Below are 121,896 nucleotides of genomic sequence, written 5' to 3'. Positions count from 1 at the left end.
GAATATTGACCTCTCTTTACTCTGTCCTGTGTAATGAAGTCAGCATTTTCAGCTCACAGTTCTGCTCTTGGCTGTGTGATCACAGTGTTACAGTTCATCTGAGTACTACCATCTGATGCTCATTCCACACATCATCAGTCTGCTACATAAACCAGTAAATAGATATATTGTTTGTATTTTTGCCCATTAAAATAAAGGTTAATGAGAATTAACAAGTCAGTAATTCTTGTTTTTATAACATTATACAAAATGTGGATGGATTAAAACAACAGAAAAAAGCTGAGAAAAGTAAAATCTGATTTTATTTCACACAAAATACCAGAAATAGACTGGACCAAATAATTGGCAACCTCAACTTATATTTGGTAGCACAACATTTAGAAGAAATATCTTTTTTTTCTTGTAACCATGAATAAGTTATTTACACCTCTCAACTGAAATAGCTCCTGGTCTCTCAGATTTGAAGCCTATCTTTTTCCACCTGCTGTTTTGAGATCTCTCCACAGGTGTTAGATGGGATTTAGACCTAGACTCATTGTTGTTCACTTCGGAACTCTCCAGTGCTTTGTCTTAATCCATTTCTGGATGCTTTTTGAATTATGCTTTGGGTCGTTGTGCTGCTGGATGACTCATGATATCTGAAAGACACAGAGAGTTTTCTGATACTGGATCTCACATTGCGCTCAGAATTTCTTTAGTAGTTTTAAGATTTCATAATGTCATGCACACAGTCGAGGGATTCAGTGCCAAAAGCAGCAAAGCAACCCCATAACATCAGAATCAGAATCTTTATTTATTTGCCAAGTATCAGGTGTACAAGGAACTTCTCTTGGTGCAGGTGTCAACATATTTTAGATCTAGTAAAATAATATAGACAAAGGTATAGTATATAAACATAGACATTTATATAAACATAAATAGAAAGTAAACTAACAAACTCCAAGTAAAAAAATATGCAGTGGAAAAATGGAAGTGACAATTTAATATGTAGCATTTCAAGTAGTAGAGTGTAGATTTCAAGGTGCATTTGTGTGCAGGTATACAGCAAGTGTGATAAAGTGCTTGTACAGCTGTTTAAAGCAGCGGGGTGTGACAATGGTCCCTTTTTAGGAGGCTAATGGGCTGGGGAAAGAAGTTGTGGAGGTGGCGGTTAGTCTTGATCTCGGCAGGAACAGTAAGTTCTCTGGAGGTGGACTTGAGATTGTCCATGCTTTTGCACAATGTTGATTCTCACATCCTTAGGACATTTTTTGCTTTTTCTTCATTTTTTCATACTCACTGTGGTACAAACAGACTCAAAGACCGATCAAAATTTTCCTCTATATAAATTGCTTGCAACTGTGGTTTCTATATTGCGAGAACCTGTTACTTGCCAAAGGTAAGTTCATGGAGTTGAAGGAGCACAACATGATTAAAACCCAATTATTTCTTAAAATTTTGAGGAGGTAGTAATAATTTTGGCCAGTCTGTTTCTGGAGTTCTATGTGGAATTATATCAGATTTGACTTATCTCTCAGCTTTTTGTGTTGTTTAAATGCAAAAAAACATGTAAATACAAAATCATTTATAATTGCAACAATTACAAGCAACTACAAACAATGTTTACAAATGGGAAAAGTGATGCACATTCTGAAAGAAGTGCAGGGGTGCCAATATTTTTGGACATGACAGGTAATCTAATAGGTAATAACTACAGTAAAATGAACCTGTTTAAAAAACAGCAAAAATTTAATACCTTTAATGTTAATGTAATGTTAATGTACTGTAGAAGGGGCAGTTGTAGTTTAGCGGTTAGGCCCCACCACTGCCAGTTTGTCACTGTTAGGCCCTTGAGCAAGGCTCTTAACCCTCACTTGCTTAGACAGTATACTGTGTAAGTCACTTTGGATAAAGGTGTCTGCTAAATGCCGAAAATTTCTGAGAAATGGACATATTTTTAAAGCAAAACTCTTCATAAATACAACGTGTGTTTGGAGTGGTTACAGCTTTTCAGTACCTACCAAACTTATACAGTCATTTGATACAGTCATAAGATAATATGTAATATAATTGTTAACAAACCTTCAGATATGAAACCTAATGTCTATCAATAGGTGTAATTTTCTAAGAATATATGATCAGCACATGAGTAAAGTGTCATAAAGATGGTGATCTTTTACAGACACACACCGGTGGCAGATGGAGTAGCATATAACACACAGAAGGGGGTCAATTGATCGGTCATTACTGCAGCTCAGCATGTGATTGGACTCTACTGTGAAGCACATATACACCAGAAACAGTTATTTCAAGCTGTCATATTCAGTAAGAATCAAAGACCCAAAGTGACAGACACACACATGGCCTTTGTCTGCTTCAATAAGGGTTTTGGCTTAGTTTAGCTTGTTTTTGTCATTTTACTGTTCATCTTTAGTTTCAGTTTCGATGGTTTTGTGCACTCCTGCTGTGGACTAGACAGCCACACAGCAGAAAGTCAATTCATTCATTTATTATCAAACTTACCCAGTATGATGAACAAATGCCTATTTGTTGTGTGTCAGCATGAAGCTTTTGTTCCTCTTGGAGGTGAAATCTGCAATATTTCTAAATCTGTGGGCTGGGGATAATATAAATAAACATAAATATTTCAATCAACAGTGTGAAATTATACCTATGTGTGGTATGATAATTCACACTTTATTTCCAAAAAAGACCGGAAAATTCTCTTAAACTTAAATATGCCGCTCAGGTGGCGCAGCAGTAAAACACGCTAGCACACCAGAGCTGGGATTTGTAATACATCGTATTGAATCTCAGCTCTGCCATACGGCTGGACTGGGCGGCTGCATGAACAATGTTTGGCTGTTGATCATAGGGTAGGATAAGCCAGATAGGGACTTCTCATAACTGAGCGAATTACGACCTCTGCTGGCTGGTTGATGGCATCTGCGCAGAGTCGAGGAATAATGCTGATGAGGGTGTGGCTCTCTGTGCACAAAGCTGATCGGCATATCAACTCGCCTCGTGCAGGTGAAAAGATGCAGTCGGCTACTGCGCCTCTGTCAGAGGGGGAGTCTGACAGTCTCGCTCTCCTCAATCAGGGTGGGGGTCAGCTTCAGTAGAGAGAAAGCATAACGCAATTGGGTAAAAATAGGATGCACTAAAATCAGGAGAAAAAGGGAGAAAATGCATTAAAATAAATACATTTTAAAAAATCTTAGTATGAAACAACAAATAATATACTTTAATGTACTCACCAACCAACGTAATTGTATTATCTACATATAATTACATTTATAATTTGAAGCCAGCATGTTTACATTTAATATAACACAAGATAGCCTGTCAGCATTTCTTGATGTGAGATTTCCCTGGCTTCCTTACATCTTTTTACTATGTTATGTGTGGTATACATTGAAAAACCCAACAAAAAGGGTGGTGATAGATCTGTAAGGGTCCAAGTAGTTACACAAGCTTATTCGATACTTCTGTCATCAGTTACATGGAATGTGTGAAAAAGTATTTGTTTTTTTATTGACCTGCATGTGCTGTAATTTAATATTAATAAATTAAAATAAAATACTTAACTAAAGCTGTGTGAAGTATGTGATTCCTCATAGCACTGAAAAAAGAAGCCATCGTTGTGGGAAATAGATAGGATCTTCAGCTGAATAAGGTTGAGAAGCCCTGCTTTAATCCATAATTTAGTGGTGAGTAAAGATTACAGAACCATAGGTCACTTTCAAATGCTTTTGGTTTCTGAAACTTATGGATTGTGTTTCATTTTTCCAGCTCCAGACTAGTAAAGGAGTCTAGACTAGAGTGCGACAATAATACACTAGGACTCCTGTACGTGTAGGACTATTTGTGTGTATGAGAGATATGGTTTAAATTAAATAGATTTCAGGTCAAGTATTCCAGTGTGGGAGAGTTTGGATTGTGTACTGGTCTCTCATTTTACATAAATATAAAACTGCATGGTTGACATATTTAGATGGGCATAGGGACTGAATCTTACACTGTAACACTTTCAGCATTAATAATAACATAAACAAGGCAGCGTGATCTAGAAAATGCTAATATAAATGTGTGTTTGCAACCAGAAGCCGTTTCATTTGTTGAGAGCTATTAGAGCCGGCACTTGTGCCCCTAGCTGATGTACAATAAAGCTGCCTTTGATCTTGAAGGCTGTTCACTAACAAGAGTGTAATTGTATTTAATTAAAATCATGTCCACATACCTGATGATTACAAAGAACACACAACTCCTTTCATTTTGTATTCTTTTAATTTAAATTATGCCAGAGGTTTGATTATTTCTTTACTTTTTTACCTCAGAGTAAACAAGTACCAGGAGTATATCATTATAATTGGCTGTATGTTAATTTCATCATCTCGGTCCAAAACTTCACATCACTCCTGTTTTACCTGCCCAGTTTTCTAACATATGGTGTGGTGTCCATCCATCATGAAGAGCTGAAGGTTGAAAGACGGGTTTAGTGTTTCTTAAGAATATTGTCAAAGGGCACATGGGATAAAATTGTAGACAGGGTTACTACTGTTTATTAAAGGTGAAGTAAACAGCAGCAGACCTTGTTTACTCACATCCATATTATCATAAGATGCTTGCCATTTAGACAGGGAGTCTGCCCAGTTTTAAGTAAGCAGTAAACACTCAATGTCTGTCTCTTATCAAGTTCAAGTGCCTCATGTTTACTGGTTAATTTGCATTATGACACGGTCCTAGCAATTCTATGGCAATTCAGTTAGCAATCGGTTAATCAAAATGTCCAAGATGTTTTAGCTGTCTAAAGCAGCTAAAAACACTACTCAGGTAACTGAGTTTGGAAAACCAACCAATTCTGTGGATGCAGAGGAGGGTGTGTAGCCTCACAGCCACACATCAGATATTTATACATAATGTCATTACCAATTACATTAAATGTTAAAACAAACATTTTCTGACCTTGGTTCATTGAAGCAGCAGCGCTGGCTGACACTGTGGATGTGCGTCTGATTCCATCTCTCTGAATCCACGATGTAAGGTGCCTAAATCGGCACTCATCCACAGCCCCCAGACCAGTCGAACTGCCACACGTGTTTGGGTGCCAATTTGTGGTGAGAAAACTCCTTAATAAAATATCTTAAAGACTGGATTATGAGTTTAAAAGTTTTATTCTTGTCTGCAGTCTCTCACACAGAAGCCAAAAAAATGTTAGTGATTAGCGTCTAAAAAAGAGTTGGATGTGAGTGTTTTGCTGTGTCTGAGCCGTTGCTAAGGTAAGGATTGCTGTTGCTAAGGTAAGAATGAATTCACTGAACTCTTAGAGAGAGTCACCTGTTTGTAGGCTGAAGCAGAACCATAAATGGAGGTCAAGTTAATCTTGCAAATGTCCTAAAAAAACACTGAACATTGATAGGAAATCACTATTGCTATATAAAATGGTGCATGTTTCGAGTTTGCAACCTGGATTTACACGTCTTAAATGTGGTAGCTTGTAAAGAATTAAGAAGAAAGCAGATGAACTGGATAAAAGCAAAATAATTAAAGGCCTGACTGGGTCCCTTTGAACCTCTGTAACATATTATGCACCATGCGTTTTTGGAAAAAAAAAAAGTATATTGGGATGGAGAGATGAATTTGTATGAATCAATAGTAAAAGGCGGCGATGGCAAATAATGGACTGTAGAGAGATACTGTGTTCGTATTCATGGCTTATATGAAAAGCCTTTGTGTGATTCCTGAATTTATTCGGAATGCAGATGGGTTTTTATCACATGTTAAATAAAAGAAAAAAAGAATGTCTCACAGCGTGCTGTACAATTTGAAAACAGAATGAAGATGAGTAGAAGTCCACAAAGCACAGCTATGAGATTGATACACTATAATTCCTTATATGCTTGCCGTGCAACAAGGTGAACAGATATATCTATAATTATGTATAATGTGTATAATAATTATGTAAAAGTACAAGACAAGATTGTACTGGTTCCTCCTCTACAACATCAAGAAGATGTCAATTTCTCTTCATGGAACCCACTTAGATTCTTGTCCAATCACTTGTAATCTTAGGTGCTTCTATGTCCACTGGTAAACCCTTGCAACTCATCCAAAATGCAGCTTCTCACCTGGTTTTTAACCAACCTAAACACTGCTACATCACCCCACTGCTGTGTTCTCTTCATTGGCTCCCTGTAGCTGCATGCATTCAGTTTAAAACACTGATGCTCGCCTACAAAGCCAAAAATGCTGCCTTCAAGGTCTAATCAAACCTGCTCTGTACCACGCAATCTCCAAGCCACTATTCTCACTCGACTTGATCCTCCACCCAGAACTCAAGTAAGACAGGCAGTAAGGCTCTTCTCTGTACCAGCACCCAAGTGGTGGAACGAGCTTCCCTTGTCTGTCCAAACATCTGAGTCTCTCACTATCTCTCACACTAAGGATGCTAGTAGTTCAAGCTATGATGTGTGTACCAGTGTTTGACATGTGCAACAAGTGCACCAGGCAAGACCAAAAAACAAAGTACCTACTATCTAACTTCCACTGAATGACCAACAGCACCACAGGTTCTGGTGTGGATCGTTAGCGTTACCAACCAATCATAACGAAGGGGTGCCGAATTGCCACTATTAACAAAACCAACTTAACCATGTGCTCCCGGAGACAGGAGTGTGGCACATACATGAAACATCTATAAGATACATTACATTATAATGACATAATTAACTCATGCCATAGTTCGTCAATGCAAAGTACCCGCTCAGCTCTTGTACCATGGGTTGAGGCTGGTTGACTAGACTAACTAAACTACTGTTTATGCATTTGCATAATGTCATTTGAAACACACACTTACAGGTAACCATTAAAAGCAATATGCCTTTATAAAGAATAATAATTTTAATGACCAATATGTAAGAATATTCATAATTATGCAGTTTGGAACCACCACCATGCCCTTGTGTAATAAATACCACAATTGCAAATAACCCTGCTAAGAAAAAGTAAAAAATGCTGGATCATTTTAATTCCTTAATACACACATTAAACAAGTTATGTCTGTTTATAATCATATAGACTTCTTCTTGTGGGGTAATGGTTAAGGTATTCTTTTTTGTACACAAACTACATTTATAAACTATAGCAGACACTGCTAAGACAGGTTTATTTGATTCCACACTGAAAACTGCAGCACTATGCAAGACCATGAAAATCTTTTACTATCTGGCCTTGTGCATAATGTTATTCATGAGGCTGCTATCCCCTGATATCTAAGAGTAAATATGAAGCTCAAGGTGGCTGTGCTGAAGTGCTAAAAAAGCTAAGGTCTGCTTTTTAAAAAAAGACTGTTATCATCAAGACATGCAAATGCCAACTTCTGTCAGCATGGATGACATGCCTGTGTGTAAGGGTACCATCAAAGCGAAGATTGGGATTTTTGAGAGACATATGTTGCTATTAAGGCAATGTCTTTTACCGGGAATTCTGATTATTTCAGCAAAACAATTCTGCACGTTACAACAGTATTGCTTTTTTAGACACAGAGTGCATGTACTTGACTGGCCTGCCTGCACTCCAGATCTATCTCCCATAGAAAATATATAGCACATCATTAAGAGGAGAATCAGACAACCATGACCATGGACTATTCAGCAATTGAAGCCTAGTGTGGAGTTTGACACTGACATGGACTTTTATGCCTTTAGGCTCGACAGAATTTTGTTCTATTAAATAGACAAAGAAAAAGCAGCAGCAGAGGATCTTCCTGCACTGACAGCTTAAAGGTTTTTGGCAAAGTAAAGCTCAGCTTTGTCTATTAATAAAGGAAGGAGGTTCCCAAAGATGAATAGATACATAAATTAGCATTTAAATGAATGAATAAACACATCATGTGTTTAAACAATGCAAAAATTAATAAGTGAAATAAAGATGTCATAAAAACTACTTGGATAATAACACTTTAAACTATGATATTATTTATAGCACAGTAAGTCGCCTGATTACTTTAAAAACTGCCTTACTATTCTCTAGGAGTGCCCAATACGTCGATCGCACAGTCATTCGAACAGTCAATTGCACAGTGCATGCTGGTAGATCGTACCTCATTCAAACAGGTCAATGTGATTGACTTGAAATGTGGCCACTGTTTATTTAATTTGCTGTTTGTAACCATAGCTACACCCAGCCCGCCTAATACACCACTAATCTAGAAAGTTTTCATTCATCAGTAGGCAGTTGGTGCCATTTTTCCTTTTGTAACCGGCACCGTTTGTGAAGATGAGTGCACAACCAAGCACAAAGAAAACAAAAACGGGCAAGACCACTGCAAAGACGGCTGTTTCGTTCATGCGTGGAAAAAATTGGAGAAAATTTCTGTGGTCAGATAAAATGATCAAAAGCATGTTTGGGAGAGAAAAGGAAAAAATTTAAACCTTGTACTGTAAAGTATGGTGATGGAAGCCTTATGCTTTGAGGCTACTGTTGCTACCAGTAAAACTGTTACATAGTAAAGTGTATACAGTATAATGATTAATTAAGACTATCTCAAAATTTATGTGGTATGAAATTGGCTGTTTTAGAAGGACAATGTCTCATAACAACACATCAATAACATTTTGGAAGGATGAAGTTAAATGAGGCTTTTAAAAGTACCTTCTAAGGTCATGTTTTCAATACTACTCGGAATATGAACTGTTGTAAATTCAAATCTGTGTGTAAAAAAACTAAGTTGCTAATGCCTGTAAAAAGTCTGACCAATATAAAAAGTGCTGAGATATTAGTTAAATATTAGTTGGGCTGTAAATGTATTTAAACTACTCCACAACACTGTGAGCAAAACATGAAGGGGTTTGAATACTTATGGAATCCACTGCAAATCTTTTGAGTTTAAATTATTGTGTATTTTGCAAACAAATAGATCTTATTGCCTTAAGATGGACTGGCGACATGTTCAGGGTGTTTCCTACCTTTTGCCCAGTGAATTGGACCCACCAGAAATAAAGTGGTGGTAAAACAAACAGTGAATGAAAAAATGAATGAATCTTATTGGCATAATCCACATATAAACATGACCACAATTTTATACCTTGCATACCTGTTTACTGTCCATCTTTCCAATGATAGACATTCAGTGCTTTGTAGCTGCCAAATACCAATTTCAATACTGCAAGTCAAAACTATGTCTTTACGCAACTTGGCTATAAAGAAAATGAAATTCTTAAGTATTTAATTGGATTTTATAATGATTAGCACAAATAAATACTTTGTTGTGGCTGGCCATGGAAGCTTGTTGTGTGGGCTGTGATATAAAAAAAAAAAAATACTGGAAAGCTTGAACAGGACATCAGTCCAAAGCAGGACATCATACACATCCATTTACCCACTCACACAAAATAACTAATCCACCTATGAGCCAAAGTACTTGAGCCAAACAAATCCATGTGGAAACCAGAACCACAGTTTCTGGAGTGGTAAGGCACCAACAGTACTTGGTGCAACCTACCTTCAAAGCTTCAGCAAACCATTTCTCTTAAGAAAACAAAATCTGACACAATATATAACTAAAATTAGAGTTTTAATCAAAATCACAAGGTGACTGTTTATCTTTCTGTTAAAAAAATGACATCAGTTGCATGAAACAGCATTGTCAGTACCATTATTGCACAACGTACAGTTCTTACATTGCTAATGGTGTGCTTCTTAAAATGACTGTGAAATAATTACAATTAAAAACATCTTTCAAACATCTGGAAGACAGATATACAGTTATAAGAATCTACAGTGAACATCTGTACAAAAAAAGCCAGTGATCATCCTCTGAAACAGTGTATTAGGGAAAAAAAGGTATATAAATGTACCATAAAAGTACACATCAGTATATCAGCTCACAAAATGTTAATAGTTCACAACATAGAAAGTATCTGTACAAACACTGAAGTGCCATGATGATGCTCTGATTGGAAAAAACAGTGTGTATACCAACACTATATGGCTGAAAGTATGTGGACACCTGACCAATTCTAATTGGTCAAACTGACATTCTAAATAGAACAGCCTTCACCTCTGTGGGAAGGCTTTTCATGAGATTTTTAAGTACGTAGGCACTTATGGTGCTTAAGAAGGCCTGACTCGCAACGACGTACCGATTCATCCCAAAGGTGTTCAATGGGACTGAGAAACAAGGCTGTTTCCAAACCAAACTCTTCAAAACTATGTCTTGCTGAGTCTTGCTGAAACAGGAAAGAACCTTCTTTAATCTGTTGGCACGAATTAGAAACCATCTTTCCTTTTTATGACTGATTTTATACAGCTGTTCGCAATGGGTGTGGCTCAAATACCTAAAGTAAAAAATCAGGGTTGGATTGGGAACATACTTTTGACCATATAGTGATGATGAAATAGAAGAGATGGTACCCTTGAGTCTTGAGTCGTAGTCCTGAGTTTGATATGGAAGTGATTTTGATGACATGTATACAGTGAACGAGAGTGGACAGTGTAGAATATTAGCTACAACACAATACCAATTAATTGATTATGAACCGGCAAAGTGGACATCCAACTACTAGCCAAACACGACTGGTAGCTAGTGTAGAGTGCCTATAATACATTATTACACCCTAACCCATACAACTGGTTGATTAATTGATTGTGGCAGAAACCTTATTACGGTGTGAATACTCTGTCCAATTAATTTTAAAAGTGTACAGTTTATGTACGTCCATCTGTCAAAGATCCACAGGCAAACTGTGGACCATGTCCTCCAAATGGCTGTAGGAACAATCTCATTTAAAACACCTACATAATTAAAGTGGCATGGTACCGCAAATGATTAATGAGTGTGTACCGTACAGCAACATGGGTCCTGGGTTTGAGTTTTGTCCTACCTATGCCACTTTGGGAAGTTTTTAATTTGTGGTTTGTGTTGAGCTTGTGTTGTTTACATCAGAAAGGAAAAGACAGTAAAAAAAGGAAAATTTACACTGATCAGCCATAACATTAAAACCACGTCCTTGTTTCTACACTCACTGTCCATTTTATCAGCTCCACTTACCATATAGAAGCACTTTGTAGTTTTACAATTACTGACTGTAGTCCATCTATTTCTCTGTAGTCAATTTATTTCTCTACATACTTCACTACAAACTTTCTAATAGAGTGGACAGTGAGTGGACACAGTATTTAAAAACTCCAGCGCTGCTGTATCTCATACCGGCACAACACACACTAACACACCACCACCACATTAGTGTCACTGCAGTGCTGAGAATGATCCACCACCCAATAATACCTACTCTTTAGTGGTCCTGGGAGAGTCCTGACCATTGAAGAACAGGGTGAAAGCAGGCTAAAAAGTATGTAGAGAAACAGATGGACTACAGTCAGTAATTGTAGAACTACAAAGTGCTTCTATATGGTAAGTGGAGCTGATAAAATGGACAATGAGTGTAGAAACAAGGAGCTGGTTTCAATGTTATGGCTGATCGGTGTATGTATAATGTTGCGGGCACCACCAGAAGCTGTACAAAAGTGTATTCATGTGTCAGCATGTAAGGCACATGTGTGTAGCATGTGCAGGAACCCATATTTATTCTTGCTTTCTCACTCAACCACTCACTCTCAGCCTCTCTCTATTTAACTCACTCACCTCGATCACATTTTGTTCATAATACAAAGATCCCACATAATTGTCATAAATATCATTACCGCTAAACACACTCTACATCCTGATTACAAATATTTGTGTGCATGTGTGTGTATGTGTGTGTATTCAGTGTTTGCATAATCTAAAAAATAGACCGTTTGTTTGCAACCATGTTGCAGGAATCAACCATGTTGGACGGAAAGCCTCGGTGTACCATGAAATCAGTCCAAATTCCAACTTCCAGAACATCTGTGCAGCCTTTTCTGGGATGTGTGCTGTTAGTCATTAGTCCTAGCACCAACTAATGAACCGGCCACACAGCCATAACCATAGAGTCCATTAAAACTTTCCCCCGAGAGGATTGGCACTACACAGCAATACCCAATAATCAAAAAATTCTAAAGTCTTAGATACAGCTGCATCCTGCACTGCTTGGACAGCTTCCATGGTTTATTCTGGAGCTCCAGAATCCTGTCCTCTTCATCCTTGTTGGTGTTGACTAAGGCCGATGAAACCTGAAAGAAGGAAATGATGAGTCTATTTTCATCTGCATGATCATTTATGTCTTAATTTTTAAACTATGCTTAATAGGTTTGGATACTAAGAGACTGTTTATTAAAGGTTTAATTACACATGTACACCTGCTCATTCATGCCCCCCACATAATCACCCACATAACCTTTTTTTTATTTTTTATTATGAAGACACATTTCGAGAGGAAATATGTAACTTTTTGTCCTATTTATTTAGGCATTCTCCCCTTTTTCTCCCTATTTAGTGTAGCCAATTGCTGGGAATCCTAATTGTGCTCGAGTAGGGTGTATTTGCCTGCTCCATACCCCTCCGACACGTGCGCAGTCCTCAACCCCTTCTTTTTCGCACATGAGGCTCATCCACTTCCGCACCGGCGCCTTGGGTCCTTACACAGCGTTCGAAGACCCTACCTACTTAGTCCGGCCTTTTCCCACCCAGCAAACTTGATGGCTAATTTTGGCTGCTGCAGGCACTGCCAATTGTGCCCGCTAGATGGCACCCAGCCGACCGATAGCGGAGCCGGGATTTGGACCAGGGTGTTCAGAATGTCAGTGCTGCTGTGCTAGCGGAATATCCCGCTGTGCCACCTGGACGCCTAGAAATATGTAACTTTTTGACTGTGGAATGGCCGTTGGAGTCAGATGAACTGGTTTGAGTATGTCAACCTGCTGATCTGCTGGAATCTTCATGCACCGCAATAAGATTACACACCAATGGGTAGATTGTTGGGATATCAACTGAAAGGTTGAGAGTTCGAACCCCAGCTCTGCCATGCAGCCACTGTTGGGCCCTTGAGCAAGGCCCCTAATCCTCTCAGCTCCAGGAGCGCCGTACAATGGCTGACCCTGCGCTCTGACCCCAGCTACCAAACAAGCTGGGTTACGCGAAGAAAGAATTTTGTTGTGCTGTACTAAAGCAAAACATGGGTGGCTGATAGTCTACAAAGCAGAATACAGTGCTTCCACTCTGATTGATTGATTGAAATGTCACTACGACCAGATGCTAACAGTAGGGTCAGGATTTGGCAGAAATCCATAAACTGGAATGCAATAACTGTATGCATTGTGCTTTGCCACAAGAATGGCCAGTTGAATAATTACAAGAATGAGCAGATGCACATGTGTTCGTAATAAAATGGCAGGTAAGTGTAAGTCCACAAAAAAAATATATATATGATATATATATATATATATATATATATATATATATATATATATATATCATTTCAATAACAATTTAGGTTTTTACTCAAATAAAAACAAATGTAAATTGTTTTGGACATACCTGGTGTATATCTTGCTCTCCTCATGGACCTGCATCTCTGAACCCTTAAAATCATTCAGCTCCCGTCTGATGGCAGCCTAAAATTTAAACAACCATAAATAATGCAGTCGAGTCAAATAATGGTAATATATTCAAGCCCCCAAAGAAATAAGAATTTATAACTGCAAACTTGTCCGCAGAGTACGAATTTGTTTTAAATTAAGTCTTTATTTATTGGATAATACAGCAATGTGAATGATGTATTTTGTAGTATCAGGCTATTTGTTAATACTGCCACTTTACAATTATTCAACCCCTGCATAATATTGCTGATCTTAAAACCTTCTGCTAGTCTGTATGACATGTAGCTGGGTTACATGATTAAACCCTTGAAAAACTCAAGAGCGACCCTTAATTTGCTGTGATGTCCTATATGAACCCCACCCAAAGATATACACTTGGCATTATTATTATTAGGATTTTTTGTCATGTTTTACACATTTGGTTACATTCATGACAGGACAGGTAGTTACTGGTTACACAAGATTCATCAGTTCACAAATTTAATGTCGAACACAGTCATGGACAATTTAGTATCTTCAATTCACCTCACTTGCATGTTTTTGGACTGTGGGAGGAAACATAATTGATTACCCTAGAGTGGCATTGATGACACTTAAGTCTTTAGGGATCTTCAACATTTAAATATATTGAAATAAAATTAAGATGTAACATTAATGTACAAGACAGAGTTTGCATTTAACTAAACAAAGAATTACTTCCAGTGTTTATGAGGGTTTAAAAACAAAGCTGTGGGTATAACAGTGCTTGATTTCAGCGCTGCTCGACACCGAATCTTTTAATGACATTTCCAAATGTGAAATCTTATTACGAGAATGCCGGCTGGCCTTGTGAGACTGAAAGGTCTATATCTTAGTAGTACAGAATCTGTAATGGCTTAACACTGTGTATGTTATTGTACTGACTAAAACTAAACAGAATCCAACTCAAGTCATGATTTATGATTGCTCATTCTGTGTAACGTATAAGCAAATCATTACCTTATCGGCAGGGGTGAGTTTAATCCAAGGTTTTTCTCCTCGACGGTCAAAGTCTTCCGCAAATGTGCTCTCTACGTACTCATGGAAACGCAGGATCTTCCTTTTCTGGAGCTCGGCTACCGTGGGCCTTTGGGACAACTACAGAGACCAAAACGTAAACTGTTATTATTATTATTCTGTTTCTCCTTGATTTACTAAAACACAGCCAGCGTTAAACCTAGAATGAAAGGAACACCTGTGGACCAGACAAAACATTCAATACATTCTGCATCGGTTATGTGTTTGTGTAGCACTGTTGTGTCTAACCTTTCTTGTAAGTCTGCGTTTGATCTCGCTTCTTTCTGCTCGTCGGTCGGCATCGTTCTTGGCTGAAATAAGAAGCAAGCATTTTAGTTAATAATTAAAAAATAAAAATGCATTTGCCTGCACACACACACAAAATATTCTGTAAAGCATTCTTAGACCAGGTTCACAATGCTAAGCTTTGTTTTACCCATTAAAGCCAGACTTACACTGTGTGCCCATTGTTAGATTAAACATTAAGATTGTTCAACAAGGTGCTTAAGTGGCACAGTGGTCTATTACATTAGCCAATCACTGCTGAGAGTCAACAAGGGGTGCTCACCGGCAGCTGGGTTAAATAACCCACCGACAGTGAACCGAGGAGGGACAAGCCACAAACCACCAGTTTGTTGGGCAGCCAAGACTTATTGATGCCAGAGAACATGAACACTATGGTGTCTGGTATGGATTGACGGATTTTACTAATTTTATTAGGATATTTAAGGTCATATTTTACACAGTTTGTTTACAATTATGACAGATTCATCAGTTATGATTCGTGGGTTTAAGTTTAATGTCAAACACAGTCCTGGACAATTTTGTATCACCAATTCACCTCACTTGCACGTCTTCGGACAGTGAGAGTAAAATGGAACCTGCCAGAAGAAACCCACACCGGAAGAACTACTGTACTACAAGACATAAATTAAATTCAAAATGTAATAATTAATGATTTGTCGATAGTTGTAAATATACACCGACATAACATTATGACAGGTGAAGTGAATAACACTGATTATCTCTTCATCACGGCACCTGTTAGTGGGTGGGATATATTAGGCAGCAAGTGAACATTTTTTTCTCAAAGTTGATGTTAGAAGCAGGAAAAATGGGCGAGCGTAAGGATTTGAGCGAGTTTGACAAGGGCCAAACTGTGATGGCTAAACGACTGGGTCAGAGCATCTCCAAAACTGCAGCACTTGTGGGGTGTTCCCAGTCTTTAAAAAGTGGTATGAGGAAGGAACAGTGGTAAACCGGCGACAGGGTCATGGGCGGCCAAGGCTCACTGAAGCACATGAGGAGCGAAGGCTGGCCCGTGTGATCCGATCCAACAGACGAGCTACTGTAGCTCAGATTGCTGATGAAGTTAATGCTGGTTCTGATAGACAGGTGTCAGAATACACAGTGCATTACAGTTGCAGGGCTGTTTTGGCAGCAAACGGGGGACCAACACAATATTAGAAAAGTGGTCATAATGTTATGCCTGATCAGTGTACACAGCAACATATGAATGAGGGGAGTACTGGTACTTTTCCCCTTTAGTGCACTTAATTGAAAAGCCTTTTTCGAGGCTACTCTTCAATGAGAAACTCGCAATAATTCCGCGAGGTCGGCCAGCTTCACCTACCTCAAATCAATTGGACTTACTGACACTGTTTTTGCATGGTTTTTCTCGTATATTAATGGTCGTAGCCAGTTCGTTCAACTTAAACATTTTCAGTCTCACCCATCTGAAGTTGTTTGTGGTGTCCCACAGGGCTCTGTTCTAGGACCTCTCTTATTTATAATTTACCTTCTACCTGTTGGTCAAATATTTAGAAAACATAAAATCCAATTCCACTGTTATGCTGATGACACCCAACTATACTTATCCACTAAACCTAATGCCTTCCCTCCCACCTTCTACCCTATCTGACTGCTTAGACGAAACTAAAAACTGGTTCTCTAAAAACTTCCTGATGGTTAATACAGATAAAAACCAAATTCTCCTTGTAGAAACTAAGACCACTATCGCCAAAACCAAATCGTTTACTTTGAACTTTAAAAACTCCGTCATTTCGCCTTCTTCCCAGGTTAAAAGCCTAGGTGTTGTTCTTGACAGTCATCTTTCTTTCAAAGCACACATCAATAACATTACACGATCTGCCTACTTCCACTTAAGGAATATCAACCGCCTACGCCCGTTCCTCAGTCAAACAAGTACTGCCATTCTCGTCCATGCGCTGGTAACATCCCGAATTGACTACTGTAATTCAATCCTATTCGGCTTACCTCATAAATCATTACAAAAACTCCAACTAGTCCAAAACTCCGCTGCACGGATTATCTCTGGCTCACCCTCAACTAATCACATCACTCCAGTTCTCAGACAGCTTCACTGGCTCCCCGTAAATTATCGCATACACTTTAAGGTCTTGTTATTCACATTCAAAGCTCTACATGGTCTAGCACCCTCTTACATCTCCGATTGACTCCAATTCTACAATCCCACCCGCACTCTTAGGTCTTCCTCAGCCTTCCAGTTTTCTATTCCTTCTGTCCGCCTGTCGACTATGGGTGCGAGGGCTTTTAGCCACTCTGCCCCTTCTCTCTGGAACACCCTCCCAATCCATATTCGTACTATTGATTGTTTCTCTACTTTTAAATCCCAACTTAAAACTCACCTCTTCAAGCTAGCCTACTACTAATCTTTCAAACTTGATTGGTACTACTACCCCAATATTTGTTTAATAGTGATTACATTTAACTGTTTAGAGATTGTATTGATTTTATTGTATTTATCTTTATTGATTTTTCTATTAGATTTTAATGGTTTACTGATGTCTGTTACTTTCTTGCTTTTGTAAGGTGTCCTTGAGTGTTTTGAAAGGCGCCATAAATAAAATGGATTATTATTTATTTTATTATAAATTTTAGTCAGAAAGGAGAAAATTATGTACTCTGCTGATCGAACTCAAAAGGAATGGGACATTCTGTTTTCTGGCAAGGGAGGAAAAGACTTTATCTTTAAATAGACCTAACGGACTGGTGTGTTTACATTAAGATGTGTACTTTAATACTGGTTGAACTGGGTCCTTTTAGAAATTTAGGGTGACGGGAACAAGAATAAGCCAAGAATAGCACTGACAGTTGCTGATTAGACTGACCTTGCAGAATGTTTCTCTCCTCCAGTTCTTGCTGCGTTGGTCTCTGACTCAACCTCCTGAAAACACACAATATCAAACATGACACACCATGAACGTATGGACACGCCTTTCTATTTTAATCACGGCTACTCATGTGTGACACTATATTTATTATCTCTGACAGCTGAGAGTCAAATCTGCACTGTGTATGTACCGTGTGAGAGCGGTGCCGATCATGTTGCGCATGGCCTCCCACTGCTCCTGGTTCTTCCAATGGCCGTTTTCTTGCCCCTGTTTCTCCTCCTTCTCCTGCTGTTTATCCAGCTTCATAGCCAGAGTGTCCTTTCGTTTCACGCGGCTCGCCAAACCAGCTAGGACACACAAACGATTGAAAAAACATCACAGCTGCAGTTGGTAAACATGCCAACTAAATTCGTATTTGTAAAGTCAGGCACTGATATGGGATGAGAAGGCTTGACTCAAAATCTACAGTCCAAATGATCCTGAAGATGTATAATAGGGTTGTATAAGGGATGGGTAAGCATACTTAATATATTTAAGTATGTGGACACCTGACCATAAGTTTGTTGAACTTCAGAGATTCTACATCGTGTCTGCCTGATTTTTTTTTTTGCATTTTCCCCAATTTTCCTCCCGATCTAGTCGTATCCAATCACCCGATTGCATTATGCTTCCTCACTACTGATGCTGATCTCCATCCTGATTGAGGAGAGCGAGACTGACACACGTATGCAGTAGCCGACTGCATCTTTTCACCTGCATGAGGCGAGTTCATATGCGGATCAGCTTTGTGTACAGAGAGCCACACCCTGATAAACGCATTATCCCTCGACTCTGTAAAGCCGCCATCGATCAGCCAGCAGAGATCGCAATTGCATCAGTTATGAGGTCCTGTCCGGCACCCGCACTGAAAGAACAACAAGCCAGTTCGTGCAGGTGCCCAGCCTGCCGGATGGCAGAGCTGAGTTTCAGACCGACGAGTTCGAAATGTCAGCTCTGGTGTGCTAGTGTGTTTTCCTGCTGCGCCACCTGAGTGCCCCTATTTGAATCTTTTGACTTATTAATTAAAAGAGTATTTGTAGGGTCAGGCACTGATATGGGATGAAAAATCCAAAATTGGTCCAAAATTAAGTCATCCTAAAGATATAATAGGTTGACTAATCCTAGACCTCGTCACTGCAGACATGGTACCTAACTATGGGTCTGTCTGAAACCCTAGTGAGCTGCCTTGCTGCCTACTGCCTACCTAGGCAGCTGCCTAAGTTAAAAGGATTCCAATATGACACTGACCTTAAAAGGCAGATTATTCAGATGCTCTACTTAGCAGTTTTCGCTTACTAAGCTGACACAGTTAGCCTCAGGCCATTCAAACCAATGGGTTAAGGCGGCATAACCTGCTAGCATGCCAGCTAACATCTTGCACAGTGTACCATAAACGTTAAATGGTCACTGACAAGACCGAATTTGCAAATAAATGACACTTGCGCAATGAGAATTTATTTACATTTGAAAAGAACTCCGTTAGATGCTTTGCATTCGTTCGCCATATTTGTCATTTTTTTTGTGAAAAGTTGTGCTGCACTGAATGCTGGGATTGCATTCACTGCTAAGGAAGCATCAGATGCTCCCTCGTTATTCAGTCAGATTATCCTTTAGATTTAAGGCACTTTAGCAGGCAGCATTTTGAGGCAGCTAAGAATTTAGACAGCCTTCCTCTCAGCTCACTAGGTTTTCAGACAGACCCTTTTTTATATTTAACAAAAACATAATTAAAGCATCATACTTATGGGTACATCCTCCTCCTCCTCATCTGTGTCGTCGTCTCTGTATACGATAGATCCATCTGAATCGCTTTCCTCCCCACTCTCTTCAGCATCTGCATTTTCAGGGATGACTGTGACCGCAGGATCACCCACCAACCCCAGCCTGCTCCTGGGTTCTAGTTCCACTGGCCAGGTTGGTCGAGGAGCTGGGTTTAGCTTTCGTAGCTCTTCCTCCATGTCAAAATCATCATCTTCAGGCCTGAGAAAACAATAGAGAGTGGAAGAAAAAAAGATCGTAACTGTGGACTTTTGGTTCAACATAATAAATCAATGTATAAATGGGAAAAGGTCTGAACTGCAGACAGGCCAGCCTAGCACCTGCATTATCTGATTACTAAGCCATACTGTTGCAACATGTAAAAAAATGGGGTTTGGCATTGTCTTGCATTTCCCCCCAATTTTCCTCCCAACCTAGTCGTATCAATTACCCGATTGCATTAAGCTTTCTCTCAACTGATGTTGACCTCCACTCCTGACCGAGGAGAGCCGCGACTAACACACACCCCCTCCGACACGTTTGCAGTAACCGACTGCATAATTTTTACCTGCATGGCATGGGAGTTCATATGTGGATCAGCTTTGTGCACGGAGAGTCACACCCTGATCAACACATTATCACTCGACTCAGCCAGCAGAGGTCGTAATTGCATCAGTATCACCTCCGGCACCGTTCCTGCAAACGAGCCAATCATTGTTCGTGTAGGCGCCCAGACTTCCGGTAGCAGGGCTGAGATTCAAACTCACGAGTCTGAGATGTCAGCTCTGGTGTGCTGGTGTGTTTTACATAAGCGTATTATTTATTTTATCGACTTGATTGTAAGTGGGTGTGGATTAAACACCTAAACTTAATAGTTAAAGTAGTGTCCACATACATCTGACCATAAAGACTAGGTTCCTTAAAAAAATGTAAATTTGATTAGCATTTAAAGTAAAAACTGAGAGCACACTTACAGTCTAAGCGGCTCGAGGGTGACGGGAAGCGAGTTGCGTACGCTTGTCTCAACCATGATCTCATGTGGTAACTCAAACAGCGCAGAGTGGGCTCTCCGGTTGCCATCTGGACTTGGGTTGAGAGGGCCAGGGCTGGTCAGCGCCCGCTGGATAAGGATGTGCAGGGGCAAAGCTGGAGGATGGGCGGGTGGCTCGGTGGTAGGGCTCGGAGGGTCCACTATGGTGCGAGGAGGAGATGGGGGGATGTGGGTAGGTACAGGAAAAACCACAGAAACAGGAGAGCCAGGGATTTTGCTGTCCTCTGATTGGGGGATGGGTAGGTTAGGGGAGGAGCTTCTGGCAGGGAGCTCGATATGAACGGACGAGACGTCTTCCGACTGCCTCTTAGCGATAGGTGTCATCCTCGTAGGTGGAACTGGAGGAGAACGCTTGGCCGGAACTGGGTTCGGGACTGGCAGTGACAGAGATGCGTCTATTATTCAGAAAGAAAGAAAATAATTGCAGATTTGTTGAATCAGAAAGAAGAAACGTTAAAGCTAGCAACATACTTTTTATTTGGATTTGTTTGGCGAGGATCCCTCCTAAGACGCTCTTTACTTAAGCACAGAATAGTTTCGACTTTCCCAACAGGAAGGCTATCCACATTATTTTGAAAAGTGTCTGTGCACATGTGTGTTTTTTCTATTAAAAGACCATTTTTCAGGTTAGGTAACTCCATCAATGTTCCAGTTCATCCCAAAGGTGTTCATACAAGTTGAGCTAAGGTACGATCTGTGCAGGCCACTGGAGTTCAACCACGCCAAACTCATCCAAACCATGTCTTTATGGACCTTGCAAAGCATTCCCCGAACTGGCACCAACATTTGGATGCATGTTTATTTATTTATTAGGATTTTAACATCATGTTTTACACACTTTGGGTACATTCATGACAGAACAGGGAATAACTGGTTACACAAAATGCATCAGTTCAAGTTTTTTACTGTCAAACACAGTCATGGACAATTTTGTATCTACAATTCACCTCACTTGCATGTCTTTGGACTGTGGGAGGAAACTGGAGCACCCGGAGAAAACCCACACGGACACAGGGAGAACATGCAAACTCCACACAGAAAGGCCCCCGACCACTCTAGCTGGGGGACCTTCTTGCTGTGAGGCGACAGTGCTACCCACCAAGCTGCCCTTGATGCATGTAGTTTATTGACACAATTATTGCACAGACATGATTGTCTGAGGGATGTCTGAGGGATGTCTGAGGGATGTCTGAGGGATGTCTGAGGGATGTCTGAGGGATGTCTGAGGGATGGCTGAGGGATGGCTGAGGGATGGCTGAAACAGCCTAGCCATTGGTAGGTGCACTTGTCACTGTGGCCTCTCTATCTGCTAATCAGGGTCCTTACACAGCGTTTAAAGACCCCACCCACATAGTCTGGTCATCCCGCCCTAGCAGAAACGTGTGTGCTGCAGGCACTGCCAATTATGCCCGATAGATGGCGCTCAGTCGACCGCTGGCAATGCCGAGTTTCGAACCGAGGAGTTCAGAATCTCGGAGCTGGTGTGCTAGTGGAATATCCTGCTGTGCCACCTGGGCGCCTGCTTGGACGTATTTTTTGTAGCTGAAGTACAAAGGTACACTGCCAGCTTTACGTTACATGTAAACATTGGGTACTTGTAAAAACATATGACACTGATTATGATAAACGCTACGCCTTGGGTTAAATGTTTTACATTTAGTTAGTTGATGAAACTGTGAACAGATCAGTTAATATTAAATACACACTAGAAAAGCAGGATGGAACATACTGTATCTTCATCTTTTAGGTTACATGCAGACAAACATGGAAAAAAATCTGTATCAAAACGATTCAACGGTCACATGCAATGAGATGATGGTGACACTAATGGTCATTGTATATTAGTTCAGGCTCACATCCTGGTCTTAGCCCAAAACAAATGATCTCTCTGATGCTACTAACGGAGAGCACTACAGAAACAAGAGACAAGCATTAAGGCATGCATGATCTGGGGATGGATACGACTAATACACTCTTAGGTGTTACTGACTGGCACGTGTTGGTGGCACCTGGGTAAGGCAGGGAGCCGTGGCGACAGACATAGCTGGGAAGGGAAAGGTAAGTCCCACGTTCAACCTGCCATCTCCAGCTGGTCCAGTACGGAGGATGCTGGGATTTAGCATGCATGTGTGTTGCTGAGGAAAATAAGGGCAAACATCAAGGCTGGAGTGTTTCAGGTGTTGCATTAATCAACCTTCACTATACACCACGTAATGCACATCGCCAGAAGTATGTGGACACCCTACTATGAGCTTGTTGGAGATCCTATTCCAAAGCTGTAGGAGGGCACTGAGATTGGACACATAGCAGAAATTAGAAGAGGTGTCCACATACTTTTGGTCATGTAGTACATTCGTTAAAAGTGAAATTGAAACTTGTAAAATTGTATGTAATTTTGTTGCTTTTACTAACATAATTAATAAATAAACTATTCATATTGCTTTAATATTTGACAATCAGAACTAAATGGGACTGAACCTGGCTGAGTGCATCTATAAATGGCTTAACACTCATGTGACATTGACACTGCTCTGATATCTAGCATGCTGTGCCCACAGGCTAGAAGTCCAGCACTGTATTCACCAGATATGCTGAAATGTTCTGGACTGAAGCTGTTGTCTCACCACAAGCAGAGCAACTCAAATTTAAAGCCTACAACATTGTATGGATTGGGTTGAGTTTTGTATGTTTGTTAGTTTGCCAGACTGTCCATCATCTACGCTAACCTGTCACTCATTTTATTCTTATCAAACACTTTAACCTAAACAAAAACCTTAAAAGCTAGTTGAACAATACATTCAAATTAATAGTTCACTAATTGTTTTAACTGTGAAAGTGTTTTTCCCTTTTATTTCTTCTCATCTATTGTATTTCATTATGGGTGTGTTCGAAAACCTAGTGAGCTCTCTACACAGGCAGCATTTTACGTCATCCTATGCGTGCTCCCGAGAAGTAGGCTGTTCGAAATCCTAGATGCCTTAATATGCTCACTGCTAAGGTGTCCTAAAATTTCAATGTTATTTTGACTCAAGAACGAGTGAGCATCTGATGCTGCTTTAGCGGTGAAGGCAATCCTAGCATCCATTGCGGCACAACTTTTCTCGCAGAAAAATAAAAAACAATTTTCCAAACGTAAATAAATGATTATTGATTTTTAATTTAAATTTCAGCCAATTTAACCATTTTTGGCACATGAAGGGAGATGTTAGTTGACATGCTAGCACGTTGTGCCACCTCATCCCATTGGTTTGAATGGCATGAGGCTAACTGTGTTAGCTTAGTTAGTGAATCGCTGTCTTAATAGCGCGTTCGAATAACCTGCCTTATAAAGTCAATGACTTATTAGAATCCTTTCTACTTAGGAAGCTGCCTATGGAGACAGTAAGACAGCAAGGCAGCTCCCGAGGTTTTCGGACACACCCTATGTGCCATACAGTTTTAATGGAGAAAGGACTGCAGACAGGCCAGCCTTACACCTGCACTCTCGTCCTATCCAGCCACACTGCTGTAACACAGAATGTGCATGTATGTGCCTGAGACAAGTCTGCGCCTGCCTGCCAAAATGATGGGTTCTGATGTTTTAGTCACACCTATTTATATGGTCCCAAAATTGCTGCAATAGTTTCCTTTCTTGCTCCAACAGGACATCATTATAAAATACTGACATGTTGGGGGTTTTGATGATCATTTATTTAAAGCAAAACCATTTCTTCTATATAAAAAATATTGTCAATATTGTCAGCTTCTGCCATGTATTACTATAATTTATCAGAATATCTCTTTTACAAACAAAATAAGCTAAAACTATTTACAGTGCTGAAAAGTAGGCATTCTAGGCTTTTATTTTACAGTCTCTTGGGGTTCAGGGCTGAGGTTTAGGAGTCACGGTTTGGTACTGATGGAACATCCGATTGCTCTGACATGACGATTGCGTTTCTGTGCCGCACAGCACAAAACAGAATAGATGCATGTCAACTAGATGCTTCTGCTGAAGTCTGATGAGAGTGCACATCTGGTTGGACCAGAACAGGTGATTTGTGCCTGAAAATAGACCTGTATTAAAATCCCTCACAGCTTCATGAGCACTGAGATCTGAGCTTGAATAACCACATACTGGTATTTAATATTATAATATATACACATTATGTAGCTTTGCCTCTTTACACCATCTCTTTGAGGTTCCTTTGTGTGTCTGCTTGTTGCAAACGGAATCAATTCATTTAATATTTTAATATATATACATTATATATGATATATAATAATATACATTTTAATATATTTAATTATTTAATATTCATATTTTATTAATCACACTATCATACGTGTGTGTGTATATAATATATATTATAAAACGGATAGTTCCGGTCCTAAAATCTGATTGGCTGAGCCGCGTTCTAAGCCGTTGTAAAATCCCCGATAAACTCACACCTATGACCACCTCACATCATTCCATATTAATACGCCACTGAAAAGAAAAAGTTAATGTTATTTTCGCCCTCATGTTGCCTAGCAACACTGTTAATCGAACTACCTGGCGTCGCGGAAGAATGCTTTATTGTAAGTTTATACACAATAAATACATTTATGATTAAACATTGTTGTATTTTATTATATTTTATGTTGACCGCCGTTTTATAAAAGCAATAAGCCACTCGCGTCGTGTCAAAAACGTCATCCCCGTGATAAAATCACAGTAACGCACGGCCTCTCGTGGCTTATTGCTTTAATATACAATAAGTATTAAATTACATAGTTAAAGTATTGATATGTATATACAATTAATTTATTAAAATTAATGTGTTTATTTTATGTATTTATTTAGTTGTTTTGCGGCGTGGGCCTTTTAAAAATGCTTTATTTATACCTAAACATAATTGTATCACCCTTTTTTTATATTTAGGGGGCGCCACAGCGGAGGTAGTCCGCATACCAGACTTGGCACACTTTTTATGCTGGATGCCCTTCCTGATGCAACCTGTGTATTTTTATCCGGGTTTGGGACCAGCACTGAAAGTGCACGACAAGTGCACCTTCCAATGGCTAGGCTATTTTGGCCACGCCCCGCCTTCCTTCCTTCACGAACATTAACCAATCTTGTCCATGGAGTCACATTACCAACCAATAGCACCACTACTTGGATTTGAACCCTGGATCCTCGGATCTCAGCCATAGTGTGGTAGCAAACTTTGGTAGGTCCTTCACTGCTCCGCCACCCGACCCTATTTTATCATAATGTTCGTCCATTTGTTTTCCCACCACCTGATTCATGAGCGGCCAAAGCAAAGCAAAAGCAGACCGGACTCACCGTGCAGTGCTGTGTTGCTGTTGCGATGGGTGGGTTTGGGAGGCGGCACAGGTGGCATCTTGGGACCCCCTTTGGGATCGGAGGTGGCAGGAAGAGTATTAGAAATAGGAGCTGAAGGGACAGGGGATGCAGAACGGATGGAAGGTTCTAAGGAAGCAGGTGACAGAGGACGTAAGGAGTCGTCCACCGGCATTAGGGAGACGGTGCGAGGAGGGGGCTTTGCGATAGGTGGAGCGGAGGACGAAGAGGTTGAGGACACTGATGACGAGGAGGACGATGAGGGTGATGCCTGACCAGAATCTGAGGAAGACATCAGCCATTTCGGGGGGAGGATGGCTTGCTTGGGTAGAGGCACCGGCTCCTTCACTTCAGGGGTGGGAGTGAAGCGCACGCCGACGGAGCCTAGGACAAGGTCAAAGGTTACACAGCATTAACAATGCACCAAAATCGTTCTTTTAATACATTAAGTCACAATAAGCTTTTTTCTGACGATAAGTGTTTTCGACTTCGGAAAAGCTGATTCTTACAATTTCTCAGCACCCCGAGCTGTAACACAAGTTTAAAAGTGAAACAGTAGGAAAATCTGGCTAAACACAGATACATGTGGAGCTTTCAGAGTAAATTCCACACAAATGAAGATTCGTCTCGTATTCGCACTTTGATCACAAAGATTTCGAGTTTAGGGGACGTTGAGTTACAAGGTACCACTGTACAACTTTTTGGTGCATTTCAGAGGAAACCCACACAGACACTGGGAGAACATGCAAACTCCGCACAGAAAGGACCCGGACCGCCCCGCCTGGGGATCGAACCCAGGACATTCTTGCTGTGAGGCGACAGTACTACCCACCGAGCCACCGTGCTTCTACATCAGACCTGGGCATTGTACGGCCCGCGGGCCACATCCGGCCCGCATGAGGTTCGTGGCAATTAAAAATTAGACGTAAATAAATGTACATCATGCAATATAACAGGATTGTGTTTGAGGATCGCTGTTCTGGTACTAAACTGAGAAATACGAGTACATGAACGATGCAGAGTGTCACACCTGAAGCTTCACTAACTAAACTGCAAGCAACAAGGACTTTTTATAAAGTTTAACACAAACAGAACTGAAGCAGTCAGGACCAGCTTTGTGATTTTAATAAGAATATCCAACAGTAACAAAGGACTGAAAAATAAATGAGGTAATTAGACTCAAAACAAAATAGTGTAAAAGTTAAAAACCTGCACATTTTGTTCACATTTTTTGCATTTGTTTGTTTAAATAGTAAAATAATGTTGATGTTTTTTATCTGCCTACTTCTAATTGTCTGATTGTAACATCTAAACATTAACAACTTATTAGAACTGTACAATTTACTGCTTTTAATAAAGAGTGAGCGGTTGTAGCCTAGTGCTTAAGGTACTGGACTAGTAACCAGAAGGTCGCTGGTTCAAGCCCCACCACCACCACCAGGTTGCTGCTGGCCCTTAACTAATATTGAGCAGAATTAAGTTCACCTTATTGGTCCGGCCCTCCACAACAGTCCCAGTTTCTTATGTGGCCCTTTCGAAAATGTAATTGGAGCAGATAAAATGGACAGTGAGTGTAGAAACAAGGAGGTGGTTTTAATGTTATGGCTGATTGGTGTATATCTGTATATGTATAAATGACCAAAACAGGCATCCTTCTTCTAAAGCCCAAAATAAAAATGTGGGGTTATCAATGTCTACCTATGCGGGTCCTGGGGTCGTCCTCGAGCTGTGTGTTTCGGGGTAGCGTGGTCCTACGTTCAGCTTCAGAAGCCGGACGTATTCTCTGGCCCACTTCAGACGAGCTCTTCTGCAAGCCGCTCCTTATATCCATCTCAGATTGAGGCCTGACCGGCTTCTCAAAGGACAACTGTTTGACTGGCTCAGGCTTTCGTTCCTCCCTTCTTTCTTTCTCTTCTCTCCATTCACTGTCGGGCCTCTTGTCTCGATTGTCCCGTCGCTGAGGTTCTTCTCGTCTGTCATGTTCTTCCCTTCGTTCTCTCTGATCTCTCCTTTCTCGCTCATCCCTTCTTTCCTCCCTCCCCGGCTCCTCTTTATCTCTCTTGACGTCTCTAATTTCATCTCTCCTGTCTCTGCGATCCCTGTCTTCTCTCCGGTCTTCACGTCTGTCGCGTCTGTCCCGGTCCTCCCTTCTTTCGTCGTCCCTCCGTTCACGGTACCTTACCTCGTCCTGGCTGTGTCGGTCTCGGTCTCGCTTGTCGCTGTCTGATGAGATGCGCATGCGAGCGTCCACGTCCAGGGGTTGCCGGTTGCGGGTGACGTCCGACGCCGTCCGTATACGGCGTTCGGGCTCCAGTGTGAGCAAGTTCTTTCGTTCATCGCCATGTGTCCTGACCTTGATCTCTGGGGCGGTCTCTGGTACCCGGTCTCCGGATACAGGCAGTGTGTGACCGTTCTTTACTGAGGGAGCTTTCACGTCATTACTCTCTGTAAAACACAATCAAAACACAGTAAACAATCATGAATACTAGTGAAAAATAAACACACAGCAGCGTTAACATTTAAACTGGCTGTGTGAGATACACTAGTTCATGGTGGTCAAAATATAAACCTAAGGAGCACTCGGGTGGCACAGCAAGATAATCCGCTAGCACATCAGTGCTAAGATTCTGCGCCCCTGGGTTCAAATCTCAGCTCTGCTACCTGTCGGCTGGGCGCCCTTTGGCAGGCCTCCAGTCTGCTAGTCTGGAAAGACCAGACTAATAAGGGGTGAGGTTATCAACACTGTAAGCACATTGGTTGCCCAGGGCACCTTTACAGAAAGAGGAGCACAGAGATCTGGGCGTGGCTTATGCGCAAAGCCAACCTTACACGCAAATCCACCAAAGTAAGGGAGAATAAGAAGGGATTGGTGGACTGCGCACATGCTGGAGGGAGTGTGTGTCAGCTGAATATACACCCTCCTTAGATGCCATCGGGGTGGTCCCCAGCAGTGGACTGGCTTTTGTTGTTTTTGGTTGAGCGTGTAGCCACTGATGCACCGCTGCTTTCACATCATAATCAGATGAAAATCTTCTTCCTCTTAAAGCTTCTTCGAGCGTCCAAAAAGGTGAAAATCAGATGGCACTAAATCCAGACTATAACGTCTCTCAGTCACGACCAATTGCTCCTCCTCCCACCCTCACCGTTTCCAATCCAAAATATAAAAGTGCAGAAACTTTTTGAAGATCCCTCATATTTTGCCTTGCTGGTCCACAGTAGCATAGATGGTGCGCATACGTATTACTGGCCGCCTCTAAATGTAAGGGTATAGCGTGTATAATACAAGCTTGAATTGGGGATATGCTTGTGTGATGGGCTCAGTAAAGAAATGCATTATGGGTGCATAGGTATACACCACTGTGGAATGCATTGGTGCAAGTTCATGGGCGAACAATTGGCCTTGTGTGTGTGTGTGTGTGTGTGTGTCTGTGTGTGTCTAGTGGGCTTGGGTGGGGGGGTGGATCACATGGAGTCTAGTGTGGCTCTGTACTCGATACAGCTCAGTGTGGGAACCCAATACTGGCAGGTGATAAGAAGCAGTAGCAGATTGGACACGTGTCGGAGGGGGCGTGTAGTGATCCGCTCTCTTTGATAAGATCAATGATTGTGTAAGCCAGCGTGACCCACAATTCCATGATTTTTACCCTGACCCAGACAACACAAACAATGCATTAAAATAAAACACAGGCGCCCAGGTGGCGCAGAGGAATATTCCACTAGCACACCAGTGCACAGATTATTCTGAACACCCCGGTTTGAATCTCGGCTCTGCTACCGCCATCTAGTGGGCACAAAAATCGGCCTCTGTGTCTGCTGGGTGGGGAAATGACCGGACTAAGTGGGTGGGCTCTTGAAACACTGTTCAAGGACCCTTGTTAGCAGACCGAGGCACCTGTGTGGAAAGTGGATAAGCCTCATGTGCGAATCCACCAAAGCACAGGCATAAAAGAAGGGGTCTGCTGAGACTGCACGGGTGTCGGAGGGCGCATGAGCAGCAATATACCCTGCTTGATGCATAAATAATTAAAAAAAAAAAAAAAAAAAAAAAAAAAAAACCTCAGATAACAATCTGGTCCCACTGTGGTTTACAAGATCCATGTACTGGTTTGTGTACAAGTTCATTTTATGTTTTGTGCCTGTTAAAATTTGTTTATTTAATTATTATTATTTTATTATTCTCTGTGACCCTGGTGTAGGCGGCAGTGGATTTACAATTGGGAATTGGACATGACTAGATTGGTAGATACGAGGAGAAGCCGTGTGTCATTTATTTACCCTGTAAAATGTATGTGCTTCATTCCTAATAAGATACATATTAAATTGCCGTGTGTCCATGCTCTCAGCGCTACCGTACCGTTCTCTGGGAGTTCTTTTAGTAATCCTTGGTCTATCAGCTCTTGCCGGGTCCTTCTTATTGAGATTTTTCTTTCCAGGACTGCAAACAAAGATAAGAAATTCAATCAGAACCAAGACAGCTAAAAGTTAGCAGAAGCTGGTACGACCGATTGCTTTCTTTCTTTCTTAAACATAATCTCGTGATGGTGGCTTGACAGGAGCTTCAACATCATAGATTGTTTAAAGGTCATTTATCCTGGTCAGGGTTGCAGAAGGTCTGGATTTATCAGGAAACACTGGCCGCAGGACAGGAATACCCTGGACTATTAAGAAATATTCCTCAAGAAATAGCCAATCGCCAATAAGGTTCAGATTTCAGCTCTAGAATACAAATGAGTAATCGCAGGTAGAAAAACGTGGAGATCTTTGAATATTCTGCATCCCATTCTAAAACAAATGCCAATATATCAGAGTTCTCCCAACCACCCCCTTGGCAGTCTTTATATTTTTGGATAGGCTATTTACAAGATTATGAAGAGTCTATGTGCCCATTCAGTAAAAAGAGAACTTGTGTAGTCCTTTTATACTCAATCATTTTATTTTTTCCAATCTTTTGATAAATTGTGCACGTTATAGTTGGGCCGATGACAATCAGTCATAATATACGTGTTAAATTCAGCAGGTATGCTCAGACAAGAAGACTTTGATCAGGGCTAAATCAGTATGACCCGATGACTGAGTTGAAGTATCTCTGATATAGCAAGGGTAGCTCACAGGTACTGTTGTGAGTACATACTAACAGTGGCCCGAGGAGCGATGAGCCACAAACGGAGCCTACAGTTTGCTGGGCGGCCAAGACTCAGTGATGCCAAAGGACATGAAGGCTATGGTGCTGGACCAACAGAAAGGCTAATGCAGCTGAAATTGCAGATATTTTAAATGCTGCTTATGAGGCAGATATGTCACAAAAAGTCCATCATAACATCATAGTGCTTGGTGTGGCATAGTGACAGGTCAGTTGAAGTGCCAGAGTTAACTCTTGTCCGTTGGTAACCCTTTAATGGTTGCACCAAGAAAATAATGTTTAATGTTTAATGTTTGCATTTCTTAGTTTCTTGGGACTATACCAAAAACAAACAATTAACATTTTTAACTAGTGTACAAAGTATTTTTTAATGAGCCTCTACCAAACAGTTGAGATCATCACTAAAATGATGCAACATAAAGGTTAGAGTGGCTGTTTTTTAACACCATCTACAATTATTTTTGAGTTTAACATGTCAATCAAGGAGTATTTATGGCCCAAACAAGATTATTTTTACCCAAGTATTTAGACACAAAGTCAGCTCCATTAAAGGGTTAAGAGCACCTGTAACGTGCACACGGTCACTGAAACTGGACATCTGGGCAATGGAAGAAGGTCGACTGATCAGACGAATCCTGTTTTCTCCAATACCCTTAGTTTTGCTCCAAAATCATGACCTATTCTTGGTTGGCTAATGCCACTTACACAGAATGACAGAAAAAAATTGCATTCCTCCAACCCAGATACCAGAAACAAGCTCTCTTGGACACCTGGTGACGTATGGCTGTGGCATCGTTGGGTCAAACAAACAGCTTTTAAATTAAAAAGAATTGATCCGTAAACTGTGTAGTTTTAAACCAAAGTGGGTCAGACCTACCCTCAGAAGTCTCCTTGAACTTTTCGCTGGTGTCCTTCTTCTTTCTCCACTTCCACGGCTTAAAGATCTTGCCGAAGTTGGAGAACTTGCCTTTGTGTTTGGCCGGGGGTGTGTGTCTGCCAGTGTGGGAGCCATCACTACCTTTTACGCTGTGCTGCTGGTCCTCGACTTCAACATCTGCAGGAAGGAACGGAATGGAAACCTTAGTAAACGTCAAGACTTCGTTATCTCTGCCTGACTATCTCGCAAGAACGGAATGTGCTAGACGACCTGAAAACTGGAACGAGACATCAGTTTTGCATCAGCGCTCATCCTACATTCTGTGGGCAAGGGTGAAGAAATGATCAGGTGATAGTGGAATGATGTACTGTAAACAACGTGTGCTAGGGTATGCGAATGGAGGCGTTAAATAGGACGTGTCCATGAGACTCGGCGTACAGCTGATGTGCTACATTTCTTTCACGGGTTTGAAATAGTGTGGAACGGCAGCAAGGTACAGAAATCAAACATTTCAGAAAGGAAGATCAGCTCTGGAATACAAATGAGTGGTAGTGGGGAGAAAAACTGCAATACACACCCAACCATCCACTTGGCAGTCTCTACATTTTTGAGTAGGCTGTATACAAGTTTTTAAAAAGAGTCTATGTCTGTGGGAATTTGTGCCCATTCAGTCAAAGAGGGTTTGTGTCGTCAGGCACTGATATTGGACAAAAACACACCAAATACAATAATAGATATTACAATAGATCAGGGGTGTACTCAATTTCACCGAGGGCCACCATCCATCCATTGAACTTTAATCTCAGGCCATTATCGCTTTGAATCTCTATTAACTCCATCTGAAGGTGACTGGGTGCACTGTTGACGTCTGAGGCGAAAGTAGTGGCAAAGATGGCAAAGCCATTGAGATTATTTGTAGATATTTCTCAACTCCACTTGTTGGAAAACTGCCTTAGTTAAACGCTGATGAAGAAACACTGCAATCTAGCGATAGGATGCGGGATTCAGTCACAAAATTCGACATGAATTGTGGGAGATGTACAGTAGTTTATTTACGATTTTACAATATATGCTTTAAAGCTGCAAAGACTTTTATTTTAAGACAATCGTACGCCTGAATTTGTCTTCCGCTGCTGAGGGATACCCGATTGCATCCGAGGAGAGCACGTCGCTGTACACGCCCCTTCCGACACGTGCACAGCCCTCCTCTTCTCGCACAGGCGTCTCTTCCGCCAATCAGGGCATATGAAGACTTACCCACACATAGTCCAGTCCCCACCCTGCAGATACGGTGGCCAATTAGTATCTGCTGCAGGCACTGCCAATTATGCCCGCCAGATGGCGCCCAACCGACCGGTGGCAACGCCGAGCCGAGGAGTTCAAAATCTTGGCGCTGGTGTGCTTGCGGAATATCGTAATCATACGCCTTTTAAGCTTTCACAGGCTACATAAAAAGACGTGGGCCTTGAGTTTGACACACGTGCAATGGATATTTTATTTAAAAAGTGTGCACTTTATAGGAAGGGCCCAGTAGAAATCAGGGGTTTTATTTATTGTTTTCCTATTTTCTTATTTTTTTAATTTTTTATCCATGATAATATCAACATGCTTGTGGATGTGGCTTTTCACACATGCTGTAACATGCGTGTGTGAACAGATGTGGTGTTATAAAAGCGTCACTCCCAACAACCAAGGCTGCTTATACACAGGTAGTAAACTAGAGTGTATTTGTTCAGAACATTGCAGAACAGATTTCTGGGAGAATGAATAAGCTAACAAAATGAATAACACATGAAAAAAAAATCTAAACTCCATAAAGTCAAAAACAAAAAAAGGTCGAGCTCATCACGTCTTTAAATGAATAAAGAAAAAGCACTCTGGTCAGGACCTGTTTTACAATTGCTGCTATTTCATTTAACTGCAGGAACTCTTTTTGTTCTAAAGTGCAGTCAGTTTGAGTGGACGGGTCAAAATGTCACAGTCACAAAACAACAGAGTGTGTTTAACAGCGTCAGTGGAGGAGACGAGCAGTGAGATAAAACTTTCATACATGTATAAACACACTTTTACACAAAAGTTATGAGAATAATGAAACTATTCAACAATTGTTCCTGTAACATAAAACAAAGAAAAATCGGGCAGTTGTAGCCTAGTAGTTAGGGTACTGGACTAGAGATCAGAAGGTCTCTGGTTCAAGCCCCGCCACTGCCAGGTTGCTGCTGTTGGACCCTTGAGCAAGGCCCTTAACCCTTAATTGCTCAGACTGTATAACGTCCCAGTACAGTAAGTTGCTTTGGATAAGGGCGTCTGCTAAATGCCGAAAATGTAAATGTAAAACTTTTATCGAATAGTTCGTTGATCAGGACTAAAAACGGTCCACGTTTCTACTAAGTCACTGTTTGCACTAGGATCAAGTTATGTTTTTTTCCCCTTACAGTTGTTTTACTGGATTTTGTACGCATTTTAAAATGTACTAATCTCTTGCCCCTGACACTCAGCTCACTCCTGATAAAAGTGATTGATAAGGCTACGTAGGCTGTATTACAAGAGACATAACACAGACGTGTTTAGTTTAGTGGGTCTGCAGGAGGAAAACTGCTGGAAATCATGAGTGGAATGTGGGCAGTGTAGCAACAGCTACCGAGTAGATAAACATTTCTGTTCTCACCCGAGAGAAAATGCTCACTAGACAAAGAGTGTCGGACCAGGATAACAATTTTACAAGCAATTTAAAAAGAGGACACGCAAAAAATATCATTTGATAATACACTTTAATGCTGCATCATGAAAAAAGAATAATATTATTAAAAATTCCTTTTGATTTTAATTTATTAATGAGGAAAACGAGGCAGGCAAGACTACACCAATGTCCATATTATGTGACATGCATGCAATTCGACCACCAAAACTTAATGACTAGTGATGAAGACTAGTAAAATGATAGTCTAGGAAATAAAACTGAATAAATGATTACATGATCAACCAATAACCGACAAAAAAAGCCATTGTTCACTTAAAGCTGTTGCTTAAAAGGTCTTCCACAACAGCTGATGTCTGGTTTCATTGTAAGCACAGTTAATCTGTGCAAAGTACAATTTGATTTGAAACACGCCCTTACCTCAGCGCACATACGCACATAGAGATTTTAATTTGAGCATTTTTCTTTTATGCTATTACATGGTTTGATGAGGAACGACAGAACTATTAGACATTAAAATCACAAACTGTAAAGCAGTTTTGTCAGTATGGAGTGACATTAAACTCTTGTAACCATTATCTTATAATTATTATCTTATAATAACCAAACTAATGTCAGGAAGAACTTAAGGATACTGACTGCACCTGTATTTTTTTTGATTAGCATGGTTAGTTAGCACTTGAAAGGTCCTGGGTTCGATCCCTAGGTGGGACGGTCTGGGTCCTGTCTGCATGGGTTTCCTCCGAGAGCTCCGGTTTTCTCCAACAGTCCAAAGACGTACAAGTGGGGTAAACTGGAGGTACAAAATTGTCCATGCAACTTGTGAACTGATGAATCTTGTGTAAAACATGATGTTAAAATCCTAAAAATAATAATAATAATAATAATATAGTTAGCGTCTGCGGTGTGTCCGGCTTCCTTGGAAACGCTGTGTTAATGCAGTAACACACCCTGAACAAGCAGCCAATCAATTGCACGACCTCGGCCACCTCCCCCGAGACATAGCCAAGTCATGTCTTTATGTAGATGCCCGACCGCTTGATTCCAGCCATAGTGGGCTAGTGTAGTTTACAGTCCTTAATACAAACATGATGATGACATTTGTCCATTTTTTGGGGGGACATTGTTTTCCAAAGCATTGGTGTTTTGCCGCCTTATATAGCCTGCTGTTATATTTATATATTTATTAGGATTTTAACATCATGTTTTACACATTTTGGTTACATTCATGACAGGACTGGTCACACAAGATTCATCAGTTCACAAGTTTAATGTCAAACACAGTCATGGACAATTTTGTATCTTCAAGTCACCTCACTTGCACGTCTTTGTACTGTGGGAGGAAACCGGGGCTCCCAGAAGAAACCCACGCAGACACAGGGAGAACATGCAAACTCCACACAGAAAGGACCCAGACCGCTCGACCTGGGGATCAAACCCAGGAGCCTGCTGTTATACAAACCTAACTGTATATCAGAAGATGTTTTTTACCTTACTTATCATTTATTTAGTACCATGTACTGGTCAAGAGTACTCGTCTTTGGTCCCGTTCACCTCAGTTCCTTTAGATTAGAAATGTCTCTTGTATTTACTGTACTGTCATTTATCTGTACTGTGTATATTGTATTGTGTTGCACCCTGGTCCTGAAGGAATGTTGTTTTGTTTCAATATGTACTTGTATATAGCTGGAATGACAATAAAGCCTCTCTTGAACTTTTTCTCTTGCTAAAAGTGACACTTCATTTGCAATTTTCAAGCGAACACCAATGCCCCGATATAACTGCCATAATTGACGTGCAACAACAATGAATAAAGGTTTGCCTCTTAAATGACAGTAAAGCGGCTACATTTTTAGCGAATGACCTGGAGTAGGTTTGGGGAATGCCATATAGCAATTGTATGGGTGTGTTGATACTCTAGAACACACACACACACACACACACACACACACACACGCGCACACACACACACACACACACGCGCACGCAAAGCCAACTCTTTGGCACAGTTTCTTTACTTTTTAACAGGCTGGATTAGTCATCAGGTGAAATGACCTACGGCTTTTGAAATACTCGCTGGTTAATAAATGTACCGTGCGGAGTAACAGAATATAAATAATAAAGGTATAACTGAATATATAAAATAAAATAGTTTATAATACAATGCTTTAAAACACCAAGGAGAGACAACAAGTACATATGCCTGACACCATGAAAGAAATTCTTACACAAGACAACACAAGAACAGTTTTAACCTACCTCACAGCTATAAATATAATATGGAAAAATAAAATGGACCAAAATACACTGATCAGCCATAATATTAAAACCACCTCCTTGTTTCTACACACATTGTCCATTTTATCAGCTCCACTTACCATATAGAAGCACTGTGTAGTTCTACAATTACTGACTGCATGCTTTGTTACCCCCCTTTTGCTGTCCTTCGATGGTCAGGACTCTCCCAGGACCACCACAGAGCAGGTATTATTTAGGTGGTGGATCATTCCCAGCACTGCAGTGACACTGACATGGTGGTGGTGTGTTAGTGTGTGTTTTGGTATGAGTGGATCAGTCACAGCAATGCTGATAGTTTTTAAACACCTCACTGTCACTGCTGGACTGAGAATAGTCCACCAACCAAAAACATCCAGCCAACAGCGCCCCGTGGGCAGCGTCCTGTGACCACTGATGAAGGTCTAGAAGATGACCAACTCAAACAGCAGCAACAGATGAGCGATCGTCTCTGACTTTACATCTACAAGGTGGACCAACTAGGTAGGAGTGTCTAACAGAGTGGACAGTGAGTGGACACGGTATCTAAAAACTCCAGCAGCGCTGCTGTGTCTAATCCACTCATACCAGCACAACACACACTAACACACCACCACCATGTCAGTGTTGGGAATGATCCACCACCCAAATAATACCTACTCTGTAGTAGTCCTGACCATTGAAGAACAGCATGAAAGGGGGATAACAAAGCATGCAGAGAAACAGATGGACTACAGTCAGTAATTGTAGAACTACAAAGTGCTTCTATGTGGTAAGCGGAGCTGATAAAATGGACAGTGAGTGTAGAAACAAGGAGGTGGTTTTAATGTTATGCCTAATCAGTGTATAAAGACAAGATAAAGTAAACGTTCGGATCTCAGCAGTGCTACTGGGCGGATTGGCGCCTTGTGCCCAGTGACTCCCCTTAAAACTGGTTTTAATGTGACCCTGATCAGGATAAAGCGATTGATGAAAATGAAACAAACAATAAAAGTCAAGATAATCACAGCTTTGTTTCAGGTAAACGTCCTTCTGCATTTTTAAACAAGAAATAAACTGCGCCAGTCAGAATGAATTGTGGGTAGTCGGGTGCTAAGTGCACTTGTTTTTTTCCCAACAGACTTAATATTGATGTGTGAGGGCACTCAATGTGTGTGAAATGTATTCAGGGCAGTGTGTTCAATATTCAGCTAACCCTGACAGTGCTGGGACTGGGTTAGAATATGCTGGCATGCTGATGGCGGGGTGAGACGGTGGGTGTGCTGGTTGGAAGTGTTGCTGTAAAATAATGCTTCCCTGTGTTTCATTTGTACATCTGTACTGTACATCTGCTGGCATGAAGGTTGGTGTGATGTCAGAGATCAGAGGTACAACATGTTCCCATGGCACAAGTTACAAGAGAGGACAGTGTGAGTGGAGGAGTAGATAAAAACACACGGCTACTAGATAAACACACACACACACACACACACACACACACACACACACACAAAACAAGCACACATTCACAAAGCACACAAACATGCATACATGCACGTCCACATAAACACAATACACACAAACACACATGCACACGCACATTAAACACACACACACAAACATGCATACACATAACACATGAACACAAGCATGCACGCAAACACATCCACATAAACACACACACACATAAAAATACACACAGATGAATATACACACACTCACACCCATACACATGCTGATTCTTTTAAGCACAGACTACAGAAAGATGATCACGTGTGTAAAGAAGCACACTTTTCCACATACACAAAATACACAAACATGCATAAATGCACACATCCACATAAACAGACACGCACATGTACACAAAATACCCAAACTGGCTACATGCATACATCCACTTAAACACACATGCACACAAGCATACACATTAACACAAAAATGCACACAAAGACATGCATAAATGCACACATCCACATAGACACGCACACACAAACACACAAGCATGTACACACAATCATACACACAGATGACTATACGCACACACACTCACACCCATACACATGCTGCTTCTTTTGAGGCGCAGCACAGACTACAGAAAGATGATCACGTGTTTAGAGAAGCACACTTTTCCACATCCACAACACACAAACATGCATAAATGCACACATCCACATAAACACAAACAAGCACACACACACAAACATGCATAAATGCACACATCCACATAAACACAAACAAGCACACACACACACAAACTACACAAACATGCATAAATGCACACATCCACATAAACACAAACATGCATAAATGCACACATCCACATAAACACAAACAAGCACACACACACAAAATACACAAACATGCATAAATGCACACATCCACATAAACACAAACAAGCACACACACACAAAACACACAAACATGCATAAATGCACACATCCACATAAACACACACATGCACACACACACAAAATACACAAACATGCATAAATGCACACATCCACATAAACACACACATGCACACACACACAAAATACACAAACATGCATAAATGCACACATCCACATAAACACACACATGCACACACACACAAAATACACAAACATGCATAAATGCACACATCCACATAAACACAAACAAGCACACACACAAAATACACAAACATGCATAAATGCACACATCCACATAAACACACACAAGCACACACACAAACTACACAAACATGCATAAATGCACACATCCACATAAACACACACAAGCACACACACACAAACTACACAAACATGCATAAATGCACACATCCACATAAACACAAACAAGCACACACACAAACTACACAAACATGCATAAATGCACACATCCACATAAACACAAACAAGCACACACACAAACTACACAAACATGCATAAATGCACACATCCACATAAACACAAACAAGCACACACACACAAACTACACAAACATGCATAAATGCACACATCCACATAAACACAAACAAGCACACACACACAAACTACACAAACATGCATAAATGCACACATCCACATAAACACAAACAAGCACACACAAACTACACAAACATGCATAAATGCACACATCCACATAAACACAAACATGCATAAATGCACACATCCACATAAACACAAACAAGCACACACACACAAACTACACAAACATGCATAAATGCACACATCCACATAAACACAAACAAGCACACACACAAACTACACAAACATGCATAAATGCACACATCCACATAAACACACACAAGCACACACACAAACTACACAAACATGCATAAATGCACACATCCACATAAACACAAACAAGCACACACACAAACTACACAAACATGCATAAATGCACACATCCACATAAACACACACAAGCACACACACAAACTACACAAACATGCATAAATGCACACATCCACATAAACACACACAAGCACACACACACAAACTACACAAACATGCATAAATGCACACATCCACATAAACACAAACAAGCACACACACAAACTACACAAACATGCATAAATGCACACATCCACATAAACACAAACAAGCACACACACAAACTACACAAACATGCATAAATGCACACATCCACATAAACACAAACAAGCACACACACAAACTACACAAACATGCATAAATGCACACATCCACATAAACACAAACAAGCACACACACAAACTACACAAACATGCATAAATGCACACATCCACATAAACACACACAAGCACACACACACAAACTACACAAACATGCATAAATGCACACATCCACATAAACACAAACAAGCACACACACACAAACTACACAAACATGCATAAATGCACACATCCACATAAACACAAACAAGCACACACACAAACTACACAAACATGCATAAATGCACACATCCACATAAACACAAACAAGCACACACACAAACTACACAAACATGCATAAATGCACACATCCACATAAACACAAACAAGCACACACACAAACTACACAAACATGCATAAATGCACACATCCACATAAACACAAACAAGCACACACACAAACTACACAAACATGCATAAATGCACACATCCACATAAACACAAACAAGCACACACACAAACTACACAAACATGCATAAATGCACACATCCACATAAACACAAACAAGCATAAATGCACACATCCACATAAACACACACAAGCACACACACAAACTACACAAACATGCATAAATGCACACATCCACATAAACACAAACAAGCACACACACACAAACTACACAAACATGCATAAATGCACACATCCACATAAACACAAACAAGCACACACACAAACTACACAAACATGCATAAATGCACACATCCACATAAACACAAACAAGCACACACACAAACTACACAAACATGCATAAATGCACACATCCACATAAACACAAACAAGCACACACACACAAACTACACAAACATGCATAAATGCACACATCCACATAAACACAAACAAGCACACACACAAAACACACAAACATGCATAAATGCACACATCCACATAAACACAACACACACACACTCAAAACACACAAACATGCATAAATGCACACATCCACATAAACACAACACACACACACTCAAAACACACAAACATGCATAAATGCACACATCCACATAAACACAACACACACACACTCAAAACACACAAACATGCATAAATGCACACATCCACATAAACACACACATGCACACAAACACATGCATCCACGTACACATCCACATAAACACGCACACACAAACACACGTACACAAACACACAAGCATGCACACATCCACATAAACACACACACAAGCACATGCACACATCCACATAGACACGCACACACAAACACACATGGGTTATTCTCACGAAGTCAAGCTCATGAGGTGGCATGAGGAATTTTGATAAACAAAGTCAATGTTAACAAAATATTAAATATAAAATCATAAACATCTTCCTTTGGTCTACCTTGCACGTGTTTTGAAATGGACATTATGAGTATATTTTTTGTTGTTTTTTCATTTTTTAGGGCAAATTTCTCATTTCCGCAACGTGTCCATCTAAAAATTTTTTTACATTGTGTAAAACTTTTTATATTTAAATATTAAAAACAAACAAAAAAAATCAATGCATATCATACTATGGACACTTTTAGTAAATAAACATAAAAGATTTGTTATTTATTTGTAAAAGCAATAAACTTAATAAGAGAAAGGAATGTGTCCAACACCAATTTTCTCATCCTCCGCAACAATTTTCAATCATTGGTTAAATCCACAAGGAACTACATTTTCAAGGCATTTTCGAAGTCAGGGAAGACTTTGGCTGTGACACTCAAGATGGCTACCAGGTAAGCAGCTCTTCTCATATCTCTCTAGATAAAAGATAAAAAGTTTGCTCATCACACTGTCTGCACGACTTTCTGGTTCTCATTACCGATATATCAAGTATTGAACTTTTAAAAAAAAGTTGCAGTTTTTATTTTTGATTATGATAAACTATATTAAAGTCTAAATGTAAACAGTGAGTGAAAGTTTACCTAGCCCACATGGTGTCTCTACAGTTAGCAAAAAAGGCTAGGGTCACTCATCCTCCGCAACAGCATTCTCACTTACCGCTACAATTGAGCGCCTGTTGCGGTGGAGAGATGCACTGTTTCGGTAATGAGAAATTGACTACAAATCGTCATACAGATGACTTTTGTTTACTTCCTGATTGTTATGAGTGCTGCCATGAACATTTCTTAGATTATGCTAATTTAGCTATTGTAAACCACCATTAGAGGTCACTGATCTTCTATTTACTTACAGACAGGTAGCTGTTGAGAAAAAAAAGGAAGCAGCAAAAGCTAGGCTATCGAAGTTTAGGGAGAAAATTTACAGCAATCCTGAGCTACTTGAGGAGTACAGAAGAAGAGAGAGACAGAGGTTAGGGGACAAAGTGATTATAGCAAAGAATTATAACTGTCATTCAGAAAAACACTTGGACGCATACACTCACAGACACAAAGACACACAATTGTTCGAGTTAAAAAGTTACTTTCACATCATATGCATTTCTAAGTATGTATTATATACAAATAATTTCAGATTTTGTTCATTAATGTTATGCTTTCCATTTCTAGGTATCAGGAACGTAAGAAAAATGGAAAAATAAAGACAACTCGTGATCTGACCAAAAAGCAACATGACAAAAAGATAAAGCAATGGAGGGAAAACTCAGCCAAATATTACAGAAAAAAGAAACAACTTCAAGCACTTCTGGACATCACCCCAGCCTCCTCACTAAGTGAGAATGAAAATTCCTTTCAGCATGAAGAAATAAACAGTCAAGAACTCAAAAATTCAAACAGTGAATACACTGCAGAACATAAATCCTTAATAGAACACATCCCAGTCACATCCCTGCTCACCATCAGTTTAACACCAACAACAGAAGAAAGATACCTAAACCTGACTGGACCAGTAGGAGCATCCACTCCACACACACCACCACCAGAAACAAGAAAAAAAGAAAGAAGATCAAAATTAAGATATGCTGAAGAGAAACTTCAGGAGAAGTCTAAAGAATTACAGAATCTCAAAAAAAGAATTAAAAGACTTGAAGCAAGGAAGAAGACCGCAAACAGGCCAACTGTAAATAATGTGCAAAAGGTCAGGAAAACCAGAGAGGGTTTCCCAACAATTCCCAACAGCAGCAAGAGGAGGGAAATGAGAAAACTTGTAAGCCGTTTCCTGCACCAAGATGATGTCTCCACTGTTGTCAATGGGAAAGCTGGAGAGATAAGGCAAAAGGGACAAATCTACAGAAAAAGGACCCTGTCTGACACCCTGGGTAAACTTCATAGAAGATTTTGTGCTGAGAACCCCGAGCAATGTGTGTCCAAAGCCCAGTTCTTCAAACTGTGGCCATTTTGGATAGTTAGGCCCAAAGTCACAGACAGGGACACATGTGCTTGCAAAATGCATGAGAACTTCGGCCTAAAAATAAAAAAGTTGCAGCAGCTTGGGGTTCTCAAAACCGCAAACATGAGAGACATTGTAGAGTCCAGTGTGTGTGACTCAAACAACATGTCCTGCATGTACAGACGATGCCCGGACTGCAAAGAAAAGACATTTCCCACATCACTGGATCCTTCGACCCAAGGAAACATTGTTACATGGCAGGAGTGGGTAACAAGGTCTATCAGCATTGCGAAGACTGGCAAAGACGGATCCATTGAAAAGAAGGATGTGAAAAACACTTTCCTTGAAAACAAGAACACTTCAATTGAAAAGCTGGTGGCCCTGACAATTGAGAATCTCCCAAATTTTGCAATACATCTATTTAACATAAAGCACCAATTTGTGGCACTCTTTGAGAGAGACCCTCTCTGAGACTGATGTGGCAGTACATGTAGATTATAGTGAAAACTACAGCTGCAAATACTCATGTGAAATCAAGGAGACACATTTTGGAGGTGGAAACCAACAAGTAACCCTCCACACTGGAGTAGTCTACCTCAGCAGTGGCAGGGTGGAGTCCTTTGCATCCATCTCAGAGTGTCTTCAGCATGATGCCAAAGCAACATGGGCTCACATTCACCCAGTGATGAGGAAAATACGAGAAAAACATCCAGATGCCAGAAATATTCACTTTATTTCAGATGGTCCAACATCCCAATATAGAAACAAGACGTCTTTCTACTTAGCTTCCACAGTGCCTTTCATGCGAGGATTTCAGTGGGTGACATGGAACTTTACAGAGGCTTCCCATGGTAAAGGTGCACCAGACGGAGTAGGCGGTGCCTTAAAGAATCTGGCAGATCGAATTGTCGCCTATGGAACAAGCATTCCAGATGCAGACACACTCTTTGAGCAGCTGGCAAAGAATTCTTCTGTGACCCTCTATAAGGTATCAGAGGAAGACATTAAGGCAAGCAATGAATTGGTTCCTACACAATTGAAATCAGTTCGGGGGACAATGAAAATTCATCAAGTGAGTCCACAGTCCAATGTTAAGCTGAGCACAGAAAATGCAACATTAAAACACTTTAGTAGCCTATTATACAAATTAATAAAGCAAATAAGCTCACAATAATATCTATGTCTATGAAACAGCAGTCTCAAACAAGGATTCTGTTACATTTTTCTGTTTTTCTAATCAAATTTAATCACACAGCTTACATCCACAAAACCTGGAGTCATCAGCACAAGGGAAGTGTCATGTTTTTGTGAGAAAGATTGCCAATGCTTTTCTCCATGTGTCCATACCTTCTCTAAAAGAGAGGAGAGCCCTGATAACGCTGAATCTACCATAGAGGTTGGACAGTGGGTCCTTGTTGAATATGATGCCGAGTTGTTCCCTGGCACAGTCACACAGGTGAATTTATTTTTTTAAGATTACTAATTATTTCTATAACTGAAAATGCAATGAAATTATTAATTGACTGGTAATGTAATCTAGCTATAATGTGTTTTCCAACCCCAACAGGCCAACGGGACTTGGAATAAAACATTTAAAACTGCTTTGCTTAATTATTTTTTTTTTTACTAGATTGTTGATGGACAATACGAAGTGGACACTATGAGCTGCGCAGGAGAAAACCGCTTCTTTGTCCCGAGCATCCAATTTCTTGGAGAAAGGGTCTGGTACTACTGCAATGACATACGGGACATAATTCCGGAACCACTTCCTGTTACCTCTTCAGCAAGACACTTCTGTGTTTTGCCTGAAATATGGGCAAGACACAGAAAACTTACACATCAGTGACTAAAAATTTTAAAAGTCTGATTGGTCACAGCAGGCATGCACCACTGGTCTTACGAGCTTGTGGAGTTGGAGTCTCTGAGAGATCTTTGTTTGAAATTTGTTGGACAGTTTCCATTAGTTCATTGTATTTGAGATGTTTTATTGTTGAGGGTGCTGTAGGCTACATGAAATGCTTCTTTTTATGACCAAATGTTTGTAGGTTAAATGTTCATAGAAAATATGAATTGTTCATGAAAAATAGATATTGTATGTTAAATATGTAAGTCATCTGAACCCTTGCTTATTTGTTAATGTATTAAACTGATTAACTTTGCTAAATCTCATTTCCGAAATATTCAACCTCATTTCCGAATCATCATTCTCATTACCGAAACTGTTGTTTATTTACAAATTAATTAATTATCAGAGAGACATATTTTATTCTTAATAGTATTCACATAATTTATTAAACTTTTTAATTCATCTCTGTTATTAAAAAAAGAAACATATTTGTTTCAGTCTAATATCCTAAAAAAACAAGTTGTAAATTCTTGAGTGTTGCGGTAATGAGAGAAATTAAGAAAAATTTTAAAAAATAACAAATATGAAAAAAACACTCAACGTCATTTTATGTAGCTCTGTACATGAGTGTTGTTAATCTGCTTTTAAAATTGCCAAAAATATGTATTTTTAATCATATATTTGATGTACTGTCACATTGCGGTAATGATAAATTTTTGTGGACTTCATCTTTAAAATGCAAAGAAATACACAAAATAATTTTTTTAATGTTATGAAATTAATGGACACAGTAGGTTTAGACCTTGATCTTAAATCATCAAAAAGAAATTTGTCTGTAAATGCCTTTTGAAAATTTTAATGTTGGATGCCCTTTGAATCAGGATTTCGTGAGAATTACCCACATGTACACAAACACACAAGCATGCACACACAATCATACACACAGATGAATACACGCACACACACCCATACACACGCTGCTACTTTTGAGGCTCAGCACAGACTACAGGGAGATCACGTGTTAAGAAGTACACATTTCCACATACACAAAACATACATGTACACATCTACATAAACACACACATGTACACATATACGCACGTGCACACACACCCATACACATGCTGCTTCTTGGGGCGCAAACACATGCTTCTTCTTTTGAGGTGCAGCACAGATTACACAGAGATGATCATGTGTGTAGAGAAGCACACTTTTCCATTGATTATGGAATCCCAAAAGGGACAAAATGCACTTGATAAGTAAACACATCAAACATTGCCAGCACACTACGCCGCAGAAAAGTCTGGTACTCTAGGCTGGCACCGCCTTATATTGCACCTTATATTTCATACGCCACGTGAATGTAAAACGTTAAATCGCAACACAAACCCCAAATTGCATATTTCACGGGAAAAGGCTCATTTCACAACCATAGGTAGGGCCTTACTTATTACCCTGTCAAAATATGAGTGTGCAATTTAGGAACATGCCAAGGGCTGGCCAGTTTCATAGCTGTGGTAATCCGTTTCTACGCATGTTAATTCACCTGACTCTTGAGTCTTACGGAGGTGATTTTTTTTCTCGATTTACTATTGTGTCCTTGAGACCTGTGACAAAGTAAAACAATACTCTGCATACTTTGCTTCCTTTAAGCTATTAACCTCCTCCGAAAACAACCACGCCACATTCCACAGTGCCAGTGAGCCAGTCCACGCATTCTCTGAAGACCCACCTGTATTTGGGTTGAAGAGTTGTGCCTGAGTGGCAGTGCTAGCTCCCTGGCCCATGCTCCCAGGCCAAAGGCATGGAGGGCGAACCGCGCACCCGCTTCTTTTCGGCTCTCTATTCGGTTCCCTCTCTGAGCAAGCAGCCAAACTACAAGTGTAACCCAAGCTCGTTCTGTGTGGCTCTTCCGTCCCGCACGTCGTGTAGGTACCTCCCTCGGAACGGCTATAAATCGTCCGAGCGGCTTGTTTTCATGGCTGAGGTATTCCAGCAGGCTCGGATGCTTGTCATTCCCCCGTGTCAGATTTTCAGGGCTGAAGTTCACGGGAGCGTGTTAGAGTGAGTCCGTGTCCGGACGAATAAACAAGAACCGTTTGAAAGACGCCATAAGAGCATGAGGGCGGCGGAGGGCCCTCGGGACGTCACACCTCCGCTTCGTGTGATCCTCTGGACGGACGGGTAACCTTAGAATTGACTGCAAGATGAACTCCGTGCGAGGTGGAACTCAACAGGCAGCAGGAAGTGACATCACACAAGTGTCTGATTACACAGACAGGCAGAGCAAACAGCAGGTGCCTTTTTCGACCTGGGTGCTGGATACTCTGAACACGCTGGAATTCTTTTGTGCGCTGATATAAATCATGTGGAGAAAAAATGTTCAACCCTCAGATGTCACTGACGGCTACGTTATCAAGTGTTCCGAGTGAACGTGAGTCAGCTCCACTTACCATATAGAAGCACTTTGTAGTTCCTACAATTACTGACTGTAGTCCATCTGTTTCTCTTCATACTTTTTTAGCCTTCTTTTACCCTGTTCTTCAATGGTCAGGACCCCCACAGGACCACTACAGAGCAGGTATTATTTGGGTGGTGTGTTAGTGTGTGTTGTGCTGGTATGAGTGGATCAGACACAGCAGCGCTGCTGGAGTTTTTAAATACCGTGTCCACTCACTGTCCACTCTATTAGACACTCCTACCTAGTTGGTCCACCTTGTAGATGTAAAGTCAGAGACGATCGCTCATCTATTGCTGCTGTTTGAGTTGGTCATCTTCACAGGATGCTGCCCACAGGGCGCTGTTGGCTGGGTGTCTTTGGTTGCTGGACTATTCTCAGTCCAGCAGTGAAAGTGAGTCACTGTAGTGCTGAGAGTGTGACCCACCACCTAAATAATACTTGCTCTGTAGTGGTCCTGTAGGGGTCCTGACCATTGAAGAACAGCATGAAAGAAGGCTAACAAAGCATGCAGAGAAACAGATGAACTACAGTCAGTAATTGTAGAACTACAAAGTGCTTCTATATGGCAAATGGAGCTGATAAAATGGACAGTGAGTGTCGAAAGAAGGAGGTCGTTTTAATGTTATGCCTTGGTACTTCAAAAAAAGGTACGAAGGATCTTCAAAAAGTTTCCGCACTTTTATATTTTGGTTGGAAACGGTGAGGACGGCGATAGGAGGAGTAATTGGTCGTGTATGAGAGACCGAGAGACGCTTATAGTCCGGATTTAGTGCCATCTGATTTCCACCTTTTTGGATGCTCAAAGAAGCTTTAAGGGGAAGAAGATTTTCATCTGATTATGATGTTAAAGCAGCGATGCATCAGTGGCTACACACTCAACCAAAAACAGTTTTTGCTGATGGCATTAAAAAGTCTGACGCTGGGAAAAATGCATCACAAAGGAAGGTGATTATGTAGTAAAGTGATGTGATTGGTTTTTGTTAGAATAAAGCAGATTTACAGTTTGGACTGATAGTCAGTACTACAAATTCCCTCCATGCTATTAAATAGTAGAAAAAGAACCCAACACAATTTTTAAAACTCCCTTACAGTTTTCTCTTGTCCCAGCAGTTAACATAAGCACATTTAGCATAAAATGTGTTCACCATTTTAATTGTAACATTTTACTTAAAAATCCTTGTTTTCTATAACATTTACACAGATTTTTTTAAATGTGATTAATCGCGATTAACTATATGAAATTCTGAGATTAATCGTGATTAAAATTTTTAATCGTTTGACAGCCCTAGTAAGAACCCATATCGTACATGGTGAGTCAGGCACCAATCCCCACTATTCCCAGTCTTACTGAGTCGAAACATCGACCAGCCAGCAGAGGTCGTAAATGCAGCTGATATGAGGAATCCCTGCAGCATTCCCACCATTGGATGGGATTGCCATAGGAGACTCACTTTTTTTTTTGTCATTGTCCTGTCTCACCACACCCAGGCATGATTACTGCCAGACCTGTTGAATCTAAAAATCACTTATAAGAACCTGTCTGGCCATGTGCAGCAGGCTAGAAGGTCTGAAAAGCAGCACACGATGCCACATTTTAAAAAGTCTTGAAACGGTTGCAAAGCCATTGCTAGGGCTCTGGGACTCCAGAAAACCACAGTGAGAGCATTTCTATACAAAAAAGAGACAACTTGGAACAGTGGTGAACCATTTCAAATTCCATGCCTTCCAAAAAAACTCAAAATAAAAAATACAAAAAAAAAAAAAAAGTATAAAGAAAGAAGGAAACATTGTTTCCGATCCATATCTGTTCTTACGAAACATATCCGACTAACACTTCAACCACATTAAATTTAAAACACCATTCAGTCAGAACTGTATTACTGGTTTGTTGTGTGTAAGTAAAGAAATACGCTAACACACCAGAGCTGGGATTTCGAATCTCAGCTCTGCCATCCGGCTAGGCGGCTATATGATCAACATTTGGCTGTTGTTCATCCAGGTAGGGAGCCGGACAGGGACCTCATAACTTATGCAATTCCCACCTCTGCTGGCTGATTGTGCAGATGCAATCAGAGTAGAGGATCAGGGTGTGTCTCTACGTGCACAAGTCTGATTGGCATGAGAACTCGCCTCGTGCAGGCAAAAAGATGCAGTAGGGTACTGCTCACGTGTCGGAGGGGGCGTGTGTCAGTTCGCTCTCCTCAATCAGGGGCGGGGGTCAGCACCAGTAGAGTGGAAGCATAAAGCAATCGGGTGAAAATTGGACGTGCCAAAAATGAGGAGAAAACGCATTAAAAAAGTCGCCAGTTGCGAGTGGCCAGAACTGTTTGCTTCATTCCTACTATGGAACAAAGTGATTTTGTTTGTTCTAAGCTTCTCCTGCATTAACTTTCACACCCTGGTTTTAGTAACCAAACCTGCTTTCCAACTTCATACATCATACTGGCTTGGCTTTCAGATAGGAGCAGTCAAGCATGCAGATTAGTGTAATGTAACCTCAAATAAATCTGAATTACCTAAGCGGTAGCAAATACACTCACACTGGCTGAAAAATTCAGTTAATTAATTAACTATTTATTATTAAAATAAACCAACAATCATCTAGCTTTGGTATTTAGTATTCAGGCAGAATCACAGAGCAAAACACAAGTGTAATTCTTAAAAAGTGCTTTACATTTTCAGCATTTAGCAGACGCTTTTATCTAAAGTGATTTACATTATACAGTCTAAGCAATTGAGGGTTAAGGGCCTTGCTTAAGGGCACAACAGTGGCAACCTGGCAGTGGTGGGGTTTGAACCAGCAACCTTTTGCTTACTAGTCCAGTACCTTAACCTCTAGGCTACAACTGTCCTTTAAGACTTTAAGATAGGTTTGTTTGTTTATTAGGATTTTAACGTCATGTTTTACACTTTTGGTAATATTCATGACGGGAACGGTAGTTACTCATTACACAAGGTTCATCACTTCACAAGGTTATATCAAACCCAGTCTTGGACAATTTAGGGTCTCCAATCCATCTCACTTGCATGGCTTTGGACTGTAGGAGGAAACCGGAGCCCCTGGAGGAGAACATGCAAACTCCACACAGAAAGGACCCGGACCACCCCACCTAGGGATCGAATCCAGGACCTTCTTGCTGTGAGGCAACAGTGCTACCCACCGTGCCACCCTTAAGACTGTAAGGGGGACATTTAGATTAACTGAAATGTTAAACCAGTCCCTTATGCAAAAATGACAAGAGGAACTGTAAATAATGAATAGTGGTGAAACAGCTCCCCCTAATGTATGAACATATTATTGCAGGTCAATTATCAACAAACCACATACAGTAACATGATTTTCTCAAAAAAAAGTTGGGACATTTTGATAATGCAATAAAAAAAAAGGCAAGAATCTGTGATTTGTTTATTCTCTTGAATTTTTATTTAAGTGACTAAAGTACAAAGAAAAATTGCCAATGTTTTCACGGACCAACTTAAATGTAAGGGTTTACCACTGTGTTACATAGCCTTTCCTATTATTTACACTTTTTTTAATGCATTTTCTCCCACATCCCCTCTGACACGTGAGCAGCAAGCCGTATGCATCTTGCCACACACACATTGACGAGTGTTGCGCCACCTAGCGTTGCGTGCGGAGAAACACACCCTAAGAGCACTCCTTCCTCAGGTCCATGTAGGCGCCTCTAATCAGCCAGCAGAGGTCGTAACTGCACCATTCTGACAGAGAGAGACCAACTTCCGACCTTGGTCCCGCCCATCTGAACAACAGGCCAATCGTTGTTCATATAGCCGCTCAGCCTCGGTCGGTGAGGCAGAGCTGGATTCGATACGACGTACTCGAGAACCAGCTCCGGTTGCAGCGTGTGTTTTTACCGCTGCGCCACCTGAGCGGCCTATTATTTACACTTTTGAATGGTTTGGCAACTGGAGTTACAAGAAAGCTGCTCAGCAGTCTGTGGACGCCATCGTCTGATTCTCCTCTTCATAATGCACCACGTTTTTTTTAATTATTTTATTATATTATGATTTTAACATCATGTTTGGTTACATACATGATGGTACAGGTAGTTACACTGGGTACAAAAAATTCATCAGGTCAATATCAATATCAAACACAGTCATGGACAATTTTGTATCTCTAATTCACCTCACTTGTATGTCTTTGGACTGTGGGAGGAAACCGGAGCACCCGGAGAAAACACGCAGACACGGGGAGAACATGCAAAGTCAAGCACATACACTCTGTGTCTATGATACCACACTATTGTAGCATGTGCAGTATTGACTGGCATTGTAAACGTACATTTAAGGTATTTAACAGATGTTATCTAAAGTGACTTACAACTGTGATAGTGTAAAAAACACTACCAAGCCCTGTAACATCTGCTTTGTCTTGCTGAACCATAGATAAATTGCAGCATGTCTTTCTAAAACTTTATTATTATACGGCACGGCGTTTATAGTCACCCAATCAAACCGAACTCGACATGCTGAAACGTAGAGCACAATTTTTCATGTTCACTCAATCAGTCCATCTAAATCTAAATGAGCACAATGCCAGAGAACTCTGCACTATTTTGGCATAGACGATGTACAAATTGCAGCGGCGTACAGTTTTAGGTAGCTGTGGTTTCACAAAGTACTCTCAAGCCCACGAGTCTATATTCATCACAGCATTTCTGATGCAATGCTGTCTGATGACTCAAAACCCACTCACTTCAAACAGTGAGACCTAACTTCTTTACAGTGTAAATGTCACTGAGTTCTCTGGGACTTGGTTCATCTCAGACGGATTAGAAATGTGTGCTGTGGTGGTGTGGTGAGTCCACACTTCAGCTTGTTTCTGGGGGAAAAACAAAAAAGGTCATCCAAATTGTAATTAGGGCTGGGTATCGCCACCAATTTCCTGGATCGATTCGATTCCGATTCACAAGGTCCCGATTCGATTCGATTCGATTCGATCTTCGATTCGATTTTCGATTCAATTTCGATTCAACACATTTAGGCATATTTGAGTTACATTAACAGGTTTTGTTTAAATATGTACAGATGTTCAGAGCCCGAATGTGATAATTGTACAAAGAACACTCATTATTAAAAATATTTGTGTATTTTGTTTACATAAATAATTAATCCAAAACAGAAAACAATAACATTCATTTTTTATTATTATTTTATATGTGTGACACACTACAAGATTGTAAATGTAATGTAAACATACACCTGGCTGTTGAACAGCTTATGCCAAGTTTACACTACACGACACTCGATGTAATGTTCACACTACACGACTGATCGGCGATGGGGGGTTTTACACTACACCATCTATCACCAGGGGGAATCACAGGTGAGCTTCTCTGGTCTCCAAAACTACGTTTTGTCACGAAAACACACATGAGAAGTGATGAAAGGTTTAATGATACCACGTCCAAACATGCACATCAACAAGTAGCGAGAGATCAAAGTTTGTGCGCTGATGAAATAAATGAATCTGAGTGGATTTGGCAACACGAGCAGCATGACTTGTTCTATAGTGAGTTGGAGGTTAATAAATATTTTGTTTTGTAGAGAACGATCAGGTCAGAAATACTGTAAAACTCGTGTGTGCTGATGTATTCTGATAGAACCTATATTACGCCCCTGTACCACCTGTTTACAACCTCTCCCCTGTGTTAACCCTCGCTGTTTCTCACATCGATCGAGAGCCGAGTTTTGATCGCAGAGCGAACACCGAGTTCCTCCCGAATCCAGCACCGACCCGTCGCCGAGCGAAAATCAGTGCAAGAAGTTGTGTAGTGGTCATAACTTGAGCTTCTGCCATGCTAAACTGATGTGCAGGTCAGATCTCGTTGCAGGAAAAAAACACTGGCTGGTCACGCGAAATTAAAGGGGGTAACAGATTTCCGTGTGCACCGTAAGAAGGGGCGTATTTAAAAGATCGATCTCGCGTTTATATGAATCGATATCGGATCGTTCAAATAAAGATCGATTCGAATCGAAAAATCGATTTTATAAACCCACCCCTAATCGCTGAAAGGTTGCAAAAGCCAATATTTTTCAAGGAGCTGATATTCACCTCTGTGTAAAGGTTCCTGATGCAAGGAGTAAATTATTTAGTGATTTTATAGTGACATACGCTTCCATCAAGGCAACGTCTTTTCCTTGGAAGTCCATGATTACTACAGCATGACAATGCCACACCTCGTTTTTCATGCTGTGTAGACACAGAGTGTATGTGCTTGACTGGCCTGCCTGCAGTCCAAGTCTCTAATTAAAAATGTAAGGTGCATTATACTGTAAGTAGGAAAATTAGACAATGGTGACCATGGACTGTTGAGCAGCCATCATGTATCTAGCACTTGGAAAACTAATATCCTCTGTTCCCACACCTTCAGAAAGTCTCATTAATAGGAACAATGAGGTTAACACAGTTGTGCTGCAGGTATAATACATATACATACATAACATTAAAACCACCTCCTTGTTTCTACACACACTGTCCACTTTATTAGCCCCACCTACCATATTAAAGCACTTTGTAGTTCTACAATTACTGACTGCAGTCCATCTGTCTATCTGCTCTGTTAGCCCTCTTTTATGCTGTTCTTTAATGGTCAGGACCCCCACAGGACCACCACAGAGCAGGTATTATTTGGGTGGTGGATTATTCTCAGCACTGCAGTGACACTGACATGGTGGTGGTGTGTTAGTGTGTGTTGTGCTGGTATAAGTTGATCAGACACAGCAGCGCTGCTGGAGTTTTTAAACACCTCACTGTCACTGCACCAAAAATATCCAGTCAACAATGAGTCCTATGACCACTGATGACGGTCTAGAAGATGACCAACTCAAACAGCAGCAATAGATGAGCGATCGTCTCTGACTTTACATCTACAAGGTGGACCAACAAGGTAGGAGTGTCTAATAGAGTGGACAGTGAGTGGACACGGTATTTACAAACTCCAGAAGCGCTGCTGTGTCTGATCCACTCATACCAGCACAACACACACTAACACACCACCACCATGTCAGTGTCACTGCAGTGTTGAAAATGATCCACCACCTAAATAATACATGCTTTGTGGTGGCCCTATGGGGGTCCTGACCACTAAAGAACAGGGTAAAAGCAGGTTAAAAAAAGTATGTAGAGAAACAGATGGACTACAGTCAGTAATTGTAGAACTACAAAGTGCTTCTATATGGTGTGTATAGAAACAAGGAGGTGGTTTTAATGTTATGGCTGATCAGTGTATATATATATATATATATATATATATATATAAATAAATACTAAATTTTACTGCATACTTCTTTATTTTTCTTTAGACCTACGTATATCACTCAGTGTCTGCTTCTTTCCACTGTCGGCTTTCCAGATGTTGTCCGTTAAATCTGAAATCCCTCACATCGAGGTCTGTTAAATCGAGGTTCCTTTGTATATGGATTTATATTCATTATATTCAATTTTCAACTACTGCTTTATCCTGGTCAGAATCATAGCAGGTACGGTTCTCAACACAGTGAGCAGGGCAGGAATACCCTGATCCGCCCCAGGGCTTCTAATATTAAATATTAAAATTGGTGTACTGTACTTTTCTACACTACATTCCACTGCGAGATCTACGTGCATCACTCACTGTTTGTTTCTTCACACCATATTCCTCACATATGCATACACAAGAAACACCACTTTCCACTTTCTTTAAAAGTTCTAACTTTTTAGTACTACCTAGATGAACCCTCCTTCGCTTACCACGTTTTTTGTCTTTCAAAGCCACTATTAATTAAGCACTAGAACCGAGAAAAAAAGCGAGAACAAAGCGAGCCTCCTGGCAAAACAAAGCCTATCACTCATGTAAACAGAGAGACGTGCGCAGGAAAGCGGACAATTACTGACCTGCTGGTCTTGGTACACTTTTTGCAGGAATTTTAAACAATCAGACCAACATTTGGCTTTCCCAATTTTGGAAATCTGTAAATAAAGGTCTGTTAAATCGAGGTTCCTCTCTACTGTTGTCAGTTCAAATGTAATTGTTAAATAAAGGTTCAAGAGAATGAACAAATCAGTTATAACTCAGTAAACATGCAACTTTGGACTATTTGATAAGAACTACACACTGATGTGTGCCAAGGATGTTTACAGTGGTCACTCCCCTCCCTAAACAGCAGAAGTCTCAAACTCAGTGGCTCACTGAACCAGAGTTAGTAAGATCTTATTTAAAGCTCAAGAGTGGCCACTTACATATTAGTGGCTCTGGTTACAGAAGTAAACTTCCTTAACATTTGACCTGTAAGTGAGACCTTACCTAATTCACAACTGTGAAATGAGCCATTTCCTGTGTATTTATTATTTATTAATTAGAATTTTAACATTATCATTTACACACTTTGGTTACATTCATGACAGAAATGTAGTTACTGGTTACACAAGGTTCATCAGATCAAGTTTTAATGTCCAACACAGTCATGGACAATTTTGTATCTTGAATTTACCTCACTTGCATGTCTTTGGACTGTTGGAGGAAACCCACGCAGACACATGCAGAACATGGAAAGTTCTCCACACAGGAAGGACTCGGACCGCCTCATCTGGGGATCGAATCCTGGGACCTTCTTGCTGTGAGACAACAGTGCTACCCACTGTGACACCTGTTTCCCTGTGTTTCGTGATGTAACATTTTTCATTCGCGTAGCGTTCAAGTGCCACACGTTTACTGGTTAATTTGCACTGAGGCGGTCCTAGCAATCCTACGGCAATTCAGTTAGCACTTTACCTTAAAAATCTGTGAGATCTGTGATTCTTGAAAAATAAGGTCATGTGAATTTAGTAGGGTCTTCGTTATAAGTATTTAATGAAGCGATCGGCTCAAATCACTCCGTTCTCAGGAAGGACTCGGACCGCCTCATCTGGGGATCGAACCCAGGACCTTTTTGCTGTGAGGCGACAGTGCTACCCACTGAGCCACCGTGCCGCCCTGTTGCCCGTGTAATATGCAACATTTTTCATTCGTGTAGCGTTCAAGTGCCTCACGTTTACTGCTTAATTTGCACTATGAGGTGGCAATCCTACGGCAATTCAGTTAGCAATCGATTAGTCAAAATGTCCAAGCAGCTAAAAACAAGACTCGGGTAACTGTTTGGAAAACTCCCAACCAATTCTGTGGACGCAGAGGGACGAGACGAGAATTTTCGTCTTTGAGACCGTCTCTGGATGTTCTAGGTTTACATTCAACCATTAAAGTTGGCTGTGCTGTGTATTGTAGCTTCCATTTATACTATTTGAGTGTTATTTAATGACTGCAGTGAAATGTGAAATGTAAAAATCTGTGATTGTTAAAAAATAAGGTCCTGTGAATTTAGTAGGGCTCTAGTGATCCCTCAGTGATCGGGTCCAATCAAATACAACTAATATTTAACAACAGAAGGAATCTCTTTAGGGGAAAACTACACATCCTACAGCGTTCCTGTTCTTTATTTACATCCAGACCCACTACTGAATTAGTCTATAGTATTTAGTTGCATAGCAACAAGCAACTCATTGAACAAGAAATTCGTTTAAATAGTTTAATATTGTGGTTTATTTATTGTTCTTGTTTTTTTATATTTACTTTAGCTGTTGTATAAAGACAATAAATCACTGGAGGCCGTGTTGTTTTAGGGAATAACATCATGACTGATGATTTACGGCTGACTCACAGCTGTGATGTTATTCGCAAAAACACACACCCTGTTGTGTTCTATAGCTTTATAATAACAAATCGAATTCATTAACTAGGTGCTTCCGTCAGGTTCGAACAAAACGCAGTTAAAATCACTACAGCCGTGTGTTTTCTTGTTTTTAAACATCAAGTTCCATCAGGTGTGCTGAAGCATGGTGTGAAGTACACAAGTCTGAAAAGATCAAGTCTACAGAGAGTGGGAATCACGGTAGCATTACAAAGTGAAAGATCCAGAATATTAAAAAACCAAGTTGAACCTACCGTTAAGAGAGTCATTCTCATCGTTAACAGCGTGATTCTCCACTTCCATAGACTCAACAAATCCGACAGATATCCGAACAGGTAGAAAGAGCACAAAGAGAAACAGCAGCACACCTGACAGTGAGCTAACCGGGCAACATGAGATCAGATGTCGGGCGAGTAATCACGCCTACGAGTCACGTGGCCGGCTGTAAGGAAGCACTTCCCTAAATAATTCTACACCACATATTTGCACTTGATGTCGTCACATATGACTGATTTTGACTTGGTGCCTTTTTTCAGGAATGACTTAGAGAGGAAAATAAAAAAGTATATAGCCCATAGCATTTCAATGTAAAGAAGATCATAGTAGTTACTGATTTACATCTTTGAACAGCCATAAAAGGATTTTCCTACCTCTGTGTTCCATACCAGTATCACCACAGCTCAGGGGTACCTAAGGATTAAGAAGAGAAAACTTAAATGAATCGGTGCCCTATCATTTGCATGATAATTTATCTGCCACTTTATTAGGAACACCAGATATCCACCTGCTCATTCATCTACAAACTACAATTCCAAAAGAGTTGGGACATTTTGTAATTTGCAATAAAAAAAACAAACAAACTGTAATTTGTAACAAGTACATAGAAATGTTTTCACTGACCTTAGTTACATTTTAAGAATTTTCCTATTTCATTTTATTTTCATTTATTAGGATTTTACCGTCATGTTTTACACACTTTGGTTACATTCATGACAGAACAGGTAGTTACTGGTTACACAAGACACGGGGGGGGGCACGAAGTAACACCCTGGACGGGGTGCCGGTCCATCGCAGGGCAGACACACATAAACACACATACACTCACTCATTCACCTATAGGTTAATTCAGTGTCTCCACTTAACCTGACTGCATGTTTTTGGAACTGTGGGAGGAAACCGGAGCTACCGGAGGAAACCCACGCAGACACGGGGAGAACATGCAAGCTCGGCACAGAAAAGAACCCGGACCGGACCGCACCGCCCCGCCCGGGGATCGAACCCAGGACCTTCTCGCTGTGAGGCGACAGTGCTACCCACTGAGCCCCCGTGCCGCCCTAAATGTCAATGGACAGTTTTTGTGTCTCCAATTCACCTCACTTGCACGTCTTTGGACTGTGAGAGGAAATCGGAGCTCCTGGAAAAAACCCACGCAGACGGGGAGAACATGCAAACTCCACACAGAAAGGACCCGAACAGCTCCACCTGGGAATCAAACCCATGACCTAATTGCTATGGTTTTCAGGTTGAATATACAAGACAAGATAACAAGCAAGAATGAGATACAAGATAAAAGTTGCTCAACAGTCCATGGTCGCTGTTTTCCGATTCTCTCTTAATGATGTGCCATGATACATTTTTAAAAAGAAATACTGTAGGATTGACAGTATCCTGCTAAAAAACATAAATTCCCCAGGAAAACACGTCACTTTAATGTAGGGCTGGGCGGTATGACGGTATTACGGTATACCGCGGTATTTAAAAATGATGACGGTATTTAAAAATGGTGACGCTATTTTAAAAAAATGTGAAGCGCCAAATTTCTGCTTCGGGTTTACCTTAAAAACGGATACTTTAGGACATGCGCGCATCCACAGTAAGGGAGGGGTGGGCGGGGTAGGCGGTTGGAGCTCGCTGATTGGTTGTGGAGGTGATCACTGAGGTGATAACACAAAAACTAGTGCGCGCTCTACATAGACGCGTTTTACGTCATCCTATGCGTGCTCCCGAGAAGGAGGCTGTTTGAAACCTTAGATGCCTTAATAAGCTGTAGTTCGGTATCTTAACATTTCAAGAACGAGTGAGCATCGGAAGTGTCCTTGGCTTAAAACATGGCTGACGGTGCGGAGAAACGGGATTATTTTCAAACGTAAATAAATGATTATTGAACTTGTATAAACTTGCACATGTGTTTTTATTTGCAAAATCGAGCTTGTGAGTTGACATGCTTGCGCACTGTGCTATCCCATCCCATTGGTTTGAATGGCAAAATGCGAACTGTTAGCTTAGTATAAGACAGCCCCGATATTAATATCAATGATGAACGATCATGAACATTTTGCTACCTTGCCTTAAATGTAGGCATAATTCAAACAACACTTACATGAGAAAAAAGATTTATTTTAAAAGGAAACTACAGGAAAGAGACAGACTGGTTGCATTGCATTAAGTTTCATAAAAATCCTCTCTTGTGCAGAGATGTGTTTGTGCCTGTGTTTGTTTCTGCTTTAAAACATACACGCCATGAACCAATCAGATTTAACATCATTAAACGAGTTTTTTCTCAATTATTTGTCATAATACTACTAGCGCTCTCTTTATCTGTGTGTGTGTGTGTGTGTGTGTGTGTCGCTCGATCCCCGTGATAACTGCGCAGTTCTAATCGGCTGTATTTCACCCACTCCGCTTCGCATCAGTAGACGGAATTAATCAGTCATTATAAAATAAAAATATATGTAGAGAGCTCCCTAGCTTTTCGAACACACGACTCGGGTTCCTTAGTTCATTTCAAAGAGCCGTTCAATAGAATCTGATCGTTCGCGAACGACTCATCACTAACAGATACCGCGGTATTTTTTTTGAAGACGGTATGACGGTATGAAAATCGGCAATATCGCCCAACCCTACTTTAATGGCATCTTTTCTCTCTCTAGAATGCCAATATACGCCTCTGCATCAGTGGTACGTTCACACTTATACAAGTCACCCATGCTGTGAGCACTAATGAACCCAATGCCAAGACAGACATTGGCTTTTGCACCTTTCGCTGATAACAGTTTGGATGGTACTTTTCATTTCTGGCAGAGTTAACCTGATATGTTTTTCCAGAAAACATGCTAAAACGTAGACTTATCCGACCACAGCGTGTTGCCACAGTCTTTCCGACCAGCTGAGATGAGCTCCGACCCAGAAAACCTGTGACATTTCTGCATAGAATTGATGTATTTCTTTTTGCATAAAAAGGGTTTAGGTTTCACTTGATAAAACAGCTAACAGATTTCCTGAAGGCAGTTGTAGCCTAGGGGTAAAGGTACTGGACTAGTAATCAAAAGGTCGCTGGTTTAAGCCCCACCACCCTTAAGCAAGGCCCTTAATCCTCAATTGCTTAGACAATATACTGTCACAGTACTGTAAGTCGCTTTGGATAAAAGCACCTGCTAAATGTAAATGCTCCTGAGTCCATGTGGCTTTCTTTATTAATTTGGTCACATCAGTCTACAGTGGGTACAGGCTCACTGAAACACTTCAGTTGATTATTAGAAAGTCATTTGAAATCTGCTTGGTTGGCAATTCTGTGATACAATTATGTCAACATGGACTGAAAGCTGTGATATGAAGTTCTAGATCAATTCCAATATAGACATTGGGACTAGAGCCACCTTGCTAGCGTTAAACCCTACTTTTAAATGAAGAAGTGAGGTAAAAGTAATGACTTGCATACATGTTAAATTAAAACAAGGTATAAAATTAATAAATAATAATACAAAACATATTTTATTCCATTCAGATCCAATCACTCAGCAAAATTTAGGTTCTTCCATAGAAAAATAAACACTTATTCACAGCCAAAATGATGTTTAGACGTGTAGTACCATTACATTCCAGAATAATTCCCTAACTTGTAAAATCAGGTGGAAACATACCAAGACAAAAAGCTCCAACCCCTTAATGACAGCTTTGTACATTCCCCACATGGCCAGTAGTGTACTTTGAACCTGAAAAGGTGATTGTGTGTTACTAACACACCCAAACTAGGACTAAGTATTGATGTATGAGTCACAGCATTAGCAGAGAGAAATCAAACTGGATCGCCGTACGTGCATGCGCAGTGGGTGAAACCCAAGCAGGAAATACGACGGGCAAAACTGGGCAGAGTATCGAGCTGCACTTTGGAATGCAGTTTAAAAAACCGACCGAAACGAGCACGGCCGGCCTTACTCACTCACGGGCAGAAATGAAGTGTGTGAGCAATGTCGGTCATGCTTCATCTAGCACTGAATGCAGTAACGGCTTGCAGTATTTAATTACGAATGTACGGCTAACTTTTTTTCTCGCTTAAGTACCACTTAAAATCCCTGCCAGTGTTGTACACGGTCATTATAACTCGCTGTGATTTATTTAGATCACTCAAAACATACTGGGAAAAGGAAAAAATCTAAACCTTTAAAATTCAGTCATGACTAACATATAAACAAAACAAATGAATGCATTCATATTATATGGGGCCAGTGATAGCTCAGTGGTTAAGGTGCTGGACTAGTAAACAGAAGGTTGCCGGTTCAAGCCCCGCCACCACCAAGTTGCCACTGTTGGGTTCTTGAGCAAGGCCCTTAACCCTCAATTGCTCATTGTGTAAGTCGTTTTAGATAAAAGCGTCTGCTAAATGCTTAAAATGTAAATGTAAATATTAGCTTATAATTGCAATGCAATAAAATTAAGGATCATAAAGAATTAAAAAAACATTAGACAAATATATTGCAATACTCAAAAACATAATACCAGTAACCAACATACCACTATGATACTCTTCTACCAGTACAAACCATACACACCATCACAATACACTTGTACCAGCACTACACACACACACACACACACCATCACAATACACTTGTACCAACACTACACACACCATCACAATACACTTGTACCAGCACTACACACACACACCATCACAACACTTGTACCAACACTACACACACCATCACAATACACTTGTACCAACACTACACACACCATCACAATACACTTGTACCAACACTACACACACCATCACAATACACTTGTACCAGCACTACACACACACACCATCACAATACACTTGTACCAACACTACACACACCATCACAATACACTTGTACCAACACTACACACACCATCACAATACACTTGTACCAACACTACACACACCATCACAATACACTTGTACCAACACTACACACACCATCACAATACACTTGTACCAACACTACACACACCATCACAATACACTTGTACCAACACTACACACACCATCACAATACACTTGTACCAGCACTACACACACACACCATCACAATACACTTGTACCAACACTACACACACCATCACAATACACTTGTACCAACACTACACACACCATCACAATACACTTGTACCAACACTACACACACCATCACAATACACTTGTACCAGCACTACACACACACACCATCACAATACACTTGTACCAACACTACACACACCATCACAATACACTTGTACCAGCACTACACACACACACCATCACAATACACTTGTACCAACACTACACACACCATCACAATACACTTGTACCAACACTACACACACCATCACAATACACTTGTACCAACACTACACACACCATCACAATACACTTGTACCAACACTACACACACCATCACAATACACTTGTACCAGCACTACACACACACACCATCACAATACACTTGTACCAACACTACACACACCATCACAATACACTTGTACCAGCACTACACACACACACCATCACAACACTTGTACCAACACTACACACACCATCACAATACACTTGTACCAACACTACACACACACACCATCACAATACACTTGTACCAACACTACACACACCATCACAATACACTTGTACCAACACTACACACACCATCACAATACACTTGTACCAACACTACACACACCATCACAATACACTTGTACCAGCACTACACACACACACCATCACAATACACTTGTACCAACACTACACACACCATCACAATACACTTGTACCAACACTACACACACCATCACAATACACTTGTACCAACACTACACACACCATCACAATACACTTGTACCAACACTACACACACCATCACAATACACTTGTACCAGCACTACACACACACACCATCACAATACACTTGTACCAACACTACACACACCATCACAATACACTTGTACCAGCACTACACACACACACCATCACAACACTTGTACCAACACTACACACACCATCACAATACACTTGTACCAACACTACACACACACACCATCACAATACACTTGTACCAACACTACACACACCATCACAATACACTTGTACCAACACTACACACACCATCACAATACACTTGTACCAACACTACACACACCATCACAATACACTTGTACCAGCACTACACACACACACCATCACAATACACTTGTACCAACACTACACACACCATCACAATACACTTGTACCAACACTACACACACCATCACAATACACTTGTACCAACACTACACACACCATCACAATACACTTGTACCAACACTACACACACCATCACAATACACTTGTACCAGCACTACACACACACACCATCACAATACACTTGTACCAACACTACACACACCATCACAATACACTTGTACCAGCACTACACACACACACCATCACAACACTTGTACCAACACTACACACACCATCACAATACACTTGTACCAACACTACACACACACACCATCACAATACACTTGTACCAACACTACACACACCATCACAATACACTTGTACCAACACTACACACACACCATCACAATACACTTGTACCAACACTACACACACACCATCACAATACACTTGTACCAACACTACACACACCATCACAATACACTTGTACCAACACTACACACACACACCATCACAATACACTTGTACCAACACTACACACACACACCATCACAATACACTTGTACCAACACTACACACACCATCACAATACACTTGTACCAACACTACACACACCATCACAATACACTTGTACCAACACTACACACACCATCACAATACACTTGTACCAACACTACACACACCATCACAATACACTTGTACCAACACTACACACACCATCACAATACACTTGTACCAACACTACACACACCATCACAATACACTTGTACCAACACTACACACATGAGCACGATACAACTGTACCAGCACCACACACAGCATGATACACTTGTATCAGCACCACACACTAGCATGATACACTTGTACCAGCACAAACCATACACCCTGCCAGAATCCACTTATACCAGCACTACACACACACACACACACATCACAATACACCTGTACCAGCACCACACACACTAGCATGATATACTTGTACCAGCACCGCACATGCACACCACTGTAATACAGTCATACCAGCACCATACACACATTACTATGGTACAGATCTACCAGCACCACAATTAGCTTGTACCAGTACCACACACACCCTAACGATATGCTTGTACCAGCACCAAACACACACACACCATAATGCTATGCTTGTTGAACCACCACACACACACCATAACGATACGCTTGTACCAGCACCACATGCACACACCATAATGATATGCTTGTACCAGCACCAAACACACACACCATAACGATACGCTTGTACCAGCACCACATGCACACACCATAACGATACGCTTGTACCAGCACCAAACACACACACCATAATGATATGCTTGTACCAGCACCACATGCACACACCATAATGATATGCTTGTACCAGCACCAAACACACACACCATAACGATACGCTTGTACCAGCACCACATGCACACACCATAATGATATGCTTGTACCAGCACCAAACACACACACCATAACGATACGCTTGTACCAGCACCACATGCACACACCATAATGATATGCTTGTACCAGCACCAAACACACACACCATAACGATACGCTTGTACCAGCACCACATGCACACACCATAATGATATGCTTGTACCAGCACCAAACACACACACCATAACGATACGCTTGTACCAGCACCACATGCACACACCATAATGATACGCTTGTACCAGCACCAAACACACACACCATAACGATACGCTTGTACCAGCACCACATGCACACACCATAATGATACGCTTGTACCAGCACCAAACACACACACCATAACGATACGCTTGTACCAGCACCACATGCACACACCATAATGATATGCTTGTACCAGCACCAAACACACACACCATAACGATACGCTTGTACCAGCACCACATGCACACACCATAATGATATGCTTGTACCAGCACCACATGCACACAAACAATCACCACAGACACTAAACCATGTTAGAACCACTTGTACCAGGACCAGACATACACCCTTCACAATACACTTATACCAGGTCCACCCAACCATAACACACTCATACCAGCACCACACACACTCCCATAATGCACACAGTACCATGCCAGTGTTCCTATTGCATTAAGAATGGTCCACCACCCAAAAATCTTTTAATGCTGGTTTTATTGTGGTCTCTTTTAAGCATTGAATGGGGTGAGGTGGAGAGGAGGGTTGACATATCTCTACATACTGTGCTTTGTCCTTTTTTAACCATGTATAGAGTTAAATAGACAGCATCACGGGTGTACTTGCAGGCCTGTCTGGAACATCTGATCAATGTGCTACCAAGTTATAAGGTGTGTGAAATTAGTACACTAGTAACGCTGTCATTACTGTTTTCATATATTTTAGTATGATAGGATTGATTTGGAACACAGCAGCTGTTACCGAAACACAGAGATTCATGGTTACCGATAGATACAAGTACCTGATCGTCAAGTATTGGACACTACACAGGGCATAACTTCTTGATATTTGTTATTCTACATCTTAATAATCAAACAATTCTATTGTTAATGTGTTGTGCCATGTTAAAGCCAAAATTCTAAATGATATGCTTGGTTGGATAACTTTACATTAGTGATAGGATTTATTGCATCTGTATCACTAATATTCACACTGATAACACTATCATAAACTAATGAATATAAACAAAGATTATAATATAAATTAGGGATGCATCAATACCATTTTTTCCCAACCGAGTACGAGTACAAGTACATGTATTTTTGTACTTGCCGATACCTATTTAGAATACCGTTTCTTTTTTAAACAAAAACACGTGAGAAGTGACGAGAAGTTTAATGATACCACGTCCAAAAATGCACGTCAACAAGTAGCGAGTGATCAAAGTGTTTGTGCGCTGATGTGATGAAATCAAGGAGGAAAAATAAATGAATCTGAGTGGATTTGGCAACACGAGCAGCATGGATTGTTCTGTAGTGAGTTGGAGGTTAATAAATATTTTTGCAATGTTGGTGTTTTGTTGTTATGTTTTGTAGAGAACGATCAGGTCACAAATACTGTAAAACGTGTGTGTGTGCCGGTGTGTTCTGATATAAACTATATTATTCCCCTGTCCCACCTGTTTACACTCCTCTCCTGCGTTTCCCCTCACACCGTATCCTGCGTTCTCATTGGCTGTTCGACATGTCACTCATTCCCAGTCGCACATCTGAGATCAGATATCTGACGTGCTAGAAAACTCGAGTGCTCGGTGAGCCGGTTGGATAGAGTTGTTGGATAGTTCACACTTAGCGATCGAGAGCCGAGTTTTGATCGCCGAGCGAACGCAGAGTTGCTCCCGAGCCGGAAAATCTAGCGCCGACCAGTCACCGAGCGAAAATCAGGGCAAAAATCGTGTAGTGTGAACCAGGCATAACGCAGCAACGTGCACTAGGCACACGGTATCGGATGTTTAGTATCGGAGCCTCGTTTGCGAGTACGAGTACAAGTTAATGAGCGCGGTATCGGGCAAATACCCAATACCAGTATCGGTACTCATGCATCTCTAATATAAATCATCAGAAAGTGCTCTTTAAAGCAAACCAATAATAAGCAACATACACTATTAGCTTACTTCGGCCTAAATTCCAACTAAGGAAGCTTAATTTTAGTGATAATTTACCAATATGGCTTTTTTTTTCTTCCCAAAACCACCCGCTTCACCCTCGCTATCCACTTTCTATGTACTCGAGCAACCCCTGCCATTTGAACAACCTCAGAGGCCAATAAGGTCACAGACAAGTGTTAAGTCAACAGCTTTATTAAACGAACCAGCAACAACATCTTACATAAATCTCTAACACCTACAGAGGAACTTGCTGTGCTCTACATATTCCTTTAGGGTTGTATAGGAACCTCTTTGAATGAGATAATACTCTATCCGGCCCTTCCCTACTCAGACACAGCCAGTTCTGTTGGTTTTACTGCCAACCAATAATGCAATAATGGATTATCCAGATCTAAAAACGGTCTGAAAGAGTAAAACCTGTTTGGTAGCCGTGAACAAACTACGCCAATATATGAATGTAACAGCCAAACCATTTATAGCCAACCTACCCCCACACACACAAGTTTAAATACATCATACAATCTCAGTGAGCTTTATTGTATTAACAGTCGCTGTTATTGTCTACTGAGGTGAGAAAAGCACCTTCCCCTCCCAAAATAAAAAGAGTTGACAAAACAAACCTGGTTTAGAGTAAAGTGGTTAATCCAAACACACACTCACAAAGATACATTATATAGTAACATTCACACCCATTGCTGACAGGTGTATGAACTTTGCAGGACAGTTTTGGCCAGGAGCCTGAACAGAACCCTGACCTCAACCCCATTAAAAAGCTTTGTGATATTTATTTAATTATTTATTTAGTAGGATTTTAACGTCATGTTTTACACACTTTGGTTACATTCATGACAGAACACATAGTTACACAAGATTCATCAGTTCAAGTCTTTAATGTCAAACATTGTCATCTCCAATTCACCTCACTTGCACGTTTTTGGACTGTGGGAGGAAACCCACGCAGTCACGGGGAGAACATCCAAACTCCACACAGAAAGGACCCAAACCGCTCCACCTGGGAATCAAACCCAGGACCTTCGTGCTGTGAGGAGACTCACCGTGCTGCCTACCTTTGTGATGAACTGGAACTAGGGATGCAAATTTTGCCAATCTGTTTTAACTGATAACCGACGAGCATAAAGCGCCCCATCAAAATATAAAACGTAAGCAAAACAGCATCATTTATTCATTACAAGTGCTTGGCATACATGTGAATCAAATAAAAGAGATGTAACTGGTATCTAAAAGCTTTTCCTGACAGCATCTGGCCTTCCTATTGTGTAACCTGGGCTCAGTGGTGGGCTAGCATAATGGAATTTAAGGTAATTCACAAGTGTCTTCAATTCACCTCACTTGCATGTCTTTGGACTGTGGAAAGACACCGGAGCACCTGGAGGAAACCCACACGGACATGGGGAGAACATGCAAACTCCACACAGAAAGGACCTGGACCACCCCACCTGGGGATCGAACCCAGGACCTTCTTGCTGTGGGGCAACAGTGCTACCCACTTAGTCAGTGGGCAGAGTAACAGATGGCCTACAGTCAGTAGTTGTATAACTACAAAGTGCTTCTATATGGTAAGTGGAGCTGATAAAATTGACAGTGAGTGTAAAAACAAGGAGGTGGTTTTAATGTTATGGCTGATTGGTGTATATTCCACCACTGACTTTCATTCACGAAAAAAAAAAAAACGTGTTGCCCAATAAACAACACTCAGAAAGTTTGAAAGCTTGTGTACACAGGCAAAATAACACCTCGCTCCCATAATGCATCAGCCTTCGTTCCTCCCCTTAGGCAAAGCGAGTGAGCACAAGCATCAGAAGCACTTTGTTCTGCCATTTTACTGTAGTTCAAATAATGTACACAGTCACAAGAGAGTAAAACAAAAAAGTCTACAATAATAAATACACTCGGTCTCATGTGTACACATGGAACAGAACCGCACCACCATCACCACCATCACCCCCACCACCAGCACCTCTAGAGTCTATCTGTACTTAAAAAGCCTTACTGAGTCCTAAGCCTACTAAAAAGCAAATGGAGCCGGACTGACTGGTTTAGTGACTGACCTGATCCTGAAGCGCTGTATTTACATAGCTCTGAGAGGTAAAAGTACATACGGGCCCTGCCACAAAAGAACGTTTCACCTTGAATTCACGGAGAAACTCACACTAGCAAAACCAGCACAGAACTTACATTAAAAAAAAAAAAAGAAAACTTTCCTCCCAGTCTGTTTCACATAAACAGCTTTGTACTGTTTAGTACAACAATACAGCATAACATAGCTATGCTCAATTATAGTCCAAATCATGAGAACAAATCATCAATTACAGCAGGGTTTTACAAACAACCCACATTTTGTCCATGATTTTTACCGCAACCCAGGCAACACATCAAACTAATCAAAACCAAACACAAAACCAAATATACTTGCTCAGATCAAATGGTGGCAATCTGGTCCCACTGTGGTTTACAAGGTGTAGCATAAAGCCTCCACAAGGGGGCATTAGTGTGCCTGTTAATATTCGTTTGTTTAATCTATCATAAGGAGGAATCACAGACAAGCCTGTCTGGTCTCCCAAACGACATTTATACGTTTAAATGTTTATACGTTTAAATAAATAAATCCGAGTGGATTGGGCTGCGTGACCAGCAGGGATTGTCTGTTCTGCAGTGTGTTGGAAGTAGATAAATATTTTTTGCAATGCAGCGTTGGTGTTATGGTTTGGCGTGGTCGATAAGATCACAAATACTGTAAAGCTTGTGTGTGTGCTAATGTATTCTGATAGAGACTATATTATGCCCCGTGCCACGTTTTAACACTCCTCCCCCGGGTTTCCCCTCACCCCGTGTCCTGCATTCTCACTGGCAGTAGTTCGATCCAGTAGCGATCAAGAGCCGAGAGCTGACTGAAATTTTATAGGGTTCCCTAAACCAGGGGTTTTCAACCTTTTTAGGCATGCGCCCCCCCTTCGTGTGCCGAGCACGACTTGCGCCCCCCCCCTCACACCACGCCCCCCTCCCCTTGGTGGAACAGCACTCGGTCGCGTGTACCAAGCGCTGCTTCCACCACGCCCCCCTCCCCTGGATAAGGCACGGCTTTCGCCACGCGCCCCTCCCCTTAGTGGACCACGGCTCAATCGCGGATGCCTGCCGCGTCCTCCGCCAGTCTCGTGTGCCACCGGTTCATAATAATAATCTCGTAGTGCCACGCCCTGCCCCCCGGACAGCCGCTCGCGCCCCCTCGGGCAAGTACTCAGGTTGAAGACCCCTGCCCTAAACGGTAGTTGATAAGGGCAATTCATTATTTGCACCGGCTACAGCCCATCTTTGCTTACAAGACCACACCTTTAGCAGATCCGTCTTTCATACCCAATCATGATGCCATCATCTTTTTCACCTTTTGCTTGTGTGCCTAGGGTGCTTGCAGTGACCTCCACAGAGAAGTGAGTCAGTTTGGCACAGCCTTGAACTTTTCTAGACTTTGTCCCGTTATCTGAGCAAGAAAATAAAACCCAGTCACTTTGAATGACCTCTAAAAGTCCTATGCAGAGAACCTGTTGAACAGACAACCTCCCTGCAGCAATCCATACATCAGACCTTCATGGTAGAGTGGAAAATGGAAGCTACAGTTAAGTCTGTTGTTGTGTAGGTGTGTGTTTCCGTTAGGTGTTACCAGCATAGAAAACATAAACCTCTACTTTCAATATGGCAAACCAAGTTCTTCATTGTAAAACTGTTTAAGCGAGTGCATTGCGTCATTCATCTACTGGGACATGCACTGTATGGCCAAAAGTATGTGGACACCTGTTCTCATTATTAGGTTCAGGTGTTGGGTAAAATCAATTAGATAAAAAAAATCATATCGTTAACCCAGTATCGTGAATCGCATCGCCTCGTGGGTAGTGTATCGTTACATCCCTAATCATGAATGAAAATACATTTGATTTAAACATGCAAATCATTTATATTTTTGACATTTAGCAGACGCTTTTATCCAAAGCAACTTACAGTACTGTGACAGTATATTGTCTAAGTAACTGAGGGTTAAGGGCCTTGCTCAAGGGGCAATCTGGCAGTGGTGGGGTTTGAACCAGCAACATTTTGATTCATAGTCCAGTACTTTAACAGCCAGGCAACAACTGTCTACAAACTGGCTACATGTCTGCTATATTCTGGAAAACATGATCAATCAAAAATTATGGAAATTAAAGCTAATATGGCAATAGACATCTCGTTACAAGTCAATTCAGTCAAAAGAGCATTTGTAAAATCTGGCTTGCAATCAACATTCCAAATCATTCCAAAAGTTAAGGTCCTTCACACCAAAATTATGGACCTCATGCACAATGGACACAAATTTGGAAGCCTAGCCATTGGGAGTGTGCTATTATTGCTGTTCCCAAGGTCAGATAAAAAAAGGGACAGATTAAGTCAGGGGCCAGGGCATGCATAGAACTGGGACAAATCAAGCATGCGCGTTAGTAGGGCTGGGCGGTATGATGGTACATTCGGTATACCGTCTTTGATTCCTCATACCGTATGGATTTTTCAAATACCGTCATACCATAGCATAGTTGTAGGGTACCAACAGCTGTAGGCTTTAGTAGGGACCAAATCGTATAATATTCCTCTATAGACAGTGCAGTGATTAAAACAGTGGATTACAGGTATGTACAGGGCCAAAATACTGTACTTAAGGTCAGGTGCTAAATCAATGTTATAAACAAACTGGAAGCGGAGATATTTAAAGTTGTCCACTTTTCTACAACAGACCTGTGGTCAAGTTGTACAATGAAGTCTGCAAACGTCATTTTATTTGTTAAAGAGAGAGATAAGGGTAATTGCACAATACTTAAATATTAAGTAAACAATAAAAATTGTATTTATTGCAACAGTTTCACGCGTACCAATTTCATCATATATTGTGTCATTTTGTGGGGCAAAGCAAAATTATAGTACTCAAAACCTTCATTATACGTATACATGATGAAATAAAGCTTTGTATATTCTGTGTACTTATGACAGTACAATAAACCACAGATATATAAAAAGTCCCAGTAATACAAAAAAAAAAAAAACATATCATGATACCATGAAACCGTCAGAATCTTGAAAATATCGTGATACAAATTTTTGGTCATACCGCCCAGCCATACGTGCTAGAATGATCTACTGTGGCGTACCCTAAAATATTTGAGTGACCGAAACTAAAAATACATTAACAGAAATCAACATGGAATTTTAGCAGGGGTGTCCAAGCATTTGCATACAGCTGTATAGGTTTGATTTCCTCCCCTAGGCTCTTTCAGAACATGCCTAATTTAATTAACACCTAAACAAGTCCATTTCATAACATGAAGTAGAAAGTTAACCATATAGTATCAGTGCAAATTCAGATAATATAAAAAAGTAGGAAACAAGTGAAAATGTGTGTTTAAACATGGATTAAGTGGAAAAGTTTTACCTTTACAGTGTATTCAAAATAGATATCTAGATACCTAAATAACCCTGTCGTAAAACCTCCGCATATCAGCACCACAAGGCATTGTGCAAGTTTTGACATGCTCATCCTGCACATGAGGAGAAAACAGGAATGCTGGAACTATTTGAACCTCAACATTCATCTCAAAGGTATTCAGCTAGGAAAAGTACAAATCTCAATAGTACTCGATGAAGATGAGCATGGAAAATAGATTGCTTATTTGTTTGAAATAAACGCAGTCAGCTCTGGATGATTCATTAATGCACAAGGGATATTAACTGTAAACAGAGATGGACCCATCAGACTTTGTGGTCAATACTGATTAGATTGGATTGACAATTCGATTTCCATTACCAATCTCTGGGTGGTATGGGGAATATAGGTGACTGAACGTGGCACAGGGTTTAGATTTAACAACATTACGGCAGAACTACAGCTGTGAACGATAAACTGGTTTACATTTAACTGACAAAAGTTGGTTCCATTAATGCTGTCAATTAGAAACTGCTGACGCTTAATTGAAACTGCGAGCACAGCTTGTGTTAAGTGGTTAGACTGATCTGAGACTCCTCCTCACCCACCCTTAGTGTGCATGTGGCAGCTAGGTGTACAAACAAATTTAAAGAAAGCACTGCTGTAATTGTTTGTTTATTAGGATTTTAACATCATGTTTTACACTTTAGTTACATTCATGACAGGAACGGTAGCCACTCATTACACAAGGTTCATCAGTTCACACAAGGTCATATCGAACACAGTCATGGACAATTTAGTGTCTCCAAATTCACCTCACTTGCACGTCTTTGGACTGTGGAAGGAAACCGGAGCACCCGGAGTAAACCCACGCAGACACGGGGAGAACATGCAAACTCCACAGAGAAAGGACCCGGACCGCCCCACCTGGGGATCGAACCCAGGACCTTCTTGCTGTAAGGCGACAAGCGCACTGCTATAAAACCTTGTATGCATTTATATTATTTTTTAAATGAACTACCGAACTATTAAACTGTAAAATCTCACATGGAAACTGTTGTTTCAGTAGTCTGACTGCCATGTACAAAAATAATAACAACACTAATGTTTCGTGAAGAACTTTAACATCTTGACTGCACCTTTATTAATTCTGTTAACCTTTCATGAATGATGGACTGGTTCTGCTTACAGTGTTCTACATGACTGACTTGTCTGCTCGGTCACATTGTTTACAGATTAACCATCAAGTAATGATGTTGCGGTTAAAAAAAAAAGGCAAAATTTGAATCCCTGCACCCAAACATATTGAAAATCAGCAGTGTCTCTGTCTTGTGCCTGGCGGCACGGTGGCTAAGTGGGTAGCATTGTCGCCTCACAGCAAGAAGGTCCTGGGTTCGATCCCCAGGTGGTGCAGCCTGGGTCCTTTCTCTGTGGAGTTTGCATGTTCTCCCCGTGTCTGCGTGGGTTTACTCCGGGTGCTCCGGTTTCCTCCCACGGTCCAAAAACATGCAAGTGAGGTGAATTGGAGATACTAATTGTCCATGACTGTGTTTGATATAACCTTGAGAAGTGATGAACCTTGTGTAATTAGTAACTACCGTTTCCTGTCATGAATGTAACCAAAGTGTAAAACATGACATTAAAATCCTAATAAACAAACAAACTGTCTTGTGCCTAATGTTGCATTTGAGAAATTAGGAGTTCAACCTGTTTCAAAAAAGCATTAATACATTTAAAAATGTTTATTACTGCCAAATACCAACTTAGGACAACTTCTTCCTATTACAACCCCTGGCAAAAATTATGGAATCACCACTCTTGGAAGATGTTCTGTCAGTTGTTTAATTTTGCAGAAAAAAAATAAATCACAGACATGCCACAAAACTATCATTTTTCAAAATGTCAACCTTCTGGCATTAAGAAACAATAAAAAAAAGAAACAAATATAATAGTTGTGGTCAGTCACAATTGCTTTTTTTTAGATCAAGTTGAGGAAAAAAATATGGAATCACTCAAATCTGAGGAAAAAATTATGGAATCACTCTGTAATTTGCAGTTTAAAAACAAAACATCTGCAGCAGATTAGATTTGCTAATTATTCTTCAGTTTAAAAAGAGTGCTTACACCTCGGAGAGCTGTTGCACAAAGCAGATTGTCATGAATCATGGTTCCAACACAAGATATGTCAGTTGAAACAAATGAGGATTATAAAACTCCTTCAAGAAGATAAATCATTGTGGAATGTCGCAAAAGATGTTGGTTGTTCCCAGTAAGCTGTGTTTAAAATCTGGACCAAGTACAAACAAAATGGGAAGGTTGTAAATTGGAAGCATACTGGTAGACCAAGTAAGACATCAAAGCATCAAGATTGAAAACTTAAAGCAATATGTCTTGAAAACAGACAACAAAACAAATGAGAAACAAGTGGCCGGAAAGTGGAGTCAATGTCTGTGACTGAACTGTAAGAAATCACCTAAAAGAAATGGGATTTACATACAGAAAAGCCAAACAAAAGCCATCATTAACACCTAAAAAGAAAAGAACAAGGTTAAAGTAGGCTAAAGAAAAGCAATCGTGGACTGTGGGTGACTGGATAAAAGTGATCTTCAGTGATGAATCGCGAATCTGCATTGGGCAAGGTGATGATGCTGGAACTTTTGTTTGGTGTCTGTCCAATGAAATTTATGAAGATAACTGCCTAAAGAAAACATGTTAATTTCCACAGTTGTTGATATGGGCCTGCATGTCGGGTAAAGGCACAGGGGAGATGGTCTTCAATAAATGCCAAAGTCCACATTGAAATTTTGGACGCTTTTCTTATTCCATCAGTTGAAAGGATGTTTGGTGATGATGACTTCATTTTTCAAGATGATAATGCATCTTGCCATAGGGCAAAGGACGTGAAAACTTTCCTTCAAGAAAACATATAATGTCAATGGCATGGCCTGCAAATAGTCCGGATCTCAATCCATTTGAAAATCTCTGGTGGAAATTGAAGAAAATGGTCAATGACAAGGTTCCAACCTGCAAAGCTGATCTGGCAACAGCAAGAGACAGTTGAAGGCAGATTGATGAAGAATACTGTTTGTCATTAGTTAACTCCATGCCTCAGAGAGTTTAAACCATTATAAAAGCCAGAGGTGGTGCAACAAAGTAATAATGGTGCCGTGTTTTCTAATGATTCCATAATTTTTTCCTCAGATTTGAGTGATTCCATATTTTTTTCCTCTACTTGATCTAAAAAAAAGCAATTGTGACTGACCACAACTATTATATTTGTTTCTTTTTTTATTGTTTCTTAATGCCAGAGGGTTGACAGTTTGAGAAATGATAGTTTTGTGGCATGTCTGTGATTTATTTTTTTTCTACAAAATTAAACAATTGAAAGAACATCTTCCAAGAGTGGTGATTCCATAATTTTTGCCAGGGGTTGTACTATTTGTAATGGATCTGTTAGACCTAGGTATTTTCCGAAGTAAAAATGAAAACAAGTCAGTCTGGTTTAAAACAGCAGTCAGTTTAGTACATAGCAGCAGAGAAATTAGCAGACAAATTAGGTTTAATTGAAAGTTTAAAGAAAACCAGCTAGAAGTCACAGACAGGTACTTGCATCTGGATCCAAAAAAAAAAACAAGAAAAAAAGATCCAAACGATTAATTAGTCCAGATGACCAGGGACTTGTGGGGACTTGTGACAAGCCAGACTTGTATTTGTAATAGTTTCTGTTACTCTGTGACAAAATGCTTGGAGCTCAAACATCTTTGCCTTAAAAATACATTGTTTTTTAGGTTTGTTGTGTTTTCTAAAAAAAAAAAAAAAAAAAAAAGTATTAATTTAGTGGTGTAGAAAGTTTCTCTACATGATTTAACTTTGTGGTGGTACTTTGTGGTGGCACTCTGTGGCAGCACGGTGGCTCAGTGGGTAGCACTGTCCCCTCACAGCAGGAAGGTCCTGGGCTCGATCCCCAGGTGGTGCAGTCTGGGTCCTTTCTGTGGGAGTTTGCATGTTCTCCCCGTGTCTGTGTGGGTTTACTCCGGGAGTTCTGGTTTCCTCCCACAGTCCAAAAACATGCAAGTGAGGTGAATTGGAAACACAAAATCGTCCATGACTGTGTTTAATGTTAAAACTTGTGTACTGATGAATCTTGTGTAATGAATGACTATCGTTCCTGTCATGAATGTAACCAAAAGTGTAAAACATGCCGTTAAAACCCTAACAAACAAACAAACAAACATTTAACTTTGTGGCCTGATCTGATTCCTTGAAAATACACTTGCTCACCTAATGCTAAGTGGAAATATACCTACATTATCAAATATGATCCAGAAACCACTAATATAAGTCTGCCATGAATTAAAAATTTCCACAATTTGTCCACAGTCAAGCAAGCTAAAACTGCCATACAGAAATTAGCACCTTTTTCTCACAGATAATTAAACAATGCCATGACACCTGTGCCATTACACCTACTGGAAGTCAGTCAGACGTCTTTATTTTACATTTACGCAGTAATAATAATATTTTAACCAAATGTTTAAGCAGTTTTAGCTCGACTACATTCTGCTGTTTTGCGGTTTTGCTAACTTGTAAACAACACACTCTGTTTACTCTGGCGAGTTCCTGTTAGCCAGACAGGCTAGCTAGGTTCGCTAACAGCGCTACCCTGTATCAGTAACAGGTTGCTGTTACTTACCTAGCAATGTTTCCAGCTTTCTTTACAGCTCGAACCTTATTTATTAAGTACAAATAAATAAAATAAAGTGCAGTACTTAAAACTAGAGAAGTGCAGTGCTGTGAGTTACCTGTTACAGAATGGAGTCGGGACGCGCCTCCATACACTGAACACACGGACTTAGTTTAGCTGACGACAGACAGGTCGAAGCTTTAACTGCGTATTAAACCACAACGGCTTTATTTACCGCATAATTCGGTTTAAGAAACTCCTCAAAGTTTAGAACAAATGAACAACACGTCGTAAACTGCTGAGCGGTCGTTACACAGCCAGGCAGATATGAATTACATTTACTGCCTGATCAACCAATCGCTTACCTTGGCAGTTGGTCTTGTACAGTGTGTACTGAGATTCTCATTGTAACTCATGGGTTGCCAAATTCGACCGTAAATACCCCCGGTTAATGCGTGCAGTTGTATGGAACGGTAGTAGGGAATTAAATAGACTCTGTTTGGCAACCCAAGTGCCTCGCAGGTACATAAGCAAATACTTACGTTTGAAAACATTTAAATAAATTAGGGATTTATTACTTTAAACGTCATTACAGAGCTAGGTTTTGCTTCAAATTAAGTCTTTATTAGTTAAAAAAAAAAACACAAAAATTAAAAATTGATATAGTAGTTTAAAAGTGCAGATATTTTGTCAATATCTCAATGGCACAGTTATTCACCCCTCCATAATAATACTAATTTTAAACTTACCAAAATTAACCAAAATTGTTTATTGTAGGTTATAAGGAGAAAATGATGTTCCACCAGGTACTGTACTGAGACAGGGAGTTAAATTAAAGTGCACATCGATATTTCTCAAAAAAGCTTAGTTGTTTTTCATTTAAACTCAAAATTATGACAACATATGTTATCAAAATTGTTTGTACGTGTCAATAAATATTCTTTCTCTGTTTATCAAGATTCTTGCTGTTTATCTCCATTTAATTCTAACATATCACCATAATACCTTTTAGGAGTATTGAGTCTGAGTCTGAGTCTCTTGCTGTCTTTAAAAAACGATTAAAAACCCACCTTTTTACTAAACACTTAGGCTGACTTGTACTTATTTACTAACATTTTGTTCCATTCTTTTCCATTTAAAAAAAAAAAAAAAAAAAAAAAAAAAAAGGCACTTTGGTTCTAACAGGTTTTAGCAGATTTGTGTTCTTTGACTGTTGTTTTCCTAAACTTGAGAAATGAAATGTTCACTATAGAAGCACTTCTGTAAGTCGCTCTGGATAAGAGCATCTGCTAAATGCTGAAAATGTAAATGTAAATGTAGGATGGGGGGGGGGGGGGGGGGGGGTTAAAAAGTTCTGATTGCAACTGTACCATACAATTTGTGAACAAATGTAAGTGGACGCCACTCATGATTATTGACTTTGGGTGTTTTAGCCAAATCCATTACTTGTGGGCACATGAAATCAATAATATATTATGATAATTATGTTATTTTCGTGTTGTGGCAGCAGTTTAGGAAAGCTCATTTTCTTGCAGCATCACTCATGATTTAATTATTTTTGTATAAAGGAACTTCAATGGCCTGCACAACACATTTGGGATGAATTGAAACATCGTGAGGCAGGACTTCTTGTCCAGCATCATATTAATGCCCATCATTTTGGAATGGAATGAGGCCTTTTGTCAGGTGTCAACATACTTTTGGCCTCCAACCCTATTTTCATTTAAAAGGGATCCTCATAGGACCCCCATTAGCCAGATGTTTTGGGTGATGGACTCTTAGCACTGCCATGAAACTAATATGGTAATGGCATGGTGGTGTGTTGTACTGGTGCAGCAGTGTTGTTAGGATTTTTATATACTGCCTGAAGTAAACATATAAAGGTGGTTGAATGCCTGTCTTCCTTTACTGTACATATATTATAAGGAAGACAGACATTCGACCACCTTTATATGTTTATCTTAAGCAGTATATAAAAATCCTAACAACACTGCTGCGCCAATACAGCACACCACCATGTCATTACCATATTAGTTTCATTGCAGTGCTAAGAATGGTCCATCAACATCTGGGGGTCCTATGGGGATCCCTTTAAAATGAAAATAGGGTTGGGGGCATGGTAGCACAAGTAAGTAGATTGACTATGATACATTTTCTTTTATGTCTGGAAGTGTGGTAATGTCTAGATTAATAGTGATAAAGTTAAAATATAATTTCATAAATAATATAAATGAATATATAAATAAATGTAAACAAATTTAATTAAAGAACACTGTATGGCAAAATATGTGGAGAATTGTCTCACACATTACTAAAAGATGTATAAAATCCAATAAAATCAATAATATTCAATAATAAGCTTTGTGACAAAAGTTTCTTGTTCCGGCAGCAAGGTTCATAAACACACGTCGTTTGACAAGTTTGGTGTGAAGAAACTTATTTGAACTGCACATAACTCTGTCCTTAACCTTACCGAACACTTTTGAGATTAACTGTGAATGTGAATGATGAACACTAGAATGTGAAAAGCCTTCCCAGAATATTGGAGACTATTATAGTTGCAAAAAGGTTCCAACTTTTTTTTAATGCCCGTGTTTTTTTTTTGAGTGAGAAGTCCAACAAGCTTATGATTAGGTGTCCACATACTTTTGAACACATAGTGTATTTTAAAATTCTAAAATCCATTCTAAAAAGTGGGATCATGTGGAGGTGTATTAAGTACAGAACAGTTACGACATATTATAATGATTTTAGTTCACTTAGTGTAGACTTTGGTATCACAAATTGTACCTTTGTGGGTCATTCTATAATTTGGGGTACATTTCACATCACCAAAAAAGTACAAAAACAATGTTCTCTCTCAATAAAACAATCAGTGGTTCAAGTTAATATATTCTTTAGTGTAACATATCCACTATTTGCAAAGCTTAAACATAATTTTTTTTAATTTTTATTTTAAAGGGACAGTAGATGTAGACTACTAGGTAACTTAGTTGACAGGTAACATAGTTGACAATTTCCCTATTTTGACCCATAACTTCAGTGGTAGACCTTGCCTGGCTGACCACATGTCATTTCTTGAACAGAATAATGTCTAATTTGAACATACGTTTGAATTAAAATTATAAAAAAAAATTTAACCATAACAATGTATGTAACATAGTTGACGATCAATTAATATACTCATTGACAATGTTCTATTATAGATAAAATATATAAAAAAATAAGAGGACATTCACCACAGTTTGTTCAATATGCCCTCCACAGAGAAAAATTATATCATGTAATGCTGGTCACATAGTTTTAGAACAAACCATTTTTGAGTTGCTGAGTGGAGTTCTGTTAGTAACATAGTTGACAGAACTTTTGCGGACATTAATAAATAAAGATATTTAAATTATTTAAAAGAGAAACTCAATTTAAAAAATATTATTTTTCTTTGGTATTTAAACTTTTAAAATAAATAAAAAAATAGATGTTGTTGCCCTTAATGATTTTATTCATTATTTTAAAACCAAGGCACCCTCAACTTAAAAAACAGACACAGCAAAAACTGTTCATTTAGGAACATCATGACAAATTTCAAGCTAAATGAAGCATAGGATGCACATCATGTCTTTGTGATATTACAACATGTTTTCCATTAATAGGTAAAATATGACATTTTTAAAGAAAATAGTTAGAATAAATATAATTATTATCATTGGACATGGAATGTACCCCAAATTATAGAATGACTCTTGTATGTATTTAGTATACTTTTTTCACTAGGACATGTTGTTTTATATTAGCAAGACTTTTAACAATAGTATAAAGTGGAATCAACAGCTGACACCAGTCCTGTTTGAGTAGAATTTGAGTAGAAGTGCAAGACTGCCTGTTTACAGCAGCACTAACCAAACTCAACCTTAGGTCATGTCTTCCATCTAGTGGTTTACTTCTGGAAACAGTATCTACACTTGGTTTAGTCAATATGGCTAAGTCGACTGGTTCATTCAATTGAATAATTCGTTAAACATTTCGAACTTTTATTTAACTTAAAAGATGCAAAGATTTTTAATTTTTACACTGTCTACTGTATTTTTGATGCCAGCATAACACTGTACCAGCATGTGTACCGCTGTGTTACTTTTTCTATTATTTACACTTTGTAATAGTTTGGAAATTGAGAATACTAATTGTTGTAGTATTGCTATTAGAATTTGTGTCTGAAATTTCTCTCCATGATACATCATACGTCTTTAATAGAAGACAGAATTGGGCTGCAGACAGGTCAGTCAAGCACACACACTCTGTTATATAAACAGCTGTCTACAAGCTATGTTGTTGTAGCTTGAGCAGAATGACTAAAATTGCAATATATGCCTCCACGTTACTGGTACCTTTTCACATTTTCAAGTCACCCATACAGTGGGCTCTGATGAAGATGTTGGCTTAAGCACCTTTCACTGAAAACAGTTTGGACAGTCTTTGACAGTAAGAACTTTATGTCTGTCTAATCAGACCAGATTTTTTTTTCTCATGTTGGCCTTTACCATTTAGCAAAATTCAAGTGGGCTGTCATTAACCTTTTACTCAACAGTGGTCACTTCTACTCTGGTTCTCCCATCACTGCACACTACCTCTGGGGTTCTTTTAGGGTGACTATTGGATTCTTCCTGATATCAATTCAAACGTGGCTTTATTGACATGACAAAATATGGACATTCGTATTGCCAAAGTGTAATTACAGTATTGTCAGATAACTCTGACCAAGGCCCTCTGGCCTGGATACCCATGGATGGCCAGCTCTATGAAGGTTATATTTTCTTGCCCTGATCTATGCCTTCCCACAGTTTAATTACATTGATGGTTCCCTGGACTTTATAGCTTGGTTTATATCCTGTCAATATAATGTGAATTGTGGGCCATTATGGCCTCAGGTATGTCTTTCCAAACTATGTCCAATCAATTTAATTTGCAACAAGGGGACTCCAATTCGCTTCTAGACATACCTCAAGCATATGGGTGATTATGTGTAGATTGATAAAAAAAAAAAAGACAAGTAAATCAATTAAATGTTACTTTTACAACACAGTAAAGAGCGCAACAAGTCAAGGGATCTAAATCCGGCCTAATTCCACTGCAGGCTAAACAATATCAGTTGTGGTACACGTTTATAACATAAAAAACTAACAAAGCTTTTTAATTTACCTGCTTATACTTTTAACTAAATTTACATTTTAAAGAATTTTAAATCCAGAGAGATGCATATTTATTAGAGCTTTTATTTTTTAAGTATTCATCAATTTTTTAAGTTCAGCTCATTACTCTGAGTGCTTTTTTATTATTGTAAATGCATTTTTTTCCCCATCAGATTTGAGATACAATTTTGGATGGTAAATGTTTGAAGGTAAAGAGTTTTAGAGGGTAAAATGCTAAGCTGTTTCACTAAGCAGACACAAAAGGGGCATGAGTTCCCCAACTATCAATTCAAACTGAGAGCCCAAGATTTTAATGATTGTACTGGCCTGTCCATGGTTATTCAGTTTAAAAGAGAATAAAATCTATAACTATGGTAACTTTACCATTTTACCATGAGGTTGTTGGACATATGTTGGGTTGCCTTATATTTTGTTGCACTCTGTTGCGAAGGCTTCTGTAGGAATGTGTGCCCATTTAGTAGAAAAGCATTTGTCATTATAGGAACTGATGTTGGATCCTGTAGCCTGTTTAATGATATTTAAGTCAGGGCTCAGGGCAGGATACTCTACACCAAACCTATTTAACTATGGTCAACTCAATCTAGATCCGACTAGGTGGCTGTCATGGGTATGATCACCACCAGGGGGCGCAGACGGACTATAATACATACATGTAATTTACACCAGCACTATTTTATGTTGGACTTAGTTTGTACTATTTCCTGAAGGTATAGTGTGATATATGTATACAATAGCCTGGTGTATTTATTACTAAAGACAGTACAAATGTATAGTAACATAAGCCATTATTTTATTATTATTATTAATAATAATAATTTTAAATAGTTACTGTGTCTGAATATTTTATTCAGTCCTGGGCACAGTCAGATTGGACCAGAAAATTATATATATATACCACCCCCTACTTTCTACATTCACTGTTTATTTTATCAGCTCCACTTACCATATAGAAGCACTTTGTAGTTCTACAATTACTGACTGCAGTCCATCTGTTTCTTTGCATGCTTTTTAACCCCCCTTTCATGCTGTTCTTCAATGGTAAGGACCCCCACTGGACCACCACAGAGCAGGTATTATTTGGGTGACTGATCATTCTCAGCACTGCAGTGACACTGACATGATGGTGGTGTGTTAGTGTGTGTTTTGCTGGTATGAGTGGATAAGACAGCAGTGCTGCTGGAGTTTTTAAACACCTCACTGTCACTGCTGGACTGAGAATAGTCCACCAACCAAAATTATCCAGCCAACAGCGCCCTGTAGGAGGCGTCCTGTGACCACTGATTAAGGTCTAGAAGATGACCAACTCGAACAGCAGCAATAGATGAGCGATCGTCTCTGACTTTCTGTCTACAAGGTGGACCAACTAGGTAGGAGTATCTAATAGAGTGGACAGTGAGTGGACACGGTATTTAAAAACTCATACCGGCACACCACACACTAACACACCACCACCATGTCAGTGTCACTGACAATAATACCTGCTGTGTGGTGGTCCTGTGGGGGTCCTGGCCATTGAAGAACAGGGTGAAAGCAGGTTAAAACAGTACGTAGAAAAATAGATGGACTACAGTCAGTATTTGTAGAACTACAAAGTGCTTCTATATGGTGGTAAGTGGAGCTGATAAAATGGACAGTGTGTCAGAGTTCCTGTTTTAACTTTTAAAACAGAGTTAAAGTAACTAAGGGAGTACAAACTTTGGCTAAACTTGGATAGTGGTAGCCTAGTGGGTAGAGCTTCAGGCTATCAACTGGAAGATTGGTGGTTCAAATCCAGGCTCTGCTATGCAACCACTGTTGGGTTCTATCTAAATATAACACTGCTCCGAGTTATATTTTACTATTTCAGTAGTGTTCATTTAACTTCCTAAATTATTTTTCTAATAATACAAAGAATTAATTCCAATACACCAAATAATTTTCAAAAATATCATTTATTTTTCCTGGTGGTGGCGGTTGAAGATGCAAAAGCAACAACAGGTCATTTGTTGGTCATAGGCTGAAGACAAAGTCACAATCAAATAATGGAAAATTCATCAAATTTAATACTTTTACAGAGAGGTGTTAAGTTTTGAAATGTCTATCTATTGGTCATATTTCCCTTAAATTAGATAAACAAAACAGAGAATAAACAAACTAAATCTTAAACTCTACAATAATTAATGCATGAATGAATGCAAAAGACTGCAATTATTAGATTAGATTCAACTTGATTGTCATTGTGCGGAGTACAAGTACAGAGCCAACAAAATGCAGTAGCATCTAACCAGAAGATAGAGATTATTTACATATAATACAGTTAAAGTGCAGTAGTGTCCAGATAAGTAACAATGAAGAGACATATATTAAGAACAGTAAACAGACAATGATTGTACAGTGTATAAACTAGTCTATAATTACAAAGTTATGAAAGGTGAAAATTATAGCAAATGCATTAAAACACGCATAACACACATGTCGACTCAAGATCACTTCCTGGTGAACTTTCTGCTGACTGCAACACGTGACACAGCTCTGGTGTTGAAGTGAGCCTCTTGGCCTCTTTTATGATATTTGGCTTGAAGAACGCATTCCACCTAGTCATCAAAACAGAAGAGTCTTGATCAGCCTTTAATAAAGAATTAATTTTTAACTACTAGTTGTACTACTACATTAAAAGCTTAATTTCAACCCAGTATAATTATCATTCCAAACTTACCAATCCTTTTGTATCCAGAAATCTTGGAAAGGTGGAAAGGATATCAGCACTTCTGCCTGGATCATTAACAAATTTCTGGCGGTGTTAGGGTTAGTTAATAACCCACCAAAGACTAGGGGGGAACCCAAAGGCGAGTGCACAAACAACAAAACCCAGAAGTGATAATACGATATTTTATTTAAACAAATAATAAATAAACGACAAAAAACAAACAACCAAAAAGATAACAGAAAACGAGAGGGGAGCGGCAGGAGCGGTACTGGAAGCGCCGGGGAACTGCAGGGCGGACTGATGACCAGGAGTGATGAACCGGAATGCAGGATGACCAGGAATGGCAGGAGAACCAGGAATGGCAGGAACGCAGGAGAACCAAGAACGGCAGGAATGCAGGATGACCAGGAACGGCGGAACGGCAGGAAAACCAGGAACGGCAGGAACACAGGAGAACCAGGAACGGCAGGAACATAGGAGAACCAGGAACGGCAGGAACACAGGAAACCAGGAACGGCAGGAACGCAGGAACGGGGGGAAGGTCTAGGACGCGATGAAAAACAAAATACGTTAAAGAGGAGAAGGTACAAGAAGAGGACTCACGGTTTAAGGACACAACGAACGGCCGTCTGTGTACCGTATGGCAAGCAGACAATCTGGCGACGAGTGAGAGAAAAGCCGGCGTTTAAATGCAGGAGTTGATGAGATGAGGAATGAGGCGCAGGTGTGTGTGGGGTCCGCCCTCCAGCGATCTATTGGCTGGAACCGCAGCAACCTCCGAAAACAGTACCGCTCCAGGCCGCTAGGGGGAGAAGGGAGCAAAACGGGAAAACAAACGCAAACCACCACCAAGAACAAAAGCGATCGGGGAAACTAAAGAAAACGGAGAAAAACAAAATACAAACCGGAATAAAAACAAAACGCTGGGAAACCCTGAAAATAAAAGGTAAGTGCTGGCGGATCCTAACAGGCGGTGCTAAAAAATCTCCCTCATCAGCTTCTCAGATTCTCATTTAATCTAAAAAGAGATTAAACATCTCATTTAAATGTATGCAATTGTCATGCAGTTATTTGGCACAAATAAAACGAATATGGAACACACATACCCATGATTATCAATCATATGAGCCACCAATATGTTAACCATTTGCCCAGAATAATTATTGAAAAAAAGAACACAAAACAACCACAGTACACAGTTTCCCAGCAGGCAGGGAGAAAACAAGTCATTTCGCTTGCTAACCTAGCTGACTAGACGGCAAATAAACAAAAAAAAAATCACACAGGACCAAAAGCAGCTGATGTAACTTAAGTGGCGGCAATCAGCTGAAGTCAATTTGTGCAGTGTACTTACAACAGAAACTTTCTCTCTCACTCTCACTCTCTCATCCTTCAGTACACCTGTGTTTTAGACTGACAATATCATCATCAACAGTGGCGGCTGCTGGTCTTTCAAAGAGGGGAAGCTCATTGTCGGCTTACATCATAAAATTTGTCAATTTATTTATATATAAATGTATAAATTCTCCCCTTTGTTAGTTTTCAAGAAAATGGCAAGAAATGGGTTGCAGTTTGTCTTCTGACTTCACTCGCAAAATCCGCGATGGTACTGAAGCTCCCAGCGACAGCTGTCAATCAAAACGGGATTCAGCTTTTCGACTGATCCTCCAATCATCTTGCAGAAGCTCAGCGTCCAGACCCGCCCACAGCCCCATTCACCCCCAGAGACGCTCAGCGTCCGTGGGCGGGACAAAATCGTGGCATTTATCCAATGACCGGCGAGTTTCGAAGTCCCGCCCATGCAGCCCCATAGAAGCAAAGAGACGCTCAGCGTCTGCGGGTAAATGCATTGACGCTCCGGGAACGTATGAGTGAAGTTAACAAAATCGAGTCGATTTGTGATAAGTAGCTGATTCTGAACGAACTCGTCTTCGAGTAACACTCCAGTTTTTGCTGTGTAGGAGATGGTTTTAATGTTATGGCTGATCAGTATATACAGTATATATACATTGTACTTTGCCTAAATAATTATTTATTTGAATATTTATACATTCTTTTCTGTTTCACTTTATGTTATTCAACTTCCTATCCTGGTCAGGGTCACGGCAAGTCCAGGTTCACCATAATACTTTAGCTACAAGGCAGTAATACCCTGGACAGGGCACCAATCCATCACAGTACTACAGTAAAACAGCACTGCTATAATATAAGCATGGATAATACACTGCAAGGAATGTGAAACCTTTATTACAGAATTATTCCTTTTTTGTGCAATCTCCTCTTGAGTTTACCCTACAGGTTTACCAATGTTTTAGTAATTGATAAAAGAATATATATGTAATTCTGCAGGCTTTACACATATTTCATGTTTTGTTTAACCTGTTGGTTTTCTGTTGGTGAACCCTTCCTTTTGTTCTATTACTACACAAAGATGGTATTGTTAGATGTTTATAACAAATCTTTGACCTCATTTGTTATGTAGTGACATTTTATATCTTTATTGTGGCTCATCAAGTAGTATCAAGTAATGTATTTAATACTGTACACTTATCAAATTTTATGGCTGCAAAATACAAACAAATAGAGTCATTAAACATTTTATAGTGATAAGATTTATATAACTGTGTAAAAACACATTATCTGTTGTGGCTATGCAGGATAAGATTTTAAACCAGAACTTTAGAACAAGAAACTCATGGAAATCTGGAATAAATTTAATTCGACTACAGGTTGGATTAAAAAAATAATATGAGATTGGACTAATTCACTGTACTGTGAATAGTAGTACGGTGGCTCAGTGGGAGGCACTGTCGGCTCACAGCAAGAAGGTCCTGGGTTCGATTCCCATGCGGGGCGGTCCGGGTTCTTTCTGTGCGGACTTTGCATGTTCTCCCCATCTCGTGGGTTTCCTCCGGGAGCTCCGGTTTCCTCCCACAGTCCAAAAACATGCAGTTAAGTTAATTGAAGACACTGAATTGCTCTATAGGTGAATGTGTGTTTGTGTGTGTGTGTGTGTGTGTGTGTGTGTGTGTCTGCCCTGCGATGGACTGGCGCCCCGTTCAGGGTGTTCCTGTGTGCCTTGCGCCCATTGAAAAGCTGGGGTAGGCTCCAGCACCCACGACCCTGATTGGATAAGCGGTTGAGACAGTGAGTGAGTGAGGGAAACTGAAAATAAAGTAAAATGTTTATTATTTATTGACAGTGTGTATAATGCAGAAATCCAGATAGTTCCAAGAGGCTTTTGTGTTAAACTCTTAGGTAAGCTATTTCATTTACATACCTCTTTTCTGAAAAAGTTGGGACATTTTGTAATATGCAGAAAATAGATCAATCTGTGATTTGTTAACTCTTGAATCTTTATTTAACTGTCAAAAGTAGAAAGAAAAGATTTCCTACGTAAATCTTTTGTAAATAAAATCATATCTAGGATTCGATGCCTGCAACACACAAAAAAAGTTGGGATAAAGGCAAAAAAAGAAAGGAAAGTTTAATAAATATATATAAGTAACAGCGTTTTACAATAAGCAGGTGAATTGCTAACAAGAATAAAATGTTGGTGACCACGGACTGTTATACAGCTGAAGTCTCATATCAAGCAAGAATGGACAAAAAATTAGTGTCCTCAGTTCCCATTCAAACTGTGGGATGTTGTAGCCTAGTGGTTAAGGTACTGGACTAGTAATCAGAAGGTCGCTGGTTCAAGCCCCATCACTGCTCCCAGGTTGCTGCTGTTAGGCCCTTGAGCAAGGCCTTAAACCCTCGATTGCTTAGACTGTATACTGTCACAGTACTGTAAATCACTTTGGATAAAGGCGTCTGCAGATTCACAGCGGGGACAGTGAGTGAGAGAGAAGAAGGAAGTTATTCTTTCGTGAAATTACACCTACAAAATACAACACTATTGAAATAAAGAAGAAAATAATAGAAAAATATGAGAGTTATTGTTATTTCTGGTAGATACATTTTATAAGAAAAAGAAGGAAATGTATTATGGTGTATAGTACAGCACACGTACTGTACTGAAATGTGATGTGTGTTGTATGTACAGTACAGTACTACTGTGAATTGTTGGTTATTATTGTTTATTACAGGAATGTCTATTCTATAATTTAAGATTGAAGGGAAAATATACTTGTATTTATAACAAAAAAGACCATTTAAGACATTAGAAAGGTTAGGTATTGGGGGGGTCTGGCACGGATTAATTCTGTTTACATTATTTCTTATGGTAAAAATAGGTTTAACTAACAAACATTTTGACTTAAGAACAGCCCTTCAACCAATTAAATTCGTAAGTAAAGGGTCCACTGTACCGAATTAAAAAAAAATAATAATAAAAAATAATACTAGAAGCATTTTCCCTTGATGTCTAAGACCTCTGTAGTTCACTGTAATTAAAACCCACATTTATCCTTAAATGTATTTTAGTAACATGCTCGTTTGGTTGCATTGATTTGGTCTTATCAAGTTATAAAACACTTCCAGTAACTTGGTAGTTTCACTTATAAGAAACAAAAGTTTAACTAGAAGGTATTAAATCATACGTGGATAATTTTGGACTGAAGGATATGCTGGTGTATTGTTGCAGATGCATTCCAGACTTATCAGAGGACTGTTTAAAAAACAACACATTCCTGCGTCTCTGAAAAGTAGGGGCTGTTCAGAGAAGCGCAGCACCGTTGTCATAACTGGATACAAACATATTTAAGCTACTAGGAATCGCAGACAACCATCAACACTTCCTCTTTTTGAGGGAGAAATGTTTATATATGCACTGAAATTCCTTCAGATTCCTTGAATTGATTAATTCATTTCAGTAATTTACTCAAGATCCTCTGTTTATCGTTGCATCATTGCTCCTCAGTCTTTCCTGGATGCTGCTTTTGTACCAAACAATGATTACAATCACCTGTTGACATCACCTGTTTGGAATCACATCGTTATTTCATTTTCACCTCATTACTAGCCCTAAATTGCCCCCGTCCCACCTTTTTTTGGAATGTGTTGCAGGCCTGAAATGCAGGAATGGATATACACTGATCAGCCATAACATTAAAACCACCTCCTTGTTTCTACACATATTGTCCATTTTATCAGCTCCACTTACCATGTAGAAGCACTTTGTAGTTCTACAATTACTGACTGTAGTCCATCTATTTCTCTGCATGCTTTGTTAGCCCCGTTTCATGCTGTACTTCAATGGTCAGGACTCTCCCAGGAGCACTACAGAGCAGGTATTATTTAGGTGGTGGATCATTCTCAGTACTGCAGTGACACTGACATGGTGGTGGTGTGTTAGTGTGTGTTGTGCTGGTATGAGTGGATAAAACACAGCAGCTCTGATGGAGTTTTTAAACACCTCACTGTCACTGCTGGACTGAGAATAGTCCACCAACCCAAAATTTCCAGCCAACAGCACCCTGTGGGCAGCGTCCTGTGACCACTGATGACGGTCTAGAAGATGACCAACTCAAACAGCAGCAATAGATGAGCGATCGTCTCTGACTTTACATCTACAAGGTGAAACAACCAGGTAGGAGTGTCTAATAGAGTGGACAGTGAGTGGACACGGAATTTAAAAACTCCAGCAGCGCTGCTGGGTCTGATCTACTCATACCAGCACAACACACACTAACACACCACCACCATGTCAGTGTCACTGCAGGGCTGAGAAGATCCACCACCCAAATAATACCTGCTCTGTGGTGGTCCTGTGGGGGTTTTGACAATTGAAGAACAGGGTGAAAGGGGGCTAACAAAGCATGCAGAGAAACAGATGGACTACAGTCAGTAATTGTAGAACTTCAAAGTGAACTTCTATATGGTAAGTGGAGCTGATACAATGGACAGTGAGTGTAGAAACAAGGAGGTGGTTTTAATGTTATGGCTGATCAGTGTATAAATGAAATGAAGTTGACCAGACAAAATATGGAATAAAAGTCAATGTAAGTTTATTAATCGTGGTTGTACATCCATTTAAAATAGATGTGCAAAAACTCAAGGGGCCTGAATACTTTCTGAAACCACTCTGTCATGATGCTGTGAATAGCACCTTAAGTAACAGCACCATAACAGTTCATGACAGTATAAATCCAACTATATTTATTCAGGAATGATTACACCATGAGTTTGGTTTATTTATGACAACACAGTAAAACCCACAATGCAGCGATTATTTTCCCACTCACACTGATAAGCAGAGTTTACAACCCACAGGAAAAATGAACAGCGATGTTTAAATTTAAGACTAGGAGGGAAGCTATGGCTTTGAAGTGTGGGTTGTAGATACAGCTAAAACAATGAGTCTGTCATCGGAAACAGTAAACCAGTCTGTCTTACCACAATTTCCCCAGATAACCCCAGATAACCTTGAGTACAAAAATAGTGGGATGAAACAACATCATCTTGTAGAAGCTTAACAATAGAAGTTACTGTTCCTCAGAAAGTACCTGCCGTAATGCTGTGCTAAAAACATGTAATGTTTTGACAGAAACAGATATTATTAGCTGATTTTACATCAACAGAAATATTCAATACAAAATAATATCAAAAATGCCTTAATGTGTTTGGTCATATAAAAGAGAAAAGAAATACAGTGGTACCTTAAAACTCAACGTCAATTGGTTCTGTGAGTGGCATTGAGTTTTAAAGACCTTAAGTTTTAAGGTATATTTTCCCATAAGGATGCAGGGAAACCTGTTCTGTGGAACTGTATATATTTTAGGCTAATGTAAAATAATGGGGTTGTTTTTGACACTTATACACTGAAATAACACAGATATAATATAAAAACACTGAAATACAATTAAAAACAGTTAAAATCAATAAATAATACAATAAAACCTGCACTTTACCTTTACTTCTTTATTGTTTCCTTATGCTTCTTGAATAGTGGAGAGAACTTATAAGCAGCAATAATTAAGTGAGTTAATTTTAGTGTTTCTATGTCTTTCTTTTAATACATTAAGTCACATTAAGCTTTTTTTTTTTTTAATTAGCATTTTACACTCTCGGAAAAGCTGTTTCTTATAATTTCTCAGAACCCCGAGCTGTAACACAAGTTTAAAAGTGAAACAGTGAGGAAAATCCAGTTAAACACAGATACATATGGAGCTTTCAGAGTGAATTTGACACACAAATTGTTATTACACACAAATGCAGATTCGTCTCACCGCTCAAGCCGAGCACTGAGCAAAGCAGCAGTCGCACACACGTTGAGTTAAGGGGACAAATTTCTCGATGAAGGGCGTTGAGTTTTAAAGATTTGGAGTTTAGGCGACGTTGAGTTACAAACAAGGTACCACTGTATATATAATTTTTATTTCATTTTTTACCACTGCTTTATCTTTATTAGAGTCATGGGGGTCCAATTCATCCAGACTTAGCCAATCATATCTGTATATAGGCGTCTGGGGATTTGAACCTTGGATTCCTGGCCACCTGAGCGCCCCAACAAATTACATATTACATATTATTATTTTTTACATTGACAAGTATTTTCTTCACATAAGACAAGTATTTCATGTCATATTTTGATTTAGTTTAGAATTCATATCTCTGGCTAACACAGCGGTGATGTAGTGGGTAGCACTGTCAAACCATGGCAACCAAGGGTGATGATTCAGGTGACAAGAGGCAAAACAGCATTGCCGGTCTGAGCGTAGGGTAACTGTGATACTTTGCTGCTTTAAGGCCTAGGAGATTTCCCATAACTGTAAAACATTAATTCTGCTCTTTACCTGAAAATCCTAAAAGAAAATGTTCAGTCATCAGTCCATGATCAGAAGCTCAAGTCCAAGTGGGTTAAACATCAAGACAATCATCTGAAGCACAAGAACTCAAGACATCTTTGTCCATTATGCTTAGAAGGAACCAAAACTAAGATTTGGGGTGGCTAAATTAACAGACACTAGAATCTAAAGGGTCACAGTGGCTTGGCAGTGGTGAAGCTTAAATTAGTGATCCTCCTGATTTCTAGTCCAGTACCTTAACTTTTGAGCTACCACTGTCCCAATTTAAAAGCAGTTTTGCAAAAGGTGAGTAAAAATTCTTCCAAAGTGTTTTTCAGCTAATGTTTTTGTCCCGGCCCATCTTCTAAGATGACGAATTTAGAAGTAGCTTGAGAAAACATGTCAATCTCTTAGACTTGCCTTGTCTCTAGCCTTCTTACACATTACACTTCGGTTTGAAGCCCTTTGGCTGCTGTATCTGTGTGAGGTTTAAAAGAATGACACATGAATAGAGATTAGTGTGATTACTGCAGAACATGCATACCTGTGGCAGTGGAAAGTTGGTGTGCATTTGGGATCTGCCCCTAGGATTACACCAGAGTCTCAGACGGTGATACACCCTAGAGAACAAGAATCTGTAATATGTTCATTCTCTTCAACCTTTTTTAAACTGACAAAGAAGAGATTTATAATGTTTTTACTGATGAATTTCATTGTATTTTGTAAATATAAACAAATTTGATGATGGCGACACATCTAAAAAAGTTGTTTACCACCTATTAACTAAACTGAGGACACCAAATGCAATTAATTGCAAATTGATTTTTTGCCCTGGGTGGCACGTGGCTCTATGGGTAGCACTGTCGCCTCACAGCAAGAAGGTCCTGGGTTTGATTCCCAGGTGGAGTGGGTTGGTGTTTGTGTGGGTTTCCTTTGGTTTTCTCCAACAGTCCACAGACATAACCGTCAGGTTAATGTCCTGTGATGGACTAATGACCTGTCCAGGGTGTTTCCCACCTTGCACTCAGTGAATATGACCCACACCAGACCAGATCGCCTCAACCTTCTTACACTTACGCCTCTCGCTCTGCTGTAACACAGAGCAGGTATTATTTAGGTGATGTATCATTCTCAGCACTGCAGTGACACTGACATGGTGGTGGTGTGTTAGTGTGTGTTGTGCTGGTATGAGTGGATCAGACACAGCAGCGCTGATGGAGTTTTTAAATACCGTGTCCACTCACTGTCCACTCTATTAGACACTCCTACGTAGTTGGTCCACCTTGTAGATGTAAAGTCAGAGCTGTTTGAGTTGGTCATCTTTGAGATCTTCATCAGTGGTCACAGGACACTGCCCACAGGATACTGTTGACTGGATATATTTTTGGATTATGGATATATACAGTATGTATATATAGACAGTGAGGTGTTTAAAAACTGATCCACTCATACCAGCACAACACACACTAACACACCACCACCATGTCAGTGTCACTGCAGTGCTGAGAGTGACCCACCACCCAAATAATACCTGCTCTGTGGTGGTCCTGTGAGAGTCCTGACCATTGAAGAACAGCATGAAAGGGGGCTAACAACGCATGCAGAGAAACAGATGGACTACAGTCAGTAATGGTAGAACTACAAAGTGCTTCTTTATGGTAAGTGGAGCTGATAAAATGGACAGTGAGTGTAGAAACAAGGAGGTGGTTTTAATGTTATGGCTGATATATATACTGTATATATATATATATATATATATATATATATATATATATATATATATATATATATATATATATATATATATATATATATATATATATATATATATATATATATATATATATATATATATATATATATATATATATATATATACAGTATATATATCAGCCATAACATTAAAACCACCTCCTTGTTTCTACACTCATATATATATATATATAGATAGATAGATAGATAGATAGATAGATAGATAGATAGATAGATAGATAGATAGATAGATAGATAGATAGATAGATAGATAGATAGATAGATAGATAGATATTCTTGCAATGCTTCCGCAGTCATTGAGGTGCAAACCTGTTCCCGTTTTATCATTAGTTATAACAAAACAGACTTTTTGGTCCATTGACCTTTAGACATTTCTATGGGATGATATCACGAATTCCTCAGCTGCCACCTCACTCAGGTCTGAGACGGATCCTCTATGGATCATAATGATTCAACAAACGCTTCGGTGAGGTTGTGACCCCGAGCGCAGACGGTTTTAATTGGCAGAGCTTATGTGACAGACGTAAGCCGTTGCGACATGCCCTCAACCGACTGACAGACAGGTGAATAAAGCCTTGCAACAGCTGAACTCGTGACACATACATACGTTCACACCAGGCTGGGTCCCCCTGTGATAGAGAAATGACAAGCAGTTGGCTTATGTCCTCACAATAGCAAAAATGCAAGTGTAATTAAGCCATATTAAGCTTCAAAGCAACATAGTCATGCCTAATGAGATTTTTCTGCAGTGACTCAAGTCATTAGCTATGACATTTGCAAGATGCAAATGGAATATTGTGGATTATATTGTTCCACTTTTTCTCACATGTAAGCCTAATTCTGATGACGTAATGTACCAGCTCACATACCAATCCAAGGAGCAACTGGCAAACTGGCCATTGTAGACTAAAATGCTCTAATATTAGACTGGTAAGCGCATTTGGCTTTCACAGCCAGTGTGGGTGATGGGGTAGATTCCAAGTCAGAACAAGCTCACCTCAATAGTGCATGACCTCATGAGTCAACCAACCTCACCTTATTTTCTCTCTGTATTTTCGCCCACTGCTAAATACCACAGTGACAGAGTTGCGTTCATATCCTTTCAGTGTGTTCTGGGTTTGAATCCCAAGGCTTCCTTTGCATCATGGAAAATGATAAAGAAATGTTTGTGATTCTGTGTTAAACAATGGAAAACTGATCCAAATTTAGGGGCTGATGTCTGGAGATGTCTGGAGAGTGTCACTTTGTTAAGACTGGCGCTCCTGACCTTGTAGACTGTAGCTGTAGCTTAGGAAATATCTGTAAACAAACCATAACTAGTTATTGCAGCCATTAACAATAAGTACAATAAGACACAGGAAGATTTTTTAAATTATTGAGGTAAAAGTACACACACAGTAAACACAAGGCATGATTAGATATACACCAACCAGTTATAACATTATGAACACTGACAGGTGAAGTGAATAACACTTATGATTATCTCTTCATCACGGCACCTGTTAGTGGTTGGGATATATTAGGCAGCAAGTGAACAATTTATCCTCAAAGCTGATGTTAGAAGCAGGAAAAATGAACAAGCGTGAAGATTTGAGTGAGTTTGACAAGGGTCACATTGTGATGGCTAGACGACTGGGTCAGAGCATCTCCAAAACTGCAGCTCCTGTGGGGTGTTCCCGGTGTGCAGTGGTCAGTATCTATCAATAGTGGTCCAAGGAAGGAACAGTGGTAAACCGGCGACAGGGTCATGGGCGGCCAAGACTCATTGATGCACATGGGGAGCGAAGGCTGGCACATGTGGGCCGATCCAACAGACGAGCTACTGTAGCTCAACTTGCTGAAGAAGTTAATGCTGGTTCTGATAGAAAGGTGGCAGAATACACAGTGCATCACAGTTGCTGGGCTGTTTTGGCAGCAAAAGGGGGACCAACACAATATTAGGAAGGTGGTCATAATGTTATGCCTCATCAATGTAAGTTCAATGTCTTATTAGAATCCTCTCTACTTAGGCAGCTACCTAGGTAGGCAATAGGCAGCAAGGCAGCTCACTAGCTTTTCAGACAGACCCAACGTGATGTGAAGAAGATAGAAGATTTGAGTTCAGCACGGGTTTGTTGATGTCACTGATTTGGTAGAGGTGCTTCTTGCCACGTAGTGTGTACTGAGCTGTGGCTCAGCTATGCAGTCAGATGAGGGATCTGATGAGGAGATCGAACACAGATTACATGGCTGATTAAATGACATCAATGTGTAATTCTGTTAGTAAGGACAGCACGGCAGGTTCTCAATGCTGTGTTATGATGTCATAACACTGTAAACCTACAAACACAGGAAAATTACCTGCAACAACCGCTTTATTCTGGACAGGGTCGGAGCAGGTCTGGTTCCACTGGTTAACACTGGCTGTAAGGCAGGAATACCCAGGACAGGGGGACTTCAGCCACCCCCTCTCAGACATAACTAAGCATGTCTGTGTAGACAGTCCTGATGATATTTGAACATGTTCCTCAGCAATGGTGGGCTAGCATAATAGACTACGGTGCCACCCAAGTGCTTATCTGCTAATGTCTTTTCTTATTTGCTTTTTCACATTCCCAGCAATAACAAACATTACATGTTAATGGAAAATGACTTATGCCTGGCAAATATTAACATTAGTTAATTACGGACATTCCCATACATGTGTGATTAGTGTGTTTAAGTCTAGTAGTACAATGTTAGTGTTGACTAAGTACACTTACTGGAAATATTCCTTTGTCCAAAAAAATATTATTATTCATTCGTCATCGTCTGTTTTCCCATTATCCACCCAGATAAATGGTTGGTCAAATTCACTTGGCTAATGGTAGGAAACACCCTGGACAGGTCACCAGTCCATCACAGAGCAAACACACTATTATTATTATTAATATTATTATTACAAAACTAAGTTCCTTTATAAATCTAAAGCTACTTTAGCTAAGATTTCTGAAAATAATATACAACCCCAAATCAGAAAAAGTTGGGACAGTATGGAAAATGCAAATAATAAAAATGCAGTGTTTCTTACATTTACTTTGAGTTTAATTTGATTGCAGACAGGATGGACCTGAGATATTTCATGTTGTAATCATGGTTTGGTACAAAAGCAGCATCCAGGAAAGGCTGAGTCTTTGATGAGCAAAGATGATCAGAGGATCTCCAGTTTGTCAACAAATGCGTAAGAAAATTATTCAAATGTACTTCAAAGAAAGATTGGAAGGGATTTGCATATTTCTCCCTCTACTGTGCATAATATCATTAAACCAAATTTGAAATTGGGAGGAATTTCAGTGCGTAAAGGCCAAGAGCACAAGCTTAAGCTAAACGCCCGTGACTTTGGCAAACCTTTGTCAAGCACTACAATACAAAGTAACATGCACAAATGCCACTTAAAACTTTACTGTGCAAAAAAGAAGCCTTACGTTAACCATCGCTCATCTATTGCTGCTGTTTGAGTTGGTCGTCTTCTAGACCATCATCAGTGGTCACAGGACGCTGCCCACAGGGTGCTGTTGGCTGGATATATTTTTGGTTGGTGGACTATTCTCAGTCCAGCAGTGACAGTGAGGTGTTTAAAAACTCCATCAGCATTGCTGTGTCTGATCCGCTCATACCAGCACAACACACACTAACACACCACACCACCACCATGTCATTGTCACTGCAGTGCTGGGAATGATCCACCACCCAAATAATACCTACTCTGTGGTGGTCCTGACCATTGAAGAACAGGGTGAAAGGAGGTTAAAAAAAGTATGTAGAGAAATAAATGGACTACAGTCAGTAATTGTAGAACTACAAAGTGCTTCTATATGGTAAGTGAAGCCGATAAAATGGACAGTGAGTGTAGAAACAAGGAGGTGGTTTTAATATTATGGTTGACTGGTGTATATAAGCTAATCCTACTGTTAAAAAAAAAGTGTATGAAGACCTTTTTAATTTGAAGTGTGGAAAGACTTGGTATTTAGCTGCTTTTTGTGCTAGCCACAAAGTGGTAATAATCAAAAAGGCTTGGCTTGTGAACAACGTTCCAATTTATCCCAAACCTACCAAACTTATTGAACCATTTCCTCTCGGGCGTTCATTGGCGCACATGGGTCTTCTTCAAAATGTTGCCACAAAGTTGATTATTATACCTGTTAGCAATACGTGTGACTGAAACAAGGTGTCCGAAAACTTTTGGTGATATAGGGTATCTTAAGGTCTTGTTAGACTTGTATAACGATAAAGATCAGTGACCATAGGTGTTTATTTCCTTATAAATGTGTTACGGCACTACAAGAAAAGATGTGTGAGATATCAAAACACATAAAAGCTCTTTTATTATACAATATCTATAGAATCTTTTTTATTTTTTATCAGTTAGTCGTTTCCTTACTATATTTATGGTTTCCTTTGCTGAGCATGGAAAACCCCGAGCCATTTTAGTTACGAGAAGTGTGTAATCTTAAGATCAGAATGTGTGCTGGTGACCATTTCAGGAACTACATACTGTATATGTGGTCCTGAAGCTAAGAGACTTACAGTAAATTAGTTTTGGTTTGACGCTTAAAAATACCCTAAATGTAATGTCATGGTGGGTTTCTAGTCCAGTTTGGGGAATTTTATATGACGTACTTAAAGCAGCCTGGCTACAAGAGTCAAGCCGTGGTCAAGATTACTCAGATATTGTGTTAAAGTTTGTACGATCTGTCGATATAAATATAAACGATCAGTTTTACAGATGGCCGGCACGGTGGCTCAGTATGTAGCAGAGATGTTCACAAGTCACAGAATACGAGTCTGAGTCGAGTCACGAGTCTTTAGGGTAGAGTCCGAGTCAAGTCATGAGTCTTTAGGCTAGAGTCCGAGTCAAGTCACGAGTCTTTAGTCTAGAGTCCAAGTCGAGTCACGAGTCTTTAGGCTAGAGTCCGAGTCAAGTCATGAGCCTTTAGGCTAGAGTCTGAGTCGAGTCACAAGTCTTTAGGCTAGAGTCCGAGTCGAGTCACGAGTCTTTAGGCTAGAGTCCTAGTCAAGTCACGAGTCTTTAGGCTAGAGTCCAAGTCGAGTCACGAGTCTTTAGGCTAGAGTCTGAGTCAAGTCATGAGTCTTTAGGCTAGAGTTCGAGTCAAGTCACGAGTCTTTAGGCTAAAGTCCGAGTCGAGTCACGAGTCTTTAGGCTAAAGTCCGAGTCGAGTCACGAGTCTTCAGGCTAGAGTCCGAGTCAAGTCATGAGTCTTTAGGCTAGAGTCTGAGTCAAGTCACGAGTCTTTAGGCTAGAGTCTGAGTCAAGTCACGAGTCTTTAGGCTAGAGTCCGAGTCGAGTCACGAGTCTTTAGGATAGAGTCCGAGTCGAGTCACGAGTCTTCAGGCTAGAGTCCGAGTCGAGTCACGAGTCTTCAGGCTAGAGTCCGAGTCCAGTCACGAGTCTTTAGGCTAGAGTCTGAGTCAAGTCACGAGTCTTTAGGCTAGAGTCTGAGTCAAGTCACGAGTCTTTAGGCTAGAGTTTGAGTCAAGTCACGAGTCTTTAGGCTAGAGTCCGAGTCTTCAGACAAGTGTCTGAGTCAAGTCACGAGTCTTTAGGCTAGAGTCTGAGTCAAGTCACTAGTCTTTAGGCTAGAGTCCGAGTCGAGTCACGAGTCTTTAGGCTAGAGTCCAAGTCAAATAATGAGTCTTTAGGCTAGAGTCCGAGTCAAGTCATAAGTCTTTAGGCTAGAGTCCGAGTCGAGTCACAAGTGTTTAGGCTAGAGTCCGAGTCGAATCACGAGTCTTTAGGCTAGAGTCCGAGTCAAGTCACGAGTCTTTAGGCTAGAGTCCTAGTCAAGTCACAAGTCTTTAGGCTAGAGTCTGAGTCAAGTCACGAGTCTTTAGGCAAGAGTCCGAGTCAAGTCATGAGTCTTTAGGCTAGAGTACGAGTCGAGTCACAAGTCTTTAGGCTAGAGTCCGAGTCGAGTCACCAGTCTTTAGGCAAGAGTCCGAGTCGAGTCACGAGTCTTTAGGCTAGAGTCCGATTCGAGTCACAAGTCTTTAGGCTAGAGTCCTAGTCAAGTCACAAGTCTTCAGGCTAGAGTCCGAGTCGAGTCACGAGTCTTTAGGCTAGAGTCCTAGTCAAGTCACGAGTCTTTAGGCTAGAGTCCGAGTAAAGTCACGAGTCTTTAGGCTAGAGTCTGAGTCAAGTCACGAGTCTTTAGGCTAGAGTCCGAGTCGAGTCACAAGTCTTCAGGCTAGAGTCCGAGTCCAGTCACGAGTCTTTAGGCTAGAGTCTGAGTCAAGTCACGAGTCTTTAGGCTAGAGTTTGAGTCAAGTCACGAGTCTTTAGGCTAGAGTCCGAGTCTTCAGACAAGTGTCTGAGTCAAGTCACGAGTCTTTAGGCTAGAGTCTGAGTCAAGTCACTAGTCTTTAGGCTAGAGTCCGAGTCGAGTCACGAGTCTTTAGGCTAGAGTCCAAGTCAAGTAATGAGTCTTTAGGCTAGAGTCCGAGTCAAGTCATAAGTCTTTAGGCTAGAGTCTGAGTCAAGTCACAAGTCTTTAGGCTAGAGTCCTAGTCAAGTCACAAGTCTTTAGGCTAGAGTCTGAGTCAAGTCACGAGTCTTTAGGCAAGAGTCCGAGTCAAGTAATGAGTCTTTAGGCTAGAGTCCGAGTCAAGTCACGAGTCTTTAGGCTAGAGTCCTAGTCAAGTCACAAGTCTTTAGGCTAGAGTCTGAGTCAAGTCACGAGTCTTTAGGCAAGAGTCCGAGTCAAGTCATGAGTCCTTAGGCTAGAGTACGAGTCGAATCACAAGTCTTTAGGCTAGAGTCCGAGTCGAGTCACCAGTCTTTAGGCAAGAGTCCGAGTCGAGTCACGAGTCTTTAGGCTAGAGTCCGATTCGAGTCACAAGTCTTTAGGCTAGAGTCCTAGTCAAGTCACGAGTCTTTAGGCTAGAGTCCTAGTCAAGTCACGAGTCTTTAGGCTAGAGTCCGAGTCGAGTCACGAGTCTTTAGGCTAGAGTCTGAGTCAAGTCACGAGTCTTTAGGCTAGAGTCCGTGTCGAGTCACGAGTCATTAGGCTAGAGTCCGAGTCGAGTCACGAGTCTTTAGGCTAGAGTCCGAGTCGAGTCACGAGTCATTAGGCTAGAGTCCAAGTCGAGTCACGAGTCTTTAGACTAGAGTCCGAGTCAAGTCACGAGTCTTTAGGCTAGAGTCTGAGTCGAGTCACAAGTCTTTAGGCTAGAGTCCGAGTCGAGTCACGAGTCTTTAGGCTAGAGTCCTAGTCAAGTCACGAGTCTTTAGGCTAGAGTCCAAGTCAAGTCACGAGTCTTTAGGCTAGAGTCTGAGTCAAGTCATGAGTCTTTAGGCTAGAGTTTGAGTCAAGTCATGAGTCTTTAGGCTAGAGTCTGAGTCAAGTCATGAGTCTTTAGGCTAGAGTCCAAGTCGAGTCACGAGTCTTTAGGCTAGAGTCCGAGTCGAGTCACGAGTCTTTAGGCTAGAGTCCTAGTCAAGTCACGAGTCTTTAGGCTAGAGTCCGAGTCAAGTCACGAGTCTTTAGGCTAGAGTCTGAGTAAAGTCACGAGTCTTTAGGCTAGAGTCCGAGTGAAGTCATGAGTCTTTAGGCTAGAGTCCGAGTCAAGTCACAAGTCAATATAATCTACACAAAACATATATTGGAAATGTAACGTATAAACAAATAATATGTAAGTTCAGATAAAAAACAACAACAGATTAGTGACTGTATTTTGTCATTTTACTTCGTGCCTTTACTTTCCTAGGTGCCAGTTAAAAGCTTAAACTGGCGTTTTGTTTTCATTACAAATTACGTCACAGCGGCCAAAATCCAAAACCCAGCAAAAAATCCATAACCACTGCTTACCTTAGCTTATGTTCTTCCAGATGCTATTAAATTTATAAACGTGTGTCCCATCAGGAATATAATCCATTTTTTGTAAATGTGCTTATAATTAAAAACCTCCAAACTTTTCCCGGTTGTGAAGTAAAACACGAACTCGTTAGAAAGCCAATCAAGCGTTTCATTGACAATCATCTGTGTGACGCTAATTAAATCCATGCAAATAACAATTATTTCAATTATTAGCGCCAGTTCTGTAGGAGCATTCCATTCACATTCGTTGTTCCAGTGAAGTGCACTACGTATTCCACCATTTTAAGTGAGATACCAATCCAAAGGAGCGAGTAGGGAGTGACGCTTCATCACTACGCCAGAAGCTGGCTGGAACATTTACCCATTGGATCATACATATATGTCATTATCACAAGTAACTAATGTTGCTGTCTTTTGTTGTCCACAAGTCATTTTTTGCGAGTCATGAGTCGAAGCCGAGTCACTTTAAACTCGAGTCCAAGGCGCACGTAAGTCGCACACACAGCGACTTCAGACTCGAGTCCCCATCTCTGGTATGTAGCACTGTCGCCTCACAGCAAGAAGGTCCTGGGTTCGATCCCCAGGCAGGGCGGTCCCTTTAGAAAATGTCAGTACATATGACATTAATAAAATTACATTTTATTACCGTAATGAGCCCTTCTGCTGTGGAGATCAATTATAGAACCATGTCCTTCTGCCTTTCCAAATATGACAACAGAAGGGGCATGGAGGCGCATTTTATTGACATGGCAGTTACGACTTAACTTTCATCTGTTCCTTGTTGAGTGCTAATTTGCTCCAGGTGGGAGTGTTTCTATTTATCATGGTTTGTCTCTCACAGATTTGCCAGCTGCTCTGTTGCCAAACCTGCTTTTCTTGGCATGGCTACAGGGACGCTGGGCTCGATCCAGCCCAGTCCAGTTTTCTGCTGGAGTCAGATGCCGGCATAATTGTATCTATTTCAGTGCACTTTTCGACCGTGACAAAGAAACCACCATTATAATAAGATCTAAGGTGTAAAGTTTTTCCATCATATTTTAAATGTTTTGCAATTTTCAACTGTCAATCGTTATGCTCCAGAGAATTAGCCAGTAATGATGTAATGACAGCATTTAACTTGAGTAAATAACTGTGAATTAGCAGGTAAGCACTGAAACATCATTGGAATGCAAGCTGTCTGTCTCATGGTGAAAGCCATGACTGGGCATTTGCTAGTATGAGTTTCCCAAAAGGTTCTTCCAATCTATACCTCCATCACTGCTAGTAAAATTTTCTAAGTAATTACATCTGCATTATTCAAAATAAAATGTTATCTTTTTGCTAAAATAACACTTCATTATAACAGCCTGTTTTGGTTTGTTATGCCTCATACATGGCCACAAGTGTAGACAGTGCTTTTATTTACAAATTACAAATCTCATTTCCAGAAAAGTTGGGACATTTGTAACTAGTACAATGTAATAAAAACAAATTAAATCTGTTAATTGTTCATTTTCTTGAGCCTTTATTTACCTGAAAAAAGTACCAAAGAGCGAAGAGGGTCACTCCCCTGATAACGGGCCCTAACATTAAAAACGCTACCATGATCATGGTCGTGTCCACATACTTTTGGCTGTACAGTGACTCTTCAGGTAGGGCATTTTAGATTCATTAAAGAAAATCTTTGATAGTACAGCGTACAGTGGTTAGTGATAACCCGCAGCTCTACCCACTAGCCAAGCACTGTGCCAAATTAAAAATGTGATATTTAGTATGATCATGGTCTTGTGTCTACATACTTTTGGCTGTATAGTGACTCTTCAGGTAGGCCATTTTGGATTCACTAAAGAAAATACAGCATACAGTGGTTAAGGTACTGGACTAGTAATTAGAAGATTGCCAGTTCAAGCCCTACCACCAACAGTTGGGCCCTTGAGCAAGGCCCCTTAACCCTCAATTTCTCAAAATGTATTCAGTCCTAACTGTAAGTTGGTTTGGATAAAAGCTTCTGCTAAATGCAGCAAATGTAAATAATTGTGTGCATCACAAATGAAATCCATACACAAAAGGTATGATGTGTTTGGTGTGCAACCTTATCGACTCACGTCCAACATTTTTAGAATTCATTGGAATAATATTGTGCCTGAAAATAAAACCTGTTTAAAAACAGCTATCTGAGTAGAGACTGTTATGTCTGCAAAAGGGGCATCAACTCTGTATTAATGCACATGGTTTTAAAAATATATATAACAAAAAGAAGGAAATATGGACGTGATGTTTGGCTCTTCAGGCGATAAGTGTGTTGTGATATGCACCGTCCTACATATTAATGGTATCGTTCTGCCCTATTTAACCCGGAAAATAAATGGACTCACGCTGACTTAATCTCTTTCCTTTTCTTTCACAGCCATCTGAGCCAGTGGAACGTTTCTCTTTCCTTCCTGTTCTGGGTTCAGTCTGCTGCACTGCTACGTCCTGCAGACAAAACACAAACAGAGCAGATTTCTACCCACGTGCAGAAGTGTGGGTGTACGGTGCACATGCCGGAGTGATTCAAGGTGAGCTTAGTGCAATAGGACAGGTGTTGAGAGAAACGCACGGTGACGTTGGCCATGTTCACACGCTCAGATGCAGGTTTGTTTCTCAAGATGTTTTTATAACGTGTTAGATTTCTGCCAGTCTGAACTTTAGAAGCGATGCATGGGTGCAACAATGAAGCACTTAAGATTTATGTTAGACTAGACTTTATTCTCACTACTATTATTGGAACATATGTTACGGTTCTAACAATGAAATGGCAAGAATTACTCTGGTGGTAAAGATAAAAATCTTTCTTTGTTTTTATTTTCAGGGCTGCTGAAGCCTAGTGGTTAAGCTGCTGGACTAGTAATCAAAAGATTGCCGGTTCAAGCCCCACCACTGCAAGGTTGCTACTGTTGGGCCCTTGAGCAAGGCCCTCAATTGCTTAGATTGTATACTGTCACAACTGTATATGTAGACCTGACAGAAATCTATCAAAAACTTTTTTTGCATTCTCCCAATTTGGATATATGTGAATATATTTCACTGTGCACTCTGGTTACCTCTGTTGACTACCTCCTCCGAAACACCTGAGGCTGCATCTTTACACTGGCCAGCGGCTGGCCGAGCCTTGGCACGTACAGAAGACTACGTTTGTTTTTCTGTATTCCTCTACTGCTTTTGCTGGCACCTCAACCAGACAGTAGGAGTCACTGTCCCAGCCTTCCGTCCCATAGACGCATAGACATAGGCTGTGTCCGAAATTGCAAACATAGACAGTATGTACTAAATTCGACCGGTAAAGTAGTACACTCTTTTAGTACAACCTTGTACGTACTCTGCCCGCCATCTGAACAACGTCACGTGAGGCATGACGTCACGTCGCTACAGTTATAACAATTTTAAAATCAGACAAAATGAATTCTGTCGTTCTCCACAAAGCTACTCATAACGTTATTCAGGGTTGTACTAAATCATAACATGTTTATTGTTTGTTTACTCCGCTTTCTGCCATCTTTCCTCTTTGCTACAAAGGCCTTTGCAGCTCCAGTTGAATTATAGGATAGATAATCGATTGCAAGTGTGCATTGTTTGCATACTCAAAAATTGCTGCCCATGCAGTACTTTTCACGTACTGTTTAATTAATGAAAACTACGTATTCAGACATAGAAACTGCTCTCGCGTACTGCTTTCACGTACTGTTCTGTATGGAAGTATGCAATTCCAGACGCAGCCATAGTTCCCAACCGGGCCGGTGGCCCAGTTAAGACTCGAACCTGAGACTCAAGACTCATTGGTGGAGACTTTATTGTTATTAAAAACACTAAAAAGAATTTACATTGTCAATTTATCAATTGTTCTTTTTATATTATTGCAATAAAATACTACAAGAGTTGTATTGATTAGAATTTTTTTTATTATTATTTTTATTTACCACCTTAACCTTAGTCTAGTTCCACTTAAAAACACCTATAGAAGGGCACCAATCCATGACAGCAACACAAAAGTATACAGTTAATTACTCATTAAAGTCAATTTAGTGCAGACAAATTCATCTACTGCATGTTTTTGAGGCGTGAGAGAAAAACAAAGCACTTAAAGTAAACCCATGAGCACAACGAGACGATGGAAACTACATATGGTCACATATAATAACCAGATGTAATGACACAACCCGAGAGCTCAGGAACTATGTAACAGTGAGAAACTCACTTAACCAGCATTCACTGGATTGGTTAGAATTTAATTACTCTTTAATTACAATAACAAATCATTAAATGGATTGACGTAAATAAATTAAATATGAAATTAGCCCAGACTGGAACACGAAATGCCAGATTCCAGGTGAGTTCTGTGGTTTAGACTGACATGAAAACGTCTGTGTGACGTGAGAAACAGATCAACTTGAGAATGCAGAGCTTGAATAGCGATGCATTGTTCTGTAGCTTTGTTGTCATATTGTAATTAGTTAAAATGTGTCACCTTTGTGTTCTATGGTAATATTTCACTTCTGCGTCTTCTTTCACCTCGTTATATCTGAGTAGCGCATTATCACCTAATCTATCTGTATCTATCTGCCTTCTGTAATAGCAGATGTGTAGAAAATGTTTAAGTGATATGACCCATATGTGGCTGGTAGTAGCTGGTTTGGTCCAAATATAGTTCTATTCATATACACTCACTAAGCGCTTTATTAGATGGTATGTGCATTTAATGATTATACACCGACCAGGCATAACATTATGACCACTGACAGGTGAAGTGAATAACACTGATTATCTCTTCATCACGGTTAGTGTGTTAGAAGCAGGAAAAATGGACAAGCGTGAGGATTTGAGCAAGTGTGACAAAGGCCAAATTGTGATGGCTGAACGACTGGGTTAGAGCATCTCCAAAACTACAGCTCTTGTGTGGTGTTTCCGGTCTGCAGTGGTCAGTATCTATCAAAAGGAAGAAACAATGGTAAACCGGCGACAGGGTCATGGGCGGCCAAGGCTCATTGATGCACGTGGGGAGTGAAGGCTGGCCCATGTGGTCCGATCCAACAGACGCTCATCTATTGCTATTGTTTGAGTTGGTCATCTTCTAGACCTTCATCAGTGGTCCATATATTTTTGGTTGGTGGACTATTCTCAGTCCAGCAGTGACAGTGAGGTGTCCAGCAGCTATGCTGTGTCTTATCCACTCATACCAGCACGACACACACTAACACACCACCACCATGTCAGTGTCACTCCAGTGCTGAGAATGATCCACCAACTAAATAATACCTACTCTGTAGTGGTCCTGTGGTGGTCCTGACCATTGAAGAACAGCATGAAAGGGGACTAACAAAGCATGCAGAGAAACAGATGGACTACAGTTAGTAATTGTAGAGCTACAAAGTGCTTCTATATGGTAAATGGAGCTGATAAAATGGACAATATGTGGTGCTGTTAATTTTATGGCTGATCAGTGTATACACATGTAAATACCAGGTAGGTGTACCTAATAAAGTGCACTAACTCCATGAACTTATGGCAGACGTAACAGCCTACACGTACCCATGAAGATCATCTTTACCAGATACCTGTACATATACAGTTCCTATTGTTTTCTCTGTGATATGTAGCGGTTTGGCAGGAGAGATCGACATCTCCTCTAGGTCTAAATGTGAATTTAAAATTAAGATCCAACATGAATACAGGATTGTTACCGTTTACAGAACAGCCTAGAAATGTTTATTCTATCGCTCGGGTGATCTAGAGGCTGAAGAATGACATCTGTGTTAATAACAGACATACGTGTCTAGTGACATACAAGCAGTTAAGATTAAAATCTGTTCTTAAATAAATGACACAGCCCAAAAAAATGTGTCACGTCTTTCACATGCTGCTTTTAACAGGGCAACAATTTGTATTCCATATTCTCCCACGGTGCACCTCTTAGTTCCAGTGTGAATCGTCTTCATATATGTTCATAACTGTACCTTCCACATGTACACAATATTTGGTAAGTGGTAGCCTGATGGACAGAGTGTTGGGCTATCGAACGGAAGGTTGTGCCTAATGGTAGCCATTTATGGCCGCTCAGGTGGCGCAGTGGTAAAAACACACGCTGGAACCAGAGCTGGGATCTCGAATACATCGTATCGAATCTCAGTTCTGCCCTGCCGGCTGAGGCTGAGCGGCCACATGAACAACGATTGGCCTGTCGTTCATATGAGCGGGACTAAGCTGGATAGGGTCTCTCTCTCTCATGACTGGTGCAATTACGACCTCTGCTGGCTGATTGATGGCGCCTGCACAGAGATGAGAAAAGAGTGCTCTTAGGGTGTGTCCCTCCATACACGCAGCTAGGCTGCACTGCACTCGTCAAAGTGTAGGTGATAAGATGCATACGGCATGCTGCCCACGTGTCGGAGCGGGCGTGGGTTAGCTTCGTTCTCCTCAATCAGAGCAGAGATCGGCATTGGTGGAGAGGATGCATGATGCAATGGAGCAATTGGACGCGCTAAAAAGGGGAGAAAATGCATAAAGAAAATATATATATAAAAAAAGAGTAGCCATTTATCCCAATGGCCTGTAATTGGGAGTAACCCAGACACTAAAATCCTCCCAGACAGTGACTGTTGGTGAGGTTTGAACCCAGGTGTAGAAGACATTGGAGCTATACAGCAACAACCCTGCTGTTAAACCACCATGTTACCCACTTTTAAACATATAATTAATATGTTTGTCTTAAAACAAGACACATCTGGAAAACATCTTTGTACAAAAACTAAGCATTGTCAGGGTGATCCTGCTGAAGAAAATGTAGAGTTCAATCCATAGCATAGCACAAGCAAAACATTTCCAACTAGTATTTAACAGCAAACTATCTAAATCTATTAAATAAATGATTTAGAAATAGGCCCAACATTTATGATTTAGATTTATTGTACGTGTTCTTTTTTTAATGCATTTTCTTCCCATTTTCCTCTCTATTTAGCGCACTCAATTTGTCTTCCGCTGCTGAGGGATACTCGAATGCATCCAAGGAGAGCACGTCGCTGTACTCGCCTCTTCCGATACGTGCACAGCCGTCCTCTTCTCGCCCCTGCATTCTGCACAGGCATCTCTTCCGCCAATCAAGGTCCTATGAAGATTCCATCCACACATAGTCCGGTCCCCACCCTGCAGATACAGTGGCCAATTAGTATCTGCTGCAGGCACTGCCAATTATGCCCGCCAGATGGCGCCCACCGGTGGCAACGCCAAGTTTCAAACCGAGGAGTTCAGAATCTCAGCACTGGTGTGCTAGCGGAATATCCCACTGCGCCACCTGGGCGCCCAATTGGACGTGTTTTGATGCATTCCTTTCTTAGAGCTTACAGTGGCCCTCTTAGTTCCAATGTAAATCATCTTCGTATTTTCATACCTGTACACTATGTTTGGGCACTGGTAGTCTGGTCAGTTCTCAATGAGCAAGTTGTGGGTTCAAATCCTGTTCCTGTTGGGCCCTTGAGCAAATCCCTTCAGTCCTCTTGACTCCTGGGGTGCCGTACAATGGCTGACCCTGCACTCTGATTGCAGCTTCCAAGCAAACTGGTATATGCAAATAAAGAATTTCAAATAATTCATTTCTATTTGTACTATCAAATGAAAAGTTGTGGGTTTGAATTGTGGCTCTGTTGTGTAGCCACTCCTGGGTCTGTGAGCAAAGCCATTCGTTCAGTGGTAACCTGGTGGATAGAACATTGGGCTATAGAATGGAAGGCTGTGGGTTTGAATCCTAGTTGTGCAGCCACTGTTGGGCCCTCGAGCAAGGCCTTTAACCCTGTCTGCTTCAGGGGTGCTATACAATGGCGCTCTGACTCCAAGCTAACTGGGATATGCCGAAAAAACAGTTTGTTGTACTGTACACTGTATATACACTGCCTGGCCAAAAAAAAGGTCACACACACTAATATTTCGTTGGACCGCCTTTAGCTTTGATTATGGCACGCATTCGTTGTGGCATCGTTTCCACAAGCTTCTGCAATGTCACAACATTTCTTTCTGTCCAGAGTTGCATTAATTTTTTCCCAAGATCTTGTATTGATGATGGGAGATTTGGACCACTGCGCAAAGTCTTCTCCAGCACATCCCAAACATTCTCAATGGGGTTCAGGTCAGGACTCTGTGGTGGCCAAACCATGTGTGAAAATGTTGTCTCATGCTCCCTGAAGCACTCTTTCACAATTTGAACCTGATAAATCCTGGCATTGTCACATTGGATTATGCCCGTGCCATCAGGGAAGAAAAAATCCATTGATGGAATAACCTGGTCGTATATTCAGGTAGTCAGCTGACCTAATTCTTTGGGCACATAACGTTGCTGAACCTAGACCTGACCGACTGCAGCAACCCCAGATCATAGCACTGCCCCCACAGGCTTGTACGGTAGGCACTAGACATGATGGGTGCATCACTTCAGCCGCCTCTCTTCTTACCCTGATGCGCCCATCACTCTGGAACAGGGTAAATCTGGACTCATCAGACCACATGACCTTCTTCCATTGCTCCAGAGTCCAATCTTTATGTTCCCTAGCAAATTGAAGCCGTTTTTGCCGGTTAGCCTCACTGACAAGTGGTTTTCTTAAGGCTACACAGCTGTTTAGTCCAAATCCCTTGAGTTCCCTTCGCATTGTGCGTGTGGAAATGCTCTTACTTTCACTATTAAACATCTCCCTGAGTTCTACTGGAGTTTTTCTACCATTTGATTTCACCAAACGTTTAAGTGATCGCCGATCACGATCATTCCAGGTTTTTTTTCCGACCACATTCCTTTCTCGAAGATGATGTTTCCCCACTGTCCTTCCACTTTTTAATAATACGTTGGACAGTTCTTAACCCGATTTTAGTAGTTTCAGCAATCTCCTTAGATGTTTTCTCTGCTTGATGCATGCCAATAATTTGACCCTTCTAAAACTGATTAACATCTTTTACACGACCACAGGATGTGTCTTTCGACATGGTTGTTTAACAGATGAGAAGCTACTCACTGCATCAGTTAGGGTTAAATAACTTGTTGCCAGCTGAAACATAATCACCCATGCAGTAATTATCCAATGGGAGGCTCTTAGTTAAATCCAGGTGGTGACCTTTTTTTTGGCCAGGCAGTGTACGTATATACGGTATATATATGACAAATAAAGGCATTGCATTTGCCCATTATACTGGTATTACAGTGATAGCCTAGAGAGTAGAGCATTGGGCTGTCAATCGCAGGATTGTCGGTTTAAATCCAGCCTCTGCTATGCAGCCACTGTTGGGTCCCTGAGCAAAGCCATTCGGTCAGTGGTGGCCTGGTGGGTAGAGCTTTGGGCTATCGATTGGAAGAATGTTGGTGTAAACCAACCTCTGCCATGCAGCCACCTGTTCCAGCATAATTGTGCCAAGTAGAAGTCTATAAAGACATTATTTGAGGAGTTTGGTCTGAAATTCAAGAGCCCTTTTTGTAACCCTAGAATTGGAATCTCAACTGTGTACCTGGCCTACTTGTCAGACATCTGTGTATGATGTTTAAATGCACTTTCTACTGAATAGTTCTTACATGCTTTAGAAACTAGAGCTCTTGTGTTACGTCTGAGCAGTTATTGTTCCAAGGTGGGTTTTTATTACACATTTGGAACAGGTGAGGAGGGCAACTCTAGCAGGGCGGAGATTTAAAACGTGACTTGGTAAAGGGTCACATAATCTCTACAGTGTGGTGTATTAGATTACCCTGTTTAGTGTTTCTAGATGAGGATTGCTGGACTGGCTGCTTGACTTTATGCTCTTGCTTGTAATAGATCTAAAATCTTGGAATCAAATGTGAGGTATGTTTCGAGTTGACGCCCTCCCTGTGACAAACATCCCTGTGCTGTAGACACTGCACGTCCTGAACGAGGAACAGTGTTTTCCACACAGACATATGACCGGTGATAAGAGATCTCTTGTTTAATAAGAGAACTTGTTTGGCCTCATAGGAGACACCGGGTGAGAGTAACTAAAGTTGAGATGCACTGTGTGACTTCTACACACACACACACACACACACACACACACACAGCAGTCCTCTTGCGGTTCCTTACAAACAAAACCAGGAAGTGTAGGAATGTTCAGACGGGGGTCCCTACTGTAATCTCTTACTGATTCACTGAGCATGCAGATGGTAAAAAAACAATAGCAAATACTGTATGACCCCTGTCTAAATATCTGCCCCCTTTATGGGCACAGTGATAATTCAGCAGTCAAGGCACTGGACCCACCAAGGCCCACCAGGTTCCACAGTTGAGCTCTTGAGCAAGGCGGTCAATCCCAACTGCTTGGATTGTATTCGGAGTTGTAAGTCACTAGGGATAGTCGGAGCCTAGTGGGTAGAGCCACAGGTTACCAACTAGAAAGCTGCCCTGCAATGAAGCCACTGTTGGACCCTTGAGCAAGTTCCTTAATCCACTTGGCTCCTGGGGTGGCGTACAATGGTTGCCCCAGTATCAGCTCCACTTACCATAAAGAAGCACTTTGTAGTTCTACAATTACTGACTGTAGTCCATCTGTTTTTAGCCTGCTTTTACTCTGTTCTTCAATGGTCAGGACCCCCACAAAACCACCACAGAGCAGGTATTTTTTAGGTGGTGGATGATTCTCAGCACTGCAGTGACATGGTGATGGTGTGTTAGTGTGTGTTGTGCTGGTATGAGTGGATCAGACACAGCAGTGCTGCTGGAGTTTTTAAATACCGTGTCAACTCACTGTCCACTCTATTAGACACTCCTACCTAGTTGGTCCACCTTGTAGATGTAAAGTCAGAGACGATCGCTCATCTATTGCTGCTGTTTGAGTTGGTCATCTTTCAGACCTTCATTAGTGGTCACAGGACGCTGCCTATGGGGCGCTGTATTCTCAGTCCAGCAGTGACAGTGAGGTGTTTAAAAACTCCATCAGCACTGTTGTGTCTTATCCACTCATGCCAGCACAACACACACTAACACACCACCACCATGTCAGTGTCACTGCAGTGCTGAGAATGATCCACCACCCAAGTAATACCTACTCTGTAGTGGTCCTGGGAGAGTCCTGACTATTAAAAAACAGCATGAAAGGGGGCTAACAAAGCATGCAGAGAAGCAGATGGACTACAGTCAGTAATGGTAGAACTATGACGTGCAGTCCTCCACTGAAAGTCTGTGGAAATGTGTGCTCATTCCACCAATGGCCAGCTTGGCATTTCAAAACATGACTAGGCCTTTGGTCAGGTTAGATGCTGATATTGGCAATAAACCCTGTTTGCAACTAGAGGTCCAGATCATTCCATGGGTTTTGAAATAAAGCGTGATCCGTGTGTTCCTGCTTGGCCTAGAAAATATATTTGATTTGAAGGCAGTTTGGAACTCAATGGCAAGTGTGGCATAGAATGGCCAGATTAATTAGTAATCTAAACACATTATGACTTGGTGGGTTTGTTCTGTGAGCTGGCATCATCTTCGCTTCATGGCTTTGTCACACCTAGATGTTTCCAGTTTACAGAAAGTTCACTTAACATTTAACCAGGCAGCTCTAAAGGAATTGGTGGCACGCTAAGAAAGTGGCATGTTGATTGTATCTAAACCCCTCAGTACTAAATATTACGCTGGCAGTTTGTATAGATGTTGCATGACCAGATGCTTGATGATCATGTTTTTGTTCATAACAAAGAGTTCTACTCATAGTAACATGAATACAAGCTTAAACCTTGACTCAGAATTATTTATACTACGTGCTACTGTTCACCTGCAGCCATTAATGCACCGATCTGACACAAATTGGATCAAAGAATTCAGGAATTTGCCCTAAGGACAAAAAACAAAATATATAACAAAGCAGTGTTTTGACAGCCGAAGTGATTAAGCAGGCCTTAATCAGTTTCCATTCTCTCCATATCACTTCCCCTCGAGCAGTGGAGACTCGGCTCTATTTTTCCAATGTTTCCCCTTTTCCTCCTGTTAAACGCTGCGCTGGAGGAATGTGTCAGGAATGTGCAAAGAGCATCCTGTTTTTTATTTTTTATGCTTGTACGCCATTCAGCCCTTGAAGAAGAACAGAGACAGAGACGTTTTCGGAGCTTGAGTGATGTAATAAACTCGATGGAAGGGAAGAGGAGAAATGATGCAGGTGCAAAAAGCCTTAAATGCATCCCACTGTAGTCTTAGGACTAGAAGCTGCTGAAACTAATTTTAAATTGCATAGTGTTTTAATTTACACTATATAGTCAAAATTACTATATTACTTGAACATGCTTCTGCTTTGTGGCTACAGTTCAAAGAAAGCCCTGTCCTGTTCCAGCATGCAGATACGCCTGCACAGAATGGCCTGCACAAACCCTTGGAAGCAACCCAATTCATAACCTGGATGAATTCAGCACCTGGAGTGCCAACTGAGATCCGGGCCTTTTTGTTTTACATCAATACCACAATGGCCACAAATTCCAACAAACTCAATAGTAGTGCCTATGTATTAGGAATAGGATTTCCAACATTTAGTCATAACCAGGCATAACTTTATGACCACTGACAGTTTTAGTGAATAACACTGGTTATCTCTTTATCACGGCACCTGTTAGTGGGTGGGATATATTAGGCAGCAAGTGAACATTTTATCCTCAAAGTTGATGTGTTAAAAGCAGGAAAAATTCGAGTTTGACAAGGGCCAAATTGTGATGGCTAGATGACTGGGTCAGAGCATCGCCAAAACTGCAGCTCTTGTGGGGTGTTCCCGGTCTGCAGTGGTCAGTATCTATCAAAAGTGATCCAACGTAGGAACAGTGCTAAACCTGCGACAGGGTCATGGGCTTGCATGGCATAAATGCTTGTGACCTACAATTTGTCAGACAGTGCTGCATTAAAAAGCAAAATGGGTAAAATCAGTCATGAAATGCCGCTCAGATGGCGCAGCGGTAAAACATGCTAGCACACCAGAGCTGACATTTCGAACTCGTCGGTTCGAAACTCAGCTCTGACATCCGGCTGGGCTGGGCGGCTACATGAGCAACGATTGGCTGTTGTTCATACAGGGTGGGAGCCAGATAGGGACCTCATAACTGATGCAGTTACGACCTCTGCTGGCTGGTTGATGGCGCCTGCACAGAGTCGAGGGATAATGTTGACAGGGTGTGGCTCTCCGTACACAAGGCTGATCTGCATATGAACTCGCCTCGTGCAGGTGAAAAGATGCAGTCGGTTACTGCAAACGTGTCAGAGGGGTCATGTGACAGTTTCGCTCTGCTCAATCAGAAGTAGGGATCAGCATTAGTCGAGAGAAAGCGTAATGCAATTGGGTAATCGTATACGACTAGATTGGGAGGAAAATTGGGAACAAATGCACCTGTAGTCATGTCCAGGGCAATCAATATTGGGCAGTTGTAGCCTAGTGGTTAAGGTACTACACTAGTAATCGAAAGGTTGCTGGTTCAAGCCCCACCACTGCCAGGTTGCCACTGTTGAGCCCTTAAGCAAGGCCCCGAACCCTCAATTGCTTAGACATTATACTGTCACTGTACTGTAAGTCACTTTGGATAAAAGTGTCTGCTAAATGCTGAAAAATGTAAATGGTTCAAGCCCAACCACTGCCAGGCTGCTGCTGTTGGGCCCTCGAGTTTGTTTATTAGGATTTTAACGTCATGTTTTACATTTTGGTTACATTCATGACAGGAACGGTAGTTACTCATTACACAAGATTCATCAGTTCACAAGGTTATATCAAACACAGTCATGGACAATTTAGTGTCTCCAATTCACCTAACTTGCACGTCTTTGGACTGTGGGAGGAAACCGGAGCACCCGGAGTAAACCCATGCAGACACGGGGAGAACATGCAAACTCCACACAGAAAGGACCCGGACTGTGGTTCGATCCCCAGGACCTTCTTGCTGTGAGGCGACAGTGCTACCCACTTAGCCACCGTGGACTGTATACTGTCACACTACTGCTTTTGCTTAATGCCTGATATGTAAATGTAAATATTAATTGCACAGGACTTTAGATTTTGCACAGTGCTGCATCAAACTCTGAAATGATTTGTTGATGAAATGTCATGCATGGGCAAAAGAATTCTGTAGAAAAGTACACATGTATTTCATAATACTGCAGTAATAGCGAGGAGACAAAGATTCCATCATACCATTCTCAGCAAGGCAGTGACACTGAAATAAAAATAGCATTTTAGTGCGTGCTGTGCTGGTACGAGTGTGTCTGGTTCAGCAGCTTTGCTGGAATTTTTAAACGTTGTACAGTGTGCTGGACACTTTATGGGACACACCTATTTAAGTTGACGGTGTACAGTTATGAAGATCTATTTGTCATGTGTAATTTGTTCATGCATGGCTATTAATTGGTATTGGTGTTTTGGTATTTTTGGAGAGGGGTGTTGGGGGGTATTCATTCTAAACAACATAGCATAATTTTCAATGCCATTATTTTTGCAATATCATTCAAGAACTTCATGTTTGAAGTTGCGGCCCCCATTTGATCCTTTGCACCACCATGCCACCCAACTATTAGATATAAACCTGTCATGATACCACCACCTATTTACAAGTGGGTGACAAATTAAAGGAAAAATGCAACATGCAACACACACACACACACACACACACACACAGAGTATGTTCGATGCACTTTGGCCTAAATTCTAAAAGTCCCTGGAACTACACTTGAGGAACTGTTTTTGTTGACTGTAAAGACCAAAGTATTTAATTTCCAGTACAGTAGTACCTTGTAACTCAACGTCCCCTAAACTCAAAATCTTTTAAACTCAACGCCCTTGTCGAGAAATTCCTTAAACTTAAACTCAATGTGTTCAGGTTTTTTAATTAATGTATTAAAAGAACAACACAGAAACACTAAACTTCTCTAAAACTAATTATTACTGCTCATAAGTTCTCTCCACTTATGAAATTTCTTGCTAGAAATAATGGCACAGCCAGCGAAAAAGCAGTTTTGCTGTCTCTTATGTGAATGCCCCTTTACTGAACGGAATACGGTATTCCAAAATCAAGCATCTCCACGATTAAGAAGCATAAGGAAACAATAAAAAGTAAAGGTACAGTGCAGCTTTTATTGTATTTTTTTTTATTGATTTTTAACTGTTATATAAGTGTAAAAAACAACCCCATTATTTTACATTAGCCTAAAATATATATAATCCCATGGAACCATGAAATGCATTAACAGGTTTCCCATACATCCTTATTAAAAAAACTCCAAAACAACCAACTTGCATTGAGGTACTGTATATTCATACATACATTTTAAAATTTTTTTTAGATAACCCTTATGGATTGTGGATAATACTAATAACATTAGGATATACACTGACAGGTAAAGTAAATAACACTGATTATCTCTTCATCACGGCACCTGTTAGTGGGTGGGATATATTAGGCAGCAAGTGAACATTTTATCCTCAAAGTTAATGTGTTAGAAGCAGGAAAAATGGACAAGCATAAGGATTTTAGCGAGTTTGACAAGGGCCAAAGGGCATCTCCAAAACTGCAGCTGTTGTGGGGTGTTCCCTGTCTGCAGTGGTCAGTATCTATCAAAAGTGGTCCAAGGAAGGAACAGTGGTAATGGGCCGAAAATTGGAAAGTGAAGGCTGGCCCGTGTGGTCCGATCCAACAGACGAACTACTGTAGCTGAAATTGCTGAAGAAGTTAATGCTGGTTCTGATAGAAAGGTGTCAGAATACACAGTGCATCACAGTTGCAGGGCTGTTTTGGCAGCAAATGGGGGACCAACACAATATTAGAAAGGTGGTTATAATGTTATGCCTGACCGGTGTAAATGTTTAGAACTTTATAATATTGATGAGGGTAGATTGCCATTTAAAAAAAAAAAACATTGCATTGATGCCTCTATTTTTGCATATTAGTCCCACTGTATGTATATATGTAGACACCTGACCATGGACTTACACCTGAGAATGTTAAACATTCTATTCTAAAATCATGTGACTACAATATCAGTGCTTGTTTATTAATTGATGGACAGACCAATCACAACAAAAACTCATTGGGTATGAAGGGTGTTATTATGTCTGGTGAAAGGCTTCATATTTGGTTTAATATTATTTTAAACTGGACAAATATGCAATTATTTGTCCAGTTTAAAAAGCCGTAGCCTAGTGGTTAAGGTACTGGACTAGTAATCAGAAGGTCGCTGGTTCAGGCCCCACTACTGCCAGGTTGCTGCTGTAGGGCCCTTGAGCAAGGTCCTTAACCCTCAATTGCTCAGACTGTATACTGTAACTGTAATTAATGTGTAATTTTGGATAAAGGCGTCTGCTAAATTCCAAAAATGTAAATGTAAACACAGTCATGGACAATTTTGTATCTTCAATTCACCTGACTTCATGTCTTTAGACTGTTGGAGGAAACTGGAAAACGGAGCCCCTGGAGGAAACTCACACAGACACAGGGTGAACATGTAAACTCCACACAGAAAGGACCCGGACCACTCTACCTGGGAATCTAACCCAAGACCCGCTTGGTGTGAGACGACAGTGCTACCCCCCCGAGCCACTGTGCCAAAGAATAAATGCAAAAGATTATAATTTAATGAAAAAATAATTTATTTATGATAGAATACATTCTCTTTCCATTAATGAGGTACAAAATGCAAATATAAATAAGTGAACCCAATAAATTAAATAAATAACATTTTTACAATGTGCATCGTTATAACATATAAACCACGAAGGCTGGGAAACCGAACATTCAAGTATCTGTGATCGAGCTGCAGGCATCGAACGGCCTAATCAAACTTCCTTTAATATCGGAGACGAAACGATTGCTGTCATAGCAACAAGTAGTATAAAATAACACATGGTAATAAACATACAGAACACATTAACTGGTACTTAAAAGGACTCCCACCAAACAGATTCCATTGTAACGCAATGCGTCGTCTTTTATAATGGGCGATTACAAAGACATTAGTCGGTCTTTTCTATTGCAGGAAAAAACAGTTACTGCAGTCCTTTGGCAGACCTTATGGCATTAAACTGACTCTGACCTTGTAAGCAAAAACACCACTCTAGGAATGTAATAAACACTTCCGGCCTCACAAAGAGGTCGGGAAGAAAATAAAAGGGAGGGAAAATCTGAAAAAAAATCCCTGGAAACATCAAGGGCTGGATGTTTCCTTTAAAGTCGGGCCGTCTCATAAAGAATGGACGTGTGCCTCAGAGACGGTATTGGCGGGCTAAGAAGAAAGCATGGCAACCTTTGGTCATTGTTATCATAGACTAAAAACTAAAGCATAAATCTAAATCTAATGTATATGCGTGTGTAGGCTTGCATAGAGGTATTTCACATTTCCTGAGAAATGAAATCACATGAAACTCTGATACAGAGAAAGAGCAAGTTAGTGTAACTAAATAAAGTGCTCCATGCTTCGAAAGCGAGGGCGAAGCGACCTCGGCATGGAGACAGAAATGTATTACATTTTAAACCTTTACAACATGACAGTATAACAACATAAAAATGCAGGAATTTTAAGTTCTTTAGTCCTTTATGCCTAATATTTCAATTCCTCAAGGGCTGGTCAAGGTCCTGCATGTCTCCCAGTAGTATTTCAGGCACTTGTAAATTGTGTCCACCAAAGCCATCGCTCCCTGACCACGTCAGTCCTTGTTGTTGATGTCTTTGTTGCAGGAATGAAACCCCATCCTGAACAGTTGGATTCAGTACAGGTGTGCATCACGTCGACTGGTTCAGGATTGGTTGGTCTTGAAAGGCTTCTTTCTTGATGTCTCGGCTGCTTTCAGATTAGTCATCGCTACTCTCCTAAAGGTGCAAAGTAAACAACCTGGTTAGCACCGTTTGCAGCAAATGATTTGATTATTGAACACATGTTATTATTACAGCGTATTAGCCACAGTTTGTGTCCAGGTCCATTTTTTATTGGGTGTGAATGACCAAATGGTGTTTGTTTGTTTGTATATTAGGATTTTAATGCCATATTTGGTTACATTCATGATAGGACGGGATTAACTCGTTACACAAGGTTCATCAGTTCACGAGGTTATATCGAACACAGTGTTGGACAATTTAGTATCTCCAATTAACCTCACTTGCACGTCTTTGGACTGTAGGAGGAAACTGGACCACCCGGAGGAAACCCACTCGGACACAGGGACAACATACAAACTCCACACAGAAAGGACCCAGACCGTCCCACCTGGGGATCGAACTTAGGACCATCTGGTTGTTCTACCCACGACCAATAGTGCAAAAAGTGGCAAAGAAAGGTGGAAAAATTCCATGATTCAAATCGATTTGACATGTAAAATGAATCGATATTCACTTTAAACAGCAGAGGGCACTGGCACTATACACCTCGCCTTGTTGACGTCACTGGTGCTATACGCCTGGTTGCCAGATTTGGGGTTTTTCAGCCAAATTGGGCTTAATTCAAAATTTGTGTCTACCTCAGAAATTAAAGGGCATTCATTATTTAGATGAATAAAAGATGATCACAAATACAGTATTGTATTTTATTTTTTTAAGAGAAATAATAAAAGGAAACTTTGTCATAATTTGTCTTCAATTTCAGTTTAAAAAAACGGGAAAAAATCGTATTGTGAAACAAGTATCGTGAATCGCATCGCATCGTGGGTAGAGTGTATCGTTACATCCCTAATAAATATAAATAAAAAACTCACCTAAAATATGTAAG

General features: G+C 40.4%; 2 protein-coding genes and 1 long non-coding RNA gene across 5 annotated transcripts in view; all 3 read right to left on the bottom strand.

Annotated features, from left to right (window-relative positions):
* Nucleotides 1-11,059: 11,059 nt before the first annotated feature.
* Nucleotides 11,060-78,331, bottom strand: phactr4a (phosphatase and actin regulator 4a). 3 transcript variants are annotated; one of them, XM_063010545.1, is made up of 14 exons: nucleotides 78,074-78,331; nucleotides 58,442-58,481; nucleotides 31,879-32,055; nucleotides 30,216-30,296; nucleotides 27,560-28,306; nucleotides 25,844-26,245; nucleotides 20,462-20,933; nucleotides 19,471-19,709; nucleotides 17,881-18,037; nucleotides 17,688-17,743; nucleotides 14,785-14,846; nucleotides 14,479-14,616; nucleotides 13,439-13,515; nucleotides 11,060-12,135 (listed from the first exon to the last, which is right to left on the bottom strand). In XM_063010545.1, the coding sequence occupies exons 2-14, from the start codon at nucleotides 58,452-58,454 to the stop codon at nucleotides 12,120-12,122; spliced, it is 2,637 nt and encodes an 878-aa protein (XP_062866615.1). In that variant the 5' UTR covers nucleotides 58,455-58,481; nucleotides 78,074-78,331; the 3' UTR covers nucleotides 11,060-12,119. The 3 variants fall into 3 exon arrangements, with proteins under 3 accessions (XP_062866615.1, XP_062866623.1, XP_062866607.1); XM_063010553.1 differs by having other exon boundaries at nucleotides 78,321-78,329; XM_063010537.1 differs by lacking the exons at nucleotides 58,442-58,481; nucleotides 78,074-78,331 and adding an exon at nucleotides 47,334-47,796.
* Nucleotides 78,332-85,717: 7,386 nt separating this feature from the next.
* Nucleotides 85,718-86,833, bottom strand: LOC134304398 (uncharacterized). Its single transcript, XR_010007850.1, has 3 exons — nucleotides 86,483-86,833; nucleotides 85,855-86,388; nucleotides 85,718-85,732 (listed from the first exon to the last, which is right to left on the bottom strand). It is a non-coding gene; the product is annotated as an uncharacterized LOC134304398 (long non-coding RNA).
* Nucleotides 86,834-119,800: 32,967 nt separating this feature from the next.
* The window catches only part of edn2 (endothelin 2), a 5,256-nt gene continuing 3,160 nt past the window's right edge, over nucleotides 119,801-121,896 (bottom strand). The window contains exons 4-5 of the mRNA XM_062989997.1: nucleotides 121,883-121,896; nucleotides 119,801-121,004 (exon numbers count right to left, since the gene is read on the bottom strand). The exon at nucleotides 121,883-121,896 is cut by the window's right edge and continues 79 nt beyond it. Of these exons, the coding sequence (XP_062846067.1) occupies nucleotides 120,932-121,004; nucleotides 121,883-121,896 (87 nt within the window). The 3' untranslated portion in view covers nucleotides 119,801-120,931. The remainder of the gene's footprint in view (nucleotides 121,005-121,882) is intronic.

The sequence above is a fragment of the Trichomycterus rosablanca genome, chromosome 2, assembly GCF_030014385.1.
Source record: "Trichomycterus rosablanca isolate fTriRos1 chromosome 2, fTriRos1.hap1, whole genome shotgun sequence".
Lineage (NCBI taxonomy): Eukaryota > Metazoa > Chordata > Actinopteri > Siluriformes > Trichomycteridae > Trichomycterus > Trichomycterus rosablanca.
Note: the sequence above shows the minus strand (reverse complement) of the source record. Positions and strands in the feature narration are given on the sequence as shown.

Coding starts and splice junctions, on each gene's coding strand:
- phactr4a (XM_063010537.1), bottom strand. CDS start 47,388: ATGGGCCAGGGAGCTAGCACTGCCACTCAGGCACAACTCTTCAACCCA. Junction 26,246..27,559: donor CGACCCCAGGACCCGCATAG/GTAGACATTGAT, acceptor ACCTTGTCCTAG/GCTCCGTCGGCGTGCGCTTC. Junction 17,744..17,880: donor ATCGGCACCGCTCTCACACG/GTACATACACAG, acceptor GTGTGTTTTCAG/GAGGTTGAGTCAGAGACCAA.